This window comes from Gigantopelta aegis, chromosome 2, assembly GCF_016097555.1.
Source record: "Gigantopelta aegis isolate Gae_Host chromosome 2, Gae_host_genome, whole genome shotgun sequence".
NCBI classification, from domain to species: Eukaryota; Metazoa; Mollusca; class Gastropoda; order Neomphalida; family Peltospiridae; genus Gigantopelta; species Gigantopelta aegis.
In genome coordinates, this window is record NC_054700.1 from 40,665,506 (window position 1) to 40,770,212 (window position 104,707).

At 39.3% G+C, this 104,707-nt stretch overlaps 5 protein-coding genes across 5 annotated transcripts in view; 2 read left to right on the forward strand and 3 right to left on the reverse strand.

The window, feature by feature from the left end:
* Positions 1–3,144: 3,144 nt before the first annotated feature.
* On the forward strand, positions 3,145–11,437 carry LOC121378315. Its single transcript, XM_041506427.1, has 2 exons — positions 3,145–3,247; positions 10,266–11,437. The coding sequence occupies exon 2, from the start codon at positions 10,293–10,295 to the stop codon at positions 11,328–11,330; it is 1,038 nt and encodes a 345-aa protein (XP_041362361.1). The 5' UTR covers positions 3,145–3,247; positions 10,266–10,292; the 3' UTR covers positions 11,331–11,437.
* A 3,161-nt stretch (positions 11,438–14,598) lies between these two features.
* Positions 14,599–58,878, reverse strand: LOC121385589 (arrestin domain-containing protein 3-like). The gene is made up of 8 exons (XM_041516331.1): positions 58,753–58,878; positions 55,916–57,255; positions 38,994–39,140; positions 33,321–33,544; positions 23,393–23,575; positions 21,442–21,624; positions 18,773–18,983; positions 14,599–17,021 (listed from the first exon to the last, which is right to left on the reverse strand). Exons 2-8 carry the CDS (start codon positions 56,031–56,033, stop codon positions 16,867–16,869), a joined length of 1,221 nt encoding a protein of 406 aa, XP_041372265.1. The 5' UTR covers positions 56,034–57,255; positions 58,753–58,878; the 3' UTR covers positions 14,599–16,866.
* Positions 58,879–63,126: 4,248 nt separating this feature from the next.
* On the forward strand, positions 63,127–75,530 carry LOC121385607 (nucleoside diphosphate-linked moiety X motif 17-like). The gene is made up of 7 exons (XM_041516352.1): positions 63,127–63,305; positions 63,857–63,976; positions 65,105–65,288; positions 66,466–66,491; positions 70,861–70,962; positions 72,306–72,541; positions 74,924–75,530. Exons 1-7 carry the CDS (start codon positions 63,222–63,224, stop codon positions 75,084–75,086), a joined length of 915 nt encoding a protein of 304 aa, XP_041372286.1. The 5' UTR covers positions 63,127–63,221; the 3' UTR covers positions 75,087–75,530.
* Positions 75,095–80,294, reverse strand: LOC121385597 (myoneurin-like). The gene is made up of 4 exons (XM_041516340.1): positions 80,188–80,294; positions 77,798–78,943; positions 77,006–77,089; positions 75,095–76,797 (listed from the first exon to the last, which is right to left on the reverse strand). The coding sequence occupies exons 1-4, from the start codon at positions 80,246–80,248 to the stop codon at positions 75,584–75,586; spliced, it is 2,505 nt and encodes an 834-aa protein (XP_041372274.1). The 5' UTR covers positions 80,249–80,294; the 3' UTR covers positions 75,095–75,583.
* Positions 80,295–96,139: 15,845 nt separating this feature from the next.
* Positions 96,140–104,707, reverse strand: part of LOC121385633 — a 12,810-nt gene continuing 4,242 nt past the window's right edge. Inside the window, exon 2 of the mRNA XM_041516391.1 lies at positions 96,140–98,861. Coding sequence (XP_041372325.1) covers positions 97,530–98,837 — 1,308 coding nt within the window. The 5' untranslated portion in view covers positions 98,838–98,861 and the 3' untranslated portion in view covers positions 96,140–97,529. The remainder of the gene's footprint in view (positions 98,862–104,707) is intronic.

The window sequence follows — 104,707 nt, forward strand, 5'->3', positions numbered from 1 at the left end:
TCATGGAATTCTAGCCGATTGTGTAATCGAAAGTTGATCGGTTGGTGCCAACCAATTATAACCGGTGATCGAAGATGAAATCCCAACCGATTCCCATCGCTAATTGTGATTGAAGTAAAAAGGGAATCGGAAGGAGTAAATTAGGGTAAGAACAGGAATATTTGTCAACAGGATTTTAGAGCATTTTTAGATGTCTGTCTTTGGTCATATTATGGTATGGCATTGTCTGTCCGTACGTCCATATGTTAACTTTTTGTTTTCCGGGCCATATCTTCCTTATTAATTAATATAGGAATATCATACCTGGTATGCAAGTACAACTTGGGATGGTGATTTGTTGCATTCCATATCTAGGTGACCGTAACCGTTTCACAGATTACTGCACATTAAAGTGAAATCCTTGTTTTAAACTAGGGCTGTTTGGGGTCTGACATGGTTACTTCTCTTCTTGGTTTGCCATGCAGGTCATCAACTAGGATACTCCTATCAAACCTAACCTGTGATGGTAAAACATTTAACACAATCTAAGTAATCGAGGAAAGACAATAATTACCACAGGATTAAGATAATATAAATTATTGTAACATGTCTTATGCATGTTATATCATTATTATATAGATCATAACTGCTTAACTGCATATCATCGAAAGGAGGGGAATAACCCTCCCCCCCCCCCAAAAAAAAATAAATAAAATAATAATAATAATAATAATAAACATTTGGGCAAAATGAGTTGCTTTCATTCACAGCTGAAAACAATTATAGTGCACCTTCTTTTATTACTATTATTATTTTTCTAAACATGAAGCGCTAAATATATTAATATGTGATCGGTAATAAATCATGGTACTACAAGCTAATGATACAGGACATGTAATACATTCTTTCTGACTGATTATATGCTACGGCCGTTCTGAATGTTCATTGTTCAAACATGATGATTGAAATTTATTTTACTGTGGGTAAAATTTTTATACGAACTAATAAAAATCATTCTCAGTTTACGCAACTTGTGAAGTGATATGGAATCCTTGCAGGATTTGTTCCAATTCATACACACTCTATATAGTGTAGTAGAGTTCGGGTATAATAGTGACCATTGAAAAATGTGATGCTAACATGCTAATTTGCATGCAGTAAGGCCATCATGTGTAGAGTAAAAACTTGATATAGGACCAACCTGGCAGTGGCACCCCCCTATTGTGTGGCCAGGTGATTCGTTGCCCTCATAATTCAAAATGGCTGCCAATTAACTATTTCCACTCTCACATTTAAAAGTGTAAGGTATAAAATATGTGGCTCTAATCTGGACACATTTCACACAATATTAGGTTACTATTTATTTGTTGCTGACCGGATCTTATATATTAATCATTATTTTTGAAGAAATGTGAATATTCACTGAGAAAAAACAGAAAGAAACACGGCTAATCACAAATACCCTATAGAATATATATGCGTTTTATAATGAATATATATATATACCTTATATATATATATAATAGCCCAATAGCTAAAGTCTAAATATCAATGGAATCAACCACTTTTTAAAAAAGCATGAGACTTGACACTAATCTTCTATTGCTCAGTGATGTTAATTTAAGAACAGATATTAATATCTCCCCCTGTGGCTTCCATTTTGAATTTCAAAATGGCCGCCACCAGTTACAATTTGTACTGAAAATCTCGGATTGCATTGCACATAGAACCATGATTCCAAAACATTTTCCCGTGTTTTAATGAGCTGCGAATCCACCAGTGCATATCAAAAGGAGGTAATATGTTCGCCATATTGGATTTAAAGATGGCCGCCATATGTAAACCTTTTCAATGAAAACCTCGAAATCTAAAGCAGATAGGACCGTGCTTCCGAAGCCTATATACATAGTTTACAAACTATAAATCTGCTAATACACGTAAATATTTGTATACATATTTACCAACATAAAATTACAATAAAGCAAAACTGAAGATGCATCATGTTGATATTCAACTAAAGGAAGGAAATGTTTCATTTAACGACGCACTCAACACATTTTATTTACGGTTATATGGCGTCGGACATATGGTTAAGGACTACACAGATATTGAGGAAACCTGCTGTCGATATTCAACTAAGTCACTTTTTTTAGGTGTTGAAAGTGTGCTTACATATATATATATATTATATATATATATATATATATATATATATATATATATATATATATATATATATATATATATATATACAATATGCCATAACAAGATGCCAAAGTATTTCAAATTGAGGTTTACTGTAAAATCGCGTTTGTTTGTGATGGTCAACTTATGAACACAATGAAATTATAATACACCTATTCATATAATACGAACTTACCTTTTAGATCCACAAATTTAAGTACCCAACTAAATGTGTGTGTGTGTGTGTGTGTGTGTCTGCGTGTGCGTGTGTGTGTGTGTATGTGTGTGTGTGTGTGTGTGTGTGTGTGTGTGTGCATGTTTAGGAAAACCATGAAAATTTAAACCATCTAAAATAAAGGATTTCACAGCAGTTTATTAAAATATCCCATCTAAATCATAAGGCCATAGTGATTGGTTAAAGTGTGTTTTATTTAACGACACCACTGGAGCGCATTGATTAATTAATCATCGTCTATTGGATGGTAATTGAATATATATACAGGGCATTTGTAATTAGACGCATTTCTTTTGTTATCAGTATATTTGGGTGAATACGGTGAACATATATATTACTTTCTTTTTATATGCGCCATTAGATTCATAGTTCCTTGAAATAAGAGTATAGGTTTTGGTATAATGGTTTTATGTTCAGTAGAATCGGAGTTTCACTACAAATTAAAAGCTAATGGCGGCCATTTTGAAATTCAAAATAGCGGCCACCAGGGGGAGATATTAATTTTGTAATAAACCTATACGATATTATAATACTATTATAACTATACGTAATGGGCTCACTAGACCCGTCAGTGGAGATAGTAAATAATCGATGTATTATCACCGTAAGCATAATAGTCTGTATTTACATAAATATTTGTATGTTGCTTTATTTTGTTAACCATTTCAATACAAGCTTTTTTCAATGTAGGCTACTTGCTGTATATTATGTTCAGAGTATCAGTTGGTGCGTCATAAGGTTAATGGGTTAAAGGCACCGTTTTAATAAGTTGGTATGATTTCCACTGTCACATTCAAAATAACACCTTGACACACGAGAGGCAAACGTACGAAACCTTATTGTTGTCCGGTAAGTATAAATTATTTCGACAACATTTGTCAACTTTTTCTCTCTGCTTCTGTGTGTCTTGCTTCCTCTACCTCTGTCAGTTTGTCTATTTGTCTGTATGTTTGCTCTCTCTCTCTCTGTCTCTGTCTGTCTGTCTGTCTGTCTGTCTCTCTCTCTCCTCTTTTTTTCTCTCCCTCTCTCCCCATCTCTCTATCTCTCGGTCGGTCTCGCCATCTTTCTCCCTCTATATATATCTCTCTTTCTCTTTCTCTCTCCATCCCTCTCTCCTCTCTGTCTATCTCTATTTATCTCTCTCTCTCACTCTCCACCTCTCTCTCTCTCTCTCTCTCTCTCTCTCTCTCTCTCTCTCTCTCTCTCTCTCTCTCTCTCTCTCTCTCTCTCTCTCAATCTCTCTCTCAATCTCTCTCTCTCAATCTCTATCTATCTCTCTCTCAAACTTTCTCTCCTCCTCACTGTATATCTCTTGCTCCCTCTCTTTGCCTCTATCTCTCTTTTTCTCTCTCCTTCTCTTCCCATCTCTCGGTCTGTCTCTTTATCTTTCTCCCTCTCTATATCTCTCTCTTTCTCTTCCTCTCGTTTCTCCATCCCTCTCTCCTCTCTGTCTATCTCTATTCTATCTCTCTCTCTCTCTCTCTCTCTCTCTCTCTCTCTCTCTCTCTCTCTCTCTCTCTCTCTCTCTCTCTCTCTCTCTCTCTCTCTCTCTCTGGGTGTCTTTCTTTCTTACTGTTTCTCTACTTCTCATTCCTCTCAATTATAACTTGCCAGAAGCTGAAGATCGAAGTTTACAATACTAAAAATCATCGGTGATCTATTTTATGTCTCGGGATTAAACGTGCCACCGATATTTGGGGCTTTATGCGTTCCACGGTCCATTGGTTCCGTTTAGCATGTATGGTTCTGGTGGTTGTATATTGTTTGGCTTTACAGTCCATTTTTAGCTGTGTTTACAAGTGAACGCCGTTTTGTTTGACGCTTGAAAGGAATAACGGGCATTAGTGGGGAATAACAACAATAACTTACTAGAAGTGCAAATCGAACATGGTTCCGGGGAAGCTAACGATGAGGTAACCTTGAACAAACTATCAAGTTATTAATAGGAAGTCGGTTGAAAATCTTATATTATTATTTTTGATTATTATTAAATAAAATCTCGCAGTTGGACCCTGTCTTTAAAGGTTCATGGTCTTCTTAGGGCATTGTATTGTACTTCTGGTTAAAACTTAAAGTATATTTCTTGAAATATTCAGTACCGTACATCTAGTTTGTTCTAGATTGGCGAGTTAAATGTTTTTAGGGGTGTCGAGGCCTGATTTTTTTTTTTTTTTTTGCTGCTGATACAGTGTCTTGATATGACCGTTTGACGCATGCCACGACCCTCCCCTTTGTGCTCTAGTGATGTCGTTAAATAAACCAAAAAGTGTGGGTACCCCTCCCTCCTTCCACCCAATTTATTGATTTACAATTTTGTGAAAAGAAAGAAATGTTTTATTTAACGACGCACTCAACACATTTTATTTACGGTTATATGGCGTCAGACATATGATTAAGGACCACACAGATTTTGAGAGGAAACCCGCTGTCGCCACTTCATGGGCTACTCTTTCCGATTAGCAGAAAGGGCTCTTTTATTTGCACTTCCCACAGGCAGGATAGCACAAACCGTGGCCTTTGTTGAACCAGTTATGGATCACTGGTCACATTGAGCCTTGCGGAGCACTCACTCAGGGTTTGGAGTCGGTGTCTGGATTAAAAATCCTATGCCTCGACTGGGATCCGAACCCAGTACCTACCAGCCTGTTGACCGATGGCCGAACCACGACGCCACCGAGGCCGGTCTACAATTTAGTGATTACAATGATTAATGTTTTGAGATGCCATTACCTGCTGGTTTGTCTTTTTGGTTGTTTGCCTATTTCTCGTTCCAGCCAGTGCTCCACAACTGGTGTAACAAAGGCCGTGGTATGTACTATCCTGTCTGTGGCATGGTGCATATAAAAGATCCCTTGCTGCTAATCGAAAATAGTAGCCCATGCAGTGGCGACGGCGGATTTTCTCTCTTTATATCTGTGTGGTCCTTATATCCATATATACTGAACAAAATAAGAAACTTCCGCTAACTTTTCTTGAACATAACTTGATGAAAACAAACTAGGGGAATAATTGTTATATATGCGTTTAAAGAGTGTTCCATGATGCATCGTTTGGTGCAAAAATCATGGCCATAGGTTAACAGAAACTGGGAGAAATTTTGACCAAGTGTGGTAGGGGTTAAACACCCACTTAATAACGGGTATGACCACCTCTTGAATTCACCACTGCAGTGCATCGCAGGCGCATAGAATTGACTAAAGTGTTGATTTCTGTCTGTGGAATATTGTTCGTTGACGTTAGCGGGTAGGTTGGGACGACGCCTCAATCGTCTGTCCAGACTATCCCAGACATGCTCGATGGGGTTGAGATCAGGACTTTTAGCGGGCCAGTCATCAATGAAATCAATGTTATTTGTCCTAAGAAAATTTACAGTGTCTCTAGCTGTATGAGAGGTGGCATTATCATGCTGAAAAATCGAGATATTGGCGTTGTTATGGAACAGAGGAATGACGTGATGAGCGAGAATGTCATCGCGGTAACGTTGAGCATTTAAATTGCCATCTATGACGACTAGTGGTGAACGATAACCATGGGCAATGGCTGCCCAGACTATGACACAACCCCCACCCCCGAAACGATCTCGTTCAAGAACACAACAGTCAGCATAGCGTTCATTTCTCCTACGGTAGACGCGCACCCTGCCATCGCCAGGTTGTAAAGAAAATCTGGATTCATCCGATAAACGAACGGTATTCCAGCGTCGCCGTATCCAACGAGTGTGTGCACGTGCCCAATTAAGACGATCTAGACGATGACGTTGCGTTAAAACGCATCCGACGTAAGGATGTCGTGCATCTAAACCGTTCTCCCGCAGACGATTACGAACAGTTTGCCCACTGATTCGGTTATTATGATGTGTTAGCAGTAGTAGCAGTGGCAGTTTGGAATCGATTGCGCAAATGCGTTTTCATGATATAGCGGTCTTGACCACGCGTTGTAACACGCGGACGTCCACGACGTTGCAAGTCGTTGGTGCTTCCTGTCGTTCGAAATCTTACGCGAAGATGGCCTCAGACCACAATTAATTTCGCTATATGTTTCTATATAGCCTTAGTGGCTATAACATTTTTATTAATATCTCCGTGAAGTTTTGTATGTACATGCCCTGAAAAGGACAACGTGTTGTCTCTTTCTCCGAGCATGGTTTAAACAGACCAGCATCAAGCATGCACCCATTTTACACAAAAGCCGTTGCATGGGCCGGAATTACCACAAACAATTATGTTAGGTACATCTTGGCATCAAACAGTTGCCACTTCAAAAAATGCCATGAAACAATGTAAAACAAACGTTAACTTCCGGTTTTTACAAATGGGAAGATAACTGTAATCTGTAAGCTAGTTTTCATGCCTTGCACTTGACGACATGCCAGCATCAAGCATGCCAATCGCCCGTTCGTATTCTTGGCATACTAAAAAATGCTACAATGTAAAAAAACGTTAATGTTTTTACAAATTTTGAAGCGTTTTCGTTCACTTGACAACAATGTCAGTAAGACAAGTAAAACAAATTGACCGAATACTACACGGGACATGTCGAACCATGTATGCGCGTGCAAATTGAATTTCACGTTGTCGACGATTAACAGTGCAAAAATAATCGATAAAATTCTTGAATCCTGATAATACAGCTCACGGCTAATACTACCTATATAATTTCATTACACAATGAATTCTTTAACACAACAAATACTATATGTACAAATCGGAAGTTTCTATATGTCTGACGCCATATAACTGTAAATAAAAGATGTTGAGTGCGTCGTTAAATAAAACATTTCTATATGTCTGACGCCATATAACTGTAAATAAAAGATGTTGAGTGCGTCATGACGCCAATGTAAATAAAAATGTTTGCGTTTAAACAAAACATTTCTATATGTCTGACGCCATATACTGTGTAAAGATGTTGAGTGCGTCGTTAAATAAAACATTTCTATATGTCTGACGCCATATAACTGTAAATAAAAGATGTTGAGTGCGTCGTTAAATAAAACATTTCTATATGTCTGACGCCATATAACTGTAAATAAAAGATGTTGAGTGCGTCGTTAAATAAAACATTTCTATATGTCTGACGCCATATAACTGTAAATAAAAGATGTTGAGTGCGTCGTTAAATAAAACATTTCCTTCCTTTTTTTGTTTTGTTTTGTTTGTTGTTGTTTTGTTGTTGTTGTTTTTTGGGTTTTTTTTGGGGGGGTTGGGGGTGGGGGGGTGGGGGTAATATTATTATTCTTTTCTTCCCCAAAAGAACATCAGTATTATTCTCAAAAGAGTCGGTAGTTATTTTCTTACCCACAAATCGTACGTGAATACTGAAATAGGGTTTATGTGAATTTGTTTTTCTAAAATGACTGTTTTTCCAAACTGAGAATCCACGTATTCGTTGATGATGTTTTGAAAATTACACATAATTCATTGTGCTTTGTTTTAGACTTCATATCGCTGCTTGAACTAGTTTTTGAATCGTAAAAGAACCGCTAATAGGTAAGATGATACGCGAATACGGTAGACTTAGTCAGGATAGTCGAGTGATTTGTGCGTCTGTTTAAATGTCAGGATAGCGTATACGCAATTTACATTTATTTACCGCTGTAAACACGAAAATAACTACGTACTGAAACTCGGTGTTCCCCAGCCGGATTTACCTAGACCCACAATGCCAGGGTGGGGTGGGAATGGAGAGTGAATGCATTCTCACTCACGGGAGGTGGGGGAAAGCGGGACGTATTTATGTTGTACAGCTCTCGCTTGATGCGCGGTCGGTCTGGGATCGATCCCCGTCGGTGGGCTCATTGGGCTATTTCTCGTTCCAGCCAGTGCACCACGACTGGTATATAAAAGGCCGTGGTATGTGCTATCCTGTCTGTGGGATGGTGCATATAAACAAATCCCTTACTGCTAATCAAAAAGAATAACCCATGAAGTGGTGACAGCGTGTTTCCTCTCTCAGTATATGTGTGGTCCTTAACCATATGTCCGACGCCATATAATCGTAAATATAAAATGTTGAATGCGTCGTTAAATAAAACATTTCCTTTCTTCCTCCTTCACGGTGCCTAACTCTCTCAATTGTGAATGTCCTAGAATACTCTTTTCATCATATAAAGATATATAGCTCGCGATACCCCCACTAGACATCTTGCAAACCTGATCCTTTTTTCAAGGCACGGATCGGGGGCGGGGAGAATGTTGAAGGGGTCTGGACCATCCTGCTTACGACAAAAAGAAAAGAAATCCAGTACGTTCACCGCTAATATAATATAACTACGATTTAAGTAGTTACATGTACCACCCAACCCCCTACAAAATATCTGGATCCGCGCCTCGTTTTATAGTACTGCCAAAACGACCTAAATCCGGCCAGTGGAAGTTCGGGTCCTTTAAAAACTAAAAAAAGAGCGAAGTTTATAGGGGGGTCAAGTTATGTATGCTCCCTTGGAAATTATATTGAAAAAAATGAGCATGTGTGATTTAGACCCCCGAAACCCCTCCCCTGCATATTCGCCTGTAGAGTGTGAAAGTGGAAACCCGCTGCGCCATATAGGCTACACCTATTAGGCCTAAGGGCAACGAAATATTTTCATATGCACTTTCCCCATAGGCGTATTATGTTTCAGTGGTTGGGACGGAGAAACAATTATTTGTGTACACCATAGAGGAACCGCGACTGGTATATCAAAGGCCGTGGTATGTACTATCCTATCTGTGGGATGGTGCATATAAAAGATCCCGTTGCTTCCTCTCTTTGATTAAAAAGTGTCAAAATTACCAATTTTTTGACATCCAATAGCCGATTCTTAATAATTAATGTACTCTAGTGGTGTCGTTAAACAAAACAAACTAACCATAGAGGAATCGGTTGCACAACCTATACTATTCGATTAAAATACTACTACACTTTTCAGGTTTTCATTCCAGAGATTTTCAAGTATTCTCAAAGAAGTAATAAATAAGTACATGGCTGAGGACCTATCGGACTCGATACATTTTTCGTATCTCCTAAATTCAAGTGCCATAACTGACATAAAAAATGTATAGTTTGTTTTGTTTAACGACACCACTAAATCACATGAGAGGAAATCTGCTACATTTTTCCTAATGAAGCAAAGGATCTTTTATATGCACTTTCCCACAGACAGGAAAGCACATACCACGGTATCTGACCAGTTGTGGTGCACTGATTGGAAGGAGAAATAACCCAATCAGCTGAATGGATCCACCGAGGTGGTTCAACCCAAGCGAGCACTCAACCGACTGAGCTAAATCAGATGGGCAAATCACCATAAACGTCAAACTTGACTACAACTTTGCATGATAAAGCTATACACAAAATTTCATCTCAATATCTTGAGGTATTGCAAAAAAAAAAGTCCGGAAAACTATATGTGGAACAGACAGACAGACGAACAGACAGATGGAGACAAAACCTATGGTCCGTTACGGTTAGACCGGTAGGGGACTAATAATGAAAAGCACGACTGATATATTTACATGTATATAGGTTATATCTTGTTTTGCATATTACTTCTTTCTTTCTTTTTTTGTCTGTTAGTCCGTCTGTCCCACATAAAGTTTTCAGGACAATGTTTTTCGCAATGCCTCAAGATACGGAGCTAAAATTTTGTACATAGCTTTATCATGTAGAGTTACAGATCAAGTTTGACTTGCATGGGAATTTATTCATGGTCCATATCTGTCAGAAACGGGATTATAGCCCTTGAAAAAAATAGGAGAAAATGTTTGGGGCCCGGTAGGGGACGCGTATAGCTTCAGTAGTATTCTTAGAATGGTTCTTTTATTGCACTATTCTCTTTCTCTTTTTTTTCTCGGAATATTACTGTTTATTTTTACTTCCATTTCAGATATTAGGAATTTGTTACAAGTCGGCGATGCGTTACTACCGCGGAATGCCAAGTCCGCGTCAGTGCGTTCAACTGCTGGTAGCCATTTTAATCGTATTGGTAATTTTCTCTTCGATCACTGTTCGACAAACGTCAAATCCAGTCGTGCCCCTGAAACCGCCACCTTACGCATACCCTGACAACGATCAGGAATCGATAGGAAGAACTGTACGGAAGAAAACGATTGCTGAAATTACTGGCATAGCGATTCGGAATGATGGCGGCGAATGGCACGGATATGACGTCATTTGCAACAACTCTGAAGACGATTTTCTGTCCACTATGTTGATGACACCGAATGGCGTGACTCCTATTTTCCTGTACGATCCCGACTACGACTCACGGGTGTCCAAGTCTCTTATGGATTCTGGCACTTGGCAGCAAGACGTCATGCTTGAACTACGAGACTTGATGGAAGAGAACAGTCAAATGGCTCTTCTGGATATTGGAGCAGGAATAGGGGCGCTCAGTCTGGCCATGGCTCAAATGCATCGATTTGTCATAGCGGTGGAGCCCTCTCCTGAAAACGCAAGGAGACTCTGCGAGGGTATAATCCAGGGTAGGTTCCAAAGGAAAGTCTCCATCGTCAACAATGCATTGTCCGATAAAGTCAAGATGATGGAGTTGGATGTTTGGGACAACGAAAGGAGCAACGTGCACGTGCGTGACGTGACGAAGCCATCTGACAAAACCCTAGTCCAGGCTATTCGATTGGATAATTTGGTTGACAGATTTCCTTTCGCGCTGACGGCAATTCATATCGACGTCGGCGAGAACGTTGCTAGTATTCTCAGAGGGGTTGGTTACTTCTTCGACGCGACTGTCGTCTGGGCTGTGCTCGTCAACTGGAGTGACGTGCTTGGGTCGCCTGCAGACGTCGATTACGTGCGCACCTTCATGGAAGCACACCACATGACACCACACGGGAAGGCTAATGGGAAAATGCCGCTCATGCATACAGACTATAAAACGTGGCCACAACTGGTGATCTTTAAAAAGACACATTACCCCAAAACAAACTATTAATCAGACTGGTGACTTTCCCTCTTCACTTTCTCCTCTTCCTCTTCCTTCTCCTTCTTCTCTTCTGCTTCTTCTTCTCCATCAATTTCGGCATCTCCTTCTTCTTTTTCTTCTCGTTCATTTTCTTCTCCTTTTTTCTTCTCCTTTTTCTTCTGCTCATTCTTTCTTCTTCTTCTTCTTCTTCTCCTTCTTCTTTGTCTTCTCCTTCTTTTTCTTCTCATCTTTCTTCTCCTCTTATTCCTCTTCTCTTCATCTTCCTCTTTTCTTCTTCTCTTTCTTCTTTTTTTTTGCGTCAAGTTATTGTTGATGTACTTTAGATTTGGGGTTCGGTTGTTGTGGTAAATGACTCGGTCAATCTGGTTCAAGTCACCTTCAGTGTCCAGGGATCGAAAGCCAGTGTGGTTACATCTAGCCGACACTTCGTCCATGTTTCGTTGTACACGGGACGCACAGAAAACAAGACAAGACCTCTTGACAACAGAACTGACCATATTAGATACACTGAAAGGGATTGATATTAACAATGTAGGTGTTTTTCTTTGCTTTTCCAACATAAAACATGATTAACAACATGGTAATACAAATAATATACAAGTCTAGACACCCAAGAGAATGAACAGCAGAGCTGTCCTCGTTGAATCTCCCCTTCGGTCTCTCTGGCTCTATCTATTATCATGTATAGAAAAACGAATATTTATAAAATGCGTATGTTTGTTGACTCGTAATTGCCTTGGGTTATAGTTCTTAGTTCATAAGCTGGCGGCAACAATTAAAAGCCATGGTGTTCTTAATTGCTGTAATTTAGTTTAACACTAATTGGACTGATTGCTAATCTCTAATTAATTAAAGACTAAGTTATTGCATAAGTGTAGGTGACACAATAACAATTAATTGAATCGTATATACACAGCTAACTATATATAAATTTCATTTAAATGTACATGTACATGTAGTTATAAATGTTCCACTATGACAATATATAGATAGGTGTACTACAGCCTCAAGGATAATAATTTTCTACGCATGCCATGCACTGCAGTCAATCGAGAAACACATGATGTATAAACTTGTTATTTAATAGCAATTGATATATACTGGGACCCACTTGATAAAAATCCAGTTCCTTTATTTCTATGATTTTCTTTTTCTTTAGAGGCGTATAACCTAACTACATTATTTTTTTAATATTAGAGAGATTGAGAGTCCCAGCACTTACGGGAATGTGTGCGTGTAAAAACAGCAGATGTGTTTTACGTCATCAATGTGTGCTCTTCAATAAAAACCTTACAAGTTGCTCCATACATGATATACATACATACAGATATATATATATATATATATATATATATATATATATATATATATATATATATATATACACACACACACATATACATATACATATACATATACACATACACATACACATACACATATACATATACATATATATATATATATATATATATATATATATATATATATACACACACACACACACAAAATGAAATTGACAAGTTATATATTAACGTGTACTGAAGTATTTATAATTAGTGTTTACGTGGCAAGTATGTGTAATGTGCTCGTTCATGCACACGCCAGTCCAAGAATATTTTTTTAAAACCTCATGCATAAGAACTTGCACGTTTTAAATGTATCAAACACGTGAAAAAGGTACAACACTAATCATAGTAGAAGACACAAAGAGAATACAAAACAATGGAGGAGTTGGATAAGGTGAGAGAAAAAAGGGGATAGAAAGTCAGGGCCGGATTTAGACCTTGGGGGCCCGGGGCAGGGGCCTGGGGCACTTCAGGTTCGGGGGCCCCTCAACATACAAATTAAATTACATGACAAATAAAAAAAATTAACTAATTTTATAAGTCCTTAGTCTGGGGCTCCTCTGGCAATTGTCCCCTTATAAATCCGGCAGTGTGGAAAGTAAGAAAAAAAGAGAGTAGTTTTCGACGGCGCACATACACTGTCATGCTCTCCCACCCCCACCCAACCTTCACACCTATTTTATTTTTTAAAACCACATTTTATATTTGCCTGTCGTACGTAATACGATCCATAGACAGTGCTGTTGCCCCCACCCCTAATATAAAATGAAAATACATTATACCTACATTGCTATATACGCACGTATACGAACAGGTACAACTTAAGAATCGCAACATCCGTAATACTAATAACATACAACACTAGAAAACTGTTCAAGTTATGAAGGCATTTTTATTACAGAACGTTTAGGAAATGTCAAGTATAAAAATATATATACTCATTCAGTAAATATTACAAATCAACAATGATAAAAAGATGTGGCGATTTTAATATTAACATGATGTTCCCGGCTAAAACTGTTTTTCGCCACAAATACCAATGGGTTTAAAGGGTGGCGAGTGTGTACATCCCTCCCATGGAACCGTCAAGTGCTCTGAACACACAACGCCGAATTTACGAAGCCTGTTTTTCCCAGACGTAGATGTTTCATCCATTCATTTCAACTTATGTTCGTGCTTATATCCAACTAAGGTTCAAGCACGCTGTCCTGGACACAACTCAGCTATCTGGGTTGTCTGTTCTGGACAGTGTGTTAGCGGTTAGTTGTTAAAAGAGAGAAGTCGGTGTAGTGGTCTTACACCTATACCTACACCTACCGTTAGAACTCGCTCTGGGTGGGAGCCGGTACCGGGGTGCGAACTCAGTATCTATCATGTCCGATGGTTTAACCACTACGCCACCGAGGCCGATAGCAGGTGTTGAAGTATTGTAAATGTATGTCCAAAACAAAAGAGAAGAAAAAAGTCTGTTTTGTTTAATGACACCAATGGAGCACATTGATTAATCTGTAAATGTATATAGTTACACGCGTGTAAAGAAAGAAAGAAAGAAATGTTTTATTTAATGACGCACTCAGCACATTTTATTTACGGTTATATGGCGTCAGACATATGGTTAAGGACCATACAGATTTTGAGAGGAAACCCGCTGTCGCCACTACATGGGCTACTCTTTCCGATTAGCAGCAAGGGATCTTTTAATTGTGTTTCCCACAGGCAGGATAGCACAAACCATGGCCTTTGTTGAACCAGTTATGGATCACTGGTCGGTGCAAGTGGTTTACACCTACCCATTGAGCCTTGCGGAGCACTCACTCAGGGTTTGGAGTCGGTATCTGGATTAAAAATCCCATGCCTCGACTGGGATCCGAACCCAGTACCTACCAGCCTGTAGACCGATGACCTAACCACGACGCCACCGAGGCCGGTTTACACGCGTGTAAGACAAAAACAGGCTTTGTAAATTCGGCCTACAGTGTTTAACAAATACAATTAAACTATTTTATGTGTGTTGTTGTTGTTGATGTTATGTGTGCGCGCGCGCGTATGTGTGTTTCTGGGATAGATTGACGCACACACGAACGCACATACACGCACGCACGCACACACACACACACACACACACACACACACACATACAATGCATATTAGTCAACAGTTTAGATGCCATATTTAAAAGTTGCATCTCTCCCTAAAATAGTCTGCAGATGCTAAAAACTAACAAATAAAACAAACACTGAATATATAGCAAGTTTAGTTGTGTACATATAAAATTTATATACAAAAGTTCACGTGTTTGATTCAATTATCAGTTTTCACGTATGAGCAGTTTGTAACACGTTATTATGATCTATTTCATTTCAGTTTGTAACAAATTATGTATTGCATTGTTACCCAAGCAGTTTGTAACATATTATGTATTTCATTGTTATCCAAGCAGTTTGTAATATATTATGTATTGCATTGTTACCCAAGCAGTTTGTAACATATTATGTATTTCATTGTTATCCAAACAGTTTGTAGCAAATTATTAAACTGTAATGCATTGTAACCGTTTCTATCAAATTATTAAACTGCATTGCATTATTATCAAGGGATCTTTTATATGCACCATCCCACAGACAGAATAGCATATACCACGGCCTTTGATATACCAGTCATGGTGCACTGGCTGGAAAGAGAAATAGCCGAATGGGCCCACCGACGGGGACCGATTCCAAACCGACCGTGCATCAAACGAGCGCTTTACCACTGGGCTACGTCCCACCCTCATATCATACTGAGTACGACCTTCAGTGTTACTCGAGCAGTTTGTAACAGAGAGCAGTTTAGACTATTTTGTCACACGTGGAGGGCTTCAAGTAAACCTTTTTCCAGATTAATATCACCATGGTGAGGGACGGCTGGGGTCAGTTGCCTCCCACCTCCGACAAAATACTAAAAAGTGCCCTTTTTAGTTTGAAAGTGCACTTTGTTATCTAGCTTTTGTAAAAGTTAAAAGTTTGTTTTATTTAACGACAAAACAAGCATGTTGATTTATTAATCATCGGCTGTTGGATGTCAAACATTTGGTAATTTGGAACATATAGTCTTAGAGAGGAAACTCGTTAATTTTTTCCATTGATAGCAAGGGATCGTTTATATGCACTATCCCACAGACAGGATAAGCATATACCACAGCCTTTGATATACCAGTCGTGAAGATTTTGTAAAAGGCCTGATATTACTGTGCTCTAAAAAAATTTTTTGCCCCATTTTAGTTTAGGTACTGGCAGGCGTTACACATGGTACGGCCCAGGCTTTACACATGGTACGGCCCTGGCTTTACGCATGGTACGGTCCAGGCTTTATACATGGTACGGTCCAGGCTATACACATGGTACGGACCAGGCTTTACACATGGTACGGCCCAGGTGTTACACATGGTACGGCCCAGGCTTTACACATGTTATGGCCCAGGCTTTACACATGGCATGACCCAGGCTTTACACAATGTATGGCGCAGGCTTTACACATGGTATGGCGCAGGCTTTACACATGGTACGGCCTAGGCTTTACACATGGTACGGCCTAGGCTTTACACATGGTACGGCCCAAATGTTACACACGGTACAGCCCAGGCTTTACACGTGGTACGGCCCAGGCTTTGCACATGGTACGGCCCAGGCTTTGCACATGGTACGGCCAAGGCTTTACACATCGTATGGCCAAGGCTTTACACATGGTACGGCCCAGGCGTTACACATGGTACGGCCCAGCTTTACACATGGTATGGCCCTGGCTTGACACATGATATGGCCCAGCTCCGCAAGGCTCAATGGGTAGGTGTAAACCACTTGTACCAACCAGTGATCCATAACTGGTTCAACAAAAGCCATGGTTTGTGCTATCCTGCCTGTGGGAAGTGCAAATAAAAGACCCCTTGCTGCCTGTCGTAAAAGAGTAGTCTATGTGGCGACAGCGGGTTTCCTCTAAAAAAAACAGTATCAGAATGACCATATGTTTACTTTTTTTTTGATATGGCCCAGGCTTTACACATGGTACGGCCCAGGCTTTACACATGGTACGGCCTAGGCTTTACACATGGTACGGCCCAGGCTTTACACATGATACGTCCCAGGCTTTACACATGGTATGGCCCAATCACTATTGTTGATGTTCATGTTCATTATATGTTTATTGCATCACAGATGACGTCAGTGTCGGTGCGTGTGCTGATTGGCTGGTATGTCTAGTCTGTAGTAGACGTACTGAGGACAGAAGTAGACGTCACCTCGCGCGTGGTCGCCGTTGTTGTCATCGTCTCTGATGTATCTCTTCCCAAACACGTAGTCGACGAAATGTGGCGCCACTGGAAAACAAACGTGTTAAAGATACAATAACAATGACACTAGATTTCGAGATAGTTAATCAGGGTCTTACCAAGACTAAATTAAGTGTGACAACAGGCCCATAGGAACCGGAGGGGGTGGGGGGGGGGAGCTGTGAACCCCACCCCACCACACCCCAACTTGATTAAGAAATTAATTCTGACTTCTGCCTCCTACTTGTGCCCCCCCCCCCCCCCCCAACTCCAATTGTCATTCCTACTGGCCTGCCGAATGTTAATACATCAATGTGTTCTAGTGGTGTCGTTAAACAAAACAAACGTTTCCTACTGGCCTGGGCAGTGGTTAGAGAAAGAGGTCTGTGTAGTAGCTGCTAGCATTAGATGTTCCTGCTGAGCTAGATATTCACTCCGCGTACTAGTAAGTTGATGTAAGCACTGCACCAATGAAGGAAATGGTTATTTAACGACGCACTCAACACATTTTATTTACGGTTATATGGTTAAGGACCACACAGATATTGAGGGAGGAAATCCGCTGTTGCCCCTTCATGGGCTACTCTTTTCGATTAGCAGCAAGGGATCTTTTATATGCACCATTCCATAGACAGGATAGCACATACCACGACCTTTGATGTGCCAGTCGTGGTGCACTGGCTGGAGCGAGAAATGTCTACTTCGGTCCTCAATACGTCTACTACAGACTGGACATACCAGCCAATCAGCACACGCACCGACACTGGTGTCATCTGTCATGCAATAAACATATAATGAACATAAACACTGATAATATTGACTGGGCCATACCATGTGTAAAGCCTGGGTCATACCATGTGTAAAGCCTGGGCCATACCACGTGTAAAGTCTGGGCCATACCACGTGTAACGCCTGGGCCATACCACGTGTAACGCCTGGGCCATACCATGTGTAAAGCCTGGTAAAGCCTGGGCCATACCATGTGTAAAGCCTGGTAAAGCCTGGGCCATACCATGTGTAAAGCCTGGTAAAGCCTGGGCCATACCATGTGTAAAGCCTGGTAAAGCCTGGGCCATACCATGTGTAAAGCCTGGGCCATACGGGGCTGTACCAACAAAGCCGATGTGAATAGTATGTAAATTCAGGATTTACAGGTGCGGGTAATCAAAACATAATAATAGTAGCCACCAAAACTAGTCTTATGAATTTCCTACAGTATTAAGTAACTTGGTCGTCTGATGTGAAGCTGTGAACTGGGCAGCATTCAGAAATGCTTTGATAAAAGATAGAATGACAAAAACACTGGTGTTTGAAATTTTAAAAGTTTGGTTAACTGTAACGCCACTCACTCTAAAAAATATTAGAAGTACAATTCACAAAACTATTTAAGCTCTCTTAAGCAACATCGCATAGCCCTTGGAAGTCTGTTAGCATTGTATTGCGAGATCACAATGGTGCGAGAGGGGTGGGTGGAGTTGAGGGTCGAAAAAACCTTCTCCAAGCGAATTTTATTTTTTTCAATATACATTATATTTTCCTGGGAGCATGACCCGACATCCCTCCACAACCCCCCCCCCCCCCCACACACACACACCACTAAAAACTTCGCCACAGTAGATCCGCCCACACAATTTCCTGATTAGGCCCCTGATACGTTTGCTTTCCAAGACGACGCTTAATTTCACTCATTATCAGTAATGTTCTATGTTATACATTTACAGGCATCTTTAAATTCTACTGATAAACCAGGTGTGTTTTGAATTATAATTACAGACTGGAATGTTCCAAGTAATACTTACAAACAGGGGTGTTTTCGTACAGAGCACCAGGGGGAGCGGCTCCCAACGGCAGCGGAGGTAGGGGTAGAGGGCGGGGCACCTGTCGTGTCGGAACTGCGGAGCGACTGGCAGCCAGGTATTTCTGGACCGATGATTGGATGGGTATCGTGCCGATTATAATATCAACTGGAACACAGAGATCAAAGGCGGGTCCAACAGGGTCCACCCGCAACTACAAAAAAAAGAAGATAAAAGTAATGTTAGTTATTAATGGTACATGCAATCTAATTAAAATTAGCTCCACTATTATATGTGGATCTAAAGACAGCCAGTTGGAGCTCATGTCCACCAATCAAAACCTTACTTGCAGAATCCTGCCAGTGATTTAAAAATAATTTGAAAACATTCCGAATTATCCTGAGGGTATACGACATGTTTCGTGTGAATTACGAATGCCTTAAAACATCTTTTATTTTATAAAATAAATAATTTGTAATGTAAAACTGAAGACTGATTTAGTTTTTTTTAATTTTATAAATAAATAAATAATTTTTAATGTAAAATTGAAGACTGATAACCCACCCCGTACGTATTGGTATGGTTCGCTGTACTGCGGCCACTAAAATAGACTCGCCCGATATTTTTAGAATTTGTATGCTCCCAAATAACGTTATAAAAGGCGTGCGCTACAACAGCTTGTTCTGAATGTGCACGTAAAACCCTATGACATGACATGGTCAATATTTAAATTATTATTTACAGACGAAATGTTACCTGGACATTGGGGACTACGCAGTGTTGTTAGTTTTAAATCACTGGCAGGATTCTGCAAGTAAGGTTTTGATTGGTGGACATGAGCTCCAACTGGTTGTCTTTAGATCCACATGTAATAGTGGAGCTAATTTTAATTAGATTGTGGTACATGCATATTAAACCAATTACGGTCCAAAACACACGTTTCGTAAACATTCGCCAACTATTTGATTGGTTCCCGACATGGCCATTTGGTTTACCGTAAAGCGCATACATTAGTCTGGGTCTAGGTCTAGCAAGTATGGTGTAGTACCAGTCGAAAAGGAAATGCACTTAATCGAATGGAACCAAAAACATCGCGTCTGTCTGGCAGCAGACAGCGCAAAAACATGCGCTATATTTTCACATTGCCACACTGGCAGCTACCTAATTTTCGAATTTTTTTTTTTCTTAATAAACAACAGGAAATGCATGCATATCTATATAACTCGATTCTCCCGACTTACAATGGATGCGCTCAGATTAACAACTAATGGGTTATACGACGAGAATCGAGTTGTAAGGGCGCTCCGACTAGCAACTGGACAGTAGTAAAGTCCAGGGGCGTAGGCTAGGGGGGTTCGGGGGTTCGGACGAACACACACACACACACACACACACACCGCTGAAGCAAATGGTCCGCTTTCAGAACTAAAACATACAGGTTTACACATATGGAGTTTCTGGTGGTGCAAAAACAAAATAGAAAAAGGTCCACTTGGTTCATATTCGACCCCCCCCCCCCCCCCAGGTCCAGATCACGCTACGCCCCTGAAGTCGTGACAGCTAAAGTTGGATAACTTTCTGCTGGCAGTTGGCAGTCCTAACCTAGCATAACAGTTACAAACTCAGACGTCCAAATACACCAATCATGGTGTCTTCGCCACATTCACCAGACCCTGAGATGCTTGTGTTATATGTCCACTGTTAGTGTATATTTTGTATACACTGAACCAAATTAATTAAGGGACAGAAGACGTTTTGATAATTATTTGCTTGTGACATATTAGTATTTTAGCAAGTTTTCATCACTACATGACTTCTAAACATTGTTTCAATAAACTATGACCAATGATAAAGGCAACACTATTGAACACTGTGGGGTTTTCATGTACTTATGTTAATAAAATATACATTCTGTACCTCTATCGTGTATTTGATATCGATGATGTAAATAATTAACGTACTGTACCTCTCTCCTGTATCTGATATTGATGATGTAAATAATTAACGTACTGTACCTCTGCCGTGTATCTGATATCGATGATGTAAATAATTAACGTACTGTACCTCTGTCGTGTATTTGTATCGATGATGTAAATATCGATGATGTGATATCGAATGTAAATAATTAACGTACTGTACCTCTCTCCTGTATCTGATATTGATGATGTAAATAATTAACGTACTGTACCTCTGTCGTGTATCTGATATCGATGATGTAAATAATTAACGTACTGTACCTCTGCCGTGTATCTGATATCGATGATGTAAATAATTAACGTACTGTACCTCTGTCATGTATTTGATATCGATGATGTAAATAATTAACGTAATGTACCTCTATTGTGTATTTGATGTCGATGATGTAAATAATAAACATACTGTACCTCTATTGTATTTGATATCGATGATGTAAATAATAAACATACTGTACCTCTATTGTATTTGATATCGATGATGTAAATAATTAACGTACTGTACCTCTATCGAGTATTTGATGTTGATGATGTAAATAATAAACATACTGTACCTCTATTGTGTATTTGATGTTGATGATGTAAATAATAAACATACTGTACCTCTATTGTATTTGATATCGATGATGTAAATAATTAACGTACTGTACCTCTATCGAGTATTTGATGTTGATGATGTAAATAATAAACATACTGTACCTCTATTGTGTATTTGATGTCGATGATGTTGCAGCCCAGTAGGAATGACGGGGGGAGAGGCGGTATGACCATTTTCTCCCCCTCCCACAGATCCGTTTCTCCGGCTGGCACCTGCCCGTGTTTCATCTTGCAAACCTGTTGTGTGACGGACCGTGACTTGCCAGGTGTGTGGAATACAACAGACTAAACAGGAAGACAAAAATACTGGTAACAACAACAGCAGCAGCAGCAGAAGCAACAACAACAACAACAGCAATACTCATAAAACCAAGATGTTGTTTTTGTTTGTTTTTCTAATCATACAGCCAAGATTCTTTTTAACATACATCGTGTATCATCGTACATGGAATATTGTGAGATTCGAAGCAAGAGAAAAACAAATACCAAGGCATCGAGATAAGCTATTTGTCGTTTTCTGTGGATTAGGTGCCAATTTATGCTACCAGCGTGGCAAAGACGTTAAAAATCAGTTTTGAATTTAGCTTACATGTTAAGGACATATATACACCGTAACCAGTCAATTTATGAGAAAAAGTGGGTCAACCCACCACAAATTGCAACTGAATTTATTTCTAGACCATTTACCCCCAGAAAGGCCCACAATTGAATATTTTAAAAAGTCCTCTAAAATCAAAGCAATAGAACAGTGCCTCAATTGTTAAATCCAATATGGCCTCCACAATATTAGTCATTAGGCGTACGAGGGTTTTTTTTAACAACATTTTCACCTCTAAACAATCTATTTCAATGTTTAAATATGCTGTGTATTTAGTAATAGTATGAAATGTAACAAAAATATATAGGTGTTAATATTGACGTGCACTCCAAATTCCTGAACAGTGTCAGAATTAAAGACCTTCAAAATTGAATTTTGTTTTTATTATTATATTACGAACTCTACGCTTGTAGTGGCAAAACAATATAAAGTAGGTTTTTTCAAAATAGATTCGCGATTTTAAACATATATATATATATATATATATATATATATATATTGTTTTAGGATTTTCTTCTTTTTGAGGGTGGGGTGGGGGTGAGTGGTTGTTGATTGTTTGTTTAGTGTGGGGCTTTTTTCTGTTTTTGTTCGGTTGTTGTTGTTATTGTTATTGTTATTGTTTTTGTTGTTGTTTTTGTTTTTCTTAAGAAAAAAAGCACACAGACTGTTTTATAAATGCAACAGCTGTGTTGTCGGCAGCCTGACATCAGAGTTCTCGAATTCGTCTCGTCCATCAAGCTATTCTCAGAGAGGTGGGAACCTGAGCTGTTAGTGAAATCCAATTACCTAATTCCGAATGTCGGCGGAAAGATAATGAGTTTAGGGAAAACAAAGACGAAACGAGTTACTACGTGAATAACAGGTTAAACGCTGATACTTCATACATGATTTGTATGAGGGACAAACATTACCAATGCTGGGACAGGTCAGGGGTTAAATTCACAAATCATCGCAACTATACGTTTACAGATACGGTGTATTTGGTAACTTATTTCACACAGAACATTATTTAATTACGGGATATATGAATGATGGAAAACACACACACACACGCACGCGCGCGCGCACGTATCAATCTTCATCAGTCAATTTCCGAAGTGCAATATCTATTAAATATCTATGGTGAGACCAAACAATTAGTTTGAGAGATCGAGTTTTTGAAATTTGAGTTTACGAAGTATGTTATTCCTAGTTTGTATTGCAATTCGGCGGTACCGCCTATTCAGTTTGAGAGATCGAAGTTATAAGGATATTTGTTCATAGTTGATTTAGTAGCCTAGTTTTTTCACATAAATATAAATTTATGACTGAAAAACTATTATTATAATTACAAACCGTATACATAATACAGTTCGTAATATTATTATTATTATTATTATTATTATTATTTACTTTTTTGAATGCTTGTCGCAAGTAAAATATAATCCAACCCAAAGACTTCAAAGTGAAACCTACCATTCTTAAGGCCACCGAGGACACGCCCATTTTTCTTCTCGACAGATTCGTCACTTCAGCGTTGATATAGAGTGGTTCCCCGGGGACGTACCCCTTCTGGTTCACACACAGCTCGGCGCACACCGGCCCGGACCGGCAGCACAGACAGCACATCCGCTTCTGTTTCCGACACTGGGAGGAAGTCTGAAAATGGTAATAAAAAATAAAAACCATATCAATTAATTATAAAGCCACTGACCCTATGCTAGCACCCCCATGTCAGGTCAAGTCAGGTCATAGGGTTTAACGTGCACAATTAGAGCAAGCTGTTGTAGAGCATGCCTGGCATGGGCGCAGGTGCCGATTTTCGCCGGTTCCTCCGTCCAGGACAGGAAAAGGTTTAAGGGGTTGGGATTTAAAGGGGTCGCCCGCGCAGGCATGTGCAAGGTAACACAAGTAGCCTGACCAGGGTCGGTAGCGGGCGAAATTTGGTTTTGGTGCTATTAAAGTTGCAAATATCCCATAGGATTAAGTTCAAAAGGAAACGGTTGCGCAATTTTGTGCAGGTAAATTTGACGCATATTTTAGAGCGGTTCGTCGAAATTGAAAATGGAGCTAATTGGTTGATTTGACCTAGTCCATCGAAAGTTATTTAGTTAGCTCCTACCCCATTTCAATAATATTCCGGTCAAATACGTAATAATGTTCCGGTCAAATACGTAATACGTAATAATGTTCCGGTCAAATACGTAATAATATTCCGGTTAAATACGTAATAATATTCCGGTTAAATACATAGGTGCAAACGTGTTTCTTCCTGTAGGGCTAACATTATGCTAGTTTTCCAGAGAGAGGAAATTTTAGGACCCAAAGAGTCCGGATCTGTTGAAGGAGGTTCGGGGTCATGCTTCCCAGAGAAAATTGGTATTTCAGGTGTTTAAATACGGCATTTCTAGCATTCTGAGCACAATAACAAGAAAAAGTGGGCATGGCCCCCGCACCCCTTCCCCTTCCCTCCCCCCCCCCTCCTCCTTCGTCGGCTCCTACAATAGAAATAGGAAGGACATGTGTACTCTGTTAAAGACATTGCCAACAGGTAGTATACAAATTATGACTTCCTCTCTTTTTCAGTGAATGCCAGCCTAGAAACGAACGTTGGAAATACAACAGTATGCAACAGATTCACATTTTATTGGTGTTTTATATACGTTTTATGCTCCATTCGTGCTATATTAGTAAATAAAACTCTCGTAACTACCAACAAACTACCACTGTTGCGCAGTCGCACAACTCACTTGACTGATTAGCGATCGTGATTATAAAAACTGTAGACTAATAGTGGAAAAGGAAAGAAAGAAATGTTTTATTTAACGACGCACTCAACACATTTTATTTACGGTTATATGGCGTCAGACATATGGTTAAGGACCACACAGATTTTGAGAGGAAACCCGCTGTCGCCACTACATGGGCTACTCTTTCCGATTAGCAGCAAGGGATCTTTTATTTGCGCTTCCCACAGGCAGGATAGCACAAACCATGGCCTTTGTTGAACCAGTTATGGAACACTGGTAGGTGCAAGTGGTTTACACCTACTCACTCAGGGTTTGGACTCGGTATCTGGATTAAAAATCCCATGCCTCGACTGGGATCCGAACCCAGTACCTACCAGTCTGTAGACAGATGGTCTAACCACGACGCCATCGAGGCCGGTAGTGGAAAAGGAAGAACACTATTAACGTGCCCATATCCACTGAAGGTTCAGGCACGTTCATCCTGGACACGATTACACACTTGCATCAGAAATCCTGTCCATCACCCACGACCTAGAAAACATCGCATTCTCTACATCATTTCATACATTTGTTTATAAATGCATGGACGATTACGAGGGGTGAGTGATGGACAGGATTTCTGATGAAAGTATGTAATCGTGCCCAGGATGAATGTGCCTGAACCTTCAGTGGATATGGGCACGAGTTCTGATCACAGTACCCCATCAGTCCAAATTTTTATTTACCATCGTAATCCTAAACTCTGGTAACGTGCCTCTATCCATACGGGGGCGGGATGTAGCCCAGTGGTAAAGCGCTCGCTCAATGCGCGATCGGTCTGGGATCAACCCCCGTCGGTGGGCACATTGGGCTATTCCTCGTTCCAGCCAGTGCATCACGATTGGTATATCAAGGCCGTGGTATGTACTACCCTGTCTGTGGGATGGTGCATATAAAAGATTCCTTGCTGCTAATCGAAAAGAGTAGCCCACGAAGTGGCGACAGCGGATTTCCTCTCTCAATATCTGTGTGGTCCTTAACCATATGTCTGACGCCATATAACCGTAAATAAAATGTGTTGAGTGCGTCGTTAAATAAAACATTTCTTTCTTTCTTTCTATCCATACGTTAAGGTTCAGACACGTCTATCTGATACCCCATCTATGGAACCATATCACTTAGTAAAACACGCGTTAATACTTACATCAGTGGGCTCATTAAACACATCACAGAATAAACAAATACACGATGTGACCTTACGCTATCTAAACCTTTAAAAGTTTTAGAGTTGAGATCAAACATAACATAACTATATCATTAATATATCTTAGACACTTGGCTAAAATATACTGTCAACATACCTTCTTTCCTCCAAAGAAATAGATAATAAATCCTATCAAAACGTTTGATGTCGGGAGATTTATGTTAAATCGTTTACATGTTGAACTTAAAAGGGAGGTTCATTAGCAGGGCTTATTTTCAGCAACCATCGAAAAACGATAACTGATATATAAAAATGCATAACACTTGTAAAGTAATTTTGTAAATATGTGCTTAAAAATAATAAATAAACACTTTAATTGGGGTATTTACGTTCATATATTTATAATCACTTTAGTACTTACATATTTCTATGTTTTATTCTATTTTATATTTAACTCCATTGAAAACGCATCACCCAATTTCAGTTGTTATCACTATCGGATGTGTGAGGTTGCTATAAAACACACAATAACTCTAACCCTTGTACACAAGTTTCCCGTTATATATTGCCTATCAGAATACATGTAGTTGTAAAAAAAAATTATCATATCTTTTTTACAACTGCAAACTTGACTGATGCCTTCGATATACCAGTCGTTACATACAGCAATAGAGCTTACTCCAAAATACGAGGGGGAGAGAGAACTCCAACAAACTGCGTCTGATGCAAGTAAACTAAACTGATTTAAAAAAAAATAATAATAATAAAAAAAATACTTATATTAAAGGGCACCCCAGCACCCTATCCCTGGACATAAGCGTACGAGATTGGGGTGGGGTGACAATAGACAAATTCGGGCTAAATTAGATGACCGATTCGTTTGCAACTCTATATAGTTCTTTGGTAGTAATGATAATATGAATAAACGTTGTAATCCAGATTCGGGCACATTTGTCTAATACGGGCAACAATTTACCTGCCTCGCCCCCCCCCCCCCCCCCCCCCCGCCCCCTTATAAAAATGTGAGCCCGTACGCCTATGCCCCTGGATCTGCGCCTTGTGCAAGTAAACTAAACTGAACTGGAAAAACAGACAACTACTTATATTAAAGAAAACTGTATGATACAGTAAACGCCTTTTAAAGAATCCTATGTATCCTAGTATCGCTTTTGCAACAGTCGTTCTGTGTTTCCCTCCGAGTGGTGAAAGGATTGTATCTCGATATCTGGCAGTGCGATCTTATTTACGGCGTGTTTATGCAGTTGCCTGCAATCGTTTTACTCACATTAATGTTATATTTGCTGCAAAAGCGAGAACACATCCACACTTCCCTACTCAATCTCGAGTCTTCCGAACAGGCGCTCTGCTGAATACACGTGCCACTGACGTTTTACTATTCAGATATTAAGGGCTTGCAATATTGAAAATTCGGGTTCCTGCGTACCCATAATAAAGGAAATTAAATGAAAAGCTGTGTCAAAATTAATCATTTTTCTCAATATTAACCGGTGTGAAGGATGTGGGATTTCTTTTATTAACAATAAATCATAATAAATCAAACTACCGACTCAACATCTGGAAAAACAAAAAACCAGGAAAAAACATAAAGCTGGATTTTTTTTTTACCTTCTGAGCAAATAACATACAAATATATATAGGGTGCCTCTCGACCATTTCCCCTCATAGTGGGGCAGAGGTGGCAGCATTCTCATTGGTTTTCCTCGGGAGTGGCGAATACAGCGCACATTCACCCGTGTCTCCCTTAACATAACTTAAATAATATAAGCATCTCTGATGTTTTCAGATTTATATATTACTAGATGTAACTAGTGCTATGGTAGCCCGAGTACACTGACTGTAAGAGAGCTAGACGGACATTTGGACATAAATACGCTCTCATTACAGTCAGAGACCAAGCTATGTAAATTTTTGGCAATCGCTGACCACCAAAAAGTAGTCAAAGATTTCCGCTCTAATACCACAACAATCATATGTTTGACGTCAAATACATTGACATCGACCATTTTCGAGTTCCATGATTAAAACAAATTCAGATATTAATCACTAATACACACACTACAGAAAGAAACCAGACAGCACGCATATTCAGCTAAGCTTCGGCAAACTCCGGACAGCAGAATTCTAAATTCGCCGATCTATATCGTGACGTTGCGTCACATGATCGCCCACTCAGCCATTCCGTCTTCCAGGGACCGTCTCATACAATAACACGACAAGTGCCCGACAATCACCACTACAGCACATTGATTCATTAATCATCGGCTATTGGATGTCAAATATTTGGTAATTTTATCATAGTGTTAAAGAGGAACCCCGCTTGATTTTATCATTAGTAGTAAATGATCTTTTATATGCACCATCCCACAGACGTGGGATAGCCAGCCCTCATTAGTCGAGACTACATTCATGGCCGCCGTGTATATAGCAACTTCAGGGTTCATACGGAGTCTGCAAAACCTTGAAAAGTATGGAAGTTTGAAAATCCATTTTCCAGACCTGGAAAAAGTATGGAAAAATACCTTTTTTGCGAGTTGGTTGGGAAAAAGTATGGAAATTCGTCTTTAGGATTCATGTAGACAATTTCGGTTGCGTGAAACCGGCGGAATCTGACGGCGTTTTTCGATCTTGGCACTAACGTACATTTTGGAAATCAAGACTAACTATTGCCGACATTTCCCGAAGATTTTAAGTACGCGCTTGCGCAATAAATATGACAATTTCAAGTAATTTTATATACTGATTATTGAGTAACGTGAGTCTTGAAAAAAGATTTGTCTTGGAAAAAGTCTGGAAAAGGTCTGGAATTTTTTGTTTGTTTCCCAGGTGTATGAACCCTGAACTTCTATGTTATAGTTATAATGATGTTCGCGTCCATTACGGCTGTATTTATGGAATTAATCATTGTACACAATATTTAGCACAATCGCCAGAGCCGGAGCCGGAGCCGGAGCCAGAGGAGCCGGAGCTGGAGCCGGAGCCGGAGCCGGAGCCAGAGCTGGAGCAGGAGCTAGTGTTCGTTGTGGTAAAATATGTATATTTTCCCAGTGCCGTATCATATTCCATGGTTTGGAATAAATCTTTGCACATATGGGACATGACCTTCTATTCATGATATTCAAAGTTTAGGGAACATACTGACTCATGATGTTAACTCTTCAATGTTTCAACGTGAAATGACATTGTCTGGCCCCTGTGATTCCTTTTATAGTCCTTTTAGAAATGCTTCTTCCGTTTCGGGTCTTTCCAACCCATACCAATTTGTTGTTGTTTCCGTTTTTGCTTGGCCTTGGCCTGCTACACCACCGTTTGCGTGGGGGACACCATGACCACATTAGGTGCCGGGGATTTGTTCTGTTCCACTTTTTCTTTTTGCCACATGGGATCGTAGAATTTTAGACATCGATCCACACTGAGCTGACGTTTCCCGCTTCGCTGAATTTCGCAGTGAGACTGAAGTTTGCCTTGTGCTTGCAACTTGTAGAAACGGGTCCACGTCGGTAACGTACAACTTGTACTGGTCTGCATTTTGCTCCTCTGAAGGTTCTACCTCAAATGACGAGTTTTCCAAACTATTTTATTTATATACCTTCTTCTTGTGACTTTCCCGTGTTATTTTAACATTTGAATCTGTGTCTGTCTGTCACACAGAAGTACCAAAAACATAAATGAAGTTGCCCTCTCATCTGAGGGACACATTTTAGACTAATGAAAAAATGTAGCGGGTTACCAAATCTCTGACATTCAATAGCAGGTGATTAATTAATCACTGTGCTCTAGTGGTGTCGTTCAACAAAACAAACTTTCTATAACGGCCCGCCCGTCATATCTGTATTACTACCAAACAGCTATATAGGGTTGCAAACGAATCACTACGCATTTTTACATGGAGTACAACTAATATTGTGAACAGAATGATGGAAATACATGGTGTGACATTTTTCTCCATAATTTTTGCCAGACTGTGACGATTTGCTGAAGCACTGGAGTGAGGGCAGTGGATCCCCTGACCCCAGACTCGTACGCTTATGGTTGCACTAGTAGATCCAAGATGGCTACTTCGAATGTAACTCGTATATCACGGGCGACCGAGAAACGATGACATGGTGTCAAACACGTGGGTCAACAGTCTGAGAGATACCGAGTACCACGTGACCCATGTGTTGAAATAGTGGTCAGTCTCTGACATTGTGGTCCACTCTACATACATCACTGACCTGGCTGGACATTCCATTCATCATTCTATTGGCGTAAGAGCATGCCACAAATGGTGTATATGGATTATTCAATCGTCTTTCAAAAGGGGGCACATATATATTCTGGCTGCCTCCGTTTTAGAGATGACGTGCAGTCCCACCTCCCCCACCCCCACCCCCACGCTTCTAATGCCTATCCATATTTGTAAAAATAAAACACAATCCAGAAAATACTTTATAAATATTAGAGAAAGAAAAGGTCTACAAGCAAAGAGTCTTCATATGAACTGCAAGCTTGATATAGTCCGGTTAGAAAATAGTTCCTCATAAAAAAAAATATTCTGATATGCCTTTTAAAATATTTCTATGATGGGGGGGGGGGGGGGGGCGGGACGCAGCCCAGTGGTAAAGCGTTGAATCGATCCCCATCGGTGGGCTCATTGGACTATTTTTCGTTCCAGCCAGTGCACCACGATTGGTATATCAAAGGCCGTGATATGTGTTATCCTGTCTGTGGAATGGTGCATATAAAAGATTTCTTGCTACTAAAGGAAAAATGTACCAAGTTTTCCTCTCTAAGACTATATGTCAAAATTACCAAATGTTTGACATCCAATAGACGATGATTAATAAATCAATGTGATCTAGTGGTGTCGTTAAACAAAACAAACTTGAACTTTTCTTTCATGGTTACAGGTAGGTTTGATATCTGTAGTATTTAAATAAACCATTGGTTTGATGTTGCTTGTAATATTTAGTACTACTTAATAACAAGTACTACTTGTGCAAGTGGTGTACCGCCATTTGTATAACATCAAAATGAGGCTTCTCGCTCCAGCCAGTGCACCACGACTAGTACATCAAAGGCCGTGGTATGTGCTATCCTATCTATGGGATGATGCATATAAAAGATCCCTTGCTGCTAATCGAAAAGAGTAGCCCATGAAGTGGCGACAGCGGGTTTCCTCCCTCAATATCTGTGTGGTCCTTAACCATATGTCCGACGCCATATAACCGTAAATAAAATGTGTTGAGTGCGTCGTTAAATAAAACATTTTATTCCTTCCTTCCTTCAACATGAGGCGGTATATTCAACCCATATTGAATTTTTGTTTTGTTTTTGTAAAGTACTTAGTTGTCATTGGAGAGTACTCCCTGAAATTAGTAGTCACACGACCCTCTCAATATTGTTGTATTTTTCACAGTATGTTCTGACATAGAAATTCTACTGAACTGCATGGAGTAATTATTGGTGGTGTGTAACCTATAACCTGTGCCAAACTCCATTTTAGGTGTGTGTCCAACATAAAAAAAAAAGTTAAAGTTTGTTTTGTTTAACGACACCATTAGAACACAATGATTTATTAATCATAGGCTGTTGGATGTCAAACATTTTAGAATTCTGACATATTTTACACACACGTTCTCACATATATTTTTTCTGGCTCGACGCATTTTTCCCTTTTATTCTTAAATATGCTAAAACGCTCATCAAACATCAAACTAGGTACGATTCAACCGCCAACTCACGCCCCCCCCCCCCCCCCCCCCCCCAATCCACATTGCCACCTCAAGAAAATAGCACTGAATAGTATAGTTTAAAAAGCAATCGATTCAACAAATAGCGTTCCATTGCAGTGTTTCCCTTTTTTCAATTATTCAACAAACCAGACTGTTTAAGACATTTTCTTCCAGAGAATATCTCGGTAAAATGAGGAAACTGTCTGTAAAATGGAAATGAAGTTTTTACTAGCACCGCCAGCGAAGTCGGGGGTAGCCAGTGTAAACATGCACTAACAATAATAAAGTGGAAGAACCATGGGCCTACCACACGCATTGTGACTGTCGTAAATATCTCCACTATCTCACCTCTGTTCAGGGCCATTAGCATAGCTAGGATTTTATAATGGGGGGGGGGGGGGGGGGGGGGGGCACCAACACTGGTGCGGGAGGGACGGCAATCACACTGTCGGTGGCATTGAGTGGTGCTACTGGGCGACATAAAAATATAAACGGTGGTGACTGAGGTAAAAAAAAAAAGGGTGGGGGGGCGATTTGGGGTGAGGCATGGCACAATAAAAAATGGTTGTTCAACAATTACGTAACGCTCTGGGAGAAGACGGTTTCGTGAGAAGCGTTACGACAAGTTATTTGGGAGGGGGTGGTTGTTGGTTAAGAGTTACGTTTTCAAAACGTGTGTCTCATTTCATTTATAAAATAAAATGCAGAGTCATTGTTATTTCGTTCTTTAACAAATGATTGTTTCTCTAGTATTTATTATCAAATCAAACGAACTGAAATTCAAAGAGAAAGTCCAATGATATTAGTCAAATTATAAGAAAAGCGGAGTTATAAAAAAAAGTTACATGGGGTAACAGGTGTATAAATAATACCAAGTTTTGCATTACGTAATTGTTGAACGAACCCGCCAAGTATTCTACAGTTATAAGAAAAGGCGTTTTCTGAACAATTACCCTAACTAGCCCCTCCCCCTTCCGTCTCCCGCGATGTACATCCATTTATACGTACCTCAGCGCTGTGACAATGTAGGGCGGACCCAGAAAATATTTTAGGCCGGGGCCATGGGCAAAGGGTACATGGACCCACTTCCTGAAGGGGGAACGTCAATGGAATACATTGTTCAAAAAGGGGTACTTTAACTTTTTTACCGGCCTCGGTGGCGTCGTGGTTAGGCCATTGGTCTACAGGCTGGTAGGTACTGGGTTCGGATCCCAGTGGAGGCATGGGATTTTTAATCCAGATACCGACTCCAAACCCTGAGTGAGTGCTCCGCAAGGCTCAATGGGTAGATGTAAACCACTTGCACCGACCAGTGGTCCATAACTGGTTCAACAAAGACCATGGTTTGTGCTATCCTGCCTGTGGGAAGCGCAAATAAAAGATCCCTTGCTGCCTGTCGTAAAAGAGTCAGAATGACCATATGTTTGACGTCCAATAGTCGATGATAAAATAAAATATCAATGTGCTCTAGTGGTGTCGTTAAATAAAACAAACAAACTTTACTTTAACTTTTTTCTCGTTCTAGCCAGTGCACCACGACTGAGATATCAAAGGCCGCGGTATGTACTATCTTGTGCGTTGAATGGTGCATACAAAAGATCACTTGCTACTAATGGAAAAATGTAGCGGGTTTTTTCTCTAAGACTCTATGTCAAAATTACCAAATGTTTGACATCCAATGGGGGGGGGGGGGGGGGGGGGGGACAGGTGTAAATACCTTTTATGTAAATACTCACGCTTGCTGTGGGTTCCCTGTTCAGATCGACAGGGCAGATGACTGTGAAGACCTTCTTGACGGAGTAGTCGGTGTTCCACGGTTTCTCGATGTTGACGACCACCCAGTACCGGACAAAGCCGAACTGACCCTCGAACGACGACGGAAGATTGTACGGTAACTCGATCTGGAACGGGTACGTGTACTGGCCCGGGGGCAGTATTTTCTTTTCCTCAGACTTGGAACCTACAACACAGATGCAATTAACGAATTCCAAATCGTATCTCTGAACAAGAAAAAGTACAAAGGAAATTTTTACACGGTTAAGGGTTTCGTCTATAAAAGGATTGCCAAAGATGATAAAAAAAACTCCTTGCTTCGCCTGCAGAAAGACTGCTACTCCAGAGAGTGGAATGACAAATCTTAAGTTAGTACACCATCATTAATTTTTACATCCATTTCAGTTCAATTTCTATGTTAGAATACATTCTGTGAAAAATAGGGCAATATCGAGATGGTCATGTGACTGCTATTTTTAGGAAGTACTCTCTCTTAATAGCTACTATGCGAAAAAAAAGGACTAGGAGGAAGGAAACATTGTTTTATTTCAGGACGCACTCAACACATTTTAATTACGATTATATGGTGTCGGACATATGATTAAGGACGGTCCACACAGATATTGAGATAGGAAACCCGCTGCCACGGATTACAACTAATATTGAGGGTAGAATGATGGAAATACATGGTAAAAGGATCTCAGGTTTGCACATTTTGCCAGAATATTTGTACAATTTTTGCCCGAATTTGAAGACCGTTGATATACCAGTCGTGGTGCACTGGCTGGAACGAGAAATAAGGATAGACGTTACTCGTTACTCGTGCTGACAGGACCACAATATATTATACTTGTTTACTTTTTAGTCTTACTACATGTATATGTGTACAAACATTAATATATTTAAACGCGCAAATTAATGTAATCTAAAACAATGCTATTTTGTTCCCCCAATGCCTAATCATGTTTCAGGCAATCGACAGATAAAGGATTTCGCTGTGTAAGGACAGGTCAGGTCAGGTCAGGTCAGGTTAGGTCAGGTCGGAGTGTTTAACGTGCACATTCAGCGCACGCCTGTTCTGGGTACAGGTGCCGGCCTCGGCCGGCTCCTCCGTCCAGGACAGTTCGCTGTGTAATATATCGCCCCATTCAAATACTCCATTGTCAGTTATCCATATTGCTTGTCTGTGTTGGGCTTACTTTCATTAGTCACCATTAAATGGGTTATTTCTGTACGTAGAAAACCGTTAATCCGTCCACAGAGAAAGATATAATAGTGTTATGGAGCTTTCAAAGAATACGGGTCGTATGACACGAGCGCAATCCACTGCCGTAATGCGTCGTATTGGAAAGATAGACAGTGTGCGTCTACTTTAGACTCGGCCGCAATAAGCCTTTTGGCGAAACAAGTCTGGGAACATCCAATATTCAAAATTGCAATATCAAAATGGGCCGTTCATCAGTTATGAATCCGTCGTGGGGGGGGGTGTGTGTGTGTGTGTGTGTGTGTGTGTGTGTGTGTATAAGGAGGGGTTGTTGTGTTTAACAACACCACTGGGTCAAAAATGGTTTATCAATCATCATCTATTGGATGTCAAACATTTGGAAATTTTGACATATAGTCTTAGAGAGGAAACCCGCTACATTTTTCAGTTAGTAGCAAGGGGTCTTTTATATCTACCGGCATCCCATAACCAGGATGGCACATAGCTAGGCCTTTGACATGCCAGTCGCGGTGCACTAGCTGGAACGAGAAATAGCCCACCGACAGGGATCAATCCCAGACCGACCGCGCATCAGGCGAGCGCTTTACCACTGGGCTGGGCGCACCCCCGACGTCTGTTGAAGAGTGGTGATGGAATGTGTTTTATACTTATATTTATATTACATGTTAAAGGCGGTATATGGGGGAAGGGTGGGGGATACCTAATATTGCTTGACGTGAGACGCGAACGGTCGTTCAGATTATGTTTACACGGGGATGGGGGTATAGAAATAATGAAAGAAAGGCATGTTCAGAAGTCCGTACGCTCGCTGTTTACTCGCTAGACTGGTTTTGACACCTGAGATACGATGAAAACCAATCAAATTAAAGGTGCTATGTCAAAGTTGCAATAATGGGGTTCCTGACAAATATATTTATTAATTTTTGCTAAATAATGTTTTTGTTTTTTTTGTTTTGTTTTTTTTTTGAGGCGGAATCTTGAGAGTGTGGAGATTATGCATCGCAATTGGGAATTTTTCTCTGGAGTAAAGCGATAAGGGTAATATGGATATCCAGAAATTTTTTAGAGGGAGATAAGCCATGTAATGAAATGGCTCTTTTCAAACATTTAATATATTCAAGGGTTAAAGTAGAATATTTCGCCGCCTTAGAGTGGCCAAACAGAAAAGAAAAATTCTTAAATCACTGGTGCTTCAAGGGGGTCATTGCATCATGCAATGATGCCCTTGATATTACATATAAACTATGAAAAAGATTGGCAAATTGCACAAACTGTAGAAAAAATAGACCTGGACCCCCCGGTTTGTAGCTTTGGAGGTCAGGTCCGTCAACCAGGTTAAGATATTGTAAATACACACCACCTAAGTCATACACACTAATAATATAAAGAAAACAAAAATACAAACACGCACTAATTAAAATGTATATTATTTTGAAACAAGCACTGAGACTCATATGTAGATTCTTATTGATCACATTCAAGGAGAACCTGGTTTATTGTAAATAGGGAGGTCTTTTCTGAAATAAATGGGGCACCCGGCATGTTCGGGATCTGCCTGAAATGTAAAAAAAAAAAAAAAAAAAAAAAATCTTGAGTGTGTCACAAACATTAACTAGTAACATTCACTGTTTTATGCGTACACATTCAACACACTAAGTTCACCCAGAATTCTTTGTGATCAACTGACAAAAGAAACAAGGATGTCATAAACAATTCAGAAAACCCCTCTTGTCGTCTAGTGCAAGCATTTCTAAGATTATTATTCTAGAATTCTCAGTTAATTATGTACATTATTTGCGGAGTCGATTAATCTGTTGTTATTTATTACAAATAAATGTGAAAATAACGAAATATTCTAGTTTCAACTTTGATATAGCACCTTTAAGGGAGTGAGTTCGCCCTCTTGAGCTCTATTAAATTTGATTGCTTTTTGCATAGTGTTCCCGAACTTTCCTTGTTTCGACAAGTCTACGAACAATCGAGACTACACTGAGTTCTATTGCATCTGCTATCCTCCCCTACCCACAATGCAATCTCCTCTGCAGATGGCATAATACACGAACCACGTGACCAATTGATGAAAGCAGTAGTTTAGTCTATGGAGACTATTTATCTGCTGCCTTTCAGCAAGGGTCTATTTTAAAGTGCCAATAACGTTTTGATGAGACAAGAGGGAATGATCAATAAGAAGTACTGCAGACGTTAAGAATAAAACTTGTTTTCTACACAAGGAATATGTCGATGCTCAAGTGGAGGATCCAGATGAGTGCCCAGGGGGCATGGTCCTGCAATTCCCGTTAATTAGAAACGGAGAGAGTGCTGTTTCAGAGAATCAACGTACTGCAATCTTTCAAAGGCAGGGTTTCACTTTTTTTCACCTACCAAATGGTTCAACAAAATACTGCCTAATATACTAGTATACATATACACTAAATAACACATAGGCAGTGTTTTTTTAAGTCACGTAATCTGTGCGACAATTCCTTTGGTAGGTCAATAGAAATGTACAAACCAGCGTTATAATGGGCTCTTCCAAAGTTGCATAATGGCAGTTTCACACCAAACGTATTCAGTACTTTTTGTTTTGAAATGTAAGGATTACAAATTGATTTACATGACTGTTTGGTTTTAACGTTTGACGTAAGTGTTACGAGTGCTTTATGTTGCCGGGCCCTGCATATGCTGGAGATAACTTTTAAGACTTGTGACTGGCTGCGCCACGGTGATGAACCGGTCACCACAGCCATACCATCCAATAAAATAAGGACGTCCGAAATTGATTGTTCTGTGATGCGTAAGTTAACCTGAAACTGATTACTGTGTGACGTATAAGTTAACTGTCGCGCGAGTGTCGTAATATAAATACGTTTTAGTAGGTTTTAAAAGATCTGTAAGAAATATAATACTACATTCGTGTTCGTTAGATACCATTTATCTTACAACTCGTTGTTTAAAAACAAATCTAACTCGCATTCGCCCGTTAGATACGTTTTTAAACAACTCGCTGTAAGATAAGTGGTATCCAACGACTACTCATGTAGTATTATCTATTTAGCGACATCTCAGCACATATGGCTTTTTTGGTGTCTGGCATAGTTATACATGTATTAACATTTGGCCTATGCACACCTAAAGTATTTGGACTGTCAATTCAGGGTATTTGAGTTAATGTATGGCAGTTGTTAATGAGTTTGTTTTCTTTAACGACACCACTAGAGCACATTTATTAATTAATCATCGGCTATTGGATGTCAAACATTTGGTCATTCTGACAGTCATTATAGGAAACCCGCTACATTTTTCCTAATGCAGCAAGGGAACTTTTATATGTACGTTACTACAGACAGGAAAACACATATCACGGCCTTTGACCAGTTGTGGTGCACTGGTTGGAACGAGAGAAAAAACCCAATCAGTTGAATGGATCCACCGAGATGGTTCGATCCTGCAACGCAAAGCACTTAGCCGACCGAGCTAAATCCCGAATTTTGTGAAGTGTAAGCTCTCACTCTCTCTGTCTCTCTCTCACACACTCTCTGTCTGTGTGTGTGTGTGTGTGTGTGTCTCTCTCTCTCTCTCTCTCTCTCTCTCTCTCTCTCTCTCTCTCTCTCTCTCTCTCTCTCTCTCTCTCACTCTCTCTCTCTTTTTCTCTCTGTCTCTGTCTGTCTGTCTCTCTCTCTCTCTCTCTCTCTCTCTCTCTCTCTCTCTCTCTCTCTCTCTCTCTCTCTCTCTCTCTCTCTCTCCCTCTCTCTCTCTCGCTCTCGCTTAATCCTTACGCCAACGAAGGTGTGTACACGTGTTTCATTTCATATTTCTAGGAAGCAACCAGTCCTGTGTGCAGCTGTTTGTGATTAATATTAATACATGACCAGTAACGCCAGTCAGTTTTCCCTGTGTGCATGCGCACATACTCATGGTTGCATGGTACCAAAGAGTTCCGTGTCAAAGTTCGAGGTGCAAATATTTACGGAGTAAAAATAGCTGCAGCTGTGATTGGTAGTAATATGTGGCATTAATTATTTGTGCAAATAGTATTATCCATTGGCAATAAATAAATACACTTTTATTTGTTATACAGTTGCTATGCAGTATACATACACCACAGGTTGAAACTAGTTCAGAGTACCACAAAAATGGAACTGCGATATTCAGCAAAAATTACGGTTGATAATAAAAACATTAATTAAATCTCATAAATGGAATGTGATCCCCCCCCCCCTCCCCATTTTCTTGCAGATAGATTAAATGTGAGGTGCTACACTTTTTATTGGTGTACTGTCCATGTGTGTTGATGCGCTGCTTATATCAGTTTTATTAGTAAACGTTAACATTATTGGCAATAGGAATTGATTTGGTTCGATGGAACCTCATGATTGTGTATACAGGTGTTCTTCTGTAATTAAATTCCTACCTCTAGCCAGCAGCGCCAGTGAAATGTCGAGGTATTCCTCTGTTGCTGAGTGGTGCCGCACCTCCCTGAATCTGCTCTGCCCCGCCCCTCTCATCGACTGATCCGTCCAATGAACAAACGCCTTGCCCCGAAATGAAATCCGGATGCCTGGAGGGAAATAAACAATAAGATATCATTTAGGGAATTCAAGCTGTAGATGAAAAAAAGAGGGAATCTAATATTACGGTTCGTTTGCATACCGATTAACTTGCATTCTAAAATGAATAACGTTAAAAAAACACTAAAACGTTTTAAAAGCCCCATAGCATTAGCTTTAAACTTGTAGCTTTGGGGGCCAGGTCCGCAAACCAGGTTTATATATTGTAAATACACATCACCTAAGCCATATACACTAATCACAGTAAAGAAAACAAAAATACAAACATGCACTAATTAAAATGTATATTATTTTGAAACAAGCACTGACACTTATATGTCTTTATTGGCCACATTCAAGGAGAACCTGGTTTATTGTAAATAGGGAGGTCTTTTCTAAAATAAATGGGGCACCCGGCATGTTCGGGACCTGCCTGAAATGTAAAAAAAAAAAATTAGCTTTAAACTCAAGTATGTAATACATATGTCAACTGTAAACTGCCATCGAATTGTATAGGTTAATATTGGTGGGGAGGGGGTTGTTGTTTTGTTGTTTGTGTTGTGTGTGAGTTGTGGGGTTTTTTGGAAGGGTGTGTGTGTGGGGGTGTTTTGCTTTGTTGGTGATTTTTGTTGTATTTGTTGCTGCTGGGGGTTTTGGTACGGGTTTTGGGGGTTTTATTGTGCTTTTTCTTTTTGTGACCCATGCGATTAGGTTCGACTTAAGGAGATTGGCTACATGGTGAATAATTCGAAACATTTATAAATGTTACATATTTACCAGAACTGTTGGCATCCAAGTTTGCCTATGAAATGTGCGACATATGTGTGGATCATTTCGACTATGAGAATGCTACACGTCGATAATTTCGACTGTGACAAATGCTACACGTTGGTCAATATTGTTGACTGAGAAATGCTACACGTTGATTAATAATTTCGATTATGAGAAATGCTACACTTTGGTCGATAATTTTAACTATGAGAAATGCTACACGTTGGTTAATAATTTCGACTATGAGAAATGCTACACGTTGGTTAATAATTTCGACTATGAGAAATGCTACACGCTGGTTAATAATTTCGATTATGAGAAATGCTACACGCTGGTTAATAATTTCGATTATGAGAAATGCTACACGTTGGTTAATAATTTCGACTATGAGAAATGCTACACGCTGGTTAATAATTTCGATTATGAGAAATGCTACACGTTGGTTAATAATTTTACACGTTGGTTAATAATTTCAACTATGAGAAATGCTACACGTTGGTTAATAATTTCGACTATGAGAAATGCTACACGTTGGTCAATAATTTCAACTATGAGAAATGCTACACGTTGGTTAATAATTTTGACTATGAGAAATGCTACACGTTGGTTAATAATTTCGACTATGAGAAATGCTACACGTTGGTTAATAATTTCAACTATGACAAATACTACACGTCAGTAATTTCACCTACGAGGAATGTTACACGTTCATTAGCACTTCTGACACCACAATAAATGTTACGCGTTGGTTACTAATTTCGACTACACAGAGAATACTACATGAGTGTCTGTTAAATACTACTTATCTAATAACGAGTTGTTAAAAAATTATGTAACCAGCGAAAGCGAGCTGGATACGTTGTTAAACGAGTTGTAAGATAAATGATATCTAACGGAGACGAATATGGTATTCTGTTTCTTACATATCCTCAAAAAAAGAGTTTAAAAATAAATTTACAGGCCTCACGCGAGGTCAAAATCATAAATTATTTTAACGCCTCAGTTTCCAACTAAAACCTGCTTACGTCCCTAGCGCTTGTAGTTAACGTATGCTTCACAGACAAGTCAATTTCAGGTTAACTATATGTCGCAGTGTAATCCATTTTGATCGTGCTGTTTTTTCATTGGAGGGTATGGCACTGGCGACTGGGTCCAGTTTTACGAAGCGATCATAGCCCTAATACCACATTAAGAGCATAAGGCAGGTATGCACTTAAGGTGATGTTAGCGTTAAGATCGCTTGATAAAACGAGGCCCTGGCTGGTCATCACCTAGGAGCAGCCAGTCGTATGCCTTTACATTGTTATTACTCGTATATGTTTTATCAAAAATAACGAATGCTGTCCTCACCAACACATGTGTGTAAAAAAAACCCAGCTAGGCTATGCGAAGTTAAACTGATCTTATTTTCTTGAATTATAAACATTGCTACAAGAAGTGTTGAGACGTTCAACACGGGGTGCTGGTGAAAGCCTGAAGACAAAGAACGAGAAATACAGAACAATGGATTCAAACAGCAGGCAGTTTTACATTCTCTAGATTCCACCACGAGTTAGGAAACATACAATGTCTATTGGCTTTATTCTTCTTCTTGCCAATGCCAAAAAGGTTAACGTGCACATTCAGAGCAAGCTGTTGTAGTGCACGCCTGTCCTGGGCACAAGTACCGGCCTCGGCCGGTTCCTCCGTCCAGGACAGGATCTTTTTCTTAACAAGCACACGCATATATACCTCGGTACAACAATTCATAGACGTTCGAAGATGCCAGATACTGTGGAGCCAGTTATATTAATCTGCCTTTTAAATAGGGGTGGGGTGATGTCGGTGGTGCATAATATTCAGTGTTGGGGCCAGTGCTCTTAGTCACTCACCGCTTCCATAAATTACGAATATTCGCGGGTTTCATATAAAAAGCGGGTAAATACAATATGGGTTTATGGCCAAATAGAAGTGCTCGTAATACTAATTATTAAGGTAACATAAAATTCCAATCAAATGAGTCTGGCGCATGATAAATATTACTCATTACGCGTTATGAAATATGCCTCATATATAGGAAGGATCCTTGGCATGTGAGTAGATGGGGGGGGGGGGGGGTGCAGTGCTATGCGTTAGCGATTTCTTAGCACCTGGAGAACAAGTTTGTTTTGTTTAACAACACCACTGCGGCACATTAATTAATTAACCATCGGCTATTGGATGTCAAACATTTGGTAATTCTGACTCGTAGTCATAATAGGAAACCGCTACATTTTTATTAATGAAGCAAGGGGTCTTTTATATGCACTTTCCCACAGACAAGATAGCACATACCACGGCCTTTGACCAGTTGTGGTACACTGGTTGGAGAACAAAATATTGTAGCTATGATTTGCATGTCAATTTTTGTCTGCTTTAAATGTTATGGTTCCATTTTTCTTTTCATTTTTTAAAAATAAAATATGACAATTTAAAGTAAATTCCCACCTCTTACCACTGATTCCTATGGGCCTGTACTTTGTGTAAAGTTCGGTAACAATTTATTATAGACATACGTCGCCGCCATATTTTGAAATATATATAACGGTATATATTTTGCATTATCATTGTGTGTGTTTGTATGTATGTATGTATGTGTGTGTGTGTGTGTGTGTGTCTGTGTGTGTATGTGTATGTGTGTCTCTGTGTGTGTATGTGTGTCTGTGTATGTGCACGTGTGTGTGTATGTGCGTGTGTGTGTGTGTGTTTGTATGTATGTGTGTCTGTGTGTGTATGTGTGTGTCTGTGTGTGTGTGTATGTATGTGTATGTGTGTGTATGTGTGTGTCTGTGTATGTGCGTGTGTGTATGTGCGTGTGTGTATGTGCGTGTGCGTGTGCGTGTGTGTGTGTGTGTTTACCGCTGATTTTCAACACATACCACCCGAATATAACTGATAATTTCTGAAACAGCCAATTCAGTTTAACACGATTCTAGAAAGTGTATCTCTTATTATATAGCCCGTTTCATATTTTACATGTCCACTGGTGACTATGTTGTTTTAGTCTCTTCATTAGAATATATGTCAGTCTCTTCATTAGAATATATGCCAGTCTCTTCATTAGAACATATTTCAGTCCCTTTATTAGAACATATGTCAGTCCCTTCATTAGAACATATTTGAGTATCTTCATTAGAACACGTCAGTCTCTTCATTAGAACATATTTCAGTTTCTTCATTAGAACATATTTCAGTCCCTTCATTAGAACATATTTCAGTCCCTTCATTAGAACATATTTCAGTCTCATCATTAGAACATATTTCAGTTTTCATTAGAACATATGTCAGTCTCTTCATTAGAACATGTCAGTCCTTTTATTAAAACACATGTCCCTTCATTAGAACATATGTCAGTCTCTTCATTAGAACATATGTCAGTCTCTTCGTTAGAACATATTTCAGTCCCTTCATTAAAACATATTTCGGTCCCTTCATTAGAACATATGTCAGTCCCTTCATTAGAACATATGTTGCTTTTGAAAAACAATGGATTAGGCACAAGTTTTCCAACTTACTTAGTTTTCTCCATACTACATGCATATTATGAGTAGATGACAATGTATAAATTTATGCAATTTAAAATATCAACAAAAACATTATATGTTTGAAAGAAAGAAAGAAAGGAAGGAAGGAAGGAAGGAAGGAAGGAAGGAAGGAAGGAAGGAAAGACTAAGAAATTAATTTTCTCTGTGTTCTCTGTTTCAGTCACTTCTCTTTCTTAATGTCTACTCCGAGAACAGGCGCGTAGAAGCGGTTTTTAGTTAACAGAGTTATTAGTTTTGAGAAGTCTAGGAAATGCCATGGCTGTGCTACGAAATCGAAATGGCTTCTTCAGTTTCAACATGATGACCTTTAAACATGACAAGTGTGTCCTGCGTGACGTCATCTGCCGCCACCAAACAAAGAAATCATGGTTTTCGGTGGCTTTAGGCATTTATTGGTTTCAAGCAAAACTTATTATCTTTCGTAATGACCGGAGTATTGGATTTGCCATTATAAAATGAGATGAGAGTCAGCATAAGTATAGTGTCCTGCTTTGGATATAATAGATCTATTATATATGGGCTCGAAACTCATCAGGAAATTATGGTGGCCCTAACAAAGATGTCTGGGCCACTAAACTTTCATTTTAAGTGGCCAAACCTGCTTTAAATAGCCCAAATACGAAACATTCATATATCAGATTTGTTTTAAATAATTAAAAACGTTTAATTATCTTCTTTTTTTAAAGAAAGCATATGAAGTAATATTGATTTGAAGAACAATTTCTAGAGGGAAACTATACCAACATACAATATATTGAAATGAGATGTTCCGAATGGTTACGAACAGGATAGGGAAGTCTCTGTTTTATCAAGACAACACCTTACTACATCCGGTCTGCAAAATCAATGTTCATAAATGGATGTTGGCAAATTACCGTAATTACGGTAAGCCGATACGTTCAGTTTTGCGAACAATGAGCAAGATTTTAATGTGGAATAAATATATGCAAAACAATTATTAATAGTGGCCCATATGTTATAGAAAGAAAATCGCCCAAATAAAAAAAAATGCAGGGTTACTAACGTCATTATTTTTTAATATTTAAAAGTCGTCCAAAATGGACTTCGGTCGTATTTGGCGACCTGACCGGCCTCGGTGGTGACGTGGATATAAGGCTGGTAGGTACTGGGTTCGCAGCCTAGTATCGGCACACACCCAGAGCGACGTTTGAACGACATAATGTGTAGGTGTAAGACCACTACACCCTCTTTTTCTCTCACTAACAACTAACCCATTGTCCTGGACAGCCAGCCCAGATAGCTGAGGCGTGTGTGTGTGTGTGTGTGTCTGACTGTCTATGTGTGTGTCCAGGACAGCGTGCTTGAACCTTAATTGGATATAAACACCAAAATAAGTTGAAATGAAATGAAATGGCGACTGGTGGTTTCGGGCCCTGTTATATATAGTCTCAGTATTATCCCCCAGGGTTGTTGTATGGGTACCGTTCTCGATGGTGTAGGCCCTAGTGGTTAACTCACTGATAGCTACCGGGTTCGCACCTCGGTACCGGCTCCCACCAGTGCGAGTTTAACGACTCAGTGGGTTGGTCGAAGACCACTACACAGACTTCTTTATCACTAACCACTAACCCCTAACCTGGATATAGAGCCCAGATAATTGAGGTGTGTTTCCAGGACTGCGTGCTTGGACCTTAATTGGACGGAAATAAGTACGTAGGTTCTGTTGAATTTTGGAAGCATATGGGATGGTAGTAGCGGGGTAAGTCACTGGCACTCATTTCTGAAACTGAATATAGGTTCCCTCCCCAAGTTCAAAGGTCATTTAATATTTACCCTCCCCCGTTCTCCACCGCAGTTGCTGGTATCTTTGGATTGTGATTTAAAATAATACATTTCCTTCGTAATAGTTCCGAACAGATGTTTGACCCCCATAACTGTAAATAGTTCAATCAAGTTGCATGACTTCTACATATTACGGTGGTCTGCCGCCTCGCACTAATGCGTAATTTGCAATTATGTAATATTACGTGTAAATAACTCTCGTGTGAGGCTTATGGTCTGAAAGAATATTTTCTTTCTCCAGTATTGGCCATACCTAGGAATTTTCCTTACAGTTAGGTCCTAGAAAATAAAACCATATTGAGCAGTATATGAACAATGTGGTGGAGTGTATCAATCCACACACTATAATGTAGTCTATATCATACTAATTTATACTAGATCTTATTGTTATCTCCGACCTCAGATACCTGCCAATAGATCTAACGACAGCCAATGTTATCGCGTGACCAGCTGACCTTTTACTTAACCTAGGGGCGAGGTAGCCGAGTGGTAAAGCGCTCGCTCGATTTGGGATCGATCCCCGTCGGTGGGCCCATTGGGCTATTTCTCGTTCCAGCCAGTGCACCACGACTGGCATATCAAAGGCCGTGGTATGTACTACCCTGTCTGTGGGATGGTGCATACAAAAGATCCCTTGCTGCTAATCGAAAAAGAGTAGCACATGAAGTGGCGACAGCGGGTTGCCTTTCTCAATATCTATGTGGTCTTTAACCATATCTCTGAAGCCATATAACCGTAAATAAAATGTGTTGAGTGCGTCATTAAATAAAACATTTCCTTCCTTTTACTTAACCAATCAAAATACCGTCTTGTTCTTCTTCTTCGCTTTATGTGTCTTCTTCTTCTTCTTCTCTTTCTCCTTCTTCTTGCTTTTTCTTCGAACGTTCAGATTGTATGGCTATACAATGATAGGAATACAAATCCACTACGAAACATTACCAGGACACAAAATGACGTTGGCTGATGTCAGATCAATTAACAAACATCACAGGCGGATAAGACGTGAGCTTTGATTTCAATCACACTGAGGACTGTCTGTACTCACTCGCAAAGGAATCCACGCTTACAATCAGGGACGGGATGTAGCTCATACATTTCTATTATTTCTATTCAAATTATTTTCGTCCTTATATCCAATTAAGGTTCAAGCACGCTGTCCTGGACACACACCTCAACTATCTGGACTATCTGTCCAGGACAGTAGGTTAGTTGTTAGTTGGTTAGTGGTTAGTGAGAGAGAAGAAGGTTTAGTGGCCTTACACCTACCCATTGAACCCTTAAGAACTCGATCTTGGTTGGAGCCAGTACCGGGCTGCCAACCCTGTACCTACCAGCCTGTAGTTAGATGGCTTAACCACTGCGCCACCGAGGCCGGTTTGTAGCTCATACAGGTCAGGACCCCGTTCCACAAAGCGATCTTAGCCCTAAGATCACCGTAAGTGCATAGCTACCTTATGCACTAAGGTGATCTTAGTGCGAAGTTCACTTCATGGAAAGGGGCCCAGGTCAGGTCAGTGTTAAACGTGCACATTCAGAACAAGCTGTTGTAGCTCACGCCTGCTCTGGACACATGTGCCGGTCTCGGCCGGCTCCTCCGTCCAGGACAGGAAAAGGGTGGAGTGGGTTGGAGGGGGGGGGGGGGGGGCTGCGCCGACCGGGGCCGGTAACAGGCGGAGGGTGGTAGCTAGTACGTAGAGTGGATTGGCGAAAAAGCCTCTCCACGCCTAAGCCTCGCCTAAGATGCCATAGATCCTAAGTTCTACGACGGATGCATCAGAGGTCGTGGTATGTGTGTAGTCCTAAAGGGGAAACTACATGTGAAAGATCCATTGCTGCGTTTCGATAAGGGTAGCCTGTGTGTCATTAACTGATTGAAATCTGTATATAACCTTTAGTGTATTACAGAATTCGCCGTTTAATAGGAAATATCACCCTCGCTCTCCATCATTCCCCTTGAGACTAGTTCAGGGAGGGTCATTTTTAACTCCCCATAGAACGTGAATTTATATGGCACTTAATTGTCATGGCTTAAATGGCTCCCCATAATCTAACTTAGGAAAGCCACTAATCAGGAAGGAAGGAATAAATGTTTTATTTAACGACGCACTCAACACATTTTATTTACGGTTATATGGCGTCGGGCATATGGTTAAGGACCACACAGATATCGAGGGAGGAAACCCGCTGTCGCCACTTCATGGGCTACTCTTTTTAATTAGCAGCGAGGGATATTTTATATGCACCATCCCATACACAGGCTAGCACACACCACGGCCTTTGATGTACCAGTCGTGGTGTATTGGCTGGAGCGAGAAATAGCCCAATGGGCCCACTGACATGGGTTGATCCCAAACCGACCGCGCATCGAGCGAGCGCTTTACTACTGGGCTACGTCTCGCCCGCCACTAATCACTCACTTAAAAAAAAGAAAATTCACGTCGAGGTCTTATATTAGGCTGCCAATTTGTGTGCTTGACCCATAATTGGATATAACTACTAAAACTAGCTATAGTAGCAGGAAAATGTGCGGATATGAATAATTTCTTGCGTGCGTCTATCAAAAAACTGTTCAAGCACGCATGTCGTGGGCACAACCTCCGACTTCGCCAGAGTACTACCTACGCCAGATGAAAAATTAACATGGGTGTGTGGGTGTGCGTACCTTCTGGCATGCTTCCGTCAGATAACTGTTCAAGCACGCCTGTCGTGGGCACAACCTCTGACTTCTGTCCAAGACATGGATAATGCACGTGGAATACGTGGTTATAAAGCACAGTCTCAAGACAATTCCATTTTTGTACGTATTCTTGCAGCGAATATCGATTAGAATTAAGACTCCAAACTGTAAAGTAATGTCGCTTTTTGTAAAGCAATTTTATCCGTTCATATCAGTCACAGCTTTGAACGAGTTTTCAGAGGTCAATTTGACAAAACAAATTGCCAGTAACTGAAAATAACCCAGACCTGTCTGGTAGAGTCCTAGCTGTAATTGCAAATTTCCCCGAGTCTATCTTTTGTATGGAGATTAGTAAGTAGGGACATGTTGAGTGAGTAATTAGATTTATCAAGTCCACGTCCATGTTGATTGATTAGAACGGCCAGCGCCATGTTGGATGTATTCCTGTGTGGCCTGACCTATAGGAAACAAGCTACCGCGACACAATACGCAAACAGCCGAGGCATTGTCCAATCAGATCACTTGTCTCTGGACGCTTTGTGCGCCACTGTGCGCACAGTCGACAGTAATTAATCTAATTGACCCACGTCCGGTTACCCAGTTAAGCCAATATTGATGAACGAGGGCCCGTGCATCGTGCTGTAACATATTCAATTAAGAGACTAAAAGAAAAGGAAGGAGTTTTAACGACATCCTCGGCGCATTGTTTTATTTGGTAGCTATCGCGTGTCTAGCATAATATTGAAACTGTGACAATTTATCGAGAAAATGAGAAAAGACACCAACTCCAACGCCAAATATTTTAACATACCCACATCCTTTTAAGGTCCAGGCATGTCCTCCCTGGGCCTTATCTCTGACAAGGCCAGTGGTTTGATAGAGGGAAGGTTAATACTGACAGGATCAGTTTTACCAGCAACCGTCATATATCGCACTAATTAACAGTAAGCCTGCTTTGTTCGTGGGATCTAACCACTCCAGGAACCAATTCTCTGATTGGATTCCCCCACCCCCCACCCCCACCCCCGTCACAACTAGTGTCTCACGACTTGTATATCAATGGCCGTGGTATGTGCTATCCTGTCTGTGGGATAGTGCACCGGCCTCGGTGGCGCAGTGGTTAAGCCATCGGACTACAGGTTGGTAGGTGCAGGGTTCGCAGCCCGGTACCGGCTCAAACCCAGAGCGAGTTCTTAAGGGCTCAGTGGGTAGGTGTATATATATCAGACATAAGGCTAGCAAATACTAGGTTCACACCCCGGTACCGGCTCTCACCCAGAGCGATGTTTAACGACTCGGTGGTGCAATGCCACTACACTGATTTCTCTCTCGCTAACCACTAACAACTAACAGCTACCCCTCTGTCCTGGACAGGCCGCCCAGATAACTGATGTATCAGCGTGTTTGAATCTTAATTGGATATACGCACGGAAATAAGTTGAAATGAATGAATGAAGTAGGCCTATGGGACGTCTGAAGCGTCTGAAAATAACACATTGCCCTTCTCCACTCTGTCGAAAGGCGACTTAATGTATCACTTGCCCATCCAGTTGCTTTTATCTTCCGCCGTCTATGTGTGTGTGTGTGCGTGTGTGTGTGTGTGTGTGTGCGTGTGTGTGCGTGTGTGTGCATATGTGTGTGCGCGCGTGTGCGTGTGTGTGTGTGTGTGTGTTTGTCTGTGTGTGTATGTGTATGTGTGTGTGTGTGTGTGTGTTTGTGTGTGTATGTGTATGTGTGTGCGTGTGTGTGTGCGTGTGTGTGTGTGTGTGTGTGTGTGTGTGTGTGCGTGCGTGTGTGTGTGTGTGCGTGCGCGCGTGTGTGTGTGTGTGTGCGCGCGCGTGTGCGTGTGTGTGTGTATGTATGTATGTATATCAATCAGTTTTCACGCAAAAAGGACAACCTTAAAAATATTATGCCCGAGATGCTTTGTTCGTGGGATCGAACCACTCCAGGGACCAATTCTCTGATTGGACTTTTTTTCCCCGTCACAACTAGTGTCTCACGACTTGTATATCAATGACCGTGGTATGTGCTATCCTGTCTGTGGGATAGTGCACCGGCCTCGGTGGCGCAGTGGTTAAGCCATTGGACTACAGGCCGGTAGGTACAGGGTTCGCAGCCCGGTACCGGCTCCAACCCAGAGCGAGTTCTTAAGAGCTCAGTGGGTAGGTGTAAGGCCAATATACCCTCTTCTGTCTCACTAACCACTAACCAACTAACAACTAACCCACTGTCCTGGACAGACAGCCAAGATAGCTGAGGTGTGTGCCAAGGACATCGTGCTTGAACCTTAATTGAATATAAGCACGAAAATAAGTTGAATTAAAAATGGGAAAGTGCATTAGAGTAGTAGAGTCATGACATATAGTAGTAATATTGTTGACAATATATTTTGTTAGTGGTGGGGGATGGGGAAAGACGTATCCCAGTGGTAAAGCGATGTGCGGTCGGTCTGGGATTTATCCCCGTCGGTAGGCCCGTTAAGCTATTTCTTGTTCCAGCCAGTACATCACAAATGGGATATCAAAGGCCGTGGTATGTTTTATCCTGTCTGTGGGAAGTTGCATATAAAATATTTCTTGCTACTAATGAAAAGTTGTAGCGGGTTTCCTCTAAGACTACGTGTCAGTACTACCAATGTTTGTTTTTTTACATCCAATAGCCGATTATTTATAAATCAATAACGTTAGGAACGTTAAAATAACCCTGTTGATTGAAATAGCTGTCTATCGCAGACAAACGATAATTGCGAAATATACGAGCATGTCATTTTCTTTTCTCCCAACCCCGCCTTTATCCCATTTCGGGGCAGGATGTAGCTCAGTGGTACAGCGCTCGCTTGATGCGCGATCGATCTAAGATCGATTCCCGTCGGTGGGCCCATTGGGCTATTTCTCGTTCCAGCCAGTGATTCACAACTGGTGTAACAAAGGCCGTGGTATGTACTACCCTCTCTGTGGGTGGTGCATATAACATCTCTTGCTGCTAATTGAAAAAGAGTAGCCCATGAAGTGGCGATAGCGGGTTGCCTCTCTCAATATCTGCGTGGTGAATGAAAGAAAAGTCCGACGCCATATAACCTCAAATAAAATGTGTTGAGTGCGTCGTTAAATAAAACATTTTCTTCCTTGTCCCCTTTCGCTACGTATTCTAAGGGTATCAGTAAACTAAGATGCATGTTTAGCTAAGACACACAGTAAGTGCTGTTTTGTACGATGATGCACCACGTCGGAAGGTTAATTTTGTTTCTGTTACTAACTGTGAAATTTGTTGTTCATGTGTTAAAAGGTTCTGAAGTTTACTGCTGGTGGGACTGTATCAAATAACATCCTTTTAGGTCAAAGTTCGAAATGCTCCTAACTTTTAATACGCATACTACCTGACCTGCCGTTTGTAATAAATGTGACGGTGTTTGTTGTCCCAAAAATATTTTTATCTGAATAATAAATGTATTTGCAATTTTCTTTCATTCAGTATTTCATCCCACTGCCTCCCCCATCCCCGCCCCTAGCCCCACCTCCTCAGTGCTGGAGCAAATCCTCAAATTCGGGCAAATATTGTAGAGATATTCGGGCGAAATGTACTAAACTGAGGCCTTTTTACCATGTATTTCCATCATTTTATTCGCAAAATTCGTCGGTGGCGTCGTGGTTAGGCCATCGGTCTACAGGCTGGTAGGTACTGGGTTCGGATCCCAGTCGAGGCATGGGATTTTTAATCCAGATACCGACTCTAAAGCCTGAGTGAGTGCTCCGCAAGGTTCAATAGGTAGGTGTAAACCACTTGCACCGACCAGTGATCCATAACTGGTTCAACAAAGGCCATGGTTTGTGCTATCCTGCCTGTGGGAAGCGCAAATAAAAGATCCCATGCGGAAAGTGTAGCCCATGTAGTGGCGACAGCGGGTTTCCTCTCAAAATCTCTGTGTGGTCTTTAAACATATGTCTGACGCCACATAACCGTAAATAAAATGTGTTGAGTGCGTCGTTAAATAAAACATTAAATTTTCGTTGTAATGCATGTAAAAATGCGTTGTGATTCGTTTGCAAACTTACCATATATGGCTGTTTGTCAGTAATGCTAATATGGAGAAAAAAAAAACACAAAACCCGTTGCTATCCATATTCGGGTATTTTCCATTTAATTCGGGCAAAAACCAGCCTGCATCCCCACTCCCACCCTTCACCCCCTACACAAAATGGGAGCCCGTACGCCTATGCTCCCTTCTCGTGGCGGAGTAACCATACGTTAGATACCAAATATTGTTAAACAACCATTTTCTTTCCCAAATCGTCCTCTACTTAGAAGTATCAGAATTACTGAAACTGTAAATTCCACTTTAATGTTCTTTGTGCCTCGAGAGATTGAGGCAAATGCATTGGTCTCATGACGCCAATAATTTCACAAGTTCAACGAAGCTTGGTGTTAAATTGGGATTATACGGTACGGTATACGCATGCGTCGTGATACTTCGGCAGGAGGAAGCCATAAATATAAGATAATAAAGACATTTGTTATTAATAAGAAATGAGTGGCGGATCTGCGCAATGTAGTAAATTTCATTACACGAGAATGTCCCGCCATTTCCGGGGGTAATAATGTTAATCGATGTTGACACAGCCGAACGAAGGGGCTATAAAATGTCTTTCTCATGTCTTCGATGTGGGGGCCCACTGGGCTATTCCTCGCTCCAGCCAGCGCACAACGACTAGTACATCAAAGGCTGTGGTATGTGCTATCCTGTCAATGGGATGGTGCATACAAAAGATCTCTTGTTGGTAATCGAAAAGAGTAGCCCATGAAGTGGCGACAGCGTGTTTCCTCCCTCAATATCTGTGTCCGACGCCATATAACCGTAAAATAATGTGTTGAGTGCGTCGTTAAATAAACCATTTCCTTCGGTGTGTATGTGTGTGTGTGTGTGGGGGGGGGGGGGGGGGTACTAGCGAATTCAGCTATGCGCCTACAGTGCCCCACCTCTTCCTTATTTGCCATGTTTCTTGGTGTTACCCAATATTGCAATCAGGCGCATGTGCATGAGGAGGGTTTCGGGGGTCAATCCCCCTCCCCTCCTTCCCCATCACAAGCAACTTTTCTGTTTCTTTTCAATATATTTTTCATTTCAAGCAACGTTTCTGTTTCTTTTCAATATATTTTCCGGTGGAGCCTGACTCGACCCCCTATAAATGTCCCTCGCCACAGTCTAGATCCCACCTTGCTAAAATTCCTGCACACGTTCCTGTGCAATGTATTCTTTTACAAACTATTTACTGTTACATTAATCATTATTTAAACTGCATTATATCCCCTCCCCCCCCCCCCCCCCAAAAAAAAGAGCCTAAAATTTATATTTTCCTGTGAAAGGAGTGGGTGAGAGTCCTTTCCAAACCAAGCTCAATTATCCCCCGCCCCCTTTCCAAACTGCCTGGATCTACCACTGAGTATGAAACTGCCCCTACATCAGCTCAAAAGCCCTTCAACGAACACACCCGTGTGCAGCTATTTTCCAATGTTTTGGGCTGCAGTTCCCCCACTGAAAATTGTTTCTGTGTCTAAGTACATTACTAAAAACGCAATCATATATTCTGAAATACTAACCATCTCCAGCCGAGGCGGATCATGAAATTATGTAAGTGTGTGTAGTGGTGGTGGTGGGGGGGGGGGGGGGGGGGGGGGGTTCGAAAAATTAATAGTTATAGATGTCATTTCATTTGTTTCTTATTCGTGTGGTTCTATCCTATTAAGGTTCAAGCACACTCTCAAGCATATACCTCAGCTATCCGAGGTATATATCCAGGATAGTTGGTTAGTTGTTAGTGGTAAGTAATAATATCAAGTCCTCATCCACATGCATGACTGTCCAGAGACATGCGACCTTGAGAGGGAGTCATTCAATGATCTGTTTTAAACATATCATAGCTTGTGGCCAAAAAATCTAAAATTCTGAAGAAGTCAAAAGTTGGGTGGGGGAATGCGGGAAAATAGAGAGAGAGAGAGAGAGAGAGAGAGAGAGAGAGAGAGAGAGAGAGACGGAGAGAGAGAGAGCGAGCGCCAGCCTATTGAGTAAACAACAAACGATATGTTATTTGCACGTTCCTATAGTTAAGAAAACATAGGCTACCATAGCCTTTAAGGTACATATCAATCATGGATCACTGGTTGTCAACATGCGTTTGCCAATACTATGGCTGAAGGAGATCAAAGAATGGCATACGACAGTAAGAGCATTCATGTGGCTGATCTGTTCTAATTGATTAAATAAAAAATAAACTCGATATTGTAACTGTCTAAATGAATTATGTCGTCGTATGTAGAGGAATTCTGCGCCAGATGTGGGTTTTGTTTACAACCTAGTTACAAATAAGGTCAGAATGAGAAGGATTGGTTGTGGGATCGACCCATTATCAGATTGTTGTTGTTGTTGTTTTTTAGTCCCAACTAGTGTCTCATGACGGGTAAATCAAAGGTTTGGTATACGCTGTCTTGTCAGTGGGAAGTCTATATTAAAGATTCCCTGCTATTAACGGAAACATACAGCGTGTTTCCACTATGTGTCGCCCATTGGGCTATTTCTCGTTCCAGCCAGTGCATCACGACTGGTATATCAAAGGCCGTGTTATGTGCGATCCTGCTGCTATGTGCGATCCTGCTGCTATGTGCGATCCTGTCTGTGGGACAGTGCATATAAAAGATCCCTTACTACCAATTTAAAAATGTAGCGGGTTTTCTCTCTAAGACTATATCATGTCAGAATTACCATATGTTTGACATACATAGCTCATGATTAATACATCATTGTGCTCTTGTGATGTCGTTAAACAAAATAAACGTTAACGTGGAATGATTAAATCATTAAAAAAATTTAACTCGTTATTACAACTTCAACCTGTTTAAATGAAAGATGTCCGATTGTACGTGAATTCTGCGCTTCATGTGGATTTTGTTTACAACCTAGTTACAAACAAAGTAAATATTCATACGCTTAGTATAAACACGTGCACTGGCAATTATAACACTTGTCGGGATCCCACGAAACCGATTAAAATGTCCAGCCAGCGTTATGACAAGTCTACCACTGCTGGCCACTTAATATAAACAATATTGATGCCAGGTCCCTTAGAACTGCAAAGAATATGCTAGTTGATATCCTGACAGTGGTGCCTGCTTGTTTCATGGCAATCCAAGTGAAATAATGTTCTTGGTTATTAGATGGGTAGAAATAAAACGTCAACGTGTACATTCAGAGCAAGTTGTAGCGCAGGTGTAGCCCCACAGCAGCTCCTTCGCCCAGGACAGGAAAGGGTTTGGGGTGGGTGGGAGGAAGAACCGCCGCATTGGCAAGTGCAATAGAGCACCAGCAGCCAGACCAGGGTCAGTACCGGGCGGGGGGCGCTTGTGGTGCTATTGAATTTTGAATGTCCCATAGGATTAGAAAGAAAGAAATGTTTTATTTAACGACGCACTCAACACATTTTATTTACGGTTATATGGCTTCAGACATATGGTTAAGGACAACACAGATTTTGAGAGGAAACCCGTTGTCGCCACTACATGGGCTACTCTTCCGATTAGCAGCAAGGGATCTTTTATTTGTGCTTCCCACAGGCAGGATAGCACAAACCATGGCCTTTGTTGAACCAGTTATGGATCACTGGTCGGTGCAAGTGGTTTACACCTACCCATTGAGCCTTGCGGAGCACTCACTCAGGATTTGGAGTCGGTATCTGGATTAAAAACCCCATGCCTCGACTGGGATCCGAACCCAGTACCTACCAGCCTGTAGACCGATGGCCTGCCACGACGCCACCGAGGCCGGTCCCATAGGATTAAGTCCAAAATATAAAAGATTGCGCAGTTTCCATGAGGTAATTTGGTACATAATTGGGAACGTTTCATCGAAAAGAAATAGCGCTATTGGAGTAATTTTGACTTAGTTTGCAGAATTGTAGCTCATACTGGAAAACACCCTTACCTCGGAGTTTGATGATTTCAGTTAGTTCCAGGATCACGTGACCTTGCAGAACCTGTCCCGTGAAGTAAACTCCCTGGGGGTTGCTCAGGACGATTTCAAACACGCTTATCTTTCCCATTGTCTTGCAAGCCGGAATTTAACACGAACTGAACGCAGGATTTTGCACGCTATTTCATTCCTGTTCCATCGTACAAACTGAATGTGTACTGGGAAACAAGTTCCGTTTGCACATCCCTGGCCCTGAGGGTTTGGGGGTGGTTTTGTTGTTGTTGCTGCTGCTGCTGTTGCTGAAACTGCTGTTGTTGTTATTATTTTATGTATCTCAGCTTACATCCAGATACTAACATCCAGGGTGTATAACAAAACAAACTCCACACGTAATTTCTTGGTTCCGTGTTGGACGTAGCAATCGATATTAACCAGGGTGTAACTGGAATTAAATGTCGTCTGCAAAGTGTTAGTATTTTGCTTGGTGTCTTGTTTAATCTATAAACAAAGTAATTTTGGAACTTCACATACAGATCCCTGGTCCTGTTTTCTGTATTTCAGAATGCATCCAGAGAGTATAACGAAAACTTCATACATTCGTGAAGTTGCTTGGTTCCTTATTGACTTATCAACTTATGAGTATACAGGGGACTAAACTTCAAGAGCATTCTTTTTGTTCGAACTCAGTATCTCATCATTACCATCATCACCATCATAATCATTACCATCATCAGCTTACAATGTCAAACAACACACGCAACCAGTTGATCCTTTGAAGTGCTGAACAGAGAAATACAATCTGCCGTGTAACTCAAATGTCAACTTTACGTATCTTTGTTCCTGTTTTCACATTCTAGCAATCGCATGCGCTGCTAAGTCCCGCTCGGTCCCGACATAAACAAAATTCTACATTTGCTGAGTATGTGCACTAAACAAGACTCCTGTACATACTACTAGTACTGATCCTTCAGACAACACAATGATCAAAGAAGACATGTGCTCGCTGATACCAAAGTTCAACACACTGGAACCTATGCACAGAATCAACAGTCTCAGCCGAACCGATAGTTTTTCCTCCGAAGAATATTTTGACCAATGAAATTCGCGGTATCCCGCGGATTCCTGCCCTGATTGGCTGTAAATGGTTTAAGAGAAATTAAAGGCAAAGTCAAGAAATAATGGTGTGACGGAAACTATAGCGAGAGATTGAAAGCGTCAGGCTGCACCGTTTCTCCGGAGATCGTATCCAGTTACAGGCGTCTGCTCAATCAATGACCTCCGCTGCCGCTTGCTGGTTGGAAGCAGTGAAGTAAATCAAATGTCATTAACGACCGATGTAACCGATTCTCGTGCTGCAAAAAAGAAAGAATACACAACATCTTTTACCTAGCATACAGATGCACAAAACCGTAAACACCAATCGTTTGTAGATTATTTTTATCAACGCGTGAGATCACCCTGTCTTAGAATACTGTACATACATACATACATATATATATATATACATACATACATACTAGGGCCCTGCGAATCTCCAAACGAATATTCGAATCGAATCGAATTTCGAATCTCGAGTACCTTGAAGAATAATCAAGTGTATCAGATGCAGTTTACGAAGGAATATTCAACTCAGTGAAGGAAATTAGAAAGACAATATAAATATCCACTGCATTGGATTAACATGATTACACAAGGTTGAAGTTTAAATAATAAAGCGCCCTAAATAGAAAACCAGTACTAATGTGTACATACATGTAGGTTGAACAGTTGAACTAACACGAGATAATATCTTGGAAGTGAACATTTATTGGCTTCTAATTAGATCACAAAATAATTAAAGTAAACATGTGAAAATTAACACTAATCACCAATCGGAGATCAAAACTAAATACCAGTGGATCTTCTTCACACATACCAAAAAAAAAAAATCCTAAAAATTAAAAAAGAAATATACTCGTTAAAGCCGCACACCCTAGTTCCATTCAGCGAAAATAAATTATAATTTGGTTAATCTACAAACCTGTAACACACTTAGATCACGTTTTTATCAAATGGAGTGAAAAAGCAGGTTTTATATCGATAAATACCATGGGAATCCCCATGTCCCAATTGCTTGAATTAATTTTGAAAGTTAGTATTCTGATGTCACCGGTAGATGTCGCTCGAAGCACAACAATGCCTACGTCACGACAAATTTCACAGAGTGCGCACAGACTTGGGGTGCGTTCTTTTCACCTCTCCTGGACATGTTCTAACTGTTCTGTCCTGGTTGTATCCCCTCTCCAGATATCGTAAGAATTATTGGTTTTAAGGGTTTGTAACGTTTTGTATTGAGACACTTACTTGTCTGAACTTTATTGTTACTGAAAATGTTCACGAACTGTGAAGAAAAATCTCACAAATGAACAACAACAAATCGGATGTTGATTGCGCGAACCGTGCACGAGAAAACAAACCGAACCAAAATGATAACGGTCACGTGGTATACCAACATCTGTGACGTTTACACAGGAAGATTCCCTCTAAAAAATAGATTGGACCTCGCTTGCTTAACGGTTTTTTCTCGACAGCACGACTTGTGAAAAAATGCAAAAAATGCATTTCGTGGTTTTACAAACATCAGGATTACCAAAAAGCACTTCAGGTGAATGGAAATGTGTATTCTAAATAATAAAATGTAAGTAAAGTGCAATTTTATTTGTGAAAAAATGGGTTTAATAGCGAAAAACAACGCCGTAATGGTTAACAACTAGCCGTAACTAGGGTGTGTCCCTTTAAGTAAAGCAATGTTTATTGACCAACTTAATTATCGATTCAGTGTGTCATGATGCATATAACATTATAATCACATCATTTTCTCTGCTTGAAGTCTGACATGGATAGGATGAGATCAGCGTTTTTATATCCCCATATGAGTGTCTCTGCATTTTGGCGAGACGGAGAGTGTCGTTTGTCGGTTACAACGTTTGTGCCTGTGAATTCATCCTTTCTGAAGAGCAGTTAGTAGTGTGTCTCTCGCGACTGTAGCCAGGAGTGGGAAAGACATCACGTGATCCTGCTTTGTCTTCCACATTGTTTATTGTTTATTAATGATAACGGTTGGCCATATAGTTTGTTCCTCTTTTTCCAAGTGTCCGTACACTGCAATATTCGAAATTCCGAATATACAAAAATCGAATCGAATCGAATCGAAGTTATAGACTGAAAGATAAAGGGACAGACAAACAGACACAGTCGGACAGACAGACACAGACAGGTAGAAAGATAAAAATTCTAGATGATTGTTCTACAAACCTTTCCACGGGCGTAGGAAGGTGCCAAAAATGGGGGGGGGGGGGCACAAACACACACACACACACACACACACACATATATACTCTTCAAAAAAAGAAACGCAAAAGGGTACAAATGGGTTATAACTCCGATTTTATGTTTCCTACCGGTTCATGCTTTGTGAATATAAGGTCATTGCATGTCCCAAACACATTCCCACGGTTACATTCGATAAAACGCAGCTACTGTACAATAAAGTTCCAAAATGTGAATATTCGCAAAAACGCAGCCACGTGCAAACCATGTCACCACTGCACGTGCGTTGTCTGCACGTGCAACATGAACACCGACAGTATAAAAGTGCAGGGTGTTCGCTTGCCTGGCCTCTGTATCTGGCCGACAGTTGACAATCCAGGACATGCCACGTCTCAGTGAACCACAGAGAAACAATGCCATCGGCCGACTAGACGCAGGCGAATCCAGAACGGCCGTTGCCAGGGCATTCCATGTGTCCTCAAGCACCATCTCCAGACTGTGGGACCGTTACCAGCAACATGGATCAACACGTGACCTCCCTAGATCCGGTCGACCACGGGTCACTACCCCCGGGCAGGACCGCTACATCCGGGTACGCCACCTTCGGGAACGATTGACTACTGCCACCTACACAGCCGCAGCAATACCAGGTTTGCGCAGGATATCCGACCAGACCGTACGGAACCGCCTACGTGAGGTAGGAATTCGTGCCAGACGTCCAGTTCGAGGTGTCATCTTAACACCACAACACCGTCGACTCCGACTGCAGTGGTGCCAGATTCATCGACAATGGCCTCAACTGCGATGGAGACAGGTGTGGTTCAGTGACGAGTCCCGATTTCTGCTCCGACGTCATGATGGAAGATGTCGCGTGTATAGGCGTCGTGGTGAACGTTATGCGGCAAACTGCGTGCAGGAAGTGGACAGATTCGGCGGGGGTAGTGTCATGGTGTGGGCAGCCATCTCACACACTGGCAGAACTGACCTGGTCCACGTGCAGGGCAACCTGAATGCACAGGGCTACATTGACCAGATCCTGCGGCCACACATCGTTCCAGTTATGGCCAACGCCAACGCAGTGTTCCAACATGACAACGCCAGGCCTCACACAGCACGTCTCACAACGGCTTTCCTACAGAACAACAACATTAATGTCCTTCCTTGGCCATCGATATCACCGGATTTGATCCCAATTGAGCATCTATGGGACGAGTTGGACCGACGCCTCCGACAGCGACAACCACAGCCCCAGACCCTGCCCGAGCTGGCAGCAGCCTTGCAGGCCGAGTGGGCCACCATCCCCCGGGACGTCATCCGTACTCTGGTTGCTTCAATGGGCAGGCGGTGCCAGGCAGTTGTCAACACACGCGGAGGCCACACCCGGTATTGACTCCAGATGACCTTAACCTTGGTGGTGTGTCCCATCACTTACTCACAATGGACTAGAGTGAATTGTGAACAATCCTGCAACATTTGGTAATTATCGGACTCACCATTCAATAATTAAATCAATTCTCCAAATGTTACGACAATGTGGTTTTGCGTTTCTTCTTTTGAAGAGTATATATTAGCTAAGGGAAGCTAAAAGTTATTACACTTGAACTGTGAGGGAAGTGGTGGGGTGCCAGAGTGATAGATCAGTATTTAAGTCTGATGTTTGCTCAGAACCGGCCTCGGTGGTGTAACGACACCACTAGAGCACATTGATTTAATAATCATCGGCTATTGGATGTCAAACATATGGTTATTTTGACACAGTCATAGAAAGGAAACCCGCTACATTTTTCCATTAGTAGCAAGGGAGAAATAGTCCAATGGGGCCCAGACCGACCGCGTATCAAAAAGAAAAGAAAGAAAGAAATGCTTTATTTAACGACGCACTCAACACATTTTATTTACGGTTATATGGCGTCAGACATATGGTTAAGGACCACACAGATTTTGAGAGGAAACCCGCTGTCGCCACTTCATGGGCTACTCTTTCCGATTAGCAGCAAGGGATCTTTTATTTGCGCTTCCCACAGGCAGGATAGCACAAACCATGGCCTTTGTTGAACCAGTTATGGATCACTGATAGGTGCAAGTGGTTTACACCTACCCATTGAGCCTTGCGGAGCACTCACTCGGGGTTTGGAGTCGGTATCTGGATTAAAAATCCCATGCCTCGACTGGGATCCGAACCCAGTACCTACCAGCCTGTAGACCGATGGCCTAACCACGACGCCACCGAGGCCGGTGACCGCGCATCAGTGGTGCGCTTTATCACTGGGCTACGTCCCGCCCACTCAGACATAGGGCGGGTAGGTACTAGGTTCGCATCCCTGTACCGGCTTCCACCCAGAGCGAGTTTAACGACTCCGTGGAAAATTGTAGGGCCACTACATCGACTTCTCTCTCACTAACCATTAACCCACGGTCTTGGTCATACAGTCCAGATAGCTGAAGTGTGAGCCTAAGATTTCCACAGTGCTGGAGCAAATGCTCAAATTCTGGAAAAGACGATAGAGCTATTCGCGCAAAATGAGCTAGACTGAAACGTTTTCACCATGGGTATTTTCCATCATTCTACCCATAATATTAGTTGCAGTCCATACAGTCCGTAATGATTTATTAGCAACCCTAGGCCTATATAGCTGTTTGGCAGTAATGCTAATAAGAATAAATATTGTTATCCAGATTCATTTAATTCGGGCAAAAATCATCCTGCCTCACTACAGAAATGGAAGCCCGTATGCCTATATGCGCTTGAACTTAACTGGAAATAAGCTCGAAAATAACTATAAATGAGTGAACGTTTTCGTAAGAATGCATCGTGAAGAGGTCGCTTAGTAGAGTAAGGAGAAGAGGGCGCGTGTCCCCTGAGAATTGTGAGAGACTTGACAGGTTTTCTTCCAACTCGAGCGCTCTTAAATTATTTTATTTTAGTTCTTAATTATATACAATTATGGTTCAGAGACGCTCTTTTAGGAACACTATTCTACTATTTGAGATGTCTGTCCAGTGCACTAATAGTTAGTTATTAGTGAGAAAGAGGTTGGTGTAGAACGGGTAAGTGGGGGTGAAACCACTTGATCTTACACCTCCAAAATGAGCCGTTATATTTCACTCAGGGTGGGAGGCGGAATCGGGGTGCGAATCCGGTACCTACCAGCTAAATCATAGCGCCACCAGTTGCGGATTCAGAGATTTTTTGGGGGCGGGGATTGTCTACAAGCAGCTACTTAGTAAACCAGAGGTTGTATATTAGCAATGAATGCACTTTAAAATAATTGTTTTGTTGCTGTTTTTTCATCGTGCCCCTATATGATATATCCTTAAAATGTTTAGACACGCTTCTGGGCTCAACCTCTGGCGCAGCCAGTAACCAAGTACTGGCGCAGGAAGCGGGGGGGGGGGGGGGGGGGGGGGGGGCAAGGGGCATATGCACCCCACAACAATATATATTTATTTATGTATGTATACGCTATGCGTGCGTTTGTGTGTGTGCCCCCCCCCCCCCCCCCCGCCCCTAACACTTCGTTGCACCTTCCTACACCCGTGCCGAGTCCAGAAACGAGTGGGGGGGGGGGGGGGGGGGGGGCAGCGATCTCGAGCCCTACCCGACTTATATGTGACTGAGGATGTTTCATATAAACCAGGTATAACTAGGTGATACTCGAGATATCGGATTCTGGAGCCAGTTATATGACAATGCACGTAACAAGCTTATGTTGTATGTATACATTCATTTGGGTGTCATCGATTATGCGATATGATCATTGCCTCTTTACGTGAACACACACAAAACAAATATTAGCGTGTAGCTATGCGACTGGGATGGTATAAGCTACACCAAAGGCAATAACAGATAAGATAAGAATACAAAAGCAGAATACTTATAGTGGTTACCAAATACCAAGGAAACGGATTCCTGATCAAAGGTAGATCACTCTAAATTACAACAACGAAGGCTTTGTAGGTTTCAAATGGTTAGACACATCAAACCGAACACAAATATTGTTTATATTTAATGGCGACCTCTGTGAAACGAACGCTAGTCCACTTTAAGAATAGCAGATCGAGTAAGAATTCAGTACCGGCAAAATTCTCTCAGGTAAGTGGAGGGGAGAGACGGAGTGTGGGGACAAAAGCTATATTACTCAGTCATTGTAGTATATTTGTTTTCATTTGGTTATTTTGAAGCAAAACATTTTAATTAAATTAAATTAATATGACACTGAAAAAAAAATGTATTGCGTACATAATTAATGGTTATACACATGTCTGGCACAGGCCCACTATTGTTTTTATTTTTATTATTTGTATTTGTAGTTGTTGTTTTGGGGGGGGGTTTTCGAGGGGGGTTTCAATGTTGAACATATATGTCTCATCTAAATTTGACGCTAGGGAAATGACGAATAAACCTAATATAATAATGAAGTTTATTCGCCGTATTCTAAATTACTTTGGCATTTGACGAACCCTGCTTTCGTGATCAACTGTGTTTTTCCCGTTCCTGCCAATACCAACGACTGGTATATCAAAGGTCCCGTCTACCCGTCCAGAAATTACAATGCCCCTTTAGTTATTTCAGGCTTTACTGACCTGTTCAGTATGTTATCTAATTATTTTTAAAATGATATTGTTGGGATATTTTCCCTGCAGTGTGTGGTGGAGTACTTTGGATCCCGGGATGGCCTAACGGCAGACGTACACGTAAATCTAGCCAACAACATACTCGAAATAACAGACAGTCAGCAGGGGAGACAACCTGTGAAAATCAAGGTACCGGAGGTCTTCTGGATTTATGATACGAATAGATGTCTTAAACATAAATACAAAGAGAAAATATAAAATACTACAGTATTGGTCAACTTACATTATGATTGGGAAAGCGCAAAGAAAGAACCGTGTGTGTATGTGTATGTGTGTGTGTGTGCACTGCTGTAGGAAACGGGGAGCAAGAGGGTCATATACCCCCTTTTCAGATATTTTACTTTATATTTACTTTATAATAGTGTAAAAGTGTGTAAATATAAGTGCCCTCCCCCCTTTTGGCACCTTCCTACGCCACTGGTTGTGTGTGTGTGTGTGTGTGTGTGTGTGCGCGCGCGCGTATGTATGTGTGTGTGCACTGGTATAGGAAACGGGGAGCAAGGAACATGTGCCCCCACTTTTCAGATATTTTGCTTTTATGTGTAAAAATGTGTAAATATAAGTGCCACCCTCCCCCCTTTTTGGCACTTTCCTACGCCACTGGTTGTGTGTGTGTGCGTGTGTATATGTGTGTGTGTGTGTGTGCACTGGTGTAGGAAACTGGGAGCAAGGGGGCATGTGCCCCCCCCCCCCACACTTTTAAGATATTTTGCTTTATAATAGTGTAAATATAAGTGTGCCCCCCCCCCCCTTTTTGGCACCTTCCTACGCCACTGGTTGTGTGTGTGTGTGTGTGTGTGTGTGTGTGTGTGTGTGCACTGGTGACTGCTTTTAAAAGCATGTGCCCCCCCCCCCCCACACTTTTAAGATACAACCTTTATAATAGTGTAAATAAAACCCCCAGAACTAATTTCTCGTCGATTTCTGATATTAGTCTATGATACGGTAACGGTTGTAGTTTTATTTGTTGAGAAAAGTCATGCAGTCATTGCTATTTTGTTCTTTAACAGATGTTTATGGTGTATGTAGTATTTGTTACGAAACAAAACATATGTAAAAATTCAATATTACATTGCATGGGTTTGAGTAGGGTTTTTTTTTCTCATATAAAATGTTAAATTATTGCAGGGTCACCAGACTGTTAAAATTTATATCATATGTAAGCACGGTAATAAAACATTTTGTATTGTATTTTATTGTATTGTATTATAATTGTTGAACGTCCCGTTTTGCCCTACACGTTTATATGTTTTCAAGCATCCGCCATTTTGTCCTGTAAAAGAACTAACACAGCATCGTGACATAAAACTATCACCGCAGACGGCAGATAGGGGAATTAACGTGGGAGCCGCCATCATCCTGGAAACCGGAGATGGTAAAGTGCTACTCACAAGACGAGCCAAGCATCTTCGGGCTTTTCCAGGAATATGGGTTCCACCAGGTGTGTATTCTAAAGGAAATTATTACCTTCAAAAACTAAAATCCATCATCCATAATATACAACTCTAAATTGCCCTAAAAACGCATCTCTGAGCTTCTATATTTCATGCATGCCCCCGACCCCACTACAGATATATCTCACCTTTCTTCGAGAGCTTGGCGCTGCAAAATGTTATTTAACATATCAACAAAATGTTATTTAACCTAAAAATATCAAAGATTAAAAAATATATATATTCGGTCATTATATAAACCTTTGCCGATGTACGTGAATATAAAACTACCGTAAGCATAAGAATATACAAGAGGTTGGCAGACCTTTATGAACAAAATAAAACTGCAAAATAAAAACTATACGCCCTCCTCCCATTGTTGCTATCTTGGAGCATTTGTCTCTGTTGACTTCACCTACATATCCAATTTTTCTGCCAGAAAATTAAATTGACCATAAGTGCCCCAACTATAGTCCGTTCCACAGGGAATGCTTTATTTATTTATGAGCCGATTGCCTTGTAAATGGCATACAAAAATAATATTTTGTTGTTATTTCTAAAACACTTTTACTTTTCTTCTTACGTTAAACCAAACTGAAATTATTTTTTTAAAAAGAAAAAAGGGCTTTGACACATTTTAAACAGCAGTTCTCTTACTATCAGAGTGGGTGGGACGTAGACCAGTGGTACAGCGCTCGCTCGATGCCCGGTCGGTGTGGGATCGATCCCCGTCGGTGGGCCCATTAGGCTATTTCTCGTTCCAACCAGTGCACCACGACTGGTATATCAAAGGCCGTGGTATGTGCTACCCTGTCTGGGATGGTGCATATAAAAGATTCCTTGCTGCTTATCGAAAATAGTAGCCCATGAAGTGGCGACAGCGGGTTTCCTCTCTCAATATATGTGTGGTCCTTAACCATATGTCTGACGCCATATAACTGTCAACAAAATGTGTTGAGTGTGTCGTTAAATAAAACACCTTCCTTCCTTCCTTCCTTCCTTCTTACTATCAGCTATCTAAAAATTATAAAAATATATACATTAATTTCCAAGATTGTAGTGTACGTAATTTTACCCTCCGTAGCCTCAGGCAGAAACCATAATAACTGAACGTTTTCAACAGACTAACGTAACCCATATACTAATGTTTTAGTAATGATTAGACCTTTCTTGTCTTCATTTCAGGTGGCCATATTGAAGACAACGAAACGGTAATCATTTATCATTTAACATCAAAACCAAAACGCTTTTTAGAGAAAACAGTTGTCTCGTTAGTAACAGCTAGATTAGCAGCTAAGGGGAACTCTCGATTTTTGTTTCAGGCGGCTGCGTAGTCCTAAATACACAGAAATTAACCGAAGATTAATGTTCACATTCAAATGATTGGCTACTCATACTTTCGGTCACTATACACGAACCCTAACTTTAAAGGGACATTCTTGAGTTTGCTCCATTGTAAGATGTTTCCGACTAATAAACTATTTCTACAATTAAACTTACATATTAAATATATTTTCTTGTTTAGAATATCAGTTTCTGTATATTCAATGTGTTTCTGGTCGTCTTAATATTTTTCAGAAGCCCAAACTGGATTTTGTCTTTTACGTACGAAAAAACTATATTTTAGGAAATAAAATTAAATTTAACAGAGTACAAATATTAGAACGATCAGAAACACGTTTAATATACAACCACTAATATTTTATGCAGAAAAAAAAATATGTTTGATATGTAATAACAATCGTTAAAAAGTCTCTGTTAGTCGATAACATTTTAAAAATTGCAGCAAACTCAGGAATGTCCCTTTAAGTTTTCGTAATATAATATATAACTCCTAGAACAATGAATTGTGTTTTATACCTGCATCTATGAATGTTCACTTCATTGCATGTTAAAACAAAATTTTTAATTTATTAAATTAAAACTAAAACCAATAATTTTAACCTGCATTGAGATGGACAACATCTATGGATGCAACTATAAATACCACCAAATAAATGTATGGTAGGAGAGTTATTTAAGGCTGCTGTCACTTGCTCACACCGTCCAGCGTGAGATATGCGGGTTTTCTTTAAAATCCGTCAAATGATATTCAATACAGTCACTAGGCTCGGACTAAGTCTTAACGACGGCAATTGCCGTAATTGTAATACGAATTGCCATAGGTAAGGAGCTTTACCGACGGCAGTTTTTTTACTGCTGGATTCCTATACAAATTACTTTTGCTGGTTGAAGGAATAATGTTTGGGTTTTAAAGGGACATTCCCGAGTTTTCTGCATTGTAAGATGTTTCTACGATTAAACTTGCATATTAAATATATTTTCTTGTTTAGAATATCAGTGTCTGTATAATCAATGTGTTTCTGGTCCGTCTTAATATTTGTAAGATGGCCAAACTGGATTTTGGTTTCATATAATTTCATACGTACGAAAAAACATTTTAGGTAGTACTATACCAAATAACTTCCGGCTGGGTCAAAGTTCGAGGTGCACCGAACTTTTGATAGAGAAGTGAACACCACAAGTCCTGTGATTGGTTATAAATGTGAGTGTGTTGGTTGTAAAAAATAATAGTTTCATCTGGGTAAAATAAATGTGCAATTTTATTTCATCTAGTACCAATGTGTCAAGTAGCCTTGTGCTTGAAACATGTATGGGGTACCTGTAAAAAAAAGTACTCAAATTTTGTGCGAAACTAGGGTAGTCATAGATGCTACCCGTTATCTCAGAAACGAGCAGCTTGACCCCCATTTTTTTCTGATTCACTTTAAGTGTAAGGGGTGGTAGTATTTATATCCGTGGCATTTATGTCGGTTGATACGTTGCAGGTAGGAGTTTTAGCCGCATATGTTACTATTGTCGTCTATGGGATTTGATTTGGTAGTATACACCCTATAGCACATATTCAGTGCATAATAAAAAATATTATGATTTTGTCATTTTATTTAATTAAACTATACTGGTTGATTAATTAGCCATCACTCGATCATGCAAGTTCACAATGACCTTGACCTTGACAATAATCTCTGTACATGGCTCTGAATGGAGTTTGAATCAAAGTTAGCACTGAAGAAAAGATGGTTTTGGCCTATAATTCATACTGTAAAGATTTCAATAATTTCTTTTTACATGGTATTTGACTTGCCATATACAACTGCTCTTAAATATGGTATTATATATAGGCAACCTGAACTAAGATTTAATAGCAATTTATTTTTATATTAAAAATAGCATGTGCCAATAGTGGGTTAATGTCTTTAGTTTCCATTAACATTGTTATTTTTTTATGTATGAAATTCTGAAAACTCAAATTTGTAAAGAAGTAGATTTTTATTGTCATTTTGACATATTTATAGGGTGCTAAGTTATATTTTAGACAAATTTGTAGTTTTATGCAAAATTTAAAGTAAATTTGAAGAAAAACTTTACCAAAAACATAATTAAATTTGTTGTCACTATTGTGCCTTCTGTTCTTATTTGTACATAACAATAAGGTTGTTAAACATATACTTAGATCTCCAGATCATTTTTGTTTCTTAATAATCACTTACTTAGCTCTCATGAAAAGCATTTTGAGTTTATACTAGATTCAGAACCAATTTTTTCAGATTTGATTATCTGCCTTGGATTAAGTTGATAATTTATTTTATTGTTAAAGCTGTATTACCTAATGTTACTAGCTAAATAAAATGCTGGATTACAGATTGTAGGAATACATCTAATGTACATATTGTATTCATCCGGATTAGAAAATAATGCAAGAAAATAGATGTTCGGGTAATTTTGTCATTTAAAAATAGTTTTTTTCAGTAATTAATCAAAAATAAATGTGTTAAAGCTGCATGATTATTCCAGATATCACAACTATTAAAACCTCCAACTACAGTAGGCTATAAATAAAATATAGTCAGGAATATTGGTGGCTGCCAATGGTTTTGATGGTTCATTATGAAAATCAGCATGGCCGATGGATTTGAAATTCCCCCACCTGGTAACTTGAAGACACCCACACCCAGCATACAGGATTTCCTCCCAACACTAATGTTCAGGACATTAAGTCATTACTTCATACAGGTACAGTCATGTTTGTGTTTCCTTCCTCAGACAGTGTATTTTTTTAATACGGATATTTCTTTGATGTGCCTGTTAAGGTCTTCATAATCTAGGGGTCAATCAAGTGCATGTGTTTTAATGGCATTCTTTAAAGGGGTAGAGGTACTCTGACTATCTTTGTTGTCTCTACTATATACCTGAGACACACACCCCACTGTACACACACCCAACTGAAAGTAAATATCTTCAGGAGTTTTATTTTAAAACATTTTGTTGTTTAATATGACATATTGCATTTGTACAAAACTATATGCAATATATATGCTTTTTGAGGTGTACATTATATTAGGTTGCACTGTAGAAACAACACTTTCAGTGAGGTTGTCAGTTTATGTCAGAATACACCAGATCCTGGTTGTCATAAAGACACATAGCTGGACACTTTTTGAAAAATGTATGTTATATAATTTCAGTATAGGTAGTACTATACCAAATAACTTCCGGCTGGGTCAAAGTTCGAGGTGCACCGAACTTTTGATAGAGAAGTGAACACCACAAGTCCTGTGATTGGTTATAAATGTGAGTGTGTTGGTTGTAAAAAATAATAGTTTCATCTGGGTAAAATAAATGTGCAATTTTATTTCATCTAGTACCAATGTGTCAAGTAGCCTTGTGCTTGAAACATGTATGGGGTACCTGTAAAAAAAAGTACTCAAATTTTGTGCGAAACTAGGGTAGTCATAGACGCTACCCGTTATCTCAGAAACGAGCAGCTTGACCCCCTTTTTTTCTGATTCACTTTAAGTGTAAGGGGTGGTAGTATTTATATCCGTGGCGTTTATGTCGGTTGATACGTTGCAGGTAGGAGTTTTAGCCGCATATGTTACTATTGTCGTCTATGGGATTTGATTTGGTAGTATACACCCTTTAGGAAATAAAATGAAATTTAACCTAGTACAGATATTAGAACGATCAGAAACACGTTTAATATACAGCCACTAATGGTTTATGCAGAAAAATATATTTGATATGTAATTACAGTCGTCAAAAAGTCTCTGTTAGTCGATAACATCTTAAAAATTGCAGTAAACTCAGGAATGTTTAAAACGCCATAGGTAGGCTCAATATTGCGATATGTGAACATCTACGGTAAAAACATTTAAAAATTGTTATAGGTAACAAATCCTCAAGCGTACGGGCTCCCATTTTTGTAGGTGGGCATGCTAGCTTTTGTCCGAATTAAACGAAAAGGCCCGAAACTGGAATTACAATTTATTCATATCAGCATTACTACCAAACAGCTGTACAGGGTTGCAAACGAATGACTACGTATTTTTACATGGATTATAACTAATTTTGAGGTTAGAATTATGGAAATACATAGTAAAAAGGTCTCAGGTTAACATATTTTGCCCGAATATCTGTATAACTTTTGCCCGAATTTGGGGGTTTTGTCCAGCACTGAGGCCGTGTGCGTGTGGAAGCGGCTTAATTCTACTCAGTTCTTGTGTGTGTTACTGTTTGTAGTTTGAAGCAGCTGCAGTGCGAGAGTATGAGGAAGAAACGGGACTGCACGTTGATCTTAAGCAGTGTGTTGGAAACAAGCTGAACCTACTCGCTCTTTGGGAGGTAGGAATAGCTTTTAATATTAATTAGGAAATTACATCGTAAAGAGAAGCATACATGTGTCATTACAAACGTGTTGAAAAGTTATTGATAATTATTATAATCCATTGCTGACGCTAAGGTATTTGACACCCCATGCCAATATTAAATTATAACAACTTTTTTCTAAAAACCCACATCATTATTATACAAATATTGACACCTTACTTAAGCGACCACCATGTTCTGTAAAAGTTCGAGCACATCATGTACAGGTTCGTAAGGTTAGGATACAGCTTAAAGCTGCTTAATTCTAATGCTTAAAGCTTAAAGCTGTATCCTAACCGGACGCATTGATTTCAATTGCCTAACCGCGCTCGTACGGCGCGACAGATAAATATAATTATGACGCGTCGCACGCTTGCGGTTAGGATGCGGCAATTGAAAGCAATGGTTTCTAAAATAATCGCTCGCGTCCGGTTAGGATACAGCTTAATGCGGCGCGTGCGTTATGTCCGACGCGCCTGCTGCTTGCGTTTTGTGCATATAAAATATATACAGTTATTTCACTGCGGCTGGATACATGCGTTTTTAATACGCACGCATCCAGTCTAGACGCTCTCATTGAAATTAATCCAGGGCTTCTAGAATTTTTATAAAATCCACTAGCCACGGGATCGGTGATTTTAAAAATGTACTAGGCACAATTAAAAATCCATTAGCCCTACTTTACTAAATAATAGTAATAATCAGATACGTCAACTAAAGAGGTAGATAGAGCTTAGAAAACACTAACATGGGGGGGGGGGGTTGAGGTGGGGACAGGATATTCATACTTACAAACTTAACTGTAGCATTTGACCTTTTTTTTTATCTCCAGCCATCGGGCATGGCAATAGTAGTTATTTACTAGCCCAACATTGAATATCACTAGCCATGGGAGTGGCGCTACCATAATCTAGAAGCCCTGTAATCACGAGATATGGCTACTCTCGTGGCGACATATCTTAATGCTACAGCTGAACTACGGTAATAACATTGTTTTTATATACATGTATAAATGAAAGTTATTGTTGACAATCAAGCAATTATAAACCTATTTTTAAAACTAATTAATATATTATTTAAGGTAGCGCCAGCAGTCCTCGTATGGTGTCAGTAAATTGGGGGGGGGGGGGGGGGGGGGGAGAGAAGGGGTAATTAATTTGTCTTTCATCTAAAGAGAGGGGAGCCAACGCATATTCTGGTCCTCTTATCTTCAGATTTGGAGGGGAAATCACCCGCCTCCAAAACCCGTTGCTAATATTTTTTGAAGTGATGAAACATTACAGTATCTAAAGAGATAATAGTAACATAATGTATTTTAGAGCGTGTATCCGCCCAAACTGTCGCATGGTCCACCGAAACGTCACCACGTTGTTGTTTATCTACATGGCAAGCTGATGACTGCCGTGACGGCGGAGACGTTGAAGAAGAAGTTAAAAATGGACCCCAGTGAAGTCGAGGCCTGCGCTTGGTTTGACAGGGCTGCTGTGTCATCAATCGTGTCGGCGTCAGGCGAGTCCAGTTCGTCACAAAGCGCAGGGGACAGACAGACATTCAGGTATGAATGCATGAATGTTTAACGACATCCCAGCACAAAAAATACATCGGCTATTGGGTGTCATACTTCAGGTTTGAAAGCACTGCAGGCATCATGTGGGCATTTCAAAACTGATGGCAGATTTATTGGAGGTGTACCAAGGCGTACATCTCCACTTTTGTGTGAAATATCTTGAAAATTTTGAATGGGAAACAGTTTTGACTTAGACACCGTTTTACTTGCAAAACATTTTATATGTTTCTTCTCCAAAAGAGGTGTGAAAACCAAAACCATGTTTCACGACCTCTTAACAATTTTTTTGAAACTCACCCTGAACTCGACTAACATATCCAGTCTGTACCAAGAGTACAAGTCAGTCCTATGGGCGTTTTGCAAAACTAAATTTAAAAGACAACACAGCAAATCCATTCGTATCTCTGTACAAGACTGTCAAGGAATATGTCAAATCAGTTTTGGGAGTGACAGTCTGCCCCAAAACAACAGGCAAAAAGGAAAGAAATCTTTGTTTAATGACATCTCAGCACATTTAACATGTGGTCGAGAGGGGGGGGGGCGAGATTGCCACGAGCACATGGGCTACGAATCCAGGACATCTGCCCCCCAGGACATTTGCCCCCCAGTCCAAAAATGGATAGGTGGACATTTGCCCCCCAGTCAAAATGTTGGCTAGGACATTTGCCCCCCAGTATAAAAATTGGTTTAATTAACAACTTAAATTACTAACCCTAACCCTAACCTCAAAATGAAAATAAAGTTGTTCACAATATTTAGTGTTGTCAATATAGTAGATATCAACTGGGGGGCAAATGTCCTAGCCAACATTTCTACTGGGGGGCAAATGTCCTAGCCATCATTTTTGGACTGGGGGGCAAATGTCCGTATTCCTGGGCTACTCATAACAATAAAGAATCAAGGAATCTTTTATATGCACTTTCTTATAGACAGATCAGCATACCCCACAGCCCCCCCCCCCCCCCCCATTCCATTCTATCGAAGGCGTGTTGCTATGACCCACTATACCTCTGGGTGAGCACTACAGAGCTACGTCCCACCCCAATTTGCAGTACAATAGCCAGTAGCCAGCGATGAAACAAAGTACAGTCAAACCTGTCCTAGCGCCCACCTGTCATCAGCGATCACAAGCCTTAAGCGGCTACTTTTCCCCCCATCCCCCAAACGATTTATAATGTAAATGCACCTGCAATAAGAGTTCACCGGTTTCACGTGGCCAACGGCCACCTAAATTGGATCATAAATCGATAAAATATAGATCTGTATTAAGCGGCCACAGTAAATGTTTACTGTTATATAAAAGGGATAATTTAACAACAGTGATAAGGTGTAGCAAATAAGTGATCTTTACACCTTCAGGAATACTATAGTACCCATTCAGTCCTGACATCTCTACTGTGTATCAATTAACAAAGTATGACACTGCAATGTATCCAATTGCCTTTGGGCAGGCTATGCTTGACATATGTAGATTCACTTACTATGACAATACACCACATGAAGTAGAATTAAATAATTAAATGGAAAAAGAAAAAAAACTTGTTGACAACAGTTAATTTGATACATTCCAGTTGGGGGTTTTCTGAAGGAGGCGACATGTCAAAAGTTGATTTATAGTCAACTGTGAAGCACACATCTGTTAATTAGCAGTACAGACAGTAAAACAAGAAACAACAACAAATGTTTTAAATACTCTATATGTGGCAACTTGTAATCAGCGGCCACTTGTCTTAAGCGGCCATTTTATCTACTCCATTGTGCGACTGCTCAAGACAGATTTGACTGTACTTGTGTGTTATTAGTTGAATGTGCAGGAAATTATGCAGGGGAGTCTAGACTCAGTGGTTGCAAAACAAGGCGTCGCGCGTCGCATGTCTCATGCGACGTTTACTACCCTCATTTCCGACGTCTATTTTCGCCACAGTTTCTCAGACTTGATTTCATGACAAATACCGACGCCATTCAATTTTCGGACCCTTTAATTTGTCACAACTTGTGTTAGTTCAGTTGTTAATTACATATTGTAGTCAGAAACGGAATTTACAAAAACATGAAATGGAAAATAGCTTTTTTTTTTAAACGGAAAACCGCGGAGTCATACTTTTCTGTGGTAACAGACTCCGGCCCATAGAACCCCCCCCCCCCCCCCCCCCCCCCCCCGCATGCCCCCATTACTGAGTGTCTATAGCTCTCGATAAACCCCCAACTCCTACTCTGTCAGTTCCAACGCCTACTAGTACTTCGTTTTGCAACCGCTGAGACTGTGACAAGTATAGTTTCTAGGGGTACCTTAGCTTTGAGCAGGGGTGGTTTCAACCCCTACCTACCTACACACACACACACCTAATTATGAATTATTTGTTATTGCAGTGCTGTAGAACTTGATGACAAAAAGATGCCAGTGGATACACAGTTACCGTTTGACGCTCTACTGAAGACCACAGCAGACCAGGAAGTATTTGGAAGAATCAGCACAGGAACCAAGTTTGCTCTTGAAGAGTGGTTAAAGTTAGACAGACCTACAAACTCTTAAAATGACTCTTTCACAGCAACACCTATTTATTAATTTTCGTTTTAAACTTTATAGAGTATACCTTCCACATACAGAGTATACACACAAACCAATAATGAGGTTTTCATAAAAGGACAGGAGCAGCTTTGAGGTAGTGTGAAGATAAGCATTGCAAAATATAAACCCCGTCTCTACATTTATCAAACAATTTCAGTGTAATAATTACAGCTCACAGGACTTATATTTCCTTGCCTTATGATCATCAGAACTCATCTGAATGCTTTTTGGTAAGCATGGTAGCTATGGATTATGTTACATGATTACGGTTAAGTAACAGACCTTTAGTTCCATGGCTTTGCCAACATACAACCGAAAATTATAATTTTCATGAAAACCGAAGATCTGTAAATATCAAAATTACATTTGGAAATAAATTACTTTACAGAATTAAAGGATCAGTGAATATTATTCTTAAATTCATTTATACGCTATGAACCAAGCAATAGTTTGTAATATATTTATGTTCCAGTACATATCAGCTGGTGTTGAGTAACAGAAGTGTCTGTTGTTAAAAGCTGAAGACAGGAATTGCATTGGTAAGTTGTCAGAACTGTCGATCCTCCAATCAGGTGGTCTGTCTCATGCTCATGCGATACACAAATTAGATGTCTTGTCTCATGCATAACTTCATCAGATTCTCCAATTAAATGGCCTGTCTCTACGGCATCTTTGACATCCTCATCAGTGGCATCCATGCTACAAGAGTCGGGATCTGCATCAGACAATGCCCGGTAGCTGCTCAGCATGGGTTCACTGCAGACGCTAGATGACCTGCGGTACACTCCATGTCTGTAGTACGGCTTCAGCTCCCACCTCTGCATACAGTCAGACCTAATATCATCCGTGGACTGACTCAGAAGTTTGTAAGCAGAAGACCCAAACACTGCAGAATCACTGTGGTTAAAAATATTGCCATCAGCATCACCTTCATCTAGTAAATTGTTGGAATCGTTTTCGTGGACTGAAATAGAAATTTCCTCTTCTGAACATGGCTTGAATGATGACATCTGGTAACTTGTATTGTGAAGATAGTCTCCCTCTGGATTTGGGTTAGGAATTGGATTAGAATCAGGATCAGCAATGGGATCAGGATGTGGACTCTTTTCCTCCTCCTTCTCAACAATGTCCTCTTCACTCAATTTGATGACCTGAACCTCAAAACTGGACGAGTTTGTCTTTGTCACAAAATCTTTTACATTGTATTCAAATGGAATATTCAACTTTATAACCTCGCACTGTTCCGCTGGATGTCTCTGATGCATGTGTCTCGTCACCTTGGCTGCCATGTTGCTTTGGTATGAGCACAAGCTGCACTTATACGGTTTTATTCCAGCATGAGCCATCAGGTGGTTTGTCAGGGAACTCGGGTAACCTGTGGAAAAGTTACACTTGTTGCAGCAATATTTCTTCTGCCGCAGATGTTTAGCTCTGGCATGTTTCACAACATCGTGATGTGCCACAGCTCGGTAGGAACAGTGAGGACATTTGAATAGCTTCTTGCCCTTGTGGATGCTCAGATGCTTCTGTAGGCTGCCTGACTCGGAGGTACGATAGCCACACACATCACAGACGTATCGCTGGATGCCTTGGTGTTTCTCGCGGTGAAGAACCAGTGATCGTTTGTAGGCAGTTTGGAAGGAGCATCCATCAACGTCACACTGTAGAAGATGACCTGTCAAAATAGAAACACTAGTTGACATCTAGTCATGTGAGTGGGGCTACCATAATCTAGAAGCCCTGCATACATACAATATAGATATAGATATATAGATATATGGTCATTGATCAGAATTGGAGGTAATCATACATGTAGAGCCTTGTATTTAAGTTGATTGTACTATGTGGTTACCAGTTTGTATTCTCAAGTAATGAGAACTTACCTGTATGTGTTCTGATGTGATCCATGAGACCAGAATTAGAGGTAGCCAGATAACCACAGGTGTTGCAGATGTGCCGCGATTCACCTGCAGTAACAAAATTAACATAGATAATTACAAATATTGTCATAATTTAACAATATACATGTGTGTCATACTTACAGTAAGTTACTGGTGTTTCTGCATTTAATTCAGCAGCTTATTATTTACGGTCTTACTGTTCAGGATCTCATAATTTCATATTTATATATATATATATATATATATTTGTCTTGCTCACTAAAAACAGGCTCTTTCCAAATTCTGGTACCTTAATTGCTTGTTTTATAACCTGTAGCCTTCATAAACAAAACTATTCTATTAAATACAGAGATTTTTGCAACTGTTTTTCACTAGTGGCAGTAGTGAAGCTAAAAAGATGTCTGGCATCCAGTGAGGAAAACAAATCACATAAAAATTAAAATATTGTATTAGAAATTTTAAAAAACCTGACCTGTTTAACTAACATGGCTAGGTTTCATCATATTTCCATGATCTAATCTTCGATTAATCTTTAAATGATGGTTAATATGGATACCAATATAATCCAGTGCAAATGTTTCACCTTGCACCATCCCCCACCCAATCATCATCCCATTGAAATGTTTGACTAGTGTTTAAGAACATCACTAGCCCTCATAGAAGCTAGTGCCCTATGTATTACAGTAATTAATACAGGTGATAATTTTCACCAGCCCAGACAAAACATTCACTAGTCTGGACCAAGAACTAGTGGATATGTCAAACCTTGCACACCTTTGTGTTTGATGTCAATATGTCTTTTCATTGTTGACCTGTGTCTGAAGGTCGCAGAGCAGACGTCACAGACCAGCATCTCCTCCCTGTGACACTGCATGTGGATGAGCAGACGTGACTTCAAGTAGCAGAAGAACTCACAGAAGTCACACCTGAAGACCTCGCCACTGTTGTGAGCACTCAGATGTCGGTGCATGAAGCCAGCGTGCTTCGTCTTGTATCCACAGAGATTGCAGCTGTACACGTCACAACCATCAACAGACAGCTTGGAGCACTGTTCAGCCATTTCTCTAGGACTTGCCTCCTCATGTCCCTGGTGGAATTTGCCTTGCTTTGATCTATTATCATGCTGCATGGTATAGATTATTTCCTCATCTTGTAAGAAGTTTTCATCACTGACTTCAGACGGGCAGTTGTTGTTATTGGAGATATCTGTATCATCACCTACTGGCAATGGAGTGTTTTTAACACTAATTTCCAAATGGTTATTCTTGTTGTTGTTGCAGTTCATTGTTTCAACAGCGTCTTCATAAAATGATGCCTCTTCATTCTGAGATGCAGCAACTACAGTGTTGGAACATATTTGACAACTGCCAGTGGAGCAGGAATGTTTCTTAGTTTGAGAGAACATTTCACTGTTATTATTAACAGTATCTTCCCTTTCATTTTTTGCCACTGTAGAATGTAAAGGCACTGCATCAAGGGTCCTTAGGGCTACATCATTGTGAAAATTACTTTTGTCTCTTCCAGCTACAATCATAGTTTTATTTATACATTTTGAAATTTCTAATTCATTATTCTGTGTTCCTCTATTCAAAGATACTGGAACCGATTTTGTTGCAGGAATACGAGAAACTGTAAGTCTGTCGTATGACGAACTCTGTACTAATTCTCTGTTCTCTGAGGAGCAACAAGTTTCTTCATTATTATTTGCATTGTCTTTGTGGAGGTAATCAGAGTTTTGCTTAAGTGTTTTCCAAAGATCAAGATAGAAAGAGAAGAACTTCTCTCTGTGACAGGCAAAATATTCTGTGTTACATAGGTAAGGGTCACCAACACAGCAGGGTGCATGAACAGAAAATGTTTCTTCCGATGTGAACAGACCTGCACACTTTCTACAGCACAGATACAGCAAAGGTACTGCATCTGAAAACAAGAACACAAATTATCTTCATATCATATTATCAGTTTATGCAGAGATGGGTCTAGAATGGTTCACGATTGGACCTTGAACATTCACCGATATACAATATATAGATTTATAAAGTGGGTATACATTTTGACCTAAAGGGGATGTTTTGGTTTGGTACGTTTCTCTTTGAATATGTTTTGACTTGTATCCATTTTTTAAAGTGTTATTCCAAATTGTTCATAGCCCATCGTAAACAGCCCTCCCACCTCCCAAAACATCCTCCTGTCATTTTGGATACAAAGTTCAAACTGGCTATGTCAGAGTTTTTGGAGCGGGATGTAGCTAATGCGGTAGCGTGTCCGGCTGTGAAGCGGTTGGTAATCGGATCGATCCTTCTCAATAGACCCATTTGCAGTTAGGGCTATTTTCCATTACAACCAGTGGTTCACAACTGGTTCATCAAAGGCTGTGGTATGTGCTGTCCTGTCTGTGGGAAAGTGCATATAAAAGACCCCTTGCTGCTTGTCGGAAAGTGTAGCCTATATGGCGGCAGCGGGTTTCCTCTAAAGAAATATGTCAGAATGACCATATGTTTGATGTCTAATAGCCGATGATAAGATAAAAATCAATGTGCTCTAGAGGCGTCGTTAAATAAAACAAACTTTACTTTATGTCAGAGTTTATACAGACAACGAGCATGTTTGAACCATAATTTGATTTAAGCAGGTTAAACTGGCAGTTGATTGATTGAATGATGATACATTACAGGCACATGTGCAGGGGGGAATTGAGGGTCGAAACCCCTCCAGGGCTGCTCAAGCTAATTTTCTATTTTCAATATAATTTGTGTGTATCATGACTTGACCACCCTATAATCTTCACTCTCCCGTAAATCAAAGCTGTTTTTAAAACTATTAAATTTTATAAAATCATCCAAAAACACCTGTTATTAAAAGATAGTGTGGGTCGTCTCCTCACTCCCCACCCTACCCAATATAAAATCCTGGCTACGCAATAGTTCATCAAAATAAATGTCCGGCGCAAGCGTATTCCCCAACGTTTACCTTAATGAACTAGGCTACGCCAGTGGTAGACGGTAGACCCCTTCGGCTAGTCCACGTCGGAAAATAAAATTGACCGTCACCGTCGCATTTCAATGATTTGTCGTCATCTAAACATCACACGTCATGCAATAAAGCGAAGCTCGACAAACTCCACCTGTTCAATTACAATGATATAAATAAAAGGAACAGCATACCCAAATGTCCTTCGAGGGGTGCAGACATGTCATTTAACACGATTCGCTCTGTAGCTGTCATTTTTCTTCAGTTGAAAGAATGAACACATGTGAGTTACCTTTCCTTGACTGAAATAAAACTAGCGAACTTTTCTATCCGCTGTGAAGCCAGCGAACAATAAGAGGTTATCGGATGTCAGGTCTTTCCAGAATATAGTTCCCACATTGATTTACTTTATTTTCTGTTTGTATCAATAGATTTATAGTGTGTTTGCAATAAACAATTATTTCTTCCACAATACAGTGAATACTAATATATTACAATTCTGAAATATGATTATTAGTTTAGGTATCAATGCGCATCCGGCTTCTCACCCCCTTACCTCTGCCATTTTGTTCGCTAGCTTCCATGTTTTGTTCGCTGAGTTAAAATTAATAGATATAGATTGGAAAAAAATATTGCAGTATTAATTTGCCATCACTTTAAGTCTTTTAAATAATTGTGCTTTAGAATTTGTTCATTGCATTGTTTACTACTTAGTATAATATTGTTGTTTTTGTTAAATTAAATTGTATCTAAATTCTAATCATAATATTTGTCTTTTTTTTCACAGCCACTAACATGTTCAGTCCCGCTGTTGCGAGGAAATTAGTTTTTTTTTCAGATTCCAGCCGATCTTTCTCCCGATTGATCCCCTCAGTTCGACGGATACAGAGGCCTACCCGGTTTACTGCTAGTCTTAGGAATCGACTCTCAGCAGCTCAGCCATTCAGGTTACTTAGAAGCTATCTCTTGGTTCTCTATGAAACTGAAATGTGTAACTCTGGATATAGTATTGTCCTTTTTCATCAGGTATTACATGGTATGAGAATGACATAAATCCCTGTGTATGGCTGATGCCCTATTATAGCATAGAATTTGGAACTAATATATAGCCATTTTAATCATATAAAAAAATCTCAATAATGGTGGCTATATTTGTTATATGGGTTACCTGTGAAATTATTTCTTGCCTAACTTCGGGGTCCATTTACAGACAGAACTAATCTGGACCAAAAACTAGGGATATGTCAAACCTGCACCCTTTGTGTTTGAGGTCAATAGGTCTTTTCATTTGTGACTGGGTCGGAAGGTCGAGAGCAGACGTCACAGACCAGCATCTCACCCTGTGCACTGCATGTGGAGAGCGAGTGACTTCAAGTAGCAGAAGAAAACTAACAGAATTCACACTGAAGACCTCGCCACTGTTGGTGGCACTCAGATGTCGGGTGCATGAAGCCACGTGCTTCGTATTGTATCCACAGAGATTGCAGCTGTACACGGTCAAAACCATCAACAGACAGCTTGGAGCACTGTTCAGCCATTTCTCTAGGCTTCATAGCATGTGCCCTGGTGGAATTTGCCTGCTGTGTCTATATCATGCGCATGGTATAGAGTTATTCATCATCTTGTAAGAAGTTTTCATCACTGACTTCAGACGGCAGTTGTTGTTATTGGGATATCTGATCATCACCTCTGGCATGGGGTTTTTAACCTAATTTCCAAATGGTTTATTCTTGTTGTTGGCGTTCATTGTTTCCGCGTCTTCATAAAATGGCCTCTTCATTCTGAGATCACAACTACAGTTGTGGGAAACATATTTGACACTGCCAGGGAGCGGAATGTTTCTTAGTTTGAGAGAACTTTCACTGTTTTTTTAACATACTTCCCTTTTCATTTTTTTGCCACTGTAGAATGTAAAGGCCTGCATCAAGGGCTTAGGGCTACTCATTGTGAAAATTACTTTGCCTTCCAGCTACAAATAGTTTTATTATACATTTTGAAATTTCTAATTCATTTTCTTGGTTCCTCTTTCAAGAACTGGCCCGATTTGTTGCAGGAATACGAGAACTGTAAGTCTGCTATGACGAACTTGTCTAATTCCCTGTTCTCTGAGGAGCAACGTTTTCTTCTTATTATTTGCATTGTCTTTGTGGAGGTATCAGAGTTTTGCTTAAGTGTTTTCCAAAGATCAAGAAAAAGAGAAAACTTCTCTCTGGACAGGCAAAATTTGTTACATAGGTAAGGGTCACCAACACGCAGGTGCATGAACGAAAATGTTTCTTCATGTGAACAGACCTGCACCTTTCTAAACAGATACAGCAAAGGTACTGCACTGAAAACAAGAACACAAATTTCTTATACATTATCAGTTTTAGCAGATGGGTCTAGAATGGTTCCTTGGACCTTGACATTCCCGATATACATAATAGATTTATAAAGTGGGTATACATTTTTACCTAAAGGGGATTTTTGGTTTGGTACTTTCTCTTTGAATTGTTTGCTTGTATCCTTTTTTTAAAGTGTTTTCCAAATTTTTCAAGCCCATATAACAGCCCTCCCACCCCCAAAAACCCTCCTTCTTTTGGATCAATTCAAACTGGCTATGCAGAGTTTTTGGAGCGGGATGTAGCTAATGCGGTAGCGTGCGCTGTGAAGCTTTGGTAATCGGATCGTCCTTCTCAATAGACCCTTTGCAGTTAGGGTATTTTCCATTACAACCGTGGTTCCCTGGTTCATCAAAGGCGTGGTATGTGCGTCCTGTCTGTGGGAAGTGCATATAAAAAGCCCCTCGCTTGTCGGAAAGTGTAGCCTAAGGCGGCAGGGGTTTCCTCTAAAGAAAATTTCAAAAACCAATATGTTTGTTCTAAAGCCGATATAAGATAAAATCATGTGCTCTAGAGGCGTCGTTAATAAAACAACTTTACTTTAATTCAGAGTTTATACAGACAACGGCTGTTTGAACCTATTTATTTAAGCAGGTTAAACTACAGTTGATTGATTGAATGATGAACATTACGGCACTTGCAGGGGGGAATTGGGGTCAAACCCCTCCAGGGCTGCTCAAGTAATTTTTATTTTCAATAAATTTGGGTATCTGTTGCCACCCTATAAATCTTCACTCCCCGTAAATCAAAGCTGTTTTTAAAACTTTAAATTTTATAAAATCATCCAAAAACCACCTGTATTAAAAGATAGTGTGGGTCGTCTCCTCACTCCCCCCCTATCTTTCTTCCTTTGTACACTCCTCCTATCAGCAGAAGTCCCGCGAGAAAAAAAGGAAAGGAATGTTGGTTAACATTATTGACTCCCCTTTTTCTTTACCAGAAAAAACAAACAAACATTTTTATATCTTTCTTTTTTTTAATCACGAACTTTGACACAACCTGAAACTAAGTAATACAATCTGAGACTTCTTTGGTCATGACCAGGTTACCATAGCCTAACCAGAGCTTAGGAGCCAGAGTTTAGGTTTAGGTGGAGCAGTATTTACAGGGGCGTAGCGTGAGCTGGACTGGGGGGGGGGGGGGGGGGGGGGGGGGTGTCGAATTGAACCAAGTGGACCTTTTCTATTTTGTTTTTGCACCACCAGAAACTCCATATGTATAAACCTGTGTTTTAGTTCTGAAAGCGGACCATTTGCTTCAGTGGGGGGGGGGGGGGGGGGAGGGTGTCCAGACCCCCCCCCATGACCCCCCCCCCCCTGCCCCAGCCTACGCCCCTGTATTTATAATACTTATGACTCATTTTGAAGCCAAGGAACCTCCAGTCCTACCACACAATAACTTTTTGGTGTAAAACTGGCATTGTTCAGGAATGGTCTTACATCAGTTTGGAACAGATGTAAAGGTTAAGTTATATCATCTCCATATAAAAGAGCATCACTGGTCGACCTCTTGAATTTACTTGTCAGGATCAATCAATAAGTATATTTTAATTGTAAGTAGCTTAGAGAATTAGAGAAGTCATACACTTCTGTAACATGGCTACTGTAATTTATGAATTACCAGCAGTGCACTTTTAACACTACAAGACCCAGGAATGTATGACAGTGGTCTTGGTGACTGTTAATGCAAAGATGATCAAATAGTTTGTACATGTAGTATGGTATAATTAAGTCTGTTGCCACTTAGGCTCGAAAGCAATGGGGCAAAGATGAGGAAATAGTTTGTACATGTAGTATGGTATAATTAAGTCTGTTGCCACTTAGGCTCGAAAGCGATGGGGCAACTTTCTATACTTTTTAAAACAGTATTTCAAATGTATTCTTCAGGCATGTGTTCGAAACATTTCTAAAAAAAGAGCTGAAAATGATACATGCGTGCCGAGGGCACATAATCGAGTGCAGAATGCACGAGATGGCTTGGGGGGGGTCTGGACTAGGGGTGCTTTTAAAAAAAATGGAATTCCGACAATTAGTGGAAGAATCACATGCCTGATTCATGATCCATGCATAGTCTTCACATTGTTGTTAAAAATGTGACACTACAAGTCTAATTTTCAGACTAATTTCTAGAACTGCCTCTCAGTTTCTAGTGTTGCTTCCACCTTGAAATTTGAGAATTGCTTTCCACTCCACAAAATTAATTTTGAGCCAGGTTTCAAAATGCCTTTATGCAATACTGTTTCAGTGGTTGTAAATTATAACCGATTTCAAAGAAATCATAGGTGGGTATGCAGGCTATTTGGGAGCCAAACCATCCCCTGCTCGAAGCACATTTGTCATTTTAAAATATATTTTCTGGGGGATCAAGGACTTGACCTCCACTTACAAACTTTGATTGCCGGTCTAGACCACAACCTCCACTATACACTTTTCTGCACATGTACCTGAACAATGTTGTAGATTTTCTACTCAATTCTCTCAGGGTTCAATACGTATTACCACAGACAAGATAGCACATAGCAGTGACAAACTCTGGGGATCACTATTTGGAATAATAAAACTTACCTCAATACATGGTACGTGTATTACACAAAAATAAAATTTGTTTTGTTTCACGACACCACTAGAGCACATTTATTAATCAATCATCGGCTACTGGATGTCATCAGAGGAAACTCGCTACATCTTTCCTAATGTAGTAGGGGATCTTTTATATGCACTTTCACACAGACAGGATAGCACATACCATGGCCTTTGATATACTACTCGTGGTACACTGGCTGAAATGGGCCCATCAACAGGGATCAAATCCCACACTGACCGCACATCAAGCGAGCACTTAACCACTGAGCTACGTGTACTACACACCATAATTACATTTATACTTATTTTCATGCTTATATCCAATAAAGGTTCAAGCACACACCTCAGCTATCTTTTCAGGACAGTTGCTAATTCAGCTGCTAATGGGTAGTGGCCTTACATCTACCCATAGAGTCATTAAACTCACTATGAGCGGGAGCCAGTACCAGGATGCGAACTCGGGAATCTACAAGCCCCCAAAACCCTCCCCCTGCATGTGCCTGTCTTCAATATACAAAAAACAACAATACTGTAAAATGTTTTACTTTTTTTTCCGCTTTTTATTTTAATAATTCTCAAAATAATAGATCAATCAAAAACACAATCTGGTTGATTCATTAACAAACTATATACTAAAAACAAATAGTTTTCATCACAAAATAAAGATCAGAACCTATAAGTGAAATAAATAAACAAATACGATATTGAAAAAATACCTTTTTTTTTCAATTTTGGATTCAATACAGAAAGAGCAAATAAACAAAATACATTTGCCCCCCCCCCCCCCCCCAAAAAAAAAATAAATAATAAAAAAACAGGAAAAGAAACCCCAACATCCTTCCCTTGCACAGTTCACTTACAGGAATTTGAAAAATGGTGGAAAGTGTTTAGTGTGCTAATTCAACACTGGGTAGTGTGTACAAGGATTCTATATTTCAGCCTAGTACCCAGTGCATGTTTACATACATCTGTCAAAAAGGTGTGTGTGTGCATTCCTGCATCCTCATTACTCACGCATCCATACTATTAATAGAAAATCTTGATTTTTAATAAGCCAACTGTAATTTTCCTTTAGTCAGTTTGGCTGATCTAGCACTTATAGGTGTTTTTGTTTTTTTTAGAAATGTAGCTTGGGGTAAAAACTAAAATAACAAACATAAACAAAAAATGAACATTTCATCTGTGACTTCCACCACATTTGAAAAACTAAATCAAATATAATAAACAAAAACACTTTCTCAACACTTGGAAATAACAAAATCATTGTATTCTTCTTTTACTTTAGCTTTTTTTTTTTTTTTTTTTTTTTACAATAATAAAAGCACAATTAATTGTATTAATTAGAAAATATCCTATGTAGAGATGATATCCTACAAGATGAAGATGTAAAGTTAAGTCAACTTTAAAACTACATTGTTTTCTGTAACCAAACTGACTCGTATAAATTACCCTGACTGGTCTTTTTGGCAGTCATTGTTTCTTCTTTCTTTTATTAAAACATTAAAAAATTATATTTTCTAAATATCACAATGTTACTACTTTAGTGGAAAACCAAAGATATTTTTTATATAACCCAATCCAATTTTAGTTGGAGTTTTTCTTAATTTAGAAGTTGGTAGGATTTTAAAAATGCTTTCAAAACATTCTTTTGTAATATTGACCGAATGAATAAGACAAATCTGTGGAAAAACCGTGTCCATTTGATTTTTATCAATGAGGATAAAATATATATTTGAGATAAAAATCTGATTCATCAATTGTATGAAAATAGAAACCTTTATGAAATGAATGAATAGAATCAAATACATATAGAAATATAAATCTACCTTTCAAAATACACAAACTATTTTATAAAATGACTTACTTTTGTTGTACTGTAAATAAGTACTACTACATGACTACTACATATGATATATAAATTATTCTAATTCAAAGAAACCTATTGTAATGTTTTTTTCTTCTATTCAAATGACTGATCAAAAGCTGCAATCTCACATTTCCTCTTAACATTAAATACTAATGAAAAATAAACATTTTTTTAAAAAGTGTGTTTTAAAAAGTGTGTTTTGTTTAACGATACCATTTGAAATATAGAAGTGTTTAATGACACCACTAGAGCACACTGATTTATTCAACATTGGCAATTGGATGTTAAAAACTTGATAATTCTGACTTACAGTCTTAGTTATAACCTGCTACATTTTCCCTTTATATGCAATTTCCCACAGACAGGACAGTATATACCACAGGCTAGGATGACAAAAATAAAAACAATCGGAGAATGGGTCCCCTGAGGGATGTTCATCCAAGGACTAAAATCGATGAGGCATCGCAACAAGACAGTTAAGCCAAATGATATATCATATATGCCTATAAATATTGTAAAATATGACTTGTGTGATTGCAGCTTTAAAATGTTAATGAAACTAGCCATACAATGTGAAACCTCTCTAACTGAATCCTATTACAAAGCGAGTTTTACAGGGGGAGGGGAGGGGGGGGGGGGGGGAGGGAACCAGGTTACCAGTTCCAACTAAATATATTCAAGTGCCTTCTTTTGTATGACCTATACCAAGCATAAGGTTGCCCTTTTCACAAGTTGGCCTAAGTGCTCTTTTCCCCTTAGTACCCCCCAAAACAATTTCCTGGATCCACCCCTGTTTTCAACAATCTCCTAAATCTCAACTCTTTTATAATTTAAAAGGAAGGATCATGCTGCATCTGACCAACTAAAGGCAGAGTTGAATAGATCACGGGACTTAAAATAAACACTCAATATTTACCAAAAGACATTAATTTTACAAACATTTTAAAAAGCTAGCACGGACTAAAATTTACGAAAGAGTGATAAACCATGGTATATGATGACTTTGTTGCTGGTAGAATGAAGTACATTTTGACACAATATGTTTCTGACCAGATCAGAATTTTGTTAAGCAGGGCTGGAAAGAGTAGCCTGCGAAAAGAAAACAAAATAAAAACAGTTAATTTTTCAAACCTAGCAGGTGAAATAGGTCATTTGGTGGGTTTTTTAGAAACAGTTGTTTGTACAATTGTCTTGTCTGCTATCTGGATAAATATTTGGTAACACCATAATGCTCTAAAATACATGTCAACGGTCCTAATTTTTCTCACTATACCAGATCCCCCCCCCCCCCCCCTTTACTCTGTGCTGTCTTATTTCCAGCAGGCAATATTTTTTTCATAGAAGGAAGGAAGGAAATGTTTTATTTAAAAACACATTCAACACATTTTATTTATGGTTATATGGTGTCGGATCCAGATATTGAGAGAAGAAACCCGCTGTCGCCACTTCATGGGCTACTCTTTTCGATTAGCAGCAAGGGATCTTTTATATGCACCATCCCAAAGACAGAATAGTACATACCACTGCCTTTGTTACACCAGTTGTAGAGCACTGGCTGGAACGAGAAATAGCTCAATGGATCCACCGACGGGGATCGATCCTAGACTGACCGCACATCAAGTGAATGCTTTACCACTGGGCTATGTCCCGCCCTATTTCAAGTCCGAGTCCTGTTAAGCCATTCAGACGGCCAACTGCTACATGACTTTGCCTTTAATTTTTTTCCCCTTAAATTCCATTACAAAATAGCCCAATAGGTTAAAGTTAAAAAAAAAAATTGTTTAACAACACAACTAGAGCACATTGATATATTAATCATCGGCTACTAGATGTCAAACATTTGGTAATTTTGCAAGATAGTCTTAGAGAGAAAACCTGCTACATTTCTCCATTAGGTTGGGGACCTTTTTATATGCACCATCCCCCAGACAGGACAGCACATACCATAGCCTACCACTGGGCTACGTCCCGCCCCTGCCTAATAGGTAATCAACCTAACCACAAAACTATATCCCATTCCAAGTTTCAGTTTACACTGCAAGTCTAAATGTTGTAACAGCAGGGACTGCATGTATTCAGTTACAAGAGGTTTCACTTCTTTGTGCATAAACATGTAATACTATTTGTAATGAAATTCTATATTTTGCCATTTGTGTCAGATTTTTTAAATTTAACTTATCTCAGTGAATACATATGATTATATAATAATTTGTAAAAATAATTATTTAAAAACAAGACACACTCTTGTATCAAATTGTCACCCAACTCCATTCCCACCTTTGATGTGTGTATATATATATATATATATATATATACAGGGGCCTAGCTTGCATATACACAGATATGTAGCTGCGTACCACCTGAGATTACAAATATATTTTTTAAAATTAAAATATAGGGAGGTGGGGGTGGACACAACCAATAGTGTTTTATTCCATCGCCAAAGTCTGCGTACCACCTAAAAATCCCAAGCTAGGCGCCTGATTTATATATCTCACACACACACATATATATATAAATACATAACCCCAAATCATGAGAGAGAGAAAAAGAGAGAGAGAAAAAGAGAGAGAGAGAGAGAGAGAGAGAGAGAGAGAGAGAGAGAGAGAGATTTATAGACTACCATTTTTGCAGGAGTGTAGGCTGATTTTTGCCCAAATTAAACAAAAATGCCCGAGAGTTGGGGGGGGGGGGGGGGGGGAGGGGAGGAAGTGAAAGTGAGAGATAATGAGGATGATAGTCTGACCCATCACACCTCAACATAACTAAACAATGCTGTAAATATTTCTTACATGTATCTGTACACATGAGCATGTGGCATTCAATACAAATCACATGGAAGGTGTGACGGGGGCATGGGCGTGGTGGGGGTGGTTACAATTTGTTATAAGTGTCTCTTGAAAACAAATACACATATAAAACACCAAGGACCGAATGTAGGAAGCCCGTTTTTCTTAAATGCAGGTGTTTAAGCATTGTAAATGGATGTAGTACAGGTGTGTAAGAAAAAAAAAAGGCTTCGTACATTTGGCCCAATCTCTTTAAGTAGGACTAGCAACCTACACATGTACTTTCAAGTTGTGAGTATTTTGAAAATATATCAAATGGACGAAAACAACAACAGATCTTCACATTGAAAAGTTCACAATACTAAATGTATTCAAGATCAAAATCCATGGAGAAAATCATTCCCTGAGAGAGATTTCCAGATCCAGCATTATTATACCACGGAAGAAGAAATCTCTTCACATATATCAGACAATCTCTTTGAAAACGTATGTGACAGTGGTCGAAGTATAGATATTACATGTATTTCACATTTCTGAAAATACTGATTTTCACAACAAAATTATAGTAAAATAAATCTTCCAGTAATAATTCTGACACATAAGCTGTAATGAAACATGGAATAGCAAAATGTGTGTGTGACTATTCCATCTACAATATTCTCACCAAATAAGGTGACTAATGTTAAGCTTGTTTTATAACTTCCAGTACATTTGTTACATGGATCTAGCATACCGTCTCTAATGGAATGGTGGTTGTTGAAATTCACTATTCCTTTGGAATACTGGCAAAAAATAAAAATAAAAAAAGAACTTGACTCATGCATAAAAACAACAATAACAATATACAGAGGTCAAATACATCACAGAGCATCCTAATCTTATGCCGATGTACACTTCCTGTATTACAAATCAGCTCCGAAAATAAAAAAAGGCACATGAAACAGGGCTTGAAATTAAAGACTGTACTGACAGCAATTGCCATAGCTGCGTTATGACTTGCCTCAAATAGCAGGGTTTTTTTGCTGCTGGATAAAAACTATTGCCATCACCTGAAGAGATAACTTTTTGTTTTAAATTTATGTTTATTTGTTGCAAAAATCACTGGCTTATAATGACTGTAGGCAGGCTAAAAAATAATAATTCCATAGGTGACCATTTTGCTTTTAAACAAAAACAATTTAAAATTGCTGTTGGTAAGACATTTCGAGCCCTGAGAAATAGGATTCCATCCTAACAAGTTTCTTAAGGCTGCAGTCTCCATTTCCCATGACATTTTATATTTTTAATTCCAATGAACTATGTGTATATGTACAAAACTGTTTAGTTCGAAAAAATGTGTGCTTACAGTAACAACATACATGTATATGGGCAACTGCCTTGATATGATACAGTAAACATGTTTTCTGCCATGCTTGGTCCCTGTTGTCGGCAGAACTCTCTGGCGAAAATCAGAGGCTGTGCCCATTTCAGGCATGCTTTCAAAATTTCCTGATGGAAGCATGCCAAATATTTCCCATATTCATGTAACTTTTCATTGTAATACACTGTAAGACTGGGAATCCATAGAAGTTCACTTTTTACATGTCATGATTCACGTTCCATGTGTGAACAGAAGGAACAAGTCATTTTCAAAGTGCATATACGATGGGTGTTCACTTGTAATTTTACAGCTTCATGTCATAAAGACACGCAAATAGGAACAAAATTAAAGTTTGCTTCATTTAACCACACCACTAGAGCCCACTGATTTATGAATCATTGGCTATTGGATGTCAAACATTAGGTAATTTTTACATAATCTTAGAGAGGAAACATGCTATATTTTTTTCATATGCACCATCCCACAGACAAGACAGCACATACTACGGCCTTTGATATACCAGTTATTGTGAACTTCGTAGAAACCATCATGAAAGTGAAATGTGAAATGTTAATCATGACACATAAAAAAAAGTGAACTTCTATGGAAACCCAGGTTTACAGGGATCAGTCTTTCTATTACTCAAGAATAGTTACCGATTTTTATGTGACCTGGAATATTGACGTAATCTAAATGACTGGTATATAGCAGGAAAACAAACACTATTATTATATTCGTAAAGCATATGGCACAATGTGGACATCTGACAACAGAAGCTGGGGTGGGTTTTTTACCATTCTTAAAGAAAATGACTAAATATATATATATATATATATATATATACAGTGAAACCTCTCAGAACCGGACCCTCTATAAACTGGAATTCCCTCAAAACCTGACATTTTTCATGGTCCTTTTTAAAAAATCTGTAAAGAACTTAACCTCTATAAACTGGATACCTCTTAAACTGGACATTTTATTTGGTCCCGAGGGTGTCCAGTTTAGAGGGGTTTCACTGTGTGTGTCTGTGTGTGTGTGTGTGTGTGTGTGTGTGTGTGTGTATCTACCAGTCCTTAATAAATTTGGTTAAATAAATAAAGAAGTCTTTGAAATGTGATCTTCCACAAAACATCCAACACATGAATGATGTGTTGACTGTAGTGGGGAAAAATCCAACAGGACCACTGAAGTGGATTGAGCCTGGGACCTACCATGCTTCAGGTTAGTATTGTTCCTATAATTGATTATAATTAAAAACTGATTGGCTTAGCTCACCCTATGTGAAGATTGATTATAAAGGATTATTATAAAGATTAATTATGAAAGTTCAGAATTGATTTTCGCCAAAAATGTTAACTGTAACTGTTACTTCATGTGTACATCAAGAAAGCAGATAATAATAGGTTTTAAAGGTAAAATTAGGGAAATGTTGGTCTATCCTCGAGGAAGACCCTACAAGTGCATGATTCTAATAATTCACATCCTTTTTAACGTCATTCTAGCGGACTGAATAATCGAAAGTAGATCAGTTGGTGCAAGCTGATTATAACCAATAACCAATGATAAAATTTCAGCTAATTCCCAACATTATTTCAGGTGGGACAAAGAGCTACATTCCGTTTCCTTCAAAGTACAAAAAGCAAAACACATAATCACTCCTAACAAACATTTGACCATCAACATAAAATGCAAAAAAAAAATGTTTAACAATAACAAGGACAGGATGTTAAAAACAAAAGAAACAAGTACAAAAACTATGGTATCTATATACAACATCATTTACCAGCAATTTAAAAAACATATTAAAAAGCCATAAAAATACACATGTACTGACTAGTACAAAAAATTAATTGGCTTAATCTAACAAAAAAAAGCAACAACAAAAAAACATATAAAATAATTTATGAATTTGACATAAAATAATTAACAATCAGTTTTCATCAATTTAATAATATTTTCACAAAAACAATATTCATCACATTAAGAAATAAGCACATTATAGATTTATAAATATATATATATATATATATATATATATATATATATATATATATATATATATATATATATATATATATATATATATATATATATATATATAATGTATCATGATAAAATACAAAACCAATACTAAACAAACAGAAAAAGTGGTTTCAGTGTTTTAAAACATAACACTATGATGGTTTCAGTAACAAGTGAAGGTGTGTATCTGTAGCACTTAATTATTGGCAATGAAACAATACAAAGATAATGTGAAAAATTAATCTGTGCAGACTGAGTTCATTTTAAATAATAATGGTATTATTATCGCTGATGACCGTGCATTGCACACTATACCAAGAGCCCTTATCAAGAATTATACCCAACCATTTTTCACTTATTACATATCTGGGGCGTAGCCAGAGAGGAAAACATGCTGAGGCTAACCCAGACCTGTAAAATAAATATCAGTGTCATGGGAAAAATAAAATAAATCTCGGGTAATTCCAGACAAGGCAAGCACCTTGTCTGTCTCATGCTGGCTACGCCATTGCATATAATTCATGAAAATCCCTGGAATAAAAACTTGAAAACTGCATTAGCATTATGATGACTTGTTAATACTAAGTTGCCATTTATAAGATGAAAATATTTCATTTTGACAGAATACAGTATTACATTCACACAGACTATAATACTTGTGCATCATCAAACCTAGCTGACAGGTAGATTCCTGATCCCAGCTTCCAGGTGCCATGACCGTCAAACTGTGTTAGTTGTACTCTCTATAATATTATAGTCCATCTCATCTATTGAAGACACTTTCTGATGTTTACCATTCATAAGGACTAAGCTAGATCTCACCCCTTTTGATTATCATTGTGCCTCTTTTTTTTTATATACACGTAGCTGTATTAACAGATCATCTTAATGCTAGTACAGTGAAACTCCTTTAAACCGGACACACTAGGGACCAAGTACAATGTTCGTTTAAATAGGTATCTGGTTCATAGAGGTTAATTTCTGTACTGATTTTTAAAAAAGGACCGTGAAAAATGTTCAGTTTTGGAGAAATTCATGTTTACATAGGGTCTTATTTTGAGAGGTTTCACTGTATGCAGTTTTCTTATTTTCATTCCAGAGCTTTTTACGAATCATTCAGAGCAAGCAAAAACTGTAGGGTAAAATTTGAATTTGAACTTTGATACTACGTGTAGTGTACGTAATATTTGGTCAACACTGTCAAACACTGCACCATGCTTAGGTTTTAGGAGCATGGTACAAGTTAGTTACAGCATAAACCTACTCATGGGTGCATGTGTAATGCTTTAACATGCTCATATACCACGTAGGTTTCGAGCATGTCCGCCCCAGGGTTCGGCCTCCGAGAAGCCAGGGGACCAATCCGGGGCAGACCTACTCATGTAATGCATGGTTACCGCTCACTTTTAATGTTTTGACCAACAGCAAATAGACATCGGCCGTCAACCAATATGCAATAACCATATTTATTACATACCTATTCAATCTTACTATAGTGATAAAGACATCTTCAAGCTGTGTGATCAATTTATCTTGGACCAGAACTTTTAAATGGGGAATTCTCGTTTTATTTTTACTGGAGTTGGCAGCTTTTGTTACTGACTGTGGCAGAGTATAATTCTTAATGTTAAGTAAATCCATGAAAGGAGGATTGATCATAGATTTAAGAAAGTGTTGTTATGATGTTAAATTATAAACAGTTTTTGTAAAACATAAAGGGTATGTAATAAATACAGAACTTCACATATGTTGTTTTTGCTTCCTATTTACTGCACTCATTTATTTTGCAGTCTCGTGGTCTTGCACAAAACTTGTGCAATTAATAAGAAGCAAAAGCAAGGTATGTGAAGTTCTGTATGTGTGTATATATATATATATATATATATATATATATATATATATATATATATATATATATATATATACACACACCATGAGTAAGTTTATGAGGTTATTTTAACTTCATGTTCAAAGAGTTCAACACTAGACATATAGTGTCATTACAATACTGTTTCTTTGTGTCTATGGACATCATCTACCTGCAGCATATAATATTGGTGATGTCCTTACTTTACGCCATTTAAACACATCAATGATTATAGCTGTGTGACCTGTCAAATTATATTTGTAAAACAAAAGACTTTAAATAAATGTATGCATAGCATTAAATATTTATACTAAACTGTAATACAATAACTGTCATCTTTTCATTAATAATGAAAAACAAAACCAGGCGAGATCAACTAACAAGGAGTTACTTCCCTTTAATTGCACAAGCTTGCCTACTTTGCTAGAGTATACATAAATTTAAGTCTAATTAGTTGAATACATTTAAAATATCTTAATATATTAGACAAAAGGCTCATTCTGAAAATAGCACATGTTAACAGTTGTTTTAGTGTGTATTTTGTTCTCGACAAGATGAATCTGACAACATATTAAAACAACATTCACTCAGTTATTGACATCTTTTGGTTCTGCTTGTACTTAGTAAAACAGACCAGTGATATGGTAACAATTTATCCAAGGGCATGACTATATCCTAAACATATCAAATGTGATAGAAAACTAATCACAAAAAACTTAAGTAAAATCTTGGAACCATAACAGAGCCTGGACAGGGGACCGGGGGAGGGGGGGTGGGTGTGACTTAATGGCTAATTCACCCCCTTACTTTAGCACACCTCACTATTAAAAATGACAAAATTTATGTAAATTTATAATCTCCAAAATTCTCCCAAGTGCATCCATGACAGGGTTGAAAATTAGCAGTGACCCGGTCGCCCGTGGCAACCTTTATTGGCTAAGGGCAACTAAGAATTTTACAAAGGTAGTCCGTTGGGCAACTATCCATTTTAGGGTCTGGCTAGTATGGTACCAGTTGAAAAAGAAATATACTGAAACTGAATCGAATGTGACAAAACATACTACAAATCTGGCAGCAGAAGACATAACATATTCTATATTTTTACAGCGCCAAAATAATGAATAAAAACATATTAATTTATTAAGTTTTAAACCCATACCATCTCAAATAACATTTTATTGGGGGTAAAAGTTCAGTGAAAATTAAAACAAAAATTATTTACAAATTATCATCAATCTGTATTGGTTAACTCTTTTTTTCTGATACATGTTTTAAGGCAATTGATGGAACATCCAAGGTAATCTGAATGACAAAACCGGAATACATGATCAGGGCCGTATCTCTGCACAAATCAGAGTTGAATGGGCATTTGGCAAAATAGTGGATGATTAGTGACTTGTCTATAGAACAGCCACATCCGTGGAAATGATTTACTGGGGATGTCACCCCTCTTGCATTGCCACAAAGGACTGCCACTCCCAGACTAGCTTACCAAAGGATGCGCAGTTCTACCTTTAGTCTCTTTTACTTCCAAGACAATGCAAGTCAAGCAGCATACCTGGGCTGTTTTAGCATTTTGCCTTCACCCCACTACATATTAAAAATGACATTTAACATATATAATTTAATGGTACTTTGTAAAGTAACATTTTTATTTATACTGGATTTCTTTTTCAGGTTTTTTTTTATTTGAGTTGGTAATGGTTTAAAACTTAACATGTTTTATATGAATTTTAACTTTATTCATTATAAAGTTAAAAGCCAATGCATCGGTTTTCTTTTGACGCAAACAGACTATATACGGTGAGCACATGATTATTCAACAAAAAACATTATAGTTTTGATTTTAGCTATGCAGTTAAATTTCAATGTGATAATTGGAGGGCTAGTTGAATTTGAGAAGGGCCAGTAAGATTTTTTTTTCAACTGGCCCTGCTGGAGACCATGGCTTTTATGTTAATTTTCAACCCTGTCATGATTTAAAATTTTGACAGCTCAGAATGCCCTTCTGTGCAGTTTGTATCCTGCAGTCCTTTGTTTTAAATATCAACCAATAATATTTATTAAATCTACCCCACCATTGTCTAAAATTCTCTCCTGATGGCTTGTGTAACAGATGTCTTGATGAGAGAATATTAAATTCAGTGGAAAATATGAAGAGTCGAGGTAGATAGCATCTAGTATAAAACCCACCCAGTCCTGTGTTATATAGTATAAGGTGCACCCAGTCCTGTATTGTATCTAGTATAAGGCCCACCTAGTCCTGTGTTTATCTAGTATAAAGCCCACCCTGTCCTGTGTTTATCTAGTATAAGACCCAGCCAGTCCTGTATTGTATCTAGTATAATTAAGGCCCACCCAGTCTTGTATTGTATCTAGTATAAGGACCACCCAGTCTTGTATTGTATCTAGTATAAGGCCCACCTAGTCCTGTGTTTATCTAGTATAAGGCCCACCCAGATCTGTATTGTATCTAGTATAAGGCCCACCCAGTCTTGTATTGTATCTAGTACAAGACCCAACCAGCCCTGTATTGTATCTAGTATAGGGCCCACCCAGTCCTGTATTGTATCTAGTATAAGGCCCAGCCAGTCCTGTGTTTATCTAGTATAAAGCCCACCCAGTCCTGTGTTTATCTAGTATAAAGCCCACCCAGTCCTGTGTTTATCTAGTATAAGGCCCATCCAGTCCTGTGACGCCTGCAGGAGCACACAGATTTGAAGACCTCGTCCAAGGATGGGTAGGACACGTCTCTCCATCCAGGCTCCAGACAGTGATCGTTGAGCTTCACTAGACTCGGCGCTCCATTCACCAGAACTTCATACACACATGGCAGTACCACACGGTCCTTACTTACAATGGGTCCATTCCACGGGTGACGCGCCACACGGAACACCTTCAGTCTAGGCATGTCGATCTTCTGGACATAGAAACCTCGGCTCTGAGAGATGTCCAGGTACTCTATTGACTTGGAGGTGAGAGAGTATGTGATGAGGCCATCGTAACTCGGGGTCCAAACCTCCAGCATCAGTCGCTGGAGACTAGGAAGACTTTCCAGAGTCCTGCTGAGAAGATGTTGGGGCAGCATCTGAAAGACGAAGTACTTCTCCAGAACTAGGTTACGCAGCTTCTTCAACCGACCAAGATACTTGACGGAATTGGTCGACCATTCGAACGGTAGCACAAGTGTTGTCACGTTCGGCGCCAGAGTCGTGAACTGGTCGAACATGTGAACAAATTTCCTCTGCCGTCTTCGGTGGCTGCGAATTACCTCGCTGCAATGGTCGCAAGTGGCCGACTCGAGCCAGAAGGGTTTGGACGGAGTTTCCTTCCAGTTCAAGTGGGCGTATCTGAGATCACGGAACGACAAGTTTGTGAACAATCGGTACAGGAGACCGAGGAATCCTTCGGATGAGTCCTCGATGTCGAGCTTGAACTCCAGGGTGTGGACCAAGGGCTGCAGCTGCACGAGGAATGATACGAACTGAAAGACGCGGGTTTTGTAGCAGTCATAACACTGCTCACTGGCTGCGTGGTGGGCGGACGGCAGGCACCCTGAGGGCAGGGACGAGAAGAGAACATTGTCCCACAGACACGGAGACTTCGTGAGCACGGACCACCAGTTGTGACACACCGGCGCTGCAAGGCCTTTCTCAGTGTTCGACAAATACGCAAAAACTTTCAACTTGCAGTCAAACGGCAGATCTTGAAACTGTAAGCTGCGATCCGTGTCCAATGAATTACAGACACCAGAGGTCACATGACTGGTCTCCGGGACGAGTCGGTTGGGATCGCCCAGGGGATCGCTACCAGAAAACAAGGGGAAGGTTGTGGCGTGGTATCGGTTGATGGGGGCATTTTCTGGTGTGCTGTTGGAAAGTTGTTTAGCAAGACTAGAAGTAGACGGGGGTCGTTTCTTGGATGACTTCTTGTGAGATCGTTTTGAAGCTGCAAGGACCTGACTGCGTGTCTCCATACAGAGGTTGTACTACACAAATATCTGAAAATAAAATAACAGGATTAAAATCGCAGACCCAAAGATTCAACCCGTAAAAATGGACATTAAGTTTGGTTAATACATACATGTGTTTTTATAATTATGAAAAATGCATTTTGTGGTATTATAAACACCAGGTTGGCCAGAAACTCTTTGGCTGTTCGGAAATGGATAATCTAAAGTTAACTAAACAATAAATATAACTAACATCTGATTTCAATTAACAAAAATTACTTTAATAGTGAACAATACGTGGTTGTGTTTAAAAACTAGGGTCTGTCACTTTAATGGTTAGCTATGTTCATGAACAGTCATCAATGATTTCATGAGGAGAAAAGGGGCTTTTAATGCTAACATATGCTGTTAAAATGTTTAAATAAAAAAAAATCATAAAAATATTGTTTTCACAAAAGAACAATTTGTGAATTTAACAATAACTTTTGTTGTATGCTTTTTAGCATGGGACCGGCCTCGGTGGCATCGTGGTTAGGCCATCGGTCAACAGGCTGGTAGGTACTGAGTTCGGATCCCAGTCGAGGCATGGGATTTTTAATCCAGATACCGACTCCAAACCCTGAGTGAGTGCTCCGCAAGGCTCAATGGGTAGGTGTAAGCACTTGCACCGACCAGTGTTTCATAACTGGTTCAAGAAAGGCCATGGTTTGTGCTATCCTGCCTGTGGGAAGCGCAAATAAAAGATCCCTTGCTGCTAATCGGAAAGAGTAGCCCATGAAGTGGCGACAGCGGGTTTCCTCTCAAAATCTTTGTGGTCCTTAACCATATGCCTGACGCCATATAACCGTAAATAAAATGTGTTGAGTGCGTCATTAAACAAAACATTTCTTTCTTTCTTTTAGCATGGAGTACTACCCATTTGAAAATCAATTAACAACCATTTATTTAATATTGTAGAATGTTTTAGTGCAAGGAACGTTTTGTTCAGTATTGTGTCATGATTCGCTACACAAGTTTCAGCGACTGCCACACATTAAAAACATTAACCAGTAGTTGCTAGTCAATTTTCAGTTGACTAAATATATTGCTAATCAAGATTTTGAAAATAAAATGTTCCCTATAGTGATCTTTGCAACTTCGAGCATGTAGCCGTGCATACGCATGAACGCATATGCATGTATTATTGTAAACAAACCTGTTAACTCTTACGTTTTTGTCATAAGGCTCATGTTTTGGGGTTCGAAATTACACTTTTTGTAATCTTAGATGTCAAATCTCACATCCATAAACATTATTTCTATGCCCAAAAATTATTTGCAAAATTTTGGGACCCTAGTACCTTCTAAACGTTCTTGTCTAAGTGTTTTTATTACATTATGAAATTTAAATACTCATGAATGGATACCTAACTATAATGTGTGTAGATCATTTGTGAAAGCCATTGCCACCAGAGGCCTTAAAATATATATAAAATATATATATATATATTAAAAAATATATCCCTTCAGTTCCTGGACCCAAGCTATAGGGTGAATCTCATGCCTTGAAGCATTTAAGGATTGATATGGGTAGCTTTGCTAAAAATTAAATTTAAAAGCAATCTCCAGCAATCTTTACAGTGGATGGGATACTCTATAGATGTAAGTATTCGTTTGTTACAATTCCAAACCGGCCTCGGTGGTGTCATGGTTAAGCCATCAGACATAAGGCTTGTAGGTTTTAACGACTCAGTGGGTAGGTGTAAGACCACTACACTGACTTGTCTCTCACTAACAACTAATCACTAACCCACTGTCCTGGACAGATAGCTTAGTTGTGTGTCCAGAACAGCGTGAAAATAAGTTGAAATGAATGGATGAATAATTCTGATCATAATATGTACATGTACAATTTATATAAATATAGGGGTGAAAATAAACAGTCACTTACATGTTGGTTAAAGGGTTTAATGCATGTAGGTGCCCATACACACACACACACACATATATATATATATATATATATATATATATATATATATATACAATCACAGCCCTAGGTACAGCTATCAGTATCTTGTCAGCACCTGATGCTTTCACTGACGATATTTCCTTAATCAATTCCTGTTTTAATTATCTGAAAGTGTACAAAAATGTGCTTCAGCATTACAATTAATGTATGCTAATGAGGTTTGTTCATTTCATGAGATTTAATGAGATTACAGACTCCATAAATAGCTGACAATAGACAATGCAACTGTGCTATTAGTTGTATTGATCTGTATTGATTTATAGGTTGTGAATAAACAATTTCACTTCTTTATGCACAGAACTTCATTGTAAATGTATCTATTGGTCAACCTGTAGTCAATTAAACACAGATCAGCACTTATTCTCTATGTACCACACGAGGCATATACATGTATAATAAAACAAACTGTAATAAACCAGAAACTTGCTGACTAAGGTAACTATGATCTCATTATCAGCAAAACTCTCCAAATCATGCATGATTTAATGGTACTCTATGCCAAAGGCTATGGGTTCAAATTCCAGCCTAAACTATGTAAAAATTACAAGTGGAAGGTTGCAGGTAGAACAATTTCGAGATAATGTTGAGTGGATTTTTTTTTTTTTTTTTTTATTAGTATTATTTTTTTATTATTATAATTTTTTTTTTTTTTTTTTTTTTTTTTTTTAGTACAAATACATATTTTTATGCATATATATCCAGGGCTCACAATGGAACAAATTTGGATTTAGCCAATTTTTCAATAAGTACCAGAGAGTATTTTCTGGAATTTTTTTAAAATGTGGTTAATTTAAGGAATATTCTAAATGTAGTAGCCCTAAATGTTGTAGTAGAGGAGGGTGATAAAATATTAGTTTTGAAATTCAATACAAAACCATTCCTATCATGTTATACTTTAGAATACCTTTCCAAAGAGCTAAAAAAACAAACATGCGCTTAGCATAATTTTTGATCCCTCCCACGGTCAAATGTAAGTTTATAACAATGCATAATTAGAAAATTGGTCATAAATGTGTTAACATTTTGTTATAAAATGTTTGTTATTACCTGAATATGAATAACTTTAATGAGTTACCAAAATGTTTGGGGGTTTTTGTTCCACAACTGGTATAGACAAAGGTCATGGTATGTGCTGTCCTGTTTGTGGGGGAAATGCACATAAAAAGTACTATCTTGCTACTAATGGAAAATGTAGCAACTCGTCTGAAGACGTGTTAGAATTACCAAAAGTTTGACATCCAATAGCTGATGGTTAATAAATCAATGTGTTCTAGTGGTGCTGTTAAACAAAACATTTTTGTTTTTGTATTTGAATAATATTGAATATAATGATAATCTGTAAGTCAGTATGTTTTCTAAAGTATTCAAGTACAACCATGTCCGGTGTATCGGCACATCCGTTGATTCGGCGCACTTGGTATTTTGCTTAAGTATGCTTCGGAAGTTGTCATGTTGTCGGTGTTTTTAACGAATTAAAGTTCATTTCCTTTTTCAATAAGTAATCAAGTATCAACATATTTATTGTTACGGATGCAATTTAAAAAAAACATTAGAATTATCAATAATTATATCATAATTTCAAAATAAATCATTCACCAGTTTTTGTGTATATAAACGCGAAGTAGGTCAGCCATATTGATATTAAGAATGTTAAAACCAGTCTTAAAACACCTTTCCAGCATTTTTTTAATTATTGTAAATGGAATTTTAAAAAAATTGGTTATTTTTATTTAAACTTAAAAGGAAAACACAGATGAATCAAAACAAAACTTTTTCACCGTTATTGACAGTCATTCCAGTTCACAATTGTCATACTGTTATCCCCCCCCCCCCCAAAAAAAAAAAGCGAAATAAGATCCACGTGTGTGCACAATCTACCCGAGAAAAAAAAATCCATATAGCTAGGCATATTAGCCATGCATGGCAATGAACATGTATGCATCTGCAGTACTGTGCCACTCAAGAAAACGATTCCGAAACTGATCATGAGATGGGTCATGTGTGATCGTTCATTTTATGGTAATATTTTTAACAAGACAAAATAAAATAGTACTAAACTAATTTTGGTCAACAGTGTAGCGTTTATGGGCTAAAAGTGAGGTCATGGGGCAGTCTATAAATAGCGGGATCAACGATCCACATCTACTGCGCCAAATCACTGGACATGCAAATCATTTTGGATAAAAGGGGGTGCCTATATTTATGCACCATTTTAAAATGTTTATTTACTACATACATAAAACAGTTTGTAGTGTATTTCAGATTATGCACTGCTTCATTGGTCAGAGACACATATTATTAAGTATTCCACAGTTTTCACATAGAAAATGGTCCTTGAATGCTTAGGTGCGCCGATATAACTGCAGAATCGGAATCAGTTCTCTTTTCTACCAACGTGTTGATGGACATATACATTTTCCAGAAGCAACAACATTTTTCAACTTTCCTTTGAACTGTACTTATGCATTCTCTTACATGAAAACTTGCAAGGTTCATTCCCTTGTAAAACCTCGCCATGCTATGTGACGTCTATCTCATATTCATAGTGATTAAATTGTAAGTAACATCTAAAAGAAATAAACAAATTGCACACAAGAGGAAGAAAACAAAAGTTGATGATTATCTAAATACATGTACTTAAATATTAAAAATATTCTTCATTCATTCCTTTCAGTCATTCATTTCAACTTATGTTCGTGCTTATATAAAAATTAAGGTCCAAGCATGCTGTCCTGTGCACACACACACCTCAGCTATCTGGGCTGTCTGTCCAGGACATTGGGTTAGTGGTTAGTGGGTGAAGTGGTCTTATACCCACTCACTGACTCGTTAAAACTTCCTCTTAGTAACTCTACAATGAACGCCGGCAATTAACAAAATACCATGTGCTAGAAAACTAGCTAAGTTAATATATCTATAAGTAAAATTAATAATTATGTTGTCTGTTACTAAAACGTCTTATCAATAACATCACCAACAATAGTCCATCCCATCCTCCTACTTTTTTTTGTCAGAATTAGCGATTCTAGACTATTTTTCACTGTCATACACTAGTACCATAATACGCTGTAACACTAATAATGAATTAATCTAATAGTAATTCACCTAGGTGTGGCCATTACAAAATATTATATACGCCATTCAACAATTACGTAATGCTTTAAAGGCATATTGTCAGACCACTGACCTATTACATGGCCTAACAAAGTATTACTTAAAAATATGTGATTTGTCCCTAAATATACTTTATTCAACCATCTACATAACCACCATAACCACTTATTAATGATATTTTGTAAAAATAATTGAATCATGGCAATGGTCCATAATTCAAAAACTAACATTGCTGAGAGGGTTGACATGGATTTCACTCCATCATAGTGTAGTTAAAGTTACACTCCATCTAGTGTAGCTAGATTTGGTGTGGAAAAATTAATGTAATTTTGATTTACTATTCATTTTTAGAGAAATAAGGTCCTTAAATCTGTGACAGTATGCCTTTAAAGTCCAAACCCTGTTGTTAACAATTACGATAAATTACTCTAATTTTAATTTCCAAAATATTTTCTTCACATTTTGCCAAGACAGAAGTCAATGGAAAACCATTACAAAGACACAGATTCCACATACGGTTTAAACAATATTTATTTCACAAAGGAAATGGATTGCCCGAATGGCAAACAGGCCATTGGCCTATATTAATGCCTTTCCACACACTTTCTTACATACAATTTATAATATACACACATATCAATTGACATGTTCTTCAGAGAATTAAAAACAATTACATAATTTGCACTCAATCATAAAAAAACAAGTTTAAAAGACCATGAAATTAGTATACTTGTCCATGTGTACACACATACCCACGTACATAAATATAC

Coding starts and splice junctions, on each gene's coding strand:
- LOC121378315 (XM_041506427.1), top strand. CDS start 10,293: ATGCGTTACTACCGCGGAATGCCAAGTCCGCGTCAGTGCGTTCAACTG.
- LOC121385589 (XM_041516331.1), bottom strand. CDS start 56,033: ATGGGAAAGATAAGCGTGTTTGAAATCGTCCTGAGCAACCCCCAGGGA. Junction 39,141..55,915: donor TGAAATCATCAAACTCCGAG/GTAAGGGTGTTT, acceptor ATTTCCCTCCAG/GCATCCGGATTTCATTTCGG. Junction 18,984..21,441: donor ACATCAAATACACAATAGAG/GTACAGTATGTT, acceptor TTTTTTTTGTAG/TTGCGGGTGGACCCTGTTGG.
- LOC121385607 (XM_041516352.1), top strand. CDS start 63,222: ATGGCGACCTCTGTGAAACGAACGCTAGTCCACTTTAAGAATAGCAGA. Junction 63,977..65,104: donor GACAACCTGTGAAAATCAAG/GTACCGGAGGTC, acceptor TATGTTTTCAAG/CATCCGCCATTTTGTCCTGT. Junction 70,963..72,305: donor ACCTACTCGCTCTTTGGGAG/GTAGGAATAGCT, acceptor AATGTATTTTAG/AGCGTGTATCCGCCCAAACT.
- LOC121385597 (XM_041516340.1), bottom strand. CDS start 80,248: ATGACAGCTACAGAGCGAATCGTGTTAAATGACATGTCTGCACCCCTC. Junction 78,944..80,187: donor ACCCCTCGAAGGACATTTGG/GTATGCTGTTCC, acceptor TCTTGTTTTCAG/ATGCAGTACCTTTGCTGTAT. Junction 77,090..77,797: donor TATTGACATCAAACACAAAG/GTGTGCAAGGTT, acceptor TTGTTACTGCAG/GTGAATCGCGGCACATCTGC.